The sequence below is a fragment of the Phaseolus vulgaris genome, chromosome 5 (genome assembly GCF_051622355.1).
Source record: "Phaseolus vulgaris cultivar YP4 chromosome 5, ASM5162235v1, whole genome shotgun sequence".
Lineage (NCBI taxonomy): Eukaryota > Viridiplantae > Streptophyta > Magnoliopsida > Fabales > Fabaceae > Phaseolus > Phaseolus vulgaris.
This window is the reverse complement of record NC_143502.1, coordinates 32,537,038-32,681,216: the sequence shown is the minus strand read 5'-3', so window position 1 is coordinate 32,681,216 and position 144,179 is coordinate 32,537,038. Positions and strand designations below refer to the sequence as shown.

The 144,179-nt window shown below is 42.8% G+C and overlaps 1 pseudogene across 1 annotated transcript; it reads left to right on the top strand.

Moving 5' to 3' along the window:
* Window positions 1–133,170: 133,170 nt before the first annotated feature.
* Window positions 133,171–133,727, top strand: LOC137834298 (shikimate O-hydroxycinnamoyltransferase pseudogene; annotated as a pseudogene). Its single transcript, XR_016521239.1, has one exon. The product of XR_016521239.1 is annotated as a shikimate O-hydroxycinnamoyltransferase pseudogene (transcript).
* Window positions 133,728–144,179: the final 10,452 nt, after the last annotated feature.

Genomic DNA, 144,179 nt, shown 5'->3' with positions numbered 1-144,179 from the left:
CAGAACAGAGTCAAGTCATCTCTCTGAAAATCAGGTACCCATTGAATGAAATTAAATTCAAATTGATTCTCTTACTGCTATAAAATCAGGTGCAGATTTCTTCCAACAAGAACAACCAATTGCAACATCTCTTGCAATATCTCTTGCACCATCTCTTGCAAAAAATTCTGTGAAGTGAGTTTTCGTCTCTGCTGTCATGGAATCAACCCCTCCCACCTCTAAAAGAGTCAAAACCAGAGCTGTAAGGTCTGGAGGAAGGCTTGGAAGCTGGTTTTCTGGTGACACCAATCTCATTGAGAAGTATAGGTATGAAACAAGTGTCAAGAAGATAAACAACCCCAAGGTTGTGTGATTTGATTGGCTGAAAAGTCAAAAGCTTGACAAAGTGAGGAGGCTTCTCAAGGACCAATCACTCAGAAAATTTCTGGAGCTAAAAGGGAACATCTATCCAGATTTGGTGAGGGTATTCTACACCAACTTGAAGTTTGAGGGAAACAATCTAGTTTCTCGTGTGAAAGGTGTGGAAATGGAGATAACTCATGAGGTTTGGGCTGCTGTTGCTGGGTTTAAGTTCTCTGGTCTAAGAATCAACAAGGGAAACCTTGGTGTGGTGGAAGATTTTAACAAAATCCAGTTCTACAAAAGTTGCTTGAAGAACAATCAATCTCAAGTTAGCACATGCTCAGTTGGAGGTTTGAAGCTTGATGAGAGGTTGCTTGCTCTCATTGTAACTTGGATTCTAACTCCGAGGGGGAGTAATCACTTTGTGTTGACTGAAGAAGATCTGGTTTACATCTTCTGCATCACCAAGAAAGTGAAGATCAATTGGATTCACATAATCAAAGAACATATGCAAAAAGCCATGAGGTTAGGCGATTACCATTATCCCTATGCTGTTTTAATATCTAAGTTTCTACTCTATTTTGAAGTTAATCTTGAAGATGAAACTTCTGAGCTGGTCAAGTCAACTCAAGAGTTAAACAGTGGATCACTCAACAAGATGGGCTTTACAAAAGTAGGTGGAAAGTGGATAAGTAAGGATGGTGATCATGGTGCTGCTCATCTTGAACAAGATGAACCTGCTGATATGGATGTTCAACATGAAGATCCAGCTGGAGATTTTCAAGATGCAGGGCCTAGTGCTGCTGATGAATATCAAAGAGAAAGAATGTCAACCATGTCATCTTTTGAAAGACAAATGATGGATAGGCTAGATAGCTTTGCTGAAAATCAAAGAAGCCTTCATGATCTGTGTGTTAGTAATTTTCAAAGGATTGACACAAGGTTTGACAACATGGATACAAGGTTTATGACTCTGGACGAACAGATTGAAGCTGTCCAGAATCAAATCTTTGATCTTCAGTTTGCTGATGAAGAAGAATGAAGGAAAAACAACCGATTAGTCAACAAAACAATCGATTGTTTTTGGGCTGATCTTTTCTGGTTTTAAAATTTCTTTCCTTCTGCTGTTGCTGGTTTATTCTGATGTAATGGAAACAATATCTTGTTTTACCTCTTATCTTTGTCTATTTGTGAAGACAAATAGGGGGAGATATATGCTGTGTTTGTGTTTCCAGTTTGTTTAAATATCTCTGTTTTTCATATTGTTAAAAACAGTTTGGGTAACATGTATTTTGTTTCTGATATTAACTATTTTAAGCTTTAAATGTTTATCTGTATGCTAACAGAATATCAGAAGTTCAATGTATTGCTCAAAGTTCTATTGCAGGAACTGCTTTAGATTTAATCAGTACAACACAAGCACCAGGGATTTGTCTTCATCAAATAGGGGGAGATTGTTGAATCAAGTGGTGTTCAATGTTTTGAAGAATCCAAATCCTTTGAAGGATGTTGAAGCCTCTGCTTTGCTTGGTGGTGTTGTGCTGGTTTAAGCTTTGTTCTGGGGTAGTTTAATATTGTAATCCACCCTTAGATTAAATCTCAAGCAATTAGCATCTCAATCTTTATCAAAGTAAAATGTTTTTAAAACTAAGTTGAAACAACCGATTGTTTTGTCGAAACAACCGATTGTTTATACTTAGGTGTTTTGAGAAAGTTTGAAAACTGTTTTTGAATGGTGAAATCTGTTAAGTAACAAAACAACCGATTGATTCAAGGAAACAATCGATTGTTTGTTTTGAAACCATAACAGAAAAATTGTTTTCTTTGACTGAGCTTTAAATGCTTTAACTGAATACGCTCCAGTCATTAAATGCTTTGACCAATCTATTTTAAATGCAATTAAGAGTTTGTTAAGATTTGATAACAAACTATATCCTTGAATATATTCTGAAAAACTGTTTTTAAGGATTAAGAATCTTGAGACAAAGTTTTGAACAAAGAGTTTTTCAAAGAGTTCTGAGATTGCTTAAGAGTTGAGAGATTGATCAAGGTGCTGGAATAAGGTTATACTTGTATTGATTTCAGATATTCATCTGTAAGAAGTGTAATCTTTGTAAACTGTTGAACAATTCGTTTGTATGTTTTGCTGAGATTGGTTGTGTGTTCTTGAGGTGTTCAAGATCAGCAATTTTAGTGTGGGCCATGGAGAGTGTGTTTCTTGAGGTTTTCAAGGTCATTCTCTTGGTTGTTGTGTAAGTGATCAAGGTGTGGTTGCTTAGTGGATATCCTCAGGGTTCCTGAGAAGACTGGATGTAGCTCTGGTTTGGAGTGAACCAGTATAAGCAACTGTGTACAATCTCTCTATCCCTAACTCTTTAATTTCAGTTTGTTTGTTGTTTGCTGGTATAAACAACCGATTGTTTCGAAGAAACAACCTATTGTTTTTTTCTAGTATTACAATTTTTGCTTGCTGTTTTGGCTAACTGAATTGCTGAATCAATTGGTTTCTGAAATAAATTCATTCTAGCTTTGAAAAGTTTGTGAAAACCCCTTTAAACAATTCACCCCCCTCTAGTTTAAAGCCATCTTTTCTAATAGTTTTATTGGCCATCAGTGAGGGAAGATTGTGTAAGATACGCCCAGCGATGCAAGCAATGCCAGATGCATGCAGACTGGCATAAGGCACCTCCAGAGGAGCTGAGATCGATCTGCAGGCCATGGCTCTTCCACACATGGGGAATTGATATTCTGGGGCCTTTCCCTCTGGCGACAAGGAACATGAAGTATTTGATAGTCGCCATCGAGTACTTCACGAAGTGGATAGAGGCAGAACCAGTGCCACAGATCACTGCGCACAAGGTACAACACTTTGTTTGGAAGAACATTGTGTGTCATTTCGGGGTGCCGAGGCGTCTCATCTCAGATAATGGCACTCAGTTTGTGAGCCAACAGTTGTGGAAGCTGTGTGCAGAAGTGGGAATCAAGCAGGTGTTCGCATCAGTCGGACACCCCCGGAAGAATGGGCAGGTCGAGTCAGCGAATAGAGTTTTGCTGAGGGGATTGAAGCGAAGGCTTGAGAAGGCTAAAGGGGCGTGGGCAGAAGAAGTACCAAGAATAGTGTGGGCTTACCACACCACGCCTCAATCCTGCACCATGGAGACGCCTTTTAGCCTAGTATACTGATCCGATCGGTCATCGGTAGTCGATGACGTCAGCATCAGAGAACCACGTGGACCACTCGCAGGGTGACACGTGGACCAGGTGGCAGAGAGGTCGGGGGGACGATCGCCAAGAGAGGTGATTGGTGGTCAGTAACCAAGTTACCACCGACAAATCAGGCGGCAGAGAGGTCGGGGGATAGATCACCCAGAATGGTGATCGGTGGTCAGTAGCCAAGTGGCCACCAGCAGACCAGTTCCCAGACTCGCGCCTGGAGGCAGAGCGCGAGAAGCGAATAAACACTGATCAGTCATCGGGTGTATTGTCATCGGGGTCTCGTGTTACACGTAGTTAAACTGGGACTGAGGTTCCCAGCAAGAGCGTTACGCATGGATCTCGCATGAGCACACCTCAGGGAATCATGCACGAGAGTGGCCTGGGGGAACTAGTAAGCCAGTCAGTGATTGGTGATTCCCTCAACCCATTACGTGCGTGGCATCGTGAAGGGTAAGTCGCCTACGCAGAGAGCAACGTTTGGTGAGTGTGCCTAGACCAGCCACACCCGACGTTCTCCTAAGAGTATGCGATTTACCCAGATAAGAGAAACATCCTGAGTTACTCCGCAAGGGCGTAACTTAGGCACACAAAGAGAGGGGCTAGAGCCCTTCCAGTAAGTGACACGTGTGTGGTTAGATGTGAGTTGCAGGCCTCCACGTGTCATCATCTGAGAGGGGTGCGGTCCAGACAAAAGAGCACTCCGTACCACTGAAGGTACAGACAAGTGCAGCCAAGCGCAGAGACGCGCAGACATGCACAGACTCTCACGCTCCCCACTGCTGATTCTGAAGGTACGCTTTCTCTGAAAAGCATAACAGGGTTCTGACACATGCCAGAAAAGCATAACAGAATTCTGTTATGCCCAGAAGCAGGGAAAGAGAGATAAAAGAGAGAATCAGGGGGAGAGTGAGGGAGACGAAAAACAGAGTGCAAGAGTTTTTCACACACACATTACTAGTTTTCTAGTCTTTGGTGGTTCTGTGGACTAACTTGATCGTCGGAGTGCAAACGGCCGCTAGAGGCGCCGTCTGTGTGTTTTGCAGGTCACGTTTGGAGAAGCAAGAGAAGGTCCTGAGGGTGATTCTGCAGAAGACGCAGTCGCGTAGACAGGGCAGAGAGTGCTACGAAGCGATTCCTCCACGTTCGAGTTGCCGGCAGGATCATATACGGGTCAGATGCCATGATCCCAGTAGAGATCCATGAGAGCTCCCCACGTTTCCTAAGCTTTGTGGCCGAAGAATCCAACGAAGAGAGGAAGATGAATCTAGACCTGTTAGACGAGGCCAGAGAGGAAGCAAGGATAAAGGCTGAAGCCGTGAAGAGAAGAGTAGAGCATCAGTACAACTCTAAGGTGAAGCTGCGGCAGTTCCAAGTTGGCGACCTGGTCATGAGGAAGACTCATCCTTACGAGTTGGAGAACAAGTTGTCTCCCAAATGGACCGGACCCTTCAGAGTAACCGAAGCCAAGGGAAATGGTTCGTACAATCTAGAGACTTTAGAAGGAGGACCCATTCCATGCAGTTGGAATGCGGCTAATTTAAAATTTTATTTCAGTTGAAAGTTATGTTTGAAAGTTATGAAACACACAATTGTAAAGGGGACACTTTTTTTCCCTTTCGGGGGTTTTAATGAGGTCACCCAGGTAAAAAAAAAAAAAAAGTTCAAGTAAAGCTTTGTTTCAGTTTTTCCCTCCCACACGATGTAAGAGCAAAGATTAAGAAATAAAAGACAAAGATTCAAAGAGTGGCCAAGAAGAGGCGTCGCCAAAATAAGGCGTCACCCAGACAAGGAGTCGCCAAGGAGAGGCGTCGCCAAGATGAGGCGTTGCCAAGAGTAGGCGTCGCCAGGCGTAGGCTTCGCCAAGTTGAGACATTGCTAGATAAGGGAGCTAGCGTCAAAGTCAGAGCAAGTGAAGGGAGCACATACTCGTGTGCAGAGATCAACCCATTGGCAAGGTACATTGAGTATAAGTTAAAATCTGGGTGTCTAGTCCCTGAGCAGGAGTTAAGGTATTCCTTCTGGACGGCCCCTCCTCAGGTATGAATAGCTAGCCCCGGTGTCTGGTGTTTAGACACCTCGCAAGGAAGTGGCGGGGGGCGTTTCCTTCGAGTGTGGACATCAGGCAGTAAGAAGTTTGGGAGCAGTGGAGAACCAGGTCACTTGGTGCAGATACACGCAGCTGAGGAGAAGTGCCATCCTTCGGGAAACTTTCTCCTTGGGCGTAATCGCCAAAACCTCCGGTCATCTTGGTGTTTAGACACACCAGGGACGATACGGCGATGCTTACAGCACGCCTCTCCCTGGGCGTGGGCACAAAGAACACTGATCGCCTTGGTGTTTTCAGACACGCTGGGGACGAAACGGCACTACCCCCGGGTGGGCCTCTCCTCAGGCGTGGGCACCAAGCGCGCAGAGATAAGGGCTAACTTGCCTTGGTGTTTAGACACCCTGTGGACGATACGACGCTGTTGTAATAGGCCTCTCCACGGGCGTGGGCATCAAAGCGTGACTTTGTCCCAAGTGTTTAGACACGCTGAGGACGATACGACCTGGCGTTCAACAGGTCTCTCCTCGAGCGTGGACACACAGTACATAACAGATAAGCCCTCCTCGCCCTTGAGCGACATCGAGGCCCCAGAAGAACAGATAAGTCCTCCTCGCCCTCAAGCGACGTCGAGGCCATAGAAGAGATCAAGTTCTCCCTCGCCCTCGAGCAATGTAGAGGCCAGAAAAGAAGATGAGACCCTTTTCTCATCTTAAGCGATGATAGAGCTAGCGATGCCCTTGGCAGTAAGTGCCTGGGGACTCAAGGCAAGTAAGTAAAGAGCAAGTTGAAAGCGTTTATGAGTCCAGAAGGCAAGAGAAAGTCAAAGAGCAAGAAGAGGAAGAAGCATAAAAACACGAGTTACCAAAGATAAGAGAGTAAGAGAAGCTAAAAGACTCACGAGAAGGCAAAGACAAAGTTCGAATAGGCATTTAAGCAAAATCAAGAGTTGTAATTACAGATAGGTACAAATAATGTTTGTCGCGATTACAAAAAAAGGCTATTCCTCAAAGGCCTCCAAGGGCACAATTTTGTCGTCGACAACTTCATTCAGAGGGCTGCACCCGAAGACGTTGATACCGGGGTTAGCACAGGCCGCTTGGACAAGAGCCTCTACGAACCCATCGGCGAACCCAATGACAGCCTCCTCGTTCAGCTTTACCTCTGCCACCTTGAAGTTCTCGGCCTGAGTGGCCATTTCTTGGTCTTTGGCAGCCAAGGCAGCAATCAGTTCCTGAACCTGGGCCTAAAGTTTGGTGTTTTCAGTGGTCAGTTGAGCACATTCATTGGTCTTTTCCTCGAGCACAGCTTCGGTTTTCCCCAGTGTTTGCTCCCGATCAATGCACTGGTTCTCAAGTTTCTTCTGTTGCGCCTCGGAGGTCTTGGCTGCCTCCTCAAGATCGGCGATTTTCACGCGAAGAGGTACCACTTGATCGAGGAGCTCAGCATTAGCTCGCGCCACCTCGTGCAGTCGTTTGTTGGCCTCCTCCTTCGTCTTCTGTTCCACCCTCAGGGAAGTTTTGTAGGCCTCTTCTTGGTGCTCCCAGCGGCTGGCCAAGATTTCCATCTCTTCTTTCTGAGAGGCAGCTTCTTTTTTCAGAGCCTAGAGGGTGGAAGCCTCGATCGCCCTAGCCTTCGCCTGCTCCCGCCAGGTGCTGGCGCAGGCCATGAAGGCGCCCGTGTAATAGAACATGCTTTCCTTCTGGGGCCCTTCAGCTTGGCCGCGCGGAGCCATGCTACCCAGGAAACCCCTCAGCGAATCTTGCATTGGGAGGGGGAGTTCTGGGGCAGGTGGTGGAACAGAAGTGGGCTCGGGCTCATTCCCACCCTCCAAGGCCATTGGTTGAGGGGGTGAGTTGGCACTAGGAGGGTTGTCCCTAAGGGATTCAGCTTCGAAGGAGGAAGATGTGGCGGAGGTCGCAGCTTGAGGAGCAGCTCGAGTGGTCCTTCTCCTTTTAAAGAGTTGCCCTCCAGTAGAGTCCTCCTCGTCATTAGAGGGTACCACTACCACCCGTTTACCCTTGTCAAGGAGGGCTGGTTCAGCGGAAGCCCCAGCCAAGGCGAAAGGAACAACTGCTATAGGAGCAGGTGAGCTTGGAGGATGGTTAGGAGAAGGGGGGTTTGGAGGAGATGCTGTTGTGGGGGGAAGGTGTTGAGGGCAAGGGTTGGGAGAAGTAGGAGCGGTCGCAGAAGTTGGAGGTGTGGAATCTCCAACCCCTTGTGAGGAAGCCCCGCCCTTAGACTTCAGAATATGAGCAATCCTCAACCTTCATTGCTTGTCCATCTTTGAACCTGCACCAAGAAGATAAATGCAGTAGGGGTTAGGCACAAGTTAAGTACTATACAAAGAAAGCATATAAGTCATACACTAAGTAAGAACAAGCAAGGGCAGTGAATAGAAGGTTATAAGGGAGGCTCTTATACTTATGTATTTCGCGAAGGCCTCGGCGTTGTACTCAAGGCTTATCAGGGTAGAGGTGTTGAAGGCCCCACGCTGGCAAGAATTTGGCAAGCCTCTCGATCGGTCGAGGGCAGCTCGTCAAGGGATTTGGGCTTCGTGTGCTTCACTTCCTTCACCCAGTACAAGGGGAAGCCGTCAAGGGCGGTGGGGTCGAAGTCCGAGCAGCACACTTTGAAGAATTTGCCCTTCCACCCCTTGAAGGACTGTTGAAATAACGTCAGGAGGACCCTTCCAGATATGCCGCTAAGGCTCACCCATAGGCTTTTCCCCTGCTTCTTCACTTCGAAGAAATGAAGAAAGATGTCGACAGAGGGGGCATGTCCGAAAAACCCACACAGGATGTCAAACGCTTTGACAAAGGCCCAGCCGTTGCGGTGTAGCTGGGCTGGGGCGACGTTGATTTCGGTCAATAGTTCCCTTTCGAACCTAGAGAAGGGCAGGCGCATCCCTATGCGTTTGAAGACCACCTGGTAAAAGTAGAAGAAGGGGACTCCATTGTTGGCCCGTTCGTCCCCACATACAGGCTCCCCTAGGGTACAAGGGAGCACTGCTATGTCTTCGTCGTGCCTTTTCGCGAAGACGCGATGGTCGTAGACATTCGATTCTCCGACATGATCCCTCCAGGCCTCGTGGAGACCACGCACGAGTACTCGTCGAGCAGCTCGTCGGGAGCCCAAGGGTAAAGGGCCCTATAATTGACTTTTGGGGGTGGAGGGTTGGACGTCGTTTTTGTACGCGCCATAGTTTGATGAGAAAACTGAAGAAGGAAGAAAGGAAAAAGGTTTAGCAGATGGGGTTAAGGCAGAAAGGGGAAGAGAAACCCTAGGAAAACTCTACCCACGCGAGAAATCCGGAAAAGAGGGAAGAACGAAGAAATATGGAGGAAAGGGGAAGGACACAGAAATGCAGAAGATCTGAACAGTCCGAGGCAGTTATAAGAAGAATACAGTAAAGAGAAGGGGCCATTGAAGGAGAAAAATCATACCTTTTGAATATTTGATTGGATGAAGGTTGGAAGCGCGAAAGAGAGAGCGAAGGATGCAGAGGAAGTTTGGGAAGATGAACAGTAGAGGGAATGCGAAGAGTGAATGAAACAGTGGTTTGAAGCGCGCGTTTTTGAAAGATGTAACGTTAACTTGAAGCGCTAACGACACTCATCCCCAACCATAGGATTGTGCCACTTGTCGAGAGATTAGCGCGCAACTTAAAACGTCACATCTTCAGCGCAGAGAATGTCGCGTCAGACGCACAGAGAGCGTCACGTCAACTGATCAAAGGAATGTCACATCAGCAGGAATGCCACGTGGATGCTAGGGCGAGGCCTTAGTCTTTTTGCTGAAACAAGTGTCAGCTCAAAGTCAAAGTCAAAGGGCGGGGCTTGTGTACCGTCCCGTCCCCGGGCGTTGACCAAAGTCAAAGTCAACATATGGTGGGACCCCTCAAGGGGGCCCAAGGGAAGAAAGTCAACAGGTTGACCGCTTAAGGCGTCGCCAGGTGTAGGCGTCGCCAAGATGAGGCGTCGCCAAGTTAAGGCGTCGCCAAGTTAAGGCATCGACGATGTCACCCCCCGATACCGATGGGTAGGAAAGACCGTGGTGGGGGTGACACCGCGAGAGGCCTCAGTACCTCAGAACAATAATAAAGAGAAGAGAAAGGTGGCTCAAAGCCATAGTTCTAATACCAGTAGGGGGTAACCTGACTCGTGAAGTACCCACGCCATCACTGGGAGACCCTAGGACAGATACGACCCATGAGAGGGCCACGCCCAGGGGAGAATCACGTGCATGGTATGAGAGAAAGGTAGATACACTCTCAGGGCGAGTGACTAGAGGCTGGGGCGCATGAGTTGGCACCCAGAAAGTCACCCCTTTGCGCTAGATGCACTTCGAGAAAGGAGGACTTACACGATGGATTATCCCTAAGTTGGGTTACAACGCTGTAAGGCTCCCCATAGAGAATAGCGATCAAGTCAGAAGAACACGTAGCAGTAATCACTGGAACATAAATGTTTTCCTGAAAGTTCGCTAAGGTACGCATTGATTTAGTTTACGTTTCGAACGCTTTAAATGCTTTAAACGTTTTAAACGCGATGAACGTTTTTATACGCTTTAAACGTGCTTTAAGACGCCTTAAATGCTTGAGACGTTTAAAAGGGGCTAGAGGCATTTGAGACAAGGATCCAAGTTTTGACCTAATTCTCGCAGTTTCACACACACAAGCCCTAGTTGTCTTGTTGACGCACCCACTGTACGCACAAGCAATTAGGGCAAAAAGCACTAGTTACTCAGTTATTTGACCACCTTCAGAGCATCCATTCACGGTGTTCCGATACGGAGGTGTGTCCCTTTGATGTTTCTCGCTAGTTGACTTGATCGTCGAAGTGCAAACGGCCGCGAGGGCGCCCTTTTGTCCACTTCTTTTCAGGTACTCACAGACGGAGCAGAACGAAGGTGCCCTAGCTCGCGAGGACAAATCACACACAAAGACGACCCTGGTCAACCGGCGGGAACAATATCCTAAAACACAGTCGTTTTAGACTTTCGATAAGTGGCCAAAACAGATTTACCAAACTTAATCAATTATGTTAAGATTTTTAAAAAATAATCGATTGAAAGCTCGATTCAACCGATTGAATTGGCCTTGACTATGAGGTGAGCCAATTTCAGCCTTTTCAAATCCTTTTCAAAACCACCAAAGTGTAAAACAATAGATTGAAACGATAAATTAACAAGTTATTTTTCACAACTTTGAAAATCACTTTTCTTTTGAAAGAACTTGATTGATTCAGTTTTGGATTAAGCTAAGAGTGAATTGACAAATTCTAATCTACCCAGAACCCATACCTACAAGCAGCAACCCAGTCTTCAAGCAATCTTCATGGATTTCGAGACATCAAAACTTTAAGTTCAATAATCTCCCCCTATTTGATGAAGACAAATGCCTGGTTTGCTTGGGATGTTCTGTTTGAATTTGACAATACCTGCAAAACATAAAATGTGCATGTACCAGAGGTAATCATTTCCAGATATCATTAGCATCACAAAACTAGTTTTCACTTAGTGATTCTTATAAAGAAAATCAGTAAAATCAGTGTGAAAACTAGTGAAAGCAAGGTGCAAATCAAAGTTTATGCAACAATTTAATCAGAGTAAAGCAGCAACTAACTAATCCATATAAACCAGTTTTAAAGCAAGATATGTAACATATATTAGCATAATACAAACCATATACTTCTCCCCCTATTTCTCTTCACAAATAGAATAAAAGGAGGGATAAAAACAACATTAAAAAGAGAGAAAAAAAATTGTTCAGATGATAAACCAGAAATTGAAAGAAAGCATAAAATTTTCTTCAATCTTCTTGGCCATATTGTTGCTCAAATAGTTGATTCTGCACTATTTTGAAGTGGATCTGGAAGAAAAGCGATATGAAATTGTCAAAACCTCAAGTGAAATAAAAAATGGCTTCATAAGCAAGATGGGATTCACCAAAGTTGGTGGAAGATGGGTGAGCAAAGATGGGGACCAAGATGGCTCATCAAGTGGAGCTCACATTGAAGAAGAGAATGAAGGGCAAGTTGCTGCTACTAGTAATGAACCTGCTCGTGCCTATGAAGTTGGTCCAAGCGATGTAAACATGGAAGAACGAATGACATCCATTTCTCCATTTGAAAGGCTTGTGGTGAATAGGTTGGACAAATTTGCACACGATCAAAGACCAAACTTTGCACATTCATGGGTTTAGCGTTTAGGGTTCAAAGCTTGGATGAGCATATTGAAGTTGTGCAGAATCGGCTATTTGAGCTGCAATATGCCCAAGAAGATTGAAGAAAAGTTTAAGCTTTCTTTCTATTTCTGGTTTATCATCTGATTTTCTCTCTCTCTCTTTTTAATGCTATTTTTATCCCTCCTTGAGTCTATTTGTGAAGACAAATAGGGCGAGAAGTTTATGGTTTGTAATGTGCTTATATTCTACTTTAAAACTTGGTTTATATGCTGCTTTATTCTAATATGCAAACTGCTGCATGAACTCTAATTTGCACTTTGCTTTCACTAGTTTTCACACTTATTTTGCTGATTTTCCTTACGGGAATCACTGAGTGAAATTTTTTTTGGGGTGCTAATGATATATGGAAATGATTACTTATGGTACATGAACATTTTTTGTTTTGTAGGTATTGTCAAATTTAAACAAAACATCCCAAGCAAATCATGGATTTTTTTCTTCATCAAATAAAGGGAGATTGTTGAAGTTGAAGCTTTAATGTCCATGATTATGAGAGGTTAAGTAATTTCTACTTGTCTCATGATTATGAAAGAGGGAAGATTGCAAAACTCTCTTTATTAAAAAGACAAATTTTGCCATTATTTTAGTCCAAATATATATTGATGACATTATTTTTTAGGCTACTACTGCTAACTTGTGTGAATAATTTGTGGCAGCTATGTAGTGAGAATTCGAAATGTTAATGATGGGAGAGTTATCCTTCTTCTTGGGACTGCAGGTCAAGCAATCAAAGGATGGCACCTTTCTAAGTCATTCCAAGTATTGCAAAGAGATCCTAAAAAAGTTTGAAATGGAGAAGTGTAAAAAGGCAACTACACCATTGTCCATAAGCTGCTACATGGATGCTGATGCTACTGGAACAACAGTAGTTCAAGCCAAATACAGGGGTTTGATTGGCTCTTTGCTCTATCTTATAGCCAACAGGCCAGACATTATGTTTACAGTATGCCTCTGTGCTAGATTCCAGTCAAATCCAAAAGAATCACACCTTAAAGTTGCCAAAAGAATTTTGAAGTATCTAAAGCTCAAGTGGACATGGAGGCCAATCATCAAGAGCAAGAAGAGGTGGAGGCTCAAATGGAGGACGCCCATGGAGGTCAAAGCCCACCTCAAAGGCTTACAAGAAGCATGTTCAAAGCTTTAGGAGCTAGGGGACGTTTATTTTCTCTTTTTGTAATTTCTTTGGTTGAAGGTGCTTAGAGGAAAACATTAGAAACCTCTATTGTTAAAGCATCTTTTAGTCTTTAGTTAGGAGTCTTAGGAAGGGGGGTGCGTTAGTAGATAGGTGTAGGAGTAAATCAGGAGGTGCCAAAGTGAGAGAAGAGATCACACCTTCCTCATGACTTGGTTTAGGCGCCACTTTCATTTGAATTTGGGGGGAGTTTTTGAATTTATTTAGCTTGCATTTCAGCACCTCTAGACTATAAATTAAGGTGCTGCCCTTGCACATTTCAGATTTGAATTTAGACTAAAGAAACTATACTCAATTTTTGAGAGAGCATTGGAGAGCTTTGTGCCTTCTTCACTAGTCTTATCTTGATGGTTCCATGGTTACCTCAAGTGGCGGCTTGCACACTTATCTTGGATTCTCCATCCTCCTAGTGGCGTGATCATCCAACCATTCCTCCATCTTCATGAGCTTTCTCTTCTCCTCCCTTCCTTCTCTTTCTATATTCATGTATTAGCTTGTGTTCCTTGTCTTTTGGTTCGGCATTTTCATTTTCCAGCTGTTGTTCTTGTTCTATTTTGATTTTGGTTCGGTTCCTTTTAATTTTTCCAGCACTTCTAATTTAGTTTTCTTATCTTTTGTTCGGTACATTTCAATTCTAAGCCTTTCTATTCGATGCAATTGCTTTTCCTCTCATTTTAATCGGTTCAATTTGACAATAATTGGAACTTCCATATGAGTTTGTGTTTTGGCACTAGTTTTGGTGAGTTCTTGTTCATAGAACCTTGATCCAATTCTATGATAAAGTGCCTATCTCATAACCAACTCAAGATGATTCCTAACAATGTCAAGATTCATTCTAATGGTGCTAGTGGAATCACATCATGTGGTATCAAGAGTTTAGGTGTGTTCTTGTTTAATTGTTGAGTTGTGTAGCACTTTATTTCAAGAGCTCTTTTAATTTCTTGCAATTTTTGGTTCTGTTTTTAGGCTTATTTGAGTTTGCTTGCTGTTTTAGTTCTTTTGCCTATCATATGTTTGAGTATTTTCCTTTTTGAATCCATACAAGTTTTGTCTTAGTCTTGTTTTTCCATAATTGTCATCACTTCTTGTAGTACTTTTATTGCTTTTGTTGTTTCTTGCTTTAGTGTCATATAATTTTCTGAGTTTGATATTTGATCCTTTGTGCATTTTCTGTTTTAGAATTGAGTTCATACTTGTATTCTAGACCTATACAAGTTCATACACATCATTTTCCATTATGTCTTTGCTAGTTCATAATTCTGTTTTTCATTCCTATTAGGATTCCTCTGTTTTTCTGAAAAGTGCTTACTGCTTTTTCTTATTGCAATTGATTTACTCACCGGAAAATTCTGAAATTCTGGATTTCTGTTATTCAAAGTGTTATAAAAGCATAGAAAAAAGAAGTACTCAAAAATTCAAAGTACACAAAAAATGATAAATAAAATACAAAAAGTGTACAATTCTGCTGAAAAAAAATACGGTAATCTGGCAGCGATTTTGAAAAATTTATCTCAATTAATTGGCTTACTATTTTTAAGTGATTCCAGTGCCATTATTGATTTAACATCTTGAAGTTTCTGTGGTTTAAATTTCATAATCCAGTTCGCTCTATATCATTCCAGTTAAATCAGTGAACATCAAGCACAATTTGCATAAAAAAATATATTTTCCAGTAGCTAAATTTTTGTTTTCTTCATCTACTCTAGTGCTCTTCTTTAAGTATTCATTTGTGTGCCTACTTTCTCATTGAGTTCTTTAATTTTCTTGCTTGTCTTTTGTTCATTAATCTTTGAGTTTGTCAAACATCTAGTATTCCTTTTGTTCTAGCCTTTCTTTGTTTATACTTTTTCTTGTTTGTCTTTATTGCTTCATTGGTTTTGTTGTGGTTGGCTTTGAGATTGGTGTGCCTTGCTTTGACATCTTTCATTTGAGGATTCCAAGACCTCAAGATCAGATTGGTGCAAGGACATTATTTCTTTGAGAGTGACCTATTTTCTGGCCAAATTCACTTCGGCAATTGCATTGCCAAACTCACTGTTTTTGCTAATTTTGTTTCTTGACTTGTTTGCTGTTTTTGTGTGTTTGCTGTTTTTAATTACAAATGGCTGGATTTTCAAGTGATGCATCCTACAAGCAGAATTCTCCTTCCAAAGCTTCAATCCTTGGTGAATTACATGAAGCACAACGAACCATTAGGTGTTTGGAAGAGAAAATGCAAAAGATGGAGGTGCAACAAGCTAGGCCATCTCCTTCTATCCATGATGGGCATCATTCACGTAGACCTTCAACAAGAGCTTCTTCAAATGAATGGCCGTGAAGAAGACCATAGGAGAAGGAGAACTCCACCACAATTTCATGGACATAGATATCATAACCAAGGGGAGAGACATCACTATGGCAATGGCTTCTACCAAGATGCAAAGGCTAGGCTACCTTCGGTCAAGCTTCCTTGTTTTAATGGTTCTAGTGATCCTAATGTATATTTAGACTGGGAGGCTAAGTGTGAACAAATATTTGAGATCCATGAGATCCAAGATGAGCATAAGCTTAAGCTAGCCACCTTAGAGTTTAGTGATTATGCCATGAAATGGTGGCATGGTATTGTAAAGGACATTATCTATCACAAGGGTCCTCCCGTGGACTCTTGGAACTCTTTAAAGGATCACATGCACGCTAGATTTGTGCCCCCACATTTTAGGAAAGACCTCATGTTGAGACTCCAACGGTTTCAACAAGGCACGCTAAATGTGGATGAATATTATAAGGAGCTAGAGACGCTTGTGCTTAAAATTGAATTAGAAGAAAGCGAAGAAGCTATGATTGCTAGGTTTGTGAGTGGTCTTAGGAAGGATATTCAAGACATTGTTGAGTTACAAGAGTATTCATCATTGGGTTCTTTAGTTCATCTTGCATTGAAGGTGGAAGCCCAACTTGCTAAGAAAAATTCTTTCAAAAATGCTCCCAATGATGGTTACTACAACAAGTCTTGGAGGAACAAAAAGTCTTTTTCTAAATTTCCTTCCAAAGATTCTTCTTTCAAACCCAAGGAAACTAAGTCATCTACTTCTAGGCCTAAATCACCCACTAGAACGTCTAATACTAAATGTTTTAAATGTATGGGTTATGGTCACATAGCTGCTAATTGTCCTTCTAAACGAAGTATGTACATGCATGAAGGCATTGTAGTGAGTGAGCATGATTCGGATTCTCCTAAGCATTCATTACATTCTAGTGCATCTAGTGAGGAAGAGTGTGAATGTCCACTTGAAGGGGATTTGTTAGTTGTGAGAAGACTTCTTGGACAAGTTTCACAACCTTTTGATGAAAGTCAAAGGGAAAATATTTTCCATACAAGATGTCTTATTCAAAACAACATTTGCTCTTTGATAGTGGATGGGGGTAGTTGTGCAAATGTGGCTAGTACAAGAGTAGTAGATAAGCTTGGATTGCATACTATCTCTCATACAAAGCCCTACAAATTACAATGGCTTAGTGAAGTAGGAGAAATAGTTGTAAATAAACAAGTCCTCATCCATTTCTCAATTGGAAAATACAAAGATGAGGTATTATGTGATGTTGTGCCCATGGAAGCCACTCATGTTCTTTTGGGAAGGCCTTGGCAATTTGATAGAAAAGTTTTACATGATAGCTTTAGAAACAAACTCTCTTTTGAATTCCATGGTCACAAGGTTACTTTAAAATCTCTCTCTCCTAGAAAAGTCCATGAGGACCAAGTCATAATGAAGAAAAAGAGGGAGAGTGAAAAAGATAAAAAAGATAAGAGTTCTAAGCCTACACTCCTTGTGTCTAGGCATGAAATTGAAAGGGAAATAGTGGCTCATCATCCTCTTTTCTTAGCCATCCCTAGAACTCTTAGAGTAGAATCACTTGTTGATAGTCCTCATTGCTTGGAAAATTTGGTAGAAGAGTTTCAAGATGTGTTTCAAGATCCTCCAAATGGACTTCCACCTTTGAGAGGGATTGAGCACCAAATTGATTTGATACCGGGCTCTTCTTTACCAAACCGTCCAGCATATAGGACCAATCCAAGTGAAACCAAGGAAATTCGCCAACAAGTTGAGGCTTTGATTGAGAAAGGGTGGGTTCAAGATAGCATGAGTCCTTGTGCTATGCCTATCATCTTAGTGCCAAAAGAGGATGACACATGGCGAATGTGTTCGGATTGTAGAGCCATCAATAACATTACCATTAAGTATAGGCATCCCATCCCTAGACTAGATGATTTGTTGGATGAATTACATGGTTCAAAAATCTTTTCAAAGATTGATCTTAAAAGCGGCTACAATCAAATCCGTATCAAACCGGGTGATGAATGGAAGACGGCTTTTAAGACCAACTTTGGTTTATATGAGTGGTTAGTTATGCCCTTTGGTCTAACTAATGCACCAAGTACCTTCATGCGCCTCATGCATCATGTTCTTAGACCATTCATTGGTAAGTTTGTTGTTGTTTACTTTGATGACATTCTCATTTATAGCTTATCTTTGGATGACCATAGGTTGCATGTTAGGCAAGTTTTAGAAACCCTTAGGAAGGAACATTTGTATGCTAACCTTGCTAAATGTATGTTTGCTCTTGATCATATAGAATTCCTAGGGTTTGTTGTGAGTTGCAAAGGGGTCCATGTGGACAAAACAAAGGTGATGGCCATTCAAAATTGGCCTACACCGAAAACTTTGAATGAGGTCTGAAGTTTTCATGGACTTGCTTCTTTCTATAGAAGATTTGTCCCAAACTTTGGTACCATTGCTGCACCACTCAATGACATAGTGAAAAAGGATGTGGTCTTTCAATGGGGAGAAGCACAACAAAAAGCTTTTGACACTTTGAAAGAAAAATTGACTAATGCTCCCATCTTGGCCCTTCCTAATTTCACTAAGACATTTGAGATTGAGTGTGATGCTTCAAGCATAGGTATTGGGGCTGTTCTCCTTCAAGAGGGCCACCCCATAGCCTATTTTAGTGAGAAATTGAAGGGAAGTCATCTCAATTATTCCACTTATGATAAAGAATTATATGCACTTGTTAGGGCTTTGTTTACTTGGCAACACTATCTTTTTTCCCAAAGAGTTTGTGATACATAGTGATCATGAATCTCTTAAGTATTTGAAAAGCCAAAACAAGCTTAACCATGCTAAGTGGGTGGAATTCATTGAGCAATTTCCTTATGTGATCAAACACAAGCAAGGCAAAGTAAACATTGTGGCGGATGCACTTTCTAGAAGATACACTTTGCTAAATCTTTTAAGCTCTCAATATCTTGGCTTTGATCACATTAAGGAACTTTATCATGATGACCTTGATTTTTCTCTCATCTATCAAGAGTGTCTTAAGGGAGGACATAAAGATTTTTTTTATACAAGATGGCTTTCTTTTTAAAGGAAAACGTCTTTGTGTTCCTCAATGCTCTATTAGATTATCTCTTGTTAGAGAAGCTCATGAGGGGGGTTTAATGGGTCACTTTGGGGTTGCTAAAAATTTGGATGTGTTGCATGAACATTTATTTTGGCCTCATATGCATAAACATGTTCATAGTTTGTGTGATAAATGCATAGCTTGCCGCAAAGCTAAGTCTAAAATGCATCCCCATGGTTTATATACTCCTCTTCCTATCCCTTCAATGCCTTGGGTTGATATATCTATGGATTTCATCTTAGGCTTACCCAAGACATCAAAGGGAAAGGACTCCATTTTTGTGGTAGTGGATCATTTTTCAAAGATGGCTCACTTTATTCCTTGCCACAAAGTGGATGATGCATGCCACATTGCAAACCTCTTCTTCCAAGAAGTGGTTCGCTTGCATGGGATTCCTAGATCTATAGTGTCCGATAGAGATCCCAAGTTCTTGAGTCACTTTTGGAAGACCTTGTGGGGCAAGCTTGGGACTAAGATTTTATTTTCTACCACTTGCCACCCACAAACTGATGGTCAAACCGAGGTGGTGAATAGAATTTTGGGACAACTATTGAGATGTTTTATTTCGGGGAATCCTAGAGTGTGGGAGAATTTACTACCCCATGTTGAGTTTGCATATAATCGTGTAGTAAATTCTACCACCTCACATTCTCCTTTTGAGGTTGTCTATGGGTTTAACCCCTTAACACCTCTTGATCTTCTTCCTATTCCCCTTCTTGGAGATGTCTTGTGCAAAGATGGGGATGAAAAAGATTCTTTTGTGAAAACTTTGCATAAAGACATCAAGAAGAGAATTGAGAAGAAGGTTGGCAAGTATGCTGAACTTGCCAATAAAAGGAGAAAAGCATTGTTGTTTGATGAGGGAGATTGGGTTTGGCTTCACTTGAGGAATGATCGTTTTCCTACTCAAAGGAAGTCCAAACTAATGCCTCGAGGGGATGGACCTTTCCAAATCCTCAGGAGGATTAATGACAATGCTTATGAGTTAGATATGCCTGATACATTCTTAGGTAGTCATACTTTTAATGTCAGCGATCTAACTCCTTTTTCTGTAGGTCTCCAGAATTCGTGGTCGAATTCTCTCCAACTCGGGGAGTATGATGGAGATCAAACTCAAGTGGACATGGAGGCCAATCATCAAGAGCAAGAAGAGGTGGAGGCTCAAATGGAGGACACCCATGGAGGTCAAAGCCCACCTCAAAGGCTTACAAGAAGCATGTTCAAAGCTTTAGGAGCTAGGGGACGTTTATTTTCTCTTTTTGTAATTTCTTTGGTTGAAGGTGCTTAGAGGGAAACATTAGAAACCTCTATTGTTAAAGCATCTTTTAGTCTTTAGTTAGGAGTCTTAGGAAGGGGGGTGCGTTAGTAGATAGGTGTAGGAGTAAATAAGGAGGTGCCAAAGTGAGAGAAGAGATCACACCTTCCTCATGACTTGGTTTAGGCGCCACTTTCATTTGAATTTGGGGGGAGTTTTTGAATTTATTTAGCTTTCATTTCAGCACCTCTAGGCTATAAATTAAGGTGCTGCCCTTGTACATTTCAGATTTGAATTTAGACTAAAGAAACTATACTCAATTTTTGAGAGAGCATTGGAGAGCTTTGTGCCTTCTTCACTAGTCTTATCTTGATGGTTCCATGGTTACCTCAAGTGGCGGCTTGCACACTTATCTTGGAGTCTCCATCCTCCTAGTGGCATGATCATCCAACCATTCCTCCATCTTCATGAGCTTTCTCTTCTCCTTCCTTCCTTCTCTTTCTATATTCATGTATTAGCTTGTGTTCCTTGTCTTTTGGTTTGGCATTTTCGTTTTCCAGCTACTGTTCTTCTTCTATTTTGATTTTGGTTCGGTGCCTTTTAATTTCCTGCACTTCTAATTCAGTTTTCTTATCTTTTGTTCGGTACATTTCAATTCTAAGCCTTTCTATTCGGTGCAATTGCTTTTCCTCTCATTTTAATCGGTTCAATTTGACAATAATTGGAACTTCGATATGAGTTTGTGTTTTGGAACTAGTTTTGGTGAGTTCTTGTTCATAGAACCTTGATCCAATTCTATGATAAAGTGCCTATCTCATAACCAACTCAAGATGATTCCTAAGAATGTCAAAAATCATTCTAATGGTGCTAGTGGAATTACATCATGCTACATGGATGTTGATGCTACTGGAACAACAGTAGGTCAAGCCAAATACAGGGGTTTGATTGGCTCTTTGCTCTATCTTACAGCCAACAGGCCAGACATTATGTTTACAGTATGCCTCTGTGTTAGATTCCAGTCAAATCCAAAAGAATCACACCTTAAAGCTGCCAAAAGAATTTTGAAGTATCTAAAGGACACAACCACTATTGGGTTATGGCATCCCTCCCAGTCTCCTATACATTTAGTTGGATACTCTGATTCTGATTTGGAAGGATGTAAATTGGACAAAAAAAGCACAGGTGGAACTTGTCATCTTCTTGGCTCAAGCCTTATATATTGGCATAGAAAGAACTAAGCTTGTGTGGCACTCTCAACTACTGAAGCAGAATACATCGCTGCAGAAAGTTGTTCTGCTCAAATTTTATGGATCAAACAACAACTAAAAGACTTTGGGTTGAAAGTTAGCAAAGTACCTATGCTCTGTGACAACACAAGTGCCATTAATCTCACAAAAAATCAGGTTTAGTACTTTAGAACAAAGCATATTGAGATTCAACACATTTCATAAGGGATCATGTGAGCCATGGAGATTGTGAGGTGAAGTTCATTGCAACTGAAAGGCAACCGACAAACTTTTTCACCAAACATTTGCCAAAGGACAACTTCTTTTTAAGAAATGAGTTAGGAATTCTTGACTCACAACCTCTATCTTAATCCTATTTTTTTTATCACTCCTTTGAGCCTATTTGTGAAGACAAATAGGGGGAGAAGTATGTGGTTAGTAATGTGCTTAAATTCTGCTTTAAAACTTGGTTTAGATGCTGCTTTATTCTAATTAAAATCTGTTGCATAAACTCTGATTTGCACCTTGCTTTCACTAGTTTTCACACTGATTTTCGTAATGGGAATCACTAAGTAAAAATTGGTTTTGTGGTGCTAATGATATTTGGGATTGATTACCTCTGGTACTTGCATATTTTGTGTTGTGCAGGTATTGTCAAATTCAAACAGAACATCCCAAGCAAACCAAGGATTTGTCTTCATCAAATAGGGGGAGATTGTTGAACTTCAAGCTTTGATGTCTCCAAATCCATGAAGATTGCTTGAAGACAAAGTTTCTGCTTGTGGGCATGGGTTCAAGCTAGATTAGAATATTTCAATCCATTCTTAGCTTAATCCAAAACTGAATCAATCAAGTTCTTTCAAAAGAAAAGTTTTTTTCAAAGTAAGTGAAAAACAACCTGTTATTTGTCGTTTCAATCAGTTGTTTTACACTTGGTGGTTTTGGAAAGGATTTGAAAAGGCTGAAATTGGCTGACTTCACAGTCAAGGCCAATTCAATCGATTGAATCGTGCTTTCAATCGATTGTTTTTTAAAAATCTTAACAAAATTGGTTAAGTCTGTTAAATCTATTTTTCATAATTGAAATCTATTTTGGCCCTTGATTGAAAGTCTAAAACGACTACTTTCGAGGCTATATATATGTTTTTTCATCTCTGAAATAAAGAGAGATCAAATTACCAAAAGATTAAAAGTTTTCCACGATTTCAAGATTGCTTAAGGCTTTGCATTGGTTAAGAGTGAAATAGGAACTGTTGTAATCCTTTTTGTATCAGGTGTGATCTTTCCTGTTCTTACTTATGTTTTCAATTCATATTTGTAAAACTGTAAGGAATTGGTGCTACAGTCAGAGGGTCTTCTGACTTGTAGTGTTTGTATTTCAAAAAGGGTGAGTGTTCTTGAAGGGTTCAAGATCACCTTTTTGGTGTTTGTGTTGTGTAATCTGTGGTTTATTACCTAGTGAAATACCTAAGGGTTTCTGAGGACTGGATGTAGCTCAAGTTAAGAGTGAACCAGTATAAACATTGTGTGTGAATCTCTCTATCCCTCACTGCTTTAAAATTGTTTGATCTGTCTTTTTGTAAACTGCAGACAAAAACAATCAGTTGATTCACATAAATAACCGATTGATTTTCTGGAATCAATTTAAAACAATTTTGTTTCTTGACCGATCTGATTGCTTCTTCTGTGATTCTGCATTAATCTTCATTCTTGTCCAGTATTTTTTAAAATCTTTCATTAAACAATTCACCCCCCTCTCTTGTTTAAAGCCTTTAATTCTGACAATAGAGTCTTCCCGGTGCAGTTGAGAACGACACTGTGCCGAGGACACCTACTCTCGTTTGTTCTTATTTGGTTTTTTTAGTTTTTGCTTCGATTTTAGTTAGTTTTTTTTCTATTTTTTGATTTGTAACTTTATTTCGCACGATCTTTTTGCGAATTTGTTATTGATTTTCTCTTTGATTTTGATATGGAATCCGATTCGAAATTAATTGTTTGAGCTGATTCGTTGAAATTCTGCAATGGAAAATACATGAGGAGCAAATCCATGCACGACTTTCGACGAACATTGAAGAAGGTGATTGAAATTTGGTTATTTGTTTGAATTGGAATATGAGTTGATTCTTTGGCATATCCCAATCGAAATTGTTCAAATTTTGCCTAATTGGTGAAGTACCTCACTGACACGCTTGAAAACATTTTGCTAATAACTCGTATATTAATTCTGCTTTTACAAAACCATAGATTTTGTATAGTGGAACAACCAATGACATTGCATTTTATTCACAATTTTCACACATAGTTCATCATCATTTATTCCAAATGTTAATCTGCCCACAGGCTCAACTACGACCATCTTATCTACAGGTACAATTAAATTTAATGACAATATCACTCTCAAATATGTTCTTTGCGTTCCTTCTTTTAATTTAAATCTCATGTCCGTTAGTAAGATAACTAATGCACTAAATTGTTGTGTCGTTCTTTTTCACATGGTTGCATCTTGCCGGACTTGGCTACGGGGAGGATGATTGACTTGGGTAAAAAATACATAAGCTTATACTACATGTCCCTTCTTCCAAACCAAGCCCGTGCATCTAAAGTTTTGACCGATCCTGATTTAGGCACAACCGCCTTGGACATCCTTCTCCGTCGTGTTTACAACTTGAATCTTTGTTACTACCTATCAATAAAAATTTCATTTCCATTCATAATAATTGTATTATTTGTCCCAAAGATAAACAAACAAAACTACCCTTTCCTTTAAGCACAATAAAATCTCATTCTCCATTTAATCTATTGCATTGTGACATTTGGAGTCCTCATAAAACCCCAACTCATTTTGGAAATTTTTTTTTCTCACTATAGTCAAAGAATATACTAGATGTACCTGGCTATTTCTTATGAATCACAAGTATGAAACCCAACATCTTTTAGAATCATTCATTACATTTGCACAAAATGAATTTCAGGCATCTATTAAAACCATCCGTGTTGAAAACTGATTGGAATTTATTTCAATACGTAATTTTTTTCTCAAGAAAGGTATTGAATGTTAACGCACTTGCATTTATACTTAACAAAAATGAAGTAGTAAAACGGAAACATAGACACATTTTAACCACAACACGAGCCCTCCTATTTCAGTCCCATTTACCATTAGACACTTTTTTTACAAATCGGGATGTCACCTTCCATGAAAGTGTTTTCCCATTCTGCCAATAGTCTCGGACACAATCCTCATCTCCATTGCAATATATTTTCCCCGCTATTTACATTGACATACCCACTCTTTTCCAACATTCAATCGATCCACCATCTTTCCTACTCGTTACAATGCGCCTAAAACTCCAACAGATCAACCTTCTTCTCCCACGCCAGGAAGTCCAACACCAATTACCGAACCTTCTCCAATCAACCTTCCTATTCGGCGATCAAGTCGCACATCAACCCCACCTTCATGGCTTCAAGACTACGTAACGGGATCCCTAGCCAATCATTCGACCACTACCCTGTTGAATCAAGTGTGTTCAAGCTTTGAAGAATCTAAATCCTTTGAGTTTGATGGAAGGCTGGATGTGCTTGTTGTTGCTGAGGTGTTCTAGAATAGGATTTGGTGTAAATTATCTGTGTAAATCCACTCTTGATTGAATCCAAAGCTTAAGCATTTTTAAAACCTTTTTAATTGAAAGTGTTTTTCAAACTAAGTGAAAAACAACCTGTTGTTTTGTCGAAATAATCGATTGTTTTATACTTAGGTGTTTTGAGAAAAGTTGAAAATTGTTTTTGGTGTTTGACTAGCTGTCAAACCAAAACAACCGATTGATTCAAGCATTCAATCGATTGTTTGTTTTGGAACCATAACAGAAAACTATTTTGTGCATTGACTGAGCTTTAAATGATTTTATAACTGAATGCGCTCTAGTTTTAAATGCTTTGACCAGTCTTTGAAAGCTATAAAGAGTTTGTTCAGATTTTGTAATAAACAAGAACTGAGATTTAATCATAGAAAAACAGATTTGAGTTTTTCACTGATTTTGCTTTTCAAGAGTTAAAGATTGCTTTGATCAAGAGAGGGTGGAATAGGATTTTCATTTGTATTGATTTCAGATCATTCTGTAACAAGTGTAATCCTTCTGTACTTTGTGTAAACTCTGGTGTGTAAGGCCGAGAAGTGTTGTGTGCTCTTGAGGTTGTCAAGATCAACATTCTTGGTGGTGTTTGTGCTGAGCCAAAGGAAGTGTGTGTCTTGAGGGGATCAAGGTCACTTCTTTGGTGGTGTGTGTAAGTAATCTAGGTTTGGTTACTTAGTGGATTCCTCAATGGTTTCTGGGAAGACTGGATGTAGCTCTTGGTTTAAGAGTGAACCAGTATAAACCTGTGAGTGCAATCTCTTTATCCCTTAAACTCTTTAATTTCAGTTTGTATATTTGTTAACTGGTATAAACAACCGATTATTTTTTTGGTGTTGTGCTAAATTGCTTTGTGTTTTTGGCAAACTGATTTCTGAATCAAGTTTTCTCAAAGGAATTTCATTTTAGACTAAAAAGTTTGCAAAAACCCTCTTTAAACCATTCACCCCCCTTCTAGTTCAAACCCATACATTCTAACTGTACCGACCAGGTCATCGGGTGTGATGACGTGGACAAGAGAAAGGTAGGTGGTCAAGAAGTCAACGTAGTCGCCGTATGTAGAAGCGGCGTTCTGTAGTATAAATAATCGGTTATCGCCGAGATGTGCCACCGCCAAGATGGATCATCGCCCATCGCCCAAGAGAAGCATCGCGCAGAAGTAAAACGTCGCCGAGTAAGACGTCGCCGAGTGTAGACATCGCCCTAAAGTTGGGTGGCGACACTGTGGGACCCTCCGCACAGAATAAATGGTCGAGTCAAAGGGGCACCCACGGAGTATGATGGCGTGAGAGATACAGCGCTCAAGTTAGAGCCCAAGTGGCCATAAGGTTATACATTGCACTCCAGATAAGGGAAGCCCATGGGCTGTGCACCGACCAGGTCATCAGGCGTGATGACGTGTCTTGCACGTGCTCGAGTGGGGCGTGCTCAATGGAACGCGTAGGCTAGAAAAGATGAATGGCTCGGAAGTGGGCATAGTCGTCGATCGGTGGATTGGAGCACGTCGCCTCGGAAGTAGGCATAGTCGCCGATCGGTGGATTGGCGTTCTCCGATCTCTAGTGTGCGTAACCGGCGGTCACCAGAGTTGCGTCGCAGTCGCCGTATGAGAATGCTAGGAGATCGGGTGGTTTACGCACTGCCACAAGGAGCTCGTCGTCGGGTCTCCCAGCAAACTTAGTTAAGGCTGTCGAAGGCTCAGAAGGGGAATTCCAAGCGTGTAAGTTCAGTAAGACGATGGTGGCACCAGCTTGGGGCATGAAAGTCGAGTGGGTTGGGGGAAACACCTTGCACATCAACGACAGGATTCCCAAAGTGGACATTCGTTGGTGGCAAGGTTTCCCCAGCTAGAACATGCATGGCGTAGCAGTAAGGAGGGTGCCATTCGCGACGAGCGATATCATAGAGATGATGCACCTTGTTGCATCCAATACTCGCCTTGTCGGGTGGTGCTTCACAGCGCATCACGTGCCCCTTGAGTTGAGGACTTAGCTGTGCGGCTGGTTACTACACAAAGAATGACGCTCAAGTTGCCTTAGCTCAGATGACGACACGTGTAGGGTTGGGAGCTACCTGCTATCCCAGCCCAGATGGCGACACGTGCAAGGCTGGATGCGAGCGACGCGTCCAAAAGCATAACGGCCTGGAGAGAGAAGAAACCTAGCTATAAAGGTAACCTTAACAGAATTTGTAGAGGTACGCTTTTTCATGATTACACAGAGCACTAAACTCTAGTTGTTCTTGACGGCGCACCCAGCTGTGGGCATAAGGCAATTAGGGCAACACAGTTTCAGTCCTTCAGTACAGTTTTCGACCACCCTCAGAGCATTCGTTCAAGTGCTCCGATACGGGGGTGCGTCACCTTTGATGTTTCTCGCTGGCTGACTTGAGCGTCGGAGTGCAAACGGCCACGAGGGCGCCCCTTTGTTATTCTTTTTCAGGTACGCATACACAAGAGGGAACGAAGGTGCTCTAGCTCGTGAGTAGAAGCCACTCGTAGAGACGACCCAGGTCAACCGGCCGGAACACTAACAATTGGCATCAAGAGCTTGGTTCTTGAAATTTATTCAAGTGTGATCCTAAAACTGTTTTTATATGGCTGATAGATTACCCTTTGGGGAGGGTGCTTTAATCAACAGACCACCTCTGTTTTGTGGTTTGAACTACCAATTTTGGAAAGTCATAATGAAAATATTTGTTGAATCCCTTGACAAAGGAATTTGGGATGCAATGAAAATGGCCCCTTTGTTCCAAAATTTGAAAAAGATGGATCTTCCATAGAAAAACCTTGATCTCAGTAGACTGATTCTAAAAGCAAGAAGGCCAAATTTGATTGCATTGCTAAAAACATAATAACTTCTGCCTTGAATTCAGATGAATTTTTCAGGGTCTCTCAATGCAAATCAGCAAAGGAAATGTGGGACACCTTGGAGGTAACTCATGAAGGTACCAATGAGGTGAAAAGAGCCAGAAAGCATACTCTAATCCAAGAGTATGAAATGTTCAGAATGCTCAAGGGTCAGACTATTGCTGAAGTTCAGAAGAGGTTCACTCACATCATCAACCACCTCATGAGCCTTGAGAAAACCTTTGAAAAAGAAGAGCTAAACATCAAGATCCTTAAATGTCTTGATAGGTCTTGGCAACCTAAGGTAACTGCTATATCTGAATCAAAAGATCTAACATCATTGAGTATGGCTTCTTTGTTTGGCAAGCTTAGGGAACATGAGTTGGAGATGAATAGACTCAATGGTCAAGAAAGTGAAGAGAAACATGTGAGAAGCATTGCCTTAAAAGCTGTCAAGCATAAAAGCAAGCAAGAATCCAGTGATGAAAGTGATGAAGAGAACCTTAGTTTGCTATATTGAAATTTTAGCAAATTCTTGAAAAGGAATCGCAACAAAGACACCAATAAAGAAAGGTATGGAAACAAAAAATCCAATAATTTTAATTCCAATAACTATACTTGTTTTGGTTGTGGTGAGCAAGGGCACATAAAGGTAGATTGCCCAAATAAAGAAAGCAAGGAGAAGAAATCAAGCTACAAAGAAAAGAAGGGAAAGTCAAAAAGGGCCTACATAGCTTGCGATGAGAATGAAGTCTCCTCATCATGCTCATCATCAAGTGAAAAAGAAAAGGCAAACATATGCTTGATTGCAGAAGGAGATGATGAGTCATGTAGCTCAAGTGATGTAAGTTCATGTGCTTCTCTAAATGTTGAGAATTATAGTGAATTGCTTGAAGCTTTTCAAGAAACACATGAAGAAGCTAATCGATTGGTTCTTTCAAACAACCGATTGAAAGAGCTTAACAGTTGTCTTGAAAAGAGAGTTAAGGTACTTGAAGAAGAGCTGGAAAAATCAAAAAGGGATTTTGAAAATCTGGAAACTCATTGCAAAAACTCTTCTTGAAAGTGTGACACTCTGAAGATCTTGAAAAGAAAATGCATGATCTTGTTAGTACTGTGGATAAGCTTTCAAAAGGAAAATCCAACTTTGAGAATGTCCTTGCATCTCAAAATTGTGTTTTTGGAAGAGCTGGATTGGGTTTTAATCCACAAAACAAGCAAGATAAGTTTTCAAAGAATTTTTCAAAACAGCCAGTAAAACAACTGATTGTTAAGTCGAAACAACCGATTGTTACATGCTTTTATTGCATGAACAAAGGCCATTCTGTTAGATTCTGCAAAATAAGGAAATTTTCTGTTCCCAGAGGCTTTATGAAATGGATTCCCAAAGGTTGTGAGGTTTCAAATGATAAAAATAAACTAAATGGACCCACATTTGTAAGGGGACCAAACCTTGTTGCTTGAATTCATGTTTGTGCAGGGAATCTAGAAGAACATGAGGCATTGAGTCATCTGATCAGGTTCTTGGAAGGAAAAGATTAACATTGAAGCTGAATGAATGTTGTGTACCAGTCCAAGGTTCTCAATAAGTCAAAAGAGGCTTCTTGATCACAAACAAATGACTCATTGAAGGAACCTCATAAAGGATAGACCTTCCTTATCTTTGTCTTTTAATACTATTAAATTCAAGTTCATGCTTAAATATCTCTTGTTAAATGCTCATTACATCTACATTGAATCCTATCTGCTCATTCAAAATTATTCAGAATTTGTTTTACTGCTGCAGAAAAACAACCGATTGTTTCCTCGAAACAACTGATTGTTTCCTCTCTGACAGCACTATGAAAGAATGGATTTAATTCTTTTTGAATTATGTTTGTTGCAGATCTCAATTATGAAAGAATCCTGAGTCAATAAAGCTGTGTTGAAAGTCTGATCATGTTCTGGAGGAAGTAACAACATGTCATAAAGGAATATATTCCAAAATCTTGAAAATTTAAGAGCCTTTATGACTAGTCAAAGATCACATGTGATGACCATGTGATTTTATGCTTTTTCTGACGTTTTCTGTGTAGGTCTTGGTCAAGTCTTTTCTCTTTGAAGACTGAAACCCACTCACATCAATTGAATGCAGTATCTTTTCTTTAAATTCTAGTGTAGTTGTTCTCTCACACAAGAACAATCAATTGAGCCATCTCTTACAACATCTCTTGCTCTCTTTGTGTGATTCTTCTTTGCCTCTTTTCTGCTATCATGGAATCCACTCCTACTACATCAAAGAGGATCAAAATAAGAGTTGTGAGGTCTCTAGGGAGACTAGAGGGCTGGTTTTCTGGAGACAATGAGCTCATTGAAAGGTACCGCTTTGAAACTAGCACAAAGGTGATCAACAACTCCAAAGTTGTTTCCTTTGATTGGCTGAAAATCCAAAAGCTAGACAATGTGAGGAAGTTGCTCAAGGACCAACTGCTGAGAAGGTTCTTGGAGATGAAGGGAAACATATACCCTGATTTGATTCGGGTATTCTACACTAATCTCAAGTTTGAAGGAAACAATCTTGTTTCTCATGTCAAGGGAGTTGACATGGAGATCACTCATGATGTGTGGACTGCTGTAACTGGACTGAAATATGTTGGTCTAAGAATCAACAAGGGAAATCTTGGAGTAGTGGAGGATTTTAACAAAGTCCAATACTACAACAGTTGCTTGAAGAATCAAAATGCCCAAGTGAGAACTTGTTTGGTTAGAGGCCTAAAGCTAGATGAAAGGGTGCTTGCTCTTATTGTAACTTGGATTCTTACTCCAAGGGGGAGCAACCATTATGTCTTAACCGAAGAAGACCTTGTATACATCTACTGCATCATGAAAAAGATCAAGATCAACTGGATCCACATCATTAAAGAACACATGCGAAAAGCCATGAGGTTAAGTGATTACCACTATCCCTATGCTGTTTTAATCTCTAAATTCTTGCTCTATTTTGAAGTGAATCTTGAAGATGAGACCTCTTTGTTGGTTAAGTCAACACAAGAAATGATTAATGGCTCTCTTAGCAAGATGGGATTCACCAAAATAAATGGGAAATGGGTGAGCAAAGATGGTGATCATGGTGTTTCATCAAGTGCTGCAGCTGCTGATTTTGATGAAGAAGATCAAGCTGCTGACATGGATATTCACCATGAAGAACAGCCTGAAACCAATTTTGGTGCTGGAACCAGTGCAGGAAATCAAGGAGATGAGATGCCATCCATGTCTTCTTTTGAAAGATACATGGTGAATAGGCTTGATGGTTTTTGCCGATAATCAAAGAAATCTCCATGATTTGTGTGTTAGCAACTTCCATAATATAGACAACAGATTCAACAGCATGGATACTTGGTTTATGACCTTGGATGAACAAATAGAAGTTGTTCAGAATCAGATCTTTGAACTCCAGTATACCAAGGATGATTAAAGGAAAAACAACCAGTTGAAGGCGCGAAACAACTGATTGTTTTTGCCCTGTATCAGTTTAAGTGCTTTTGTTTTTCAATTCTGTATAATTTGGAACAATTTCCTTTTTATCTCTTCTTATTGTCTATTTGTGAAGACAAATAGAGGGAGATTTTATGCTGTTTTGTCTTTTATTATTTTCTGCAAACTATATGTTGTGTTTAAGTGTTTAAGTGACCTTTATTCTGCTAGTTTTTCTGCTGATAGACTGGTTTTTATTACTGCTGATATGTTGTTTTTATTCTTCTGCTCTAACCTTCTATCAGAGATATTGTGCTTTGCTTAAACTTTGTTTTGCAGGAACTACTTCAGATTCAATCAAATCCAACACAAGCAACCAAGGATTTGTCTTCATCAAATAGGGGGAGATTGTTGAATCAAGTGTGTTCAAGCTTTGAAGAATCCAAATCCTTTGAGTTTGATGGAAGGCTGGATGTGCTTATTGTTGCTTGAAGTGAGGTTTCAAAGGTTTGGAGGTGTGGCTTGAGAACCACCTTTCATCACCTTCTATTACTGTTTGGGGTACCGAGGCCTCCACGCCCCTACTGTGCTGCCTCCTACTGTGCCGCCTCCTCCACGGTCACTCCTACCTCTGGGTATCGTGGGGGGACACCCTTCTGGCACAGACACATTCCTGGTACCAAACCCGGGAAACACCCGAGGCCGGTCAACTCCCTTGCTTACTTCATAGCGCCCCTGATGGGTCCCACTATGTTGACTTTGGTCAACTTCCGAGGACGGGCCGGTACAACAAGCATTCAAGAATGGGCTCCAATTAATATCTTTCTTTGTAATTTCTTTTGTATAAATTTGTAAAACATATAGGAGTAGTGTTTAGGAAACAACAAGCATTCAAGAATGGGCTCCAATTAATATCTTTCTTTTGTATAAATTTGTAAAACATATAGGAGTAGTGTTTAGGAAGGTACTAAGAGGGAAACCAAAAAGACACCTCTTTTGTAAGTACCTTAGGCGTTAGTTTAGGAAGAAACTAGAAAGTTGTCTCTTCACACTCCTTTAGGCGCTAGAATAGAAGGAGTTGGAAGGTGACCTTTCAAAAGCTTCTTTTGTAAGCTTCTCTTGTACTTTGTGACCAGCCCTCTCTATTATAAAAGGGGTGCTTAGGTCTTTGAAATAAGAAGATTGATTTTTTAGAGTAAAGAACCTCTACCAATTTGGTGAGTGAGTGAGAGAGACTTGTGTCTGTTGAAGATGGTTGCTGCTTCTTCAAGATTGTGTTTGATGAAGACTTGTATGTTGTGTTTGATGAAGACATTTATGTACTTTCCATGTATTTTGTGCTTTGCTTTAAGTGTGTCTTAGTTAGTGCTTAGAGGTTGTCTAAGAGTAGCTTTTTGCTGAGTATCTCACCTCATAACCACTGGCCATGTGTTAAGAACAAGCATAAGTTTTCTAAAACTGTTTTGCACATGTTTTACACAAAAACACGTTTTACTGCATAAAAATAAATCTGTTCTTTTCTAAATAAACAGATTCATTTTCTTCACTAATGCCTTGGCTAAAGTCTTGTAAAAATTGGATTTTGTGCATCAGGTATTTTGACTAAGTCTTCTTCTTTTCAAAACGACTGAGTTTCAAATAGTTAAACTTCCTCTGTTTTCGTTTTGAAAAATAAATCTGTTCATCTGTAAATGAATAGATTCTTTTTGCCTCTGGTGCCATGTCATGCTTAAACGTTTTTCAGTTTTATCTCAGCACCAGAATGGTTGACTAAGTCTCCTCACTTAACAGATTCTCTAACTGCTTTTGAAAATAAATCAGTTCATTTTATTTTCAATCTGTTCATTTTATAACAGCTTTAACTGTTTTTCAAAATTCTGTTATAAGCTGGCTTTCTATAAAATGCAAACTTGTTTTCTGAGTTTAATAACGATTCAAACAGTTTATACATTTGCAAAAACAAGTTTTGACAGCAGAGAGTTAAGTGTTTTCAAGGATTAGCATTTGTTCTTCAAAGATTTCAAAAATCAAAAAGTGCTTGTTCTTGGTTTGGTTCCAAAAGCTTGGTGTGAGGTGCAGCTACTGTTCTAGCAATCTTGCCTACTGGTTTAAGGCAGATCTTTGTTACCTCAATCAGGTGTAGTCGTTTCACTTCTTATTACTTGTAAAAGTTTGGTTGAATCCTCTTCTTGATAGGTGTTTTTGAAGAGTGGATGTGTGTGTATGAGTGCTGAAATAGGTTTTTTCAGCAAGAGTACCTAAGTTCTTGTAGGTTTCAAGAACAGTGGGAAGTGTACTTGATTGTACTGTGTGTTAGTGAATTCCACCTGTTGTTGGTGAAGACTGGATGTAGCTCAGGTTGAGTGAACCAGTATAATTGTTTGTGTTCATTCTCTCCCTCACTCTGCAATTTCGTTTCTGCATAATTGATAAAACAGCAAAGAAATAAATCTGTTCAATTGAAAATAAATTTGTTCTTTCTGGGCACTGTGCATACTGTTCTTGATTTCTGAAAAAGCTGTTGTAATCTGATAAGAACATACATAATCTGCTAAAACCATTGGAACAGATTGACTGTTATAGGCTGATCAAGAAACTGTCAATATCATTAATTGAACCTTAAACAAATTACTAAAAGTTGAAGCTTGCTGATTAAGTGTTCTTAATTTCTGGAAAATTGCTTAACATCAAGAAGAACATTCATAGTCTGTTAAAGGCCACTGGAACAGCTTGTGTGCAAAGATCACTCAATTAATTAGCATGCTATCAATTGAACCTTAATCACTTGCTTGAAATTGAAGCTTGCAGTTTTGTGTTTCACTGTTTTTTTCAAATCTGATATTTGTGTGTGTGCTGCTGAAAATTTTCACTGCATAATCTTGTGATTAATCTTGCTGTATTAAAAGCTTTTCAAACAAAAACAGTGCTGAAATAAATCTGTTCATTTCTACATAAATCGATTTATTTTCTGTAAAACTGGGTTAAACACTGTTTCTGCGAAGAAGTTTAAAAAGGTCAATTCACCCCCCCTCTTGAACTTTGGCACTATTAAACCCAACAGTGTCTTCTTCTCTTCTAGTCTTATCTTGAGTGAATTCTTGGACTCTCAAGTGGCGGCAACAACACTCATCTTGAAGCCAACCATCTTTCAAGTGGCGTGCACATTCCAAGAGCTTCATCCACATAAGTCTATTTTCCCCTTCATTTTCCAAATTACCCATTTTTGTTCTACTTGTTTGTTTTCACTTTCAATCGGTGTAATCTCTTCCTTATGATGTACTCTTTCATTTGCTGCACTTATATTTAATTTTAATCGGTGCAAATTGGTTGTTCTTGCTGTTTTGGTCACGTCCTCCATGGGTATATATGCTATATGTTGTGTCCTTGAGTTTCTATCCATGGGTTTGTTGTTCTTCATGGGTTTCTATGTGAGTTTGGCTTGGTTACTTGTGTTTTGGTGAGTTCTTGAATGATTAAGAACATTAATCCAATTCTTAAAAAGTGCCTAATCATATTCCAACTCTTATTGAATCCATAACATGTTTATATCATATCCCTATCATGTTATTGGAATCATATCACCCACCGAGCAGAAATCCATCAGATGCAAATGGGTTTATAAAATAAAGTACAAATCAGATGACGATATGGAAAAATATAAGGTGTGCCTTGTCGCAAAGGGGTACACTCAGATTGAAGGTGTCAACTATTGCGAAACTTACGAAATTAACAACTTCGAGGTGTCTCCTCACCATTGCAACAACCAAAAATTGATTTATTCACCAGTTAGACGTGCCAAATTCCTTCTTACAAGACAAATTGCACAAAATTATTTACATGGACTTGTCGCTTGGGCATCGTCGCTAGGGGGAGAACATTGTATGTCGACTCAACAAATCCCTTTATGGTCTAAAATAGGCATCCCAAACATGGTTTTCAACATTTTCTCATGTGATTAAATCTGCATGATTTCGGCAGTATAAGGCGGATTACTCTTTATTCACAAGACAGGATAACTCATCATTTATTGTCCTTTTGATTTATGTGGACGATATTCTTTTGACAATAAATGATCTAACAGAAATGCAGAGTCTTAAAGAGTGTGTATTACGACGATTTCTCATTAAAGATCTTGGAGACTTAAAATATTTTCTAGGGATTGAATTTTATCGTTCCAAAGCTGGTGTTTACATGTCACAAAGAAAATGTGTTTTTATTTTGCAGGATACGGGACTCATAGGTGCTCGTCGAGACAAATTTCCAATTGAGCAATGCCTAAAACTCACATCGGACGATGGAGAGTTATTAAGGGATCCAGTCAAATACAGGCGGCTTGTAGGACGACTGATATACCTCACGGTGACATAAGTGAATATATATATATATATATATATATATATATATATATAGGCTCCATGGAAACCTCATTGGGATGCCACAATTTAGTCCTGAAGTACATCAAAGGATCACCGCGACAAGGATTGCTATTGCCATCCGAGAACAATCTAACATTGACAGCTTATTGCGACTCACACTGGTGAGATTGTCAAACAACACGAAGATCAATATCTGGGTATTGCATTTTTCTTGGTTCTTTTATTATCTCATGGAAGTAAAAAAAAAAACAGACAAACGTATCGAGATCATTTGCAGAAGCAGAATACCGCGCGATGGCCAATACTTGGTTGGAGATAGTTTGGTTGCGATATATGTTGCAGGACTTAAAGGTGCCATGTAACTTGCCAACTCGATTTTTTTGTGATAATCAAGCGGCCTTGCATATAGCAGCAAACAAATCCAGTATTTCATGAACGCACAAAACACATTGAGATAGACTGCCACATTGTGCGGGAAACATTATAAGTCATTATAATCAATCCTTCGTATGTACCGACACAATACCAGCTCACAGATAATTTTACGAAGGCACTTGCTAACGAACATTTTTTGACACTGCAACCCAAGTTCGGGGTTCATGATCTTCACCTACCAACTTGATGGGGAGTATTAAAAAAATAATGATTATCAAATTATACGTAATTAACTTGATAATGATAGAATCCCATAATTAGTGGATCAACACATAATTAACTTATAATTTGGAGAGAAAGTCTCTATAGACTTCCATATTTTTCCTATATATGAAGTGATGTAAACACACAAAAATAAGAAACCATTTTCTTACGTACTATTTTTTTATACATTATTTCGTGGCTTAGGATTTGAGATAATATGATGCGTAATATGCATGTATATGTACTAAATAAGTATATTTCACAAACTCATCTTACTTTACTGATTGAAAAGTCATAATATATAATTTCATACAGGAAAAGCGATGAGTATCCGTCTAACTAGAGCACCCGATATGTTCTGATGTATCTTGGTTTTATACGTTCTATTTATAGTTAAATTTTTTTTTGGGTTTATATTTTAGTATTTCTAACTAATCTTGTGAGATAAAACTTGTTTGAGATTGATCCTGCCTGTTGACCAGAACGTTGGAACTTGCCTCGTCAAACTTGGATCGACGTGTGCACCGCTTCAACCTCCGTCCTCCGCCAAGATCCACCTCAAGAACCTGCAAAAGAACAGAGCGGCGCCGCTGCGGCCGATCGCACTCCAACGCCCAAGTCAGTGACCGAACCACCAAATACTAAGAGCAATAACACTCAAGAACTCTCAAGGAACCATGCAATGTTCTCTCTCACAGTATGCTCAAGAACTCGCAAGCGTAAAGAGTATAATCTGAACGTGCGTACCTCGAAAGTTCGTTGGGAAACCCTTTTATACCTAGTCACTTTCTCTCTCCTGGCAGTTACAGACCTGGACACGTGGCTCGCATCCAATCGTACACGTGCCATCATCTGGAGCCTCCTTGACTTGGGCGCTGCTTCTGACTCTCTTTTGGCTAAGTTACTTATGCATGGTACTGCCCAGTGCATAGCTAACTTGGGAGTGCGATCTCTACTGGAACTGGCGAGTTAGGGTGCCTTTGTACACCTTCCCTGTGGTCTCGCCGGCCGCCTTCATAATCTGCACCACCTTCATCTCTGGCGATGTGCTTGCTTTTGCGATCTCCAATCACTAGGTTGCCTGAGTTTACATCTGGCGACTTCATCTTTAACCCGGTGATCGCCGATTCTAGTATGCTGGAGATCAGAACACGCCAACTTAATAACTGGCGACTTCACGAGCCCCCCGACTTCTTTCCCTTCTGCCAACCTGGCGTCTTGTCAACACGCCGATACCGTAGCTTGATGCCACGTCACCACTTCCGACTACCAGGGCGGTACACAAGCCCCCCAGTCTTAAGCGAAGACTTGTCCAGCGAAAAGACTAAAAGAGTCACGTCAATACCGGTCTACGTGGCACTGGCGCAGAATTTCAAGCGGTTGTACTTTCTGCTTCTCTGGCGCTCCACCAAACCCCTCACCCATCGCTCGACACGTGGCTTCATCAACGGTTACCTTCAGTTAACGTTTGCGCTTCCCAAACCCATTTCGAAAAACCCTTAAACCCATTTTCGCTCCACTGTTCCATCACTTTTCTTCGTATCCTCAAACGCTCCAACTCTCTTCTGTGAAAAAAGCTCTCAGCGTTCTTCAACATTCTGAATCACCAACATTCTTCATCGCCTTTCTGATCATAAAAAGGTACTTCCTTTCTGATGTGATTCCAATAGCCACATAGAACAAGATTCTTGACACTTTGAGGAATCACCTTGAGCTGGAAAATGTAGAGGCACTTTCTTAGAAGTTGGATCATAGTTCTAAGATCAAGAACTCACCAAAACAAGTACCAAATCCCAAACTCATTTGGATGAACCAAATATTGTCAAATTGAATCAACAAAGGAGAAGGAAAAGAACAAACCGAACAGAATTGAACTTCAAAACAAAAGAACCGAACAGAATTTAAAAACTAAACAGAAAATAGGTGCTGGAAAATTAAAGGAACCGAAACAAAAACAACTCAAAACTCAAGGCAATAAGAACAAATTGAAGAAGAAGAAAGGAAGGAGAAGAGAATGCTCATGAAGATGGAGGAATGGTTGGATGATCACGCCACTAGAAGAATGGATGCTCCTAGATGAGTGTGGAAGCCGCCACTTGAGGAAACCATGGTCCTTCAAGATAAGACTAGAGAAGAAGCTCAAAGCTCTCCAAATGCTCACTCCAATTTTGAGTATAGTTTCTTTAGATAAAATTCAAATCTGAATTTTACAAAGGAAGCACCTCTATTTATAGCCTAAGGTGCTGAAAAATAGGTGGGAAATTTCAAATAAACTCATTTGAAATTCCCACCAAAAACAAGTCACATGGGAGGTGTGACCTTTTTCTACTATGACACCTCCCAAAAACTACACCTACACCACTCTCCTAAGTCACATGGACAATGTGACTTTATTTTACATTTTCACACACCTTTATTTAATAACCAAACCTCCTAAAACTATACAAGAGTATTTCAAAGCTTGGCCTTGCCCCTCATGGGATGGACTTGGGCTCTTTGGGCTTTGGCCTTCTTGGGCTTGGGCTTGGGCTTTGGGCTTGGGCCTCATCTTTATTTTATTTCTTCTTTTAATTTTGAGAAGACTAGAAGGAAGAACTTCAAATGTGAGGGTGGATGTCCTCTTCCTCCATTAATAAAAGCCTCCTTTATTTGATTCTCATCATACTCCTCGAGTTGGAGAGAATTCGTCCACGAATTCTGAATCCCTGCATATAACAAAGTCAGTTTAGTTTTACAATTAAAAGTGGAAGAAAAATGTAAACATGACTTATCTTTTGTAAACAATTGGATTTCAGAAAAGGAGGTTCTATAAATCGACCAAGTTGGAAAAATTTGTTTGGGAATGATGATATCTTTTGGGAAAAGGCATCTTAAATGGTGAAAACCATTAGGAGGTATGAAATCATCCCTAACACTTTTTAACCAAGATGGTGTTGAAATAGAAACCTTGGGTAATGAAAAAGATAAGGAAGGAAAACACCTTGGAGGTGAAAGGAGAAGACTCATGTCAACTTGTTCTTCTTTGTCTTTTTTATTTTGACTTGTGGGAAGTGGGTGAGTTAGGTCTTGTGTTACCTTGTTTATCTTTAAGATTTGCTTTTGTGGACAATGAAGAGCTATGTGCCCAAAACCTAAACATTTAAAACATTTGATATTTGAAGTTTTGGTAGGTGACTTAGGAGTAGAAAGATTTGTAGTAGAAACTTTGTTTGGAAACATGGTTTGTTTGGAAAAATTGGAAGGACAATTTTGAGTAGACATTTTGTTGGCATCCTTCCTAGAAGAGTTGTAGAAATTATAATCATGAGTATTTTTGAAAGTTGTTTTCAAAAGATAGGATTCTACCTTGATGGCTTGGCGAAACACTTTCTTTAAAGAAGAGTACTCATTTAATTCTACAATTTCTCTAATATCTCTTCTCAAACCACGTACAAACCATTTTAGCTTTGACTCTTCATTAGCATGCATATTCATTTTAGTCAAAGTTGTTTCAAAATCTTTAATGTATTCTTCTACCATCCTATGTCCTTGAGGAAGCCTTTGGAACTTCAACAAGTGTTCCTTCCTAGAAGGAGGAACAAACCTCGCGCGCATACACTCTTTCAAAGCATTCCAAGAAACCACGGGAGGTTTCTTGCGATATATAATGTCCATTACAATTTTATGCCACCATTCTTTGGCATAGCCCAAAAAGGATAAAGAAACTATTCTAAGTTTTTGGTCATCTTGGACCTTATACACATGAAAATAATGATCAACCTTAGTCTCCCATTCTAAATACACATTAGGATCACTATCACCATTAAAACTAGGGACTTTTTTACAAGCAATGTTGAACACTTGGTGATATCTTTGGTCACGGTTATAGCTCTCTTCATGAGAATGATGGTGATGCCTCCTTCTTCTATGTTCTTCTTCACCAAGGACTGAAGCTTTGGAAGGAGAATGCTGTTTGTAAGATGCACCACTTGAATAGCCAGCCATTTTGCAAATAAAAAACAGCAAACACACAAAAACAGCAAACAAGTTAAGAAACAAAATTAGCAAAAACAGTGAGCTTGGCAATGAAACTGCCGAAGTGAAATGAGGCTGAAAAAAGAGATCACTCTCAAAGAAATAATGTTCTTGCACCAATCTGATCTTGAGGCCTTGAAATCCTCAAATGAAATATGTCAAAGCAAGCACACCAATCTTAAGAGCAAACCACCACAAAACCAAAGAAACAATAAAGACAAACAAGAAAAGGTATAAGCAAGGAAAGGTAATTGCAAAAGGAATACTATACGTAAGACAAACTCAAAGAGTAAGAATGAAAGACAATCAAGAAAATAAAGAACTCAATGAGAAAAGTAGGCACACAAAAGAAAACCTAAGGAAAAGCACTAGAGGAGATGAAGAAAACAAAAAATTTAGCTACTGGAAATTTTTTTTTATGCAAACTGTGTTTGATATTGACTGATTTAACTGGAACGTTGTAGAGCGAACTGGATTATGAAATTTATACCACAGAAACTTCAAGATGTTAACTCAATAATGGCACTGGAATCAATTAAAAACAGTAAGCCAATTGAGAGAAATAAATTTTTTAAAATCACTGCCAGATTACCGTATTTTTTTCGGCAGGAATGTACACTTTTTTTATTTTATTTATCATTTTTTGTGTACTTCATATTTTTGAATGATTCTTTTTTCTATTCTTTTCTAACACTTTGAATATCTCAAATCCAGAATTTCAGAATTTTACAGTACGTAAATCAGTTGCAATAAGGAAAAACAGTAAGCACTCTTTTCAGAAACAGAGGAATCCTAATAGGAATAAAAAACAGAATGATGAACTAGCAAAGACATAATAGAAAATGATGTAGTGGAACTTGTATAGGTCTAGAATACAAGTATGAACTCAATTCTAAAAAGAAAATGCACAAAGGATCAACATCAATTCAGAAAATTATATGACACCAAAGCAAGAAACAATCAAAACAATAAAAGTACTACTAGAAGTAATGACATATATGGAATAACATGACTAAGACAAAACTTGACATGATTCAAAAATTAAAAGACACAACACAAATTGTAACAAGTGAAAGGAAGCTTAAGGTATACTCTAGGAAGGATAATGCCATTCCAAAAGAGCAACCATACTCATAAGAATTATGAGTGCCGTAAACCTTTCCACAAACACTTGGAGCAAAAGAAAAACAGCAAGAAAACTCAATTAAAATTCTAAAACAGAAACTTAAATTGCAAGAAAAATTAAAGAGCTCTTGAAATAAAGTGCACACAACTCAACAATTAAACAAGAATGAACCTAAGACTCATGATACCACATGATGTGATTCCAATAGCCACATAGAACAAGATTCTTGACACTTTGAGGAATCACCTTGAGCTGGAAAATGTAGAGGCACTTTCTTAGAAGTTGGATCATAGTTCTAAGATCAAGAACTCACCAAAACAAGTACCAAATCCCAAACTCATTTGGATGAACCAAATATTGTCAAATTGAATCAACAAAGGAGAAGGAAAAGAACAAACCGAACAGAATTGAACTTCAAAACAAAAGAACCGAACAGAATTTAAAAACTAAACAGAAAATAGGTGCTGGAAAATTAAAGGAACCGAAACAAAAACAACTCAAAACTCAAGGCAATAAGAACAAATTGAAGAAGAAGAAAGGAAGGAGAAGAGAATGCTCATGAAGATGGAGGAATGGTTGGATGATCACGCCACTAGAAGAATGGATGCTCCTAGATGAGTGTGGAAGCCGCCACTTGAGGAAACCATGGTCCTTCAAGATAAGACTAGAGAAGAAGCTCAAAGCTCTCCAAATGCTCACTCCAATTTTGAGTATAGTTTCTTTAGATAAAATTCAAATCTGAATTTTACAAAGGAAGCACCTCTATTTATAGCCTAAGGTGCTGAAAAATAGGTGGGAAATTTCAAATAAACTCATTTGAAATTCCCACCAAAAACAAGTCACATGGGAGGTGTGACCTTTTTCTACTATGACACCTCCCAAAAACTACACCTACACCACTCTCCTAAGTCACATGGACAATGTGACTTTATTTTACATTTTCACACACCTTTATTTAATAACCAAACCTCCTAAAACTATACAAGAGTATTTCAAAGCTTGGCCTTGCCCCTCATGGGATGGACTTGGGCTCTTTGGGCTTTGGCCTTCTTGGGCTTGGGCTTGGGCTTTGGGCTTGGGCCTCATCTTTATTTTATTTCTTCTTTTAATTTTGAGAAGACTAGAAGGAAGAACTTCAAATGTGAGGGTGGATGTCCTCTTCCTCCATTAATAAAAGCCTCCTTTATTTGATTCTCATCACTTTCCTTCTTCTGGTGGTTTTTCCTGCATTTTAACCGATTCACATCATCCTTTAACTATCTGGTGCATACGTTGTGGGTTGTCTTTTCCATTTCTCCTTTCTCGTAACTTAGGGCATCGTCAATCGTTGCAACGAACCTACGTTCGTTTTTCACCCTTCTCCCATGATCGAGTCAACCTCTGCGAACCCTGATCATTTTTCCTTTTCTTCTTCCTTTGCAGCTTCAACAATGACTCGCTCAAAGATCACCCCAAATCCTCCTCCTTCATCACGAAACCCCTCCTCACAAGCACACGACCCACCGCGAGCACGCGGCACTTCGTCTTCTCAGGCTGAGAGGCCTGCACCTTCCCGCCCCAACCTGGCCCAGGCTACTCCGCCTGTCACCGGAGGAGCCTCCGTCCCCCCACCAGACTTCAAAAAACTATATCCCTAGGCCAACTCGACCCTGTTGGGGGAAACATCTTCTGTGAACACTGCTGGGGCAGTTCTGCGATTGACGAAGGGGGATGAGCCTCACCAATCATTCCACAAGGAGCACGACGATAAGATGACAGTGCTACCTTGCCCCCCTGGCCTGCCAGTTTGCGCTGACGACAAGGCAAACAACGGTGGACCCTTCTGTTTCATCTACACAACCTTGTTCAAGAAGGTGAAACTCAGGTTTCCCATCACTCGCTTTGAGAGGGAGCTTCTCACCGAGCTCAACATCGCCGCCGCCCAGCTTCATCCCAACAGTTGGGCGTTTGTGCGGGCATTCCAAGTCATGTGCGACCACCTGGGATTTCCAGCATCGGTGGATGTCTTCTTGTTCCTTTTTGAAGCCAAGCACCCAGGAGATCGCCTGTGGGTTAGCTTGAACGGGATTGCTGGGAGGTCGATTCTCTCCATCTTCCAGCAATCCTATAAAGACTGGAAGGGCAAGTTCGTCCAGATACGCCCCAACGACAAGGACGCTTCCTTGCTCGACGGTTTCCCCTTGTACTGGGTAAACAAGGGGAACAAAGAGTCCAAAAGCTGCTTCAGGAGACCCAGAAGTCCTGATAGCATGGGCGCTTTGGACAGAGATCTCTGTTTCTTCTAGAAGAGTGTGGCGGACGCCAACATCACCTTCCCGCACAGGGCCGATCGCCACCCAAGGGCCCCACACCTCCCGATGTCCAACCCGCCGCCCAACGCAAGAAGCTTGTCCTCAGGAAACCCAAGAGGAAAGCTCCCCAAGTAGTCCATGAGGAGGAAGAGGAAGACGACGAGGTAACCGAAGATGGCCTTGTCACGAAGAGGAAGAGGGTGGCACCTTCTTCTCCACCTGCTCCGCCCCCTCTTCCAACATCAACACCGCCGTCTACGCCTGCTCCTCCTCCATCATTGCCACCTCCACCAGCTCCTGCTTCACCAGTCCAAGCCATTCCATTGGCATCTGCGCCACCTGCGGTTGAGGCCCCCGAGCCAAACTTCATGGAGGACCCCCCGAGCGCCTCCACTCCTTGTGCAACAGCTGGAGGGGGTCCTCCTTCAAATGCCTCAGCCGCAGACGTTGCTCCAATCGGGGATGAAGTTGCTCATGACTCTCCAATTCTAATTACTGAATCCCCGACGTCGCCACCTCGCCAAGAAGCACCTGCGGATCAACCAACTAAAGAAGGTGGCGGCGAGAGCCAACAACAGGCCCAACCGGCGCCTCCACAGGCAGGTCTCTCCATTGAGGTTAAGAGGATGTGGGAGCCTTTCTCTGCTAAACTGAAGATGATGGCAGAAGACTTCCCCTCCATTATCTCTAGAGCTGTGGAGAGCTCCACCAGGAAGCTCCAGGACGACCTCTTCAACCTTCGAACTGAGAATAGCACTATGAGGGTTGAGGTGGAGAAGTTGTCCTTCAATCTGACACTCGCGGAGGTTGAACACTCCCGAGTAGAAGATGCGATGAGCACCGAGCTCTGGTTGGCGCGCAAGGAGGCCACCGATCTACGCCACAAGGTGCAGCTACTGGCCCAAGAGAAAATTGAGCTGGAGAGCAAGATTGTACCTTATCGCGTTAAGGTGGCTGACCTAGAGGCCTCAATAAAAACTGACGCCGCCAAGGTGAAGAAACTGGAGCAGAGGTCAGCTGATCGGGAGATCTTCCTGGGAAAGGTGGAAAAGGCGAGGGACGACGCCATGGCTGAGCTTGCCGAAGCCAACAAAGAGAAGGGGAAGATCGCTGCTGAATTGGGCCAAGTGCAGGTAGAATCCAAGAAGGTTGCTGAAGACCTTCTCCAGGCTCAAGAAACCAACGAAAAACTGAAGAAGCAAGTTGAAGAGCTGGAGCAGCAGAACAAGGAGCTGAAGGAATAGACTGAAGAACTCAAGAAACAGATTGAAGAGCTTAATCTGAGTTCTGCCCAAATTCTGGCTGCTGGATTCGAGGCCGCACGGGAACAGTTCGCCTGCTTGTTCCCTGATCTGGATCTTAGCGTGGTGTCCCTTAACAATGAGGTGGTGGATGGAAAGGTGGTTCCTGCTGAAGACTGATCAATTTCCTCCATCCACTACCTTTATGTTTTCTCTTTGTATACAATTGTAATGAACTTTTTCCTTTTTCTGTACATGTGTTCTTGAACTGATACTCATTTTAATGACAAAGTCTGTGTATTCCCTCTTATATCTTCTTTAGCTGTTTTAACTTCCCTTGCGCAATTTACTTCAGAGAAATGACTTAGTAATTTCGTAGGCACGATCTTGTACTTAACTGTTTCGAACCATTTCAACTTCGAATAATAATCACTTTAACAACTTGTAATCTTAAGGCAATCAACCTTAGCGCAAAATTACTCTTCAAGCAACGAACTTTAACTCAACTATTGGCTTAAAACATTGCTTCACCCGAACTGCTTCATCAAAGCGGGTTTTTAACTTTCTCGCCACTGTTTGAACTTTTTCTGGTCGCCAAAGACTCTTGGCGATATCAGCTTCTTTCTGGCTTCATACCTTGGCCATTGTTCTTTATCTGGGGTAGAGGCGCCTTTCGGACCCTTCTCTACCTTCCTGAACTTCAGAACAAAAGACCGGGTGGCTAGGCGCTCTCTTCGAACCTACCTTAACCACCTTCCAAACTTCGTCCACCCTTAACACCATACCTGAACTCGTTCGAGACGAGAAGGATTTTATCTTGCCTGAACTCGCTCATCGGCGAGAAGGTCTTTTACTTGCCTCTACATTGCCCCGGGGGTTACATCTTCTCGCCCCCAGAAACACTGAGGACTTTTCACTGGTGCCTCTACATTGCCCCAGGGGTTACATCTTCTCGCCCCCAGAAACACTGAGGACTTTTCGCTCTTCCTCGCCTGCACTCGCTCGACGGCGAGGAGGTCTTTAACTCGCCTCAGGACGCGCGAGGGCGTTGAGGTCTTTTAGCTGGTGCCTCCGATCGCCGAAAGACGATGAGGACTTTAACTTTAACTTGTGCCTCCGATCGCCGAAAGACGATGAGGACTTAAAACTTTAACTTGTGCCTCCGATCGCCGAAAGACGATGAGGACTTAAAACTTTTAACTGGTGCCTCCGATCGCCGAAAGACGATGAGGACTTAAAACTTTAACTGATGCCTCCGATCGCCGAGAAACGATGAGGACTTAAAACTTTTTAGAAAGCATGCAATATATCTTTAACTCGCCTTAAGTCACATATAAGTGACAAGGTCTTTCTTCAAAACTTTCTGAAAACAACAGGCACGCAATCTAAAACAACTTGTACTTTGAAAACTTCTCTTTATTGGGTGGCCTCATTAAAAACCCTCCTTAGGGAAAAAAGAGTGCGCCCTTCAAACTGTTTTAACAGAGATATTGTAATATAACTTTGTGTTTGTCTTTACTTACAAAGCTTCTTAACTGTAATACAACTTCAGGTGCGTGGCGTTCCAAGTGCGAGGAATCGCCCCTCCTTCCAATGTCTTTAACCGGTAGGCGCCGTTCCCGAGCGCCTCAGTTATTCTGAACGGCCCCGTCCACTTGGGCGACAGTTTATTCTCCATCTCGTACTGGTGGGCTTTCCTCATCACCAGGTCGCCTTCTCTAAACTGTCTTGGCATCACCTTCGAGTTGTATCTTCGCTCAATCCTTCTCTTCACCGCTTCAGCCTTCAATCTCGCCTCTTCCCTGACCTCATCCAGTAGATCCAGGTTCAGCCTTCTCTCTTCATTCGAGTCTTCCTCTACGAAGTTCTGGAATCTCGGCGAGCTCTCCTGGATCTCTACTGGAATCATTGCATCACACCTATAGACCAAGCTGAACGGGGTCTCATGGGTTCCTGACTGCTCAGTGGTGTGGTACGCCCAGACTATGCGGGGTACCTCCTCAGCCCAGCTTCCTTTGGCTTTCTCTAGCCTTCTCTTCAAACCTCTCAGCAACACCCGATTAGCTGACTCTACTTGGCCATTTGTCTGAGGGTGCTCGACGGATGCAAACACTTGTTGAATTCCCACCCCTTTGCACAGCTTCTTCAACAGGTGGCTTGCAAACTGAGTCCCATTGTCCGACACCAGGCGCTTGGACACTCCAAATCGGCACACAATGTTCTTCCACACGAAACCTTCGATCTTGTGTGCGGTGATCTGGGCCACTGGTTCTGCTTCGATCCACTTGGTGAAATACTCAATCGCCACCACCAAGTACTTCATCTGCCTGATCGCCAGCGGGAAAGGTCCCAGGATGTCGATTCCCCAAGTATGAAACGGCCAAGGGCTGTAGATCGACTTCAACTCCTCGGGAGGAGCCTTGTGCCAATCGGCGTGCTGTTGGCATTGTTTGCAACATTGGGCATACTTCTTGCAGTCTTCTCTCATCGATGGCCAGTAGTAACCTGCACGCAGAGTCCTTGCGGCCAGAGCTCGACCCCCGACGTGGCTTCCGCATATTCCTTCATGGAGCTCTGCCATGATCCTCGTGCACTTCTCGCCATGTATACATTCCAGGAGTGGGTGAGTGAACCCAAACCTGTACAGATCGCCATCAATCAATGTGTACTTGCTAGAATTTTTCTTTACCTTCCTAGCCTCTGCCGGATCCAGCGGGAGAAGGCCATCTGCCAGGCACCGCTTGTACTGTGTTATCCAGGTGTCTGGCTCATGGGTAGCGCAGACCTGTGTCATGTTCACCCTCTCTCCCCGACACGCTCTAATTCTCGGCGATCTCAACGTTTCTTGCGTTAAAGACTTGTGACTTCTTGTCGCTTTTTCCGTCGACCTGCTTATCTGAAGAACCAGGTGATCTGCTACAAATGCCCTCGGCGTCTTCAGAGTTTCTTGAATCACCGTCCTCTGCCTACCCCCTTTGCCTGAACTGGCGAGCTTGGCCAGCAAGTCAACTCGGGCATTCTGCTCTCTGGGCACATGCACCACTTCAAAGGAGGCAAAGGAACTCTTCAATTCCAGCACATACTCCAAGTAAGCCGCCATTTGTGGATCTTTAGCCTGGAACTCGCCTGTGACTAGCAGCGAGTCACTCTTAGCCATCAACACCCTGGCTCCCATCTCTTTGGCCAGCAAAATCCCGGCGATCAGCGCCTCATACTCTGCTTGATTGTAGCTGGCTTTGAAGGCAAACCTCAAAGATTGTTCGATCAGCACGCCGTTGGGTCCTTCCAAGATGACTCCAGCACCGCTACCCTGCTGGTTTGACGATCCATCCACCGAGAGTACCCAACGGAAGTCGTCCCCTTCAGCTCGTGTCGCTTCGGATGAGAGCTCGACCACGAAATCTGCAAAGATTTGCCCCTTGATCGGGCCTCGGGGCTCATACTTAATATCAAACTCTGACAATTCTACCGCCCACTTCACCATCCTTCCCGCAACGTCAGGCTTCTTCAAGACCTTCTGGATGGGTAAGTCAGTCATCACCAGTATGGTGAAGCTATGGAAATAGTGGCGTAACCTCCTCGCCGAAAATACCACAGCCAGCGCAGCCTTTTCCTAGGCCTGATATCTTGTTTCGGGGCCCTGCAACACCTTACTAACAAAATAAATAGGCTTCTGAGCCTGATCTTGATCCTGGGCGAGCACCGCACTCACCGCCCTCTCAGTTACAGCAAAATACAACCTGAGAGGGGTTCCCACCAGCGGTTTACACAGAACCGGCGGGCTCGCCAGATATTCCTTCAGCTTGACGAAGGCTTCCTCGCACTCCTTCGTCCAAGCAAACTTGTTATTCCTCCTTAGGCACTGAAAATAGGGATGGCCCTTTTCTCCGCTAGCTGACACGAAGCGAGACAGGGCTGCCATCCGACCTGTTAGCTGTTGAACCTCCTTCACCGTAGCTGGGCTCCTCATCGCCAAGATGGCGGCACACTTATCAGGGTTGGCCTCTATGCCTCTTTCAGTTAAGAGGAAACCCAAAAACTTTCCAGCCTCCAAGCCGAAAATGCATTTCTCTGGATTCAGCTTCAATTTGAACTTGGCGATCGTCGTGAACAACTCCTCCAAGTCTGCAACGTGCTTGCTTTTCTCTGGGGAGGTCACGACCATGTCATCGACGTACGCTTGCACATTCCTTCCCAGCATCGGTGCAAACGTGGCCCCTGCGTTCTTCAGCCCAAACGGCATCACCTTATAGCAGTAGCACGATCTCTCGGTCATGAAGGTGGTCTTCTCTTCATCCATGGGATGCATCTTGATCTGATTATACCCCGAGAAGGCATCCAGGAAGCTCAACAACTTACACCGTGCAGCACTGTCCACCAGGGCATCAATGCTTGGCAAAGGATATGAGTCCTTCGGACAAGCTTTATTCAGATCGGTGAAATCGACGCACATGCGCCATTTCCCATTACTCTTCTTCACCAGCACGACATTTGCCAGCCATTCAGGGTACTGGACTTCCCTGATGTGGCCTGCAGCGAGGAGTTTCTGTGTTTCGTCCCTAATCGCCTGCCTCCTCTCCTCGTTGAACTTTCTTCTTCTTTGTCGCACTGGTCTTACCAAGCTGTCCATCGCCAGATGATGGCACAAGAAGTCGGGATCGATCCCGGGCATGTCCAAAGCGGACCATGCAAACGCATCCAGATGCCGTTCTATCACCTTGGCGATCTGGTCCTGGAGCTCATCCTCCAGGGATCTTCCTAGATTGAAGATCTTTCCCCCGATTTCTCTCTCGAGCCACTGCTCGACGGGTTTTGGTCTGGTTTCTCTAGCGATCACCGCCATGGCGATTCCCAGTTCTCTCGCTTCCTCAGGGCGATTCCTGGCCTCTTCCTCCTCTGGACAAGCATTCCCCTCCCCCAGCTCAGCATCCACCATCTCCACGTCTCTTCCGGCGGTCTCTTCTGTTACCCTCGATCTAGGCTTCACACCGGGAGGCGGGGTGGTCGTTACGTAACTCACCGATCTCTTGTTTTTCAGGCTATTCTCATAGCACTTTTTTGCTTCTTTCTGATCGGATTTGATGGTGATCACCACCCCCTCCATAGACGGCAACTTCACCTTCATGTGCCGGGTCGACGGTATGGCACCTATCCTGTTGAGCGTGGGCCTTCCCAACAGGATGTTGTATGCTGAAGGAGCGTTTACAACAAGATATTTGATTTTTTCCGTTCTTGAACCCGCCACATCTGTAAACGTTGTCCTCAACTCTATGTACCCCCTGACCTCCACCTGGTCACCAACGAAACCATACAAGCACCCTCCATAGGGCCTCAGCTGGTTAAGGGGCAGCTCCAGCTGCGTGAAAGTCGGCCAAAACATCACGTCTGCCGAGCTTCCTTGGTCCACCAGCACCCTGTGGACCTTTCTTCCCGCTGTTATCAACGAAATTACTATGGGATCGTTGTCATGAGGCACAACATCCCTAAGATCTTGCTTGGTGAAGGTAATATCCACTTCCGACGAGTGGTCTTCAAACATATCCACCGTCATCACAGACCTCGCGTACCTCTTCCTCTGTGATGCAGTGCATCCACCTCCTAAAAAACCCCCTGCAATGGTGTGGATCTCTCCGTGCGTAGGCATCTCGTGCTGCTGAGCCTCAACACCTGCTGGTTGGGAGCTCGACGCGCCCCCCGTCCTTCTATCCAGCAAATAGTCGTTTAGGAACCCGCTCTTAACCAGATCGTCGAGCTGGTACCCTAATGCCAAGCACGAGTCCACTATATGGCCTAAGCCCTGGTGAAACTCACACCAGGCATCTGGCTTTGGTCCCAGCACCTTGTTGCCCACCTTTTCTGGCGCCTTCAGCCTAGCAGATATATTGGGAATGGCGATCAATTCCGCCAATCCCATGACAAACTTGTGCTTAGGCGGGCGATTGTATTCCCGGCGTGCTGGTTGCTGGCGTCCTTGGCCCCTACCCTTGTTCTTCCTTATCATAAGGATGGCGTGTCCTCTGATCCCTTCTGGCCGCCGCTGTCTCCAGCACCCTCTGTGGCTGGATCCTGGTCTGGGCGCGTGGCCTAGCGGGAGCCACGCTTCCTCTCTTCTCGGCGACTTTGCTCTCGTCGGCGATGTGGGCCACCGCAAGTCGCCTAACCTCAGCAAACGTGGCGGGGTGAGCCGTGATCAATGCCTCGCAGAATGGTCCCGGCAGCACGCCCTTCTTAAATGCGTAGACCAGCATTTCTTCATCTTTGGCCGGCGATCTGACCATCTGTGCCCCAAAGCGATTTAGGTAGTCCCTGAGGGACTCTCCCTGATATTGCCTTATATCAAACAAATCATAAGACACCCTGGGCGGTGCCTTATTCACGATGTACTGCTCAACGAAAATCTTCGAGAACTGTTGGAAATTGGTAATGTGACCGTTAGGCAGGCTCACAAACCATTCCAGCGCCGTTCCCTGGAGTGTGATCACGAACATCTTGCAGTACATGGCGTCTGATCCCCCTGACAACATCATCTGCGTATGGAACGTGGTGAGATGAGCCTCAGGATCCTCCACGCCGGTGAAAACAGCCTTAACAGGAACCACACTTGCAGGAATAGGCGTGTCAGTAATCGCCTGAGCGAAAGGCATAGGAAAAACACGAGGTGGCGACGACGGCGCAACCTCTTCAGCAATAGAACGCCCTTGCTGCTCCTGAAGAGTTTGACGCAGCTCCTCAGTCACCTTGCTGAGCTCATCATTCCTGGCGCGAGAGGCGGCCAGGTCCTCATGCATTCTCGCCTGTTCTATGCGCGAGGCTTCCACAGTTGCCTGCAACGAACGCATCATCTTTGCCATCTGCACCATGGTCATGGCGGCAGCGCCTTCGGCAGCGACGGGCGCAACTGGACTTGAACGATTGCTTCTCATTTTTCTCATGAAACTTGGCGAATCACAGAATGCAGCGAACAACACTTACTTCAGCTACGATTGATTCAGCGATCAATCGGTCAGAACCTCGCAAAACTTCGCAAAAAACTCAAGAACACCGCGAATCCTCCAAAGAAACCTGCAACTCCACTAGAAACCACCGCTTCTCCTACGGATAACACAACGAGCCAAAGAACTCAAACTTCACCGAACAAATCTCGCGTAAACAGCAGAAAACCTCACTTCACCGAACAAAAACCCGAACGAACGGTGGAAAACGCGAAATCACAGAACAAATCTCAAACGAACAGCGAACAGTGGTTGCACCAGCACACAACCACGCAGAAAACTACGAAAACCTCCAAGAACTCACGCTGTGGATGGGAACAGGTTTTACACGACCCCACGGTGGGCACCTGATGATCCTGCCTGTTGACCAGAACGTTGGAACTTGCCTCGTCAAACTTGGATCGACGTGTGCACCGCTTCAACCTCCGTCCTCCGCCAAAATCCACCTCAAGAACCTGCAAAAGAACAGAGCGGCGTCGCTGCGGCCGATCGCACTCCAACGCCCAAGTCAGTGACCGAACCACCAAATACTAAGAGCAATAACACTCAAGAACTCTCAAGGAACCGTGCAATGTTCTCTCTCACAGTATGCTCAAGAACTCGCAAGCGTAAAGAGTATAATCTGAATGTGCGTACCTCGAAAGTTCGTTCGGAAACCCTTTTATACCTGGTCACTTTCTCTCTCCTGGCAGTTACAGACCTGGACACGTGGCTCGCATCCAATCGTACACGTGCCATCATCTGGAGCCTCCTTGACTTGGGCGCTGCTTCTGACTCTCTTTTGGCTAAGTTACTTATGCATGGTACTGCCCAGTGCATAGCTAACTTGGGAGTGCGGTCTCTACTGGAACTGGCGAGTTAGGGTGCCTTCGTACACCTTCCCTGTGGTCTCGCCGGCCGCCTTCATAATCTGCACCACCTTCATCTCTGGCGATGTGCTTGCTCTGGCGATCTCCAATCACTAGGTCGCCTGAGTTTACATCTGGCGACTTCATCTTTAACCCGGTGATCGCCGATTCTGGTATGCTGGAGATCGGAACACGCCAACTTAATAACTGGCGAATTCACGAGCCCCCCGACTTCTTTCCCTTCTGCCAACCTGGCGTCTTGTCAACACGCCGATACCGTAGCTTGATGCCACATCACCACTTCCGACTACCAGGGCGGTACAGAGATAAATCACCTGAATCCTATCTACCACTATATATAATAATTTTTATTTATTTTTAAAAAATTACCTCAAATATTAATCTATGTATTCAATAGTAGGTTATGCTTATGTGACTTAACAAATAAGCCAAAACAACTTTTGGATTAATTATTTCAAAAATGGTAAACTAAGGATTTTTTTGATAAAGAGTATAGTTCTCAAATAATTATTAGGATTTTTGAAAAGAAAATTGTTTACAGTGGATTTCACCATCATAAAAATATGCTAACATTAATATTACTTTTAGAGTTGGAAAATGGTAGATCAAATATTAGATATTTTAAATATTTGAAAGTAGGTCGTTTCTCCAGGGCTTATTAAGCCTTTATTAAAAGAGACCAATTTATTGGTAACATAGGAGTAGGTGAACTCCAACTATATTTCTAACACTTAATAATGACAAAACATAATGCATAAACCCGTGCAAAACCACGTGCTATAACATAAAACAAATTACAAAACCACGATAACTGTTCCGTCCGGTTGACCGGGACGTCTTCGTGCACGACCTCAACCGTCAGCTGGGGTCTCCTTCCCGCTGGTTGCCCGCGGATTCCTGCAAATAAAAAGGGGACAAAGAGGCGCCCTAGCGGCCGTGTGCACTCCGACGCTCAAGTCAGCCAGCAAGAAACACCAAAAAACTGTCCACCCACGTATCTGAGCACCGCGTGTGGCACTCTGAAGGTGGCAAAAGAACTGTGTATATGTGTGTGTGTTGTCTCCTTCAGGCAAAAATATTCTCCAGTCACTTGTACGTAATCTCACGGGCAAGCAACCAGAGAGTTTCTCGTAAATTTGCCAAAGGTTCCAACCCTTTTTCCGACATTCCCAGCGCTATTTAAACTGCCCCAGCATTTAAAGCGCCTTAAAGCGCTTTTAATCTCAAACGTAACGCACTCATTAAAGCGCTTAATTACGAAACGTAGCGCATTTAAGACGTTGAAACGCTCGGGAGCCATAATAGTACCTGAATGCTCGAAAGGGAAACTGTATTGAATATCTTTAATTACCTGGCACCTGACTAGAGGGTGCTTCTATTCTGGCATGGATGTCGTGCACGTGGAGGGCCTCACGACGCCATGACCCCATCTGGGGGCGTTTCTGCCCACCTGGGGACGTCTCTACGTGTGAGCCCTCCTGCTTGGGAGTGCTACTGCGCTAGGGGTGACTTTTTGGGTGCGAACTCATGCCCCCAAGTATCTAGCCACTTACTTTGAGAGCGTATCTGCCTTCCTCTCGTACCCTGCACCCGCTTACCCTGGGCGTGACCTTCCTCTTGGGTTGTATCTGTCCCGAAAGCGTCTCTGGGGTGGCAGGGGTACTTCACGAGTCAGGTTGCCCTACCCTGATGTCATCACTATGGCCTTGAAGCCACCTTTTTTTCTCTTCATCACTTTCCCGAGATATCGGGTCCTGAGGCTTTCCCACGGCGTCGCTCCCTCCATGGTCTTTCCTACCCATGGGTATCGGGGAACCATACCGTGATTGCCTTACTTTTACACTGTTTGATCTGGCTACCCCCTGGTTGGGCGACGCCTCCACCCAGGCGACGCCTTGCCTTGGCGACGCCTTGTCCTATCTTGGCGACGCTTCCTCTTGGCGTCTCTACACCTGAGCGACACCTTGAGTTGACTTTGAATTTCCAGTCGTTGACTTAGACTTAGTCAACGCCCTGATACGGGACGGTACAATAACAAAGATCATGAATAATAAATAAATAGTACTACGTAGGAGGAAGTTAGTTGAGTAGAAGATGGTGAGAGAATTAATTGAATTAGGTTAGATAGGGATATTATGGATACATGCATGAATGTAGTTGTAAGCAGAGATTGATGACGATTAGTGTGAAGGAGTCGATAATGGTGCAACCCGTAGTGGCTACCCGCGGAAGGTGTTGTGGATGTAAAACATGGATTTTTTTTCATATTTACTGGACAAAATCAGAAAAAATTAGGTTTTTGGTCAAAGTTGCCAATGGTGTAGGCAACATCAATTAAATTTATTAATCAATCTATTTATTTTTTAGTTTTTAATTAAAGTTTTTAATTGGATTGACAACTTCAGTTTAAATAAAATTGGATATTGGATTGTCAATTTTACTTAATTAAAGTTGTCAATTCGGTTAGCAAGTTCAGTTGATTTTTTTAAAAGAAATAAAAATTAATATTTTTGAAAATATAAATATATAGTTAAATTTTTTATATTAATTATAATATAAAAATTTAATTTGGTTTTATTTAAGAAAATGACATATAAAGTTGAAGAAAAAGTACTTGTTTTAACAATAATTTTAAATAAATTGGGTTAAAAATGAGTTGTGTGATAAATTAAAAAATATTTACTATTTTTTAAATATTGTTATGTATAAATTTTTAGATTATATGATATATGAAAGTATAAATTATATAATATCTAAAAAGTAATAATATACATGTATTTATGTAAAATAAATGTATTAAAAAATAAATGAAAATATTAAATAGAAGTCATTAAAAGAAGATGATATTAAAATATTTGATAAGAACAACATTACAAAGGATGATTCTACTGTCTAAATGGACAATTTCCTCTGTTATGACCTTCATTGCGACAGGAAGAACATTTTTTTGGCTTGTTTTGAATTGGTTGATCCATTTCATTATGCAAACGAGTTGTAATTTGTCATCCCGAGTTTTTACGTCGCATGTGGGGGTCAAGTATGAAATTTGGCCCGATATAAGTAGACCAATAATCTGCGTTTCGAACGGGATGGAATTCAACTCGATATGCCTTTCTAATCGTGTGGAGGTTGTAAACCGAATTAATTTATGTCGTCATTTGTAAATGACAAGAGGAACAAACGACAATAAAGTGACGACAGGGAAATCGAAGAGCTTGGAAGTGGCCACAATCACACCACCAATCATTTAATCTAACTGTATATGACTGAGGCCGTCGACCATGTTGCGGGGTGGCTAATTCTTGGACATCAAATTCAGAATTTTATACATTAAACCTTTCCACAAAACACATAGTCGAATCTTGTTGATTTTTTTCTACATAAGGTTGTGATATCTTCTGGATAATGATGACTTGCATGTAACATGGTGTCTATTTTGAAGACTCGCTCAACAAACCATGTTTTTGTTTTTTTGAAAGTTGCCTTAACCAAAGCGGAAATCGGTAAGGAACGAGCTCACTTAAGCACGAAGTTAATGCATTCCGCTAAATTTGTGGTCAAATGACTAACCTTTTTTCCCCTTCGTATGCTTGAGTCCATTTCTCTAACAATGAAGAAAGCTTTAGAAACACATCATCCATTTCTCTAACAATGAAGAAAGCTTTAGAAACACGTCATGGTGATTTTGGCAGTAGCACAAACTTTGTCGTTCGTTGTTCACTCCCAATATTTTAGAGGGATCATCATTCTTCTATAAATTTTGGACACCGGTGTTAGCCAATTAAATTATATCACTTTATAAAAACAATATAGTATATTTGCAGAAGTAAATAACTTAAATAAATTTAAACATTTTTTTATCTTTTTTTTAATGAAAAAATGATCCATAAAAGTAAAATGAATAAAATAAGATGAATGGGAACCGGTTGAACTTATTGTTTAGAAGAGTAGATAGATAAAGTAGTTCATAATTTCTTACTCCATATCATTTTAAAAAGTTTCGAATATTCTTCATAGTATACTAGATTGAGCAATCAGAACACCTTTTCTTATTTAAATACCAACTTATATATGTTTATAAATATATATAAGAACACCTATTTTTTAATTTAAGAAAATATGTGTTTATCAATAATGGTGTATAATATAGTTTAAAGTGTAATTTCATTAAATAAAATAAAATTAATTAAAATATATTTATATTTGAGCTCTATGAACCATCTTATTAGAATTTTATGGCATCTAGTCGCCTTCCCGCGATTATGTCCCTATTGCGACTCCAAGATAAATATGTTACTAAAGACGTATGGGAAGGTAATGAAGGACTATTGAGACCCAGAAGACATGCAATCTGGGTACTAAAGCATGAGGACATACTTGACCAACGAGTCAAACAGTTAATTGATCATTCTGGTTTTGGAGATTTGTTAAAATTTAAGAACATTGACTTCAACCACGTACTACTTACAACATTAGTGGAAAGGTGGAGATTAGAGACTCATACCTTTCACTTCGGTGAAACAACTGTTACTTTGGAGGATGTGGAAGTCATATTGGGTTTATCTGTTGATGGAGAGGCTGTCACCGGGATTACTACTGGTGATTTAGTATCTTTGTGTGAGCAGTTCCTCAGATTTATACCACCCGCTACAACGGTGAAAGGAAATGCAATTAGTTTGTCTTGGCTTAACAACACTTTTCAGGAACTGTCACATCATGCAACTGATGATGTTATTGCTCAACATGCTCGATCCCACATATTAACACTTATTGGGAGCCTGATTCTTCAGGTAGTAAGGTATATTTAATGTATCTATTATTGTTGGCTAACTTGAACAACGTTAGAAATTATAGTTGGGGGTTAGCTGTATTGGCTTCTTTATATTGTGCGCTTGATCACGGAATAGACTTTAATTAAGATAATATTGGAGGTTGCACGCTGCTTTTACAGTGTTGGGCATGGGAATGCCTAACATGCATTTCTCCACAACTTCAACCATTGACCAATTCTTTATTAATTTTCGAGACAAGAAAACAAAGTTCTTAATATTCCTTTGCTTATATTAGGTGGACTCGGAGGATGCATAGGACGCACACAGGAGGAACCATTATTCCTCAAATACAAGCAATGTTTGATGACATTAAAGCTAAAGAGATTGTAACCAATATATAACCTAACGTATCATTTTAACTGAAAATTTCATATTACTGATAAACATTTATTTACTGTTTCTTTGGACTCCATATCGAGTGGATTATGTTAGGGGCGTGATCACTATTGAGGTTTCTCCAATTGCACGAGTGGTAGTTCCTCTCATATGTTTCTCAACGGTTGAATTTCATCAAGTTGATAGGGTTATGCATCAATTTGGATTTCGACAGAGTATTCCAAGTGACCCATTCAATGTTGATCAACTTCACAAAGAGGATATGAGAAGACGAACTGATCGATACTGCCCACAATATCATGTGGCATAGATAACTATGTGGAATGACCGTCATAATCGTCTAATTCAAGGAAATCAATTTAACGAAAATAGTCATTTGCATGACAAGTCAACATACATGCAATGGTACATCAACCATACTATCTGCTACATCTTGCCTATAGAGTCATCGTCCAATGATGATATAAGTTCAATTACAAAATTATTTATTATTCTTCATTCACTCATCCAAAATTAACACATATTTTCAAAACAGTATGATATGCCACATGAGACTACACAACCTCACTATCAACATCATGTCGGGTCGTCTTCTCAAATTCAATCGTTTCAATAACAATCTTTTCGTCCGCCAGGTGTTCAACCGACCCAATTGTTCGGATATAAGGATCAACCTCACATGTCATTCTAGTTGTCATTCTATCAACCACTTTTCAACTACTCAACATCTCCATCTCAACAACAATTTTTTGCTGGTCCATCAAATCCCTTTGCAACTTCTACCATGACCCCCCATTTGCCTACAATCCAATGTCATCCATGTAATATTACCGACCAACAATGCGTTCACAGGTGTCTGGAAATCAGAATGATGATAATGAAGTCGAAGGCACTGATGATGACATTCCACCTCCACCGCCTCATACCCTTCCATCCGAACAACGACCACGAAGATAATGAAGAAGACCACCATGTAGCACAACTTCGTATAGATGACAACTTTTCCTACATCTTTATTTTATAATCATGTATAAATTTTACTTATTTATCATTTTAAAAATATTGTTTAAACGCTACCCTATTTATTTATAACTATATCAACTATAAACGCTACTTCACGAACATAATTTCAATTTTTTAAAAACAACAAAAGTATTTTTAATTTTAACATTATTTAAAAAGTACTAAATATTTTACATTTATTACACAACATATTTTTAATCCAACTTAATTTTGGGTAACTTTGTTTCTTGTAAAAACAAAAATTTAGTTTTTTTTATAGTTTTAATAGTTTTAATTTAAAAAATTATTATTATATAAATTTTTTAATTTTTAAAAAACATTAATTATTTAAAAAAAATCAATTGACAACTTTAATAGAGAGAAATTGCCAATCCAATGTCCAATTTTATTTAAACTAAAGTTGTCAATCCAGTTAGAAACTTTATTTAAAAAAATAAAAAGTGGGTGAATTAATAAATTTAATTAATGTTGCCTACATCATTGACAACTTTGTCCAAGAATTGTCCATTTCTATAATTTTTTCTGTTTTTGTCCATTTAAAAAAAAAAAGCACCTTTGGTGAAATATCCAAGTATTTCAGTACAACAACCCTTATAAAAAGAAACAACCATATAACGTCTATCCCTAGTTGTAAGCAGAGATTATGACGATTAGTGTGAAGGAGTCGATAATGGTGCAACCCGCAGTGGCTACCCCGGGGAAGGTGTTGTGGAACTCAGACTTGGATCCTAGTGGGGAATTACCACACTCCCACCGTCTATTTCTACAACCCAAACGGGACTTCCAATTTCTTCCATCCCAACATTTTGAAAGAAGCCAGTGTAAGACCCTCGTTCTTTTCTACCCATGGTCGCCTCCGCCATGGTGACGACCATTATCGACTCCTTCACAGTAATCGTTGTTCCGTCCGGTTGACCGGGACGTCTTCGTGCGCGACCTCAACCGTCAGCTAGGGACTCCTTCCCACTGATTGCCTGTGGATTCCTGCAAAAAAGAGGACAAAGAGGCGCCCTAGCGGCCGTTTGCACTCCGACGCTCAAGTCAGCCAGCAAGAAACACCAAAATTGTTCACCTCCGTCTCTGAGCACCGCGTGTGGCACTCTGAAGGTGGTAAGAAATAACTGTGTATTGTGTGTCTGTGTTCTCTCTCTCAGGCAAAAATATTCCCCAGTCCCTTGTTCGTAACCTTGAAGCACGAGCAAGCAACTAGAAAGTTCTGGTAAATTTGCCAAAAGTTCCAACCCCGTTTCCAACATTCTCCGCGCTATTTAAACTACCCAAGCATTTAAAGCGCCTTAAAGCGCTTTTAATCACAAACGTAACGCACTCATTAAAGCGTTTAATTAGAAAACGTAGCGCATTTAAGACGTTGAAACGCTTGGGAGCCATTATAGTACCTGAATGCTCGAAAGGGAAACTGTATTGAATGACTTTAATTACCTGGCACCTGACTAAAGGGTGTTTCCATTCTGACATGGCTGTTGTACACGTGGAGGGCCTCACGACGCCGTGACCCCATCTGGGGGCGTTTCTGCCCACCTGGGGACGTTTCTGCGTGTGAGTCCTCCTGCTTGGGAGTGCTACTGCGCTAGGGGTGACTTTTTGGGTGCCAACTCATGCCCCCAATTATCTAGTCACTTACTTTGAGAGCGTATTTGCCTTCCTCTTGTACCCTGCACCCGGCTGCCCTGGGCGTGACCTTCCTCTTGAGTCGTATCTGTCCCACAGGCGTCTCTGGGGCGGCAAGAGCACTTCACGAGTCAGGTTGCCCTACACTGGTACTATTACTATGGCCTTGAAGCCACCTTTCCCTTCTCTTTATCACTACCCCGGGTTATCGGGACTTGAGGCCTCCCCACGGCGTCGCTCCCTCCATGGTCTTTCCTACCCATGGGTATCGGGGAACCACACCGTGATTGCCTTGCTTTAGCACTGTTTGATTTGGCGACGCCTTGGTTGGGCGACGCCATCACCTAGGCGACGCCTTGTCCTGGCGACGCTTCCTCTTGGCAATGCTGGCACTTGGCGTTTCTCCACCTAGGCGACGCCTTGCGTTGACTGTGACTCTCCAGTCCAGTCGTTGACTTTGACCTTGACTTAGTCAACGCCCGGATACGGGACTGTACAATCGTCATCAATCTCTGGTTACAACTAGGTACATGCATGTATCTATAATATCCCTATCTAACCTAATTCAATTAATGCTCTCACCATCTTCTACTCAACCAACTTACTCGTTCGTGTTGATCAAGGATGATCTTGAAGCTTTGATGTCTCCAAACCCATGGTGTTTGATGGAAGGCTAGAGTTGCTGCTTATGTGGGTGGGTTTTGGGTAAAATGATGTATAATCCACTCTTTGTTTTAATTTAAAACAGTTTGGAATCAAAACCTTTTTGAAAAGATTGTTTTCTAAAGAAGTCGAAAAACAACTAGTTGTTTTATCGTTTCAATTGGTTGTTTGACACTTAGAGTTTTTTGAAAAGGGTTTGAAGCTGTTTGACTTGGTTGACTTTGCTGTCAAACCAATTCAATCGGTTGTTTCGTGAATTCAACTGATTGTTTGTTGAAAATCCATAACAAAATTTTTGTTATGTTTGCAAATCAGCTTTAAATGTTTATAACTGAATAGACTTCTACTTTAAATGTTTTTAACAACTTTTGGAGTATTTAAAGAGGTTGTTATACTCTCTTAAAGTTTGATAACAATTTTGAGACATTTGTGAAAGAGTGAAAACAAATTTAGTTTTCAAAATTTGCATTCAAGCTTTTGGATTTTCTCAAAGAAGTGGAAAATGATTGTTGTAATCTTTTGATTTGATCTTCATTAGGTATAATCCTTTATGTATCTCGTATTTTTGAATATTGGTGTGTAGCTGTAGAATCAGAGGATGTTTTGATTCCTGTGGTGTTTGTGTGCCAAAGGAAGTATGTGACTTGAGGTGTTCAAGGTCACTTCTTTGGTGGTGTGTTTGTAATCTGGATTTTGATTGGATAGTAGATACCTAGTGGTTTCTAGGGACTGTATGTAGCTCTTGGTGTAAGAGTGAACCAGTATAAATCTGTTTGTGTGATTCTCTCTTTCCCTGATCTCACGTATATTTGTTTTAAGTTGTTTTTATTAACTATTGATAAAAACAACCAGTTGAATCGCAAAAACAACCAGTTGATTTTCTGGAAATCAAATAAAACAACTTTGTGCATTGTTTTCCATAGTTTCCTTCTCTGTGATTCTTCATTGGCTTTCATTGTACCTTCAAATTTTGCAAAAATCTTTCATAAACAATACACCCCCTTTTGTTTAAGGCCATACATTCTAACAGTATGTAGTACTATTTATTTATTATTCATGATCGTTGTTTTCTGTTATAGCACGTGGTTTTGTAATTTGTTTTAAGTTATCTTCCTATTTAGTAAGAAACAATTGATATTGTAAATTGGAATTATCCCGGATAAACATGTGTTTTCAGTGATTATTGTTCGTAAATATGCTGATAAAAATTTTTTTTGTTCATGAATATGTTTATGAATTTCCTGAGTATTACTTTTCCTTTTCTTCTATTTATCGTACTTGCAGCTTGAACGTGAGATGAATTGTATTTTATTTCAATTGAGTTCATATATGGTCGTAATAGGAATTAGATGGGAATTTCATCTGCAAATAACTAATATGTTTTATTTTAAATCAATTATACCACAAGGTAAAATTGTAACCTTACAAATTCATCAACTTAAAAAGAATTAGCAATCACACTTGAACTCACAAATTTTTTTATAAATTTTCTCTTTAATTTTTTTCACTTTCCTTTCTTTTTTTTCCTTGTGTTTGTAACCGGGTGAGTAGTGTTGGTTACCAAATGAAAGAAATTGGAGTGCGGATATGCAAAGAAAGTGCGGAGGGAGTGTCTTATTAGAATGCATAGAGTGTTTGTTTTTTTTTGTTTGAGTTTGCATTGTGTTTTTACTCAAAAGTATTAAGGTTAAGCATGTGTCAATTACAGTTTTTGTTTCAATATCTTTACATTTTCATGATATGTTTGTTTCAATCTTTAATGGGTTGAATTTCTTATTGGAGCAAACAACTTCAATTTCACTTATATGTGTTGGATCTTGATTTGGATTTTCAAGTTGAAAAATTTGCTCTTATTACATATGTTAGTAACAATGAAGAGAAAACCCATTATAGGACTTGGGAAATGTGAAACATATTTAACCTAATGTTTATGTGAATGAGCATAAGTTCCAACTTAACAATGTAAGCTACCTAGCCAGAAAAAGCGCAGACATGCGACTAGGCTAAGAGACTTGACTGTTAGTCGTAGTGCTGATCAAAGATTAGTATTCTATGTTTGACTAGCTGTGTGGCCTTGCTTGGTAGAAGTAAGGTTAGTATTCTTATCAGAAGATTACACATCTGAAGAAACACGGATCATAGCTGAGCAGATTGTAAGTAACTCACGATATCAATTATTTTGACATATTTTAATGAAAGTTGATTTTGGTGTTCAAATTTGCATTAAAATGTTTGTTTTGTAGGATGATTTGGTGGAGCAAAGCTTTCAGGGATCATTCGCTACGCAAGGACTTGAAGACATATTAGTAGTTGTCATTAGTCGTACAAAGCATCCAGGACGTGTTCGTGATACTGGACGAGGGATGGGCATTAGGCAATTCTTTAGCACTCTAGCTTGATAAGTTACTTTATCAAAACTTTGTGAGTCTGACAAAAAACTTCTAAAAAGATGAGTTTAAGAAGGACATATTCCCTACATTGAGGGTTAAGTTGTTGTAAAAAATGTGAGCGAAGCTAGTATACATGGGAGTGTTCATTTAGCCTCCTACTGCCCCCTCACCTCCGTAAGTTTCCCTTCTTGTTAGCATAAAGGTAAATTGTCCTACTGTTGAAGAATCAGGGTATGATGGTGTTGATATCCCTGTTGATTGTGAATTATATGTTGATGATCCTCCCTAACATTTGGTGGCCTTAGGTAAATTTTATTCCAATTATAATTTTGGTTTATATTTTAATTATTCTAATATATTTATTTGGTCGTAGGTAAAATCTATATGTTAATTAGGATCGATCATCCACCACCGGACGATTAAGGATGATATGATACGAGTGGTGGCTGTAGATGTTCAAGATTCTTCTGGTCGAGTTCATGTATCCACTGAGGAGGTTCAAATAGTAGGACAGTCTTAGGGAATTTTATCATTTAACCAACTAGATTGCAAAATTAGATTGTAGTACTGGTTGTTTTTAATACTTCAGTTAATTATGTATTTATCCTTTTTAATATCTCCACATGAGTTATATTTATATACTAATTTTATTTAAACTTAGGATGATTCTAAAAATATAAAAGTTGTCAACCCTCAAGAATCATAAATGTCTTCTCTCCAATAACTTGGTTTAGTGGTAGTGACAATGGGGTAGCAAATAGTCCAATTAGATATTCCTCTTGATGTTGTAGGTAGGGCCAGTAGCATCCCTTTTTAATATGCCATAAAGATATTTGTGAGATTGTTATTGGTACTCATAAACTATCTATATTGATTCTACAACTTTGGTTGTTGTACATATACTTTTATTAACCTTAAAAATAGTTATATATATATATATATTTATACTTTAACTCTAACATTCTTTTTTGCAATGTTCAAGGTATTTATCACCTCTACAAAGAGAAGAATGCTTATATTTATGGATTTTTTTGACCCAATTGTCATTCAAGGTGTAGGAAATAAAGCGAGTAAAATGCAAACATACTTAAAAGAGTCATTTCAAAATGCAAGCAAAAAAAGTGTATTTAGCACCTTAGTTGCATCAATAGTATATAATTTTAAGTTACATTCATTTAATTTGGAATTTATTTATTATTAATATTATTATAACTTGTAGGGGTCATTAGTACTTGTTGGTCATTATTCCTTGCCATTTTCTCATGGTTCTCTTGTGTTCATTTCATAAGAAAACTAACACTTTGACCATCAAACAATTACTAGACGCGTAAGTCTTTTCTTGGATTATAGTTTATACCTTAATGATTATATGAATTAACGAATGCCTACTTTTTATAGGGCTTTAAAGGCTCATTCGAGTTTGCAAGACCTTCCACGTGTAGCTATGAAGAAGATACAATTAATTGAATATAATGTAACTTATTTGTCTCACCACTATTTAATTATGATATAAAATATATCTTATATTTATATTTTAATTTGCAGTGTTCACATGAATCAGGAAGCTAAGAGTGTGTATATTATGTGGTGAAGCACATCACAAAATCATATATACAAACATTATCGAATCATGGAGAGAGGTAATAAAAAATGTACTCTAATATCTTAATTATTTAATTATGAATTTCACTTTTTATTAATTAAGTCAATTTATATATAGTTATTCAACGATCCATCGCCATTCAAGGATACAAATATAAAAGACATTAGAATGCACTCGGCTTTCTTTTTAAGTGTTTATGATAAGATGCAAAATTCGTTAGGTTATTTAAATATACAATGAATGTTATATTTATCGTTTTGTTACAATGTTTATTATAATTGAATTATCGATGAATGAGTTTGTCTTGTAAAATAAGGTTATTACTAACATTATTATGTTTTTGTGTATTAATGTATCACCCAAATGAGAACATTAGTATGTCTAGAATGCTTGTTTTGTTTTGTTTGAGTTTGCATTGTATGTTTAATTTATTACTCAAAAGTATTAATGTTAAGCATGTGTCAATTGTAGGTATTTGTTCACGTGTCTCTATATTTGCATGATATGTTTGTTTCACTCTTTAATGAGTTGAATTTCTTATTGGAGTAAACAACTTCAATTTCACTTATATGTGTTGGATCTTGATTTGGCTTTTCAAGTTGAAAAACCTGTTGCTATTACTGATGCTAGTAACAATGAAGAGAAAGTCCATTATAAGACTTAGAAAAAGTCAAACAAACTTAGCATAATGCTTATGTGAATGAACATAAGTAACATTAGGTTTGCTCCTCCAAAAACACTAAATTATGGGGCTCTTAGCTTTCTTGATTATATTAGTTTTTTCCTTCTGAGACATTGACACTGACATGTTTACATTATCCTTCAGATCATCAACACATTTTTATTGTATCAAGATGGTCTTCATCTTAATTCTTCATAATCAAAAGTCGTTCTCCCAAAAAAGTTCTCAATGTCAAACTTGTTGGTCATATTTTCAACTTGTTTGACTTTCTTTTTCTTTTTCCCATAGACGATGTAAATTATTGAGTTCTTAACAATAATATATAAGACAATACAAGAATAAGATTGAAAGAAATGACTCTTATTAACATTGAAAAAAGTTATGTATAGAGTCTACCATATTCAATGTATTATATAATGGTCTCTATAATGAAGGATATATCCTTTAATATCCCCCCACAAGCTGGGGAGCAAATATTGATGAGAGCCAACTTGGAACAAATACTCTTGAAAGATTGAGGACTTAAAGCTTTGGTATAAATGTCAGCCAGTTGTTCTGTGGTGGAAATGGGAAGCAAATGGATGAAATCCTTCTTTAATTTTTCCCTAACAACGTGACAATCTATTTTTATATGTTTCCCTAACACTAGATTTGTTGCAATGTATCTTGCTAAGTCATTGTCACAGTATAAAAGAGATGGTTTCTCAAAAGGAAATTTGAAATCTTGAAGAAGACAAGTTAGCCATTGAACTTCACATGTAACAATGGCCATTACTCTGTATTCAACTTCACAAGAACTTTTTGATATTGTTCCTTTCTTCTTTGATTTCCAGGATATGAGAGAATTCCCAAGATACACACTAAAACCAGTCACTGGCTATCTTGAATCACTGCAGGTGCCCCAATCACTATCACAAAAGGCTTTGAGATGAGCAGATGCGTTGGAAGAGAATAATAAACCAAGATTTGGAGCTCCTTTAATATATCTGAGAACTCTAATCGCTGCAGTATAGTGAGCAATTGTGGGTTTAACAAGAAACTAAGAAAGTTATTACACATAAAATGTTATGTCAAGTCGGGTATTAGTCATATACATAAGCCTTCCAATCAATCTTCTATAGGCTTGAATATCTGTGAAAGTGACTTTTTCAATCAATAGGAGTGGGTGCAGGTTTGTAGGCTAAAAGACCTACATCTGTTAACAATTCCAATGCATATTTCCTTTGATTCATCATTATTCCTTTCTTACTTCTTGCTACTTCTATACCAAGAAAATATCTTAAATTCCAAAGATCCTTAATCTTGGATGTCTGATTAAAGGTTTGTTTAATTCAAGCAATCTCTTCTTTATCATTTCCTACTAATATTATATCATCCACATACACCAATAATGTTGTAAAAGATCTTTCAGAAGAATTAATGAACAAGGAATGCTAATTTATAGATTGAGTATATCCTATAGAAAGCAAAAAGGATGACAATTTGGCAAACCACTCTTTGTTGGCTTGCTTAAGGCCATATAAAGCCTTTTTTAGTTTATAAACTTTAACAGGTGGAATAAAAGTCAATCCAGGATAAGCAACCATGTATACATCTTCTTTCAAATATCCATGTAACAAGACATTGTTTATATGTCTAATTCTTTCAATTCACAATTATAGATAGAAGCTAGAGAAAGAAGCAACCTTATGGTGGTCATCTTTGCTATTGGAGAGAAAGTATCAAGGTATTCAATGCCTTCCATTTGAGTGTATCCCTTTGCCACTAACCTTGTTTTATAACTTTCAATTGTCCCATCAACCTTATTTTTTATTTTGAATACCCATTTACAACCTATGGCAACTTTGTCCTTAGGCAAAAAGGCAGTCTCCCAATTTTGATTTGACTCTAAAACATATATCTCACATTGCATAGCTTTTCTCCAACAGTCATGTTTCACAACTTCAAAATAAGTGTTTGGCTCAACATGTGAAGAAAGAGACATAACAAAATATTTGTAAGAAGATGATAAATTGTTATAAGACAAAACATAATTCAAAGGATATTTAACTCTTGAAGATGTATTGGAAACATTAAGATTACAATGATAATCTTTTAAATACTCAAGTGGTCTTTTTATTCTTGTACTCACTCAGACATAATGATCTGATTCATAATTTTGTTCTAATTCATGATCTTCATTGAAGTTTTGGTCTATATGGGAACAAACTTCTTATGGAACCTTAATGTGTGACTCACAGTTATTATCACTGTTATTTTCAGCATTATCACAAGGTGCGAGAATGGTTTGTGATGGCTGACTCAAGACAAGTTGATCTTGAAATTTGATCATAAATGTTAGAACTGTTAGTTTCATTGCTAGTATCTTGAACCCTTTGATATGGAAAAAACATGTTCATAAAAGACGACATTCCTAGACACAAAAATTTCTCTTAATTGAATATTCAACAAAATATATCCTTTTATCCCCCTTTTAAAACCAATAAAACACATTTTTTTGCCCTTGGATCAAATTTTCTTCTATTTGTTGACAAAGTGCTAGCATAACATAAAGAACCAAACACCTTTAATCCATTAAAATCTGCTTCAGTTTTGTAAAGCATTTCATGAGGAGAAGAATAGTTTAAAATAGGTGTGGGAAGCATGTTTATACTATGCGTAACATGTATCACAGAATATGACCAATAAATTTTGGATAAATGAGATTGTATCATGAGAGCTCTTGCTACATTTAATAAATGACCGTGTTTTCCTTTCAACTATACTATTTTGTTGTGGAGTATTGACACATGATGTTTGATGTACCATTCCTTTATTGACAAAGAAATTAATCATGACAAATTAAGTCTCATTATCACTTTTTATTATTTTTATTGTTGTCTCAAATTGTGTTTGAATAAAAAAAACAAAATTTTCCAAAACCTTGACAACTTCATTTTATTTTTGTTTTAAAGGAAAAATCCATGTGTACCTCGAATAGTAATTATGGTCAAGAAATATTTATGACCATGAGTTGATGGTATTGAGTATGGTTCCCAAATATCCGTAAGAGAGGGGAGGGGGTGAATTGTTTAGTGAAAGATTAAACAAAAAAAGACTTGATTTAGAATGAATCTTTATCAAACAATCAAGATAAGAAATTAAGGAAAGCAATCAAACTGTACCGTCCCGTATCCGGGCGTTGACAAAGTCAAGGTCAAAGTCAACGTCTGGAGTCAAAGTCAACATAAGGAGTCGCCTGGGTGAAGAGACGCCAAGTGCCAGCGTCGCCAAGAGGAAGGCGTCGCTCAAACAGGGCGTCGCCGAGATCAAATATCACTAAAGCAAGGCAATCACAGTGTGGTTCCCCGATACCCATGGGTAGGAAAGACCATGGAGGGAGCGACGCCGTGGGAAGGCCTCAGGTACCGATAATCCGGGGTAGTGATAAAGTGAAGAGAAAGGTGGCTTCAAGGCCATAGTGATAACACCAGTGTAGGGCAGCCTGACTCGTGAAGTACCCCTGCCGCCCCAGAGACGCCTTTGGGACAGATACGACTCAAGAGGAGGGTCACGCCCAGGGTAGCCGGGTGCAAGGTACGAGAGGAAGGAAGATACGCTCACAAAGTGAGTGACTAGATGATTGGGGGCATGAGTTGACACCCAAAAAGTCACCCCTTGCGCAGTAGCACTCCCAAGCAGGAGGACTCACACGAAGTAACGCCCCCAGATGGGGTCACGGCGTCGTGAGGCCCTCCACGTGTACAGCAGCCAGGTCAGAATAGAAACGCCATTTAGCCAGGTGCCAGGTAATTAAAGTCATTTAATACAGTTTCCGTTTCGAGCATTTAAGGTACTATAAAGGCTCCCAAGCGTTTTTAACGTCTTAAATGCGCTGCGTTCTATAATTAAATGCGCCAATTAAATGCACTACGTTTCATGATTTAAGGCGCTTTAAATGCTAGGGTAGTTTAAATAGCGCCTGGAATGTTGGGAACGGGTTTCGAACTTTTGGCAAATTTTCCAGAAACTCTCTAGTTGCTTGCTCGAGCCTTGAGGTTACGGACAAGGGACTGGGAAAGATCTTTGCCAGAACGAGAAAATACACACTAGAAATAGTTTCCTTTTTACCACCTTCAGAGTGCCATACGCGGTGCTCCGATACGGAGGTGCATAGTTTTTGGTGTTTCTTGCTGGCTGACTTGAGCGTCGGAGTGCAAACGGCCGCTAGGGTGCCCCTTTGTCCTTCTTTGCAGGAATCCACAGGTAATCAGTGGGAAGGAGTCCCTAGCTGACGGTTGAGGTTGCGCATGAAGACGTCCCAGGTCAACCGGACGGAACATTTGGCGCCCACCGTGGGGCCGATATAAAACAGCAGTCCCATCGCAAGTTTGAGAAGATCTATCAAGTTATAGTAACGTTGGAGGAGGTTTGAGGAGACCGTGAAAATGGCCACCACAAGACGAGGTACTGCACGCGCGGCCCCAGCAGAACTGTCCATGCAACAGGTCCTGGAGATAATGCGGGGACTGCAAGATGATATGGCGGAGTCGAAGCTGGAACAGGAACGCATGCAAGTAGATCTCGAAGCCTCGCATGTGAGGAATGAGGAGCTCCATCGTATAAATGAGGAGTTGCGCCGGGGTTTGCGGAATAATCGGGGGCAACGTGAACATGACGAGATGGAGAACCTCTCCCCGCCAAGGGAGTTTTCCACTCCCTTCTCGCAGGTGATTCTGGATGCAGTGATCCCAAACACGTTCACGGGGCCCAAGGTGATCTTCACCGGGATGGAGGACCCTGAGACGCATCTCTCTGCATTTCACACACAGATGGTCCTGGTAGGCGGCTCCGACGCTGCCAAGTGCAAGCTCTTTATGAGCACCTTGACGGGGATGGCTATGGATTAGTTTATCAGTCTCCCGGACGGCCATATCACCTCCTTCCGACAACTGTCACGGTTGTTCAGGGAACAATACCTAGCAAACAAGGCCCCGTCGCCGGTTTCCTACGATCTGTTTGATGTGAAACAGTATCAAGGGGAGACCCTAAAGGAATACATCAACCGCTTCGGGGCCCAGGTAGTAAAGGTTGGTACGTCAGAGGAGCCCATGATCGTGTACGCGTTCGTGAAAGGTGTATGCCCTGACCCTTTTGGCGAATCCATCATTCGCAACCGCCCCAGGACTTTCGCTGAAATACGACGTCGGGCGGTGGAACATATCGCTTCTGAGGGAGAGGTGTGTGTGAAGCGCACCAGCGTCGTGCCTTCGCGCCCGAGAGGACCGACGCGAACTCAACACGCCAGGGTCAATGAGACCACGACGGGAAGGAAGAAACCAGAGGGGAGAAGATCGCCCGGCCAGAGAGAGGGCGAGGCCGGCGAGATACAATTTTGTGGTGGAACTGAAGGACCTGATCGCCGTGCCTAATATAGCTGAGAGGTTGAGGCGACCAGCGAAGTCTGATAAGGTGTTGGGGCCTCGGAAAGACTCTTGGTGTGAGTTCCACGAGGCTTTCGCTCACCACATTGATAACTGCCTGTCGCTGGGTTACCAGCTAGATGAGCTGGTGAGAACCGGGTTTTTGAAGGATTATGTCGCGGAACCCGCCACGACCGCCGCCCTGCCGCCGCCAGCAGAAGAACAAGCACACGAAACGCCGGTTCTCGGCGAGGTCCATACCATAGTTGGAGGTTTTTCCGGCGGAGGACCCACCGCCTCCCAGCAAAAGAAATACGCGAGGGGGGTCAACTCGATCGAAGAAAGGATCTCGGGTGAGCCGTGGGAATCGGACCTCGTGTTCACGACTGGGGACCTTCGAGACGTGGTGCCGCATGACAATGACCCCGTGGTCATTTCGGTTGTCACAGCTGGAAGAAAGGTGCACAGAGTTCTTGTCGACCAGGGAAGTTCAGCAGACGTCATGTTCTGGTCGACATTCAATAAGTTACGGTTGTCCCCCGACCTTTTGAGGCCATACACAGGGTGCCTGTATGGGTTTGCGGATAACCAGGTGGAAGTCCGAGGCTACCTGGAGTTGAGGACTACGTTCACGGATGGAGAAGCCTCGCGTACCGAAAGCATCCGGTACTTGGTCGTGAACGCCAACTCCGCCTACAACATTTTGTTGGGCAGACCGGCGTTGAACAGGCTGAATGCAGTAGCCTCCACACACCATATGAAGATGAAGCTGCCGGACCTCAGTGGCAAGGTGATAGTCATCAAGTCAGACCAAGAGGAGGCGAGGAAGTGTTATGAGAACAGCCTGAAAACGAAGAGAGGCGTGTTCATGGTGTATGAGCGTTCGCCAAGTGCAGACACGACGATGATTGAGGCGACGCCCGCTGGGTCGACGCCTAACGAGGCCATACCCGTGAGGGCGATGCCCGAAGCAGATACACCCATGGAAGAAGGCCTTGACGACGCGGCGCCCGTGGAAGAGGCGGCGCCCGCGAGGAGGATAACAGGGATCAACAGGCGGCTAATGCCGTGGAGAGGGAGATTGGCGGCAAAACGTTTAAGCTAGGGCGTTTGCTGAGCCAGGAAGAGCAGGAGGGGGTGGTAGGGGTGATTAAGCGTAGCCCAAAAGGTGTTACTTTCCCTACCTCAGAGGATGTCCAATCAGCCATTAAGAGCGCCCTATGGTTCAGAGAGTGTCACTTCAATAATTCGAGGATTGTTGAGTCAGCAGGGAATGACACGTCATCAGGGTGACACGTGGACGGCGTGGGCGAGGCCTTAGTCTTTGCGCTGAAGACAAGTCTTCGGCTTAAGACTGGGGGGCTTGTGTACCGTCCCGTATCCGGGCGTTGACAAAGTCAAGGTCAAAGTCAACGTCTGGAGTCAAAGTCAACATAAGGCGTCGCTCGGGTGAAGAGACGCCAAGTGCCAGCGTCGCCAAGAGGAAGGCGTCGCCCAAACAGGGCGTCGCCGAGATCAAATATCACTAAAGCAAGGCAATCATAGTGTGGTTCCCCGATACCCATGGGTAGGAAAGACCATGGAGGGAGCGACGTCGTGGGAAGGCCTCAGGTCCCGATAATCCGGGGTAGTGATAAAGTGAAGAGAAAGGTGGCTTCAAGGCCATAGTGATAGCACCAGTGTAGGGCAGCCTGACTCGTGAAGTACCCCTGCCGCCCCAGAGACGCCTTTGGGACAGATACGACTCAAGAGGAGGGTCACGCCCAGGGTAGCCGGGTGCAGGGTACGAGAGGAAGGCAGATACGCTCACAAAGTGAGTGACTAGATGATTGGGGGCATGAGTTGGCACCCAAAAAGTCACCCCTTGCGCAGTAGCACTCCCAGACAGGAGGACTCACACGAAGAAACGCCCCCAGATGGGGTCAAAGCGTCGTGAGGCCCTCCACGTGTACAGCAGCCAGGTCAGAATAGAAACGCCATTTAGCCAGGTGCCAGGTAATTAAAGTCATTTAATACAGTTTCCGTTTCGAGCATTTAAGGTACTATAAAGGCTCCCAAGCGTTTTTAACGTCTTAAATGCGCTGCGTTTTATAATTAAATACGCCAATTAAATGCGCTACGTTTCATGATTAAAGGCGCTTTAAATGCTAGGGTAGTTTAAATAGCACCTAGAATGTTGGGAACGGGGTTCGAACTTTTGGCAAATTTTCCAGAAACTCTCTAGTTGCTTGCTCGAGCCTTGAGGTTACGGACAAGGGACTGGGGAAAGATCTTTGCCAGAACGAAAAAATACACACTAGAAATAGTTTCCTTTTTACCACCTTCAGAGTGCCATACGCGGTGCTCCGATACGGAGGTGCATAGTTTTTGGTGTTTCTTGCTGGCTGACTTGAGCGTCGGAGTGCAAACGGCCGCTAGGGCGCCCCTTTGTCCTTCTTTGCAGGAATCCACAGGTAATCAGTGGGAAGGAGTCCCTAGCTGACGGTTGAGGTTGCGCACGAAAACGTCCCAGGTCAACCGGACGGAACACAAACAAACAAACAAAAACTGTTATCAGTATTTTAACCGGTTAAAACTTCGTTTTTGTCGGTTATTTATAGCAGCAACAAAAATGAATTAACACAAATAGTTATAGAGAGCTTGAGAGAAAGAGAGATTTACACAAAAGGATTATATTGGTTCACTTATACAGAGCTACATGTAGTTCTTAGACAATCTTTGAGTTCCACTAGTAATCACAATCAAATTACAACAGACCACAAAGAGGTGACTTTGAATCCCACAAAGCCTACTCACCCTCTTTGCAACACTTCACACCTCAAGACAAAATAACCTTCTATCTTTACAAGATTTTGAAACACATACACAGTTAAAAGAAGTACTATTATAAGTAACTAAACAAGGATATAAAACACCTGGATTTGCACAATACAGGAAACACCTAGGATCAGAACTTGTTACCACAACAAAGCTTGAACATCAATCTTGCACTTTTGAAAAACTCTTTTCAAAAAACAAATCTCTTTCTTTGATCTCAAATCTAGATCAATACTTGTTGTATTTGAATGTGTATTTGTTTTGAAAGAGAGACTATATTTATAGCTCTAAAATGTAGTCATTTAAGACAATTTTGATCACTGAATCAGTTAAAACAAGTTTTCAAAAAGTTGTTATGGAAACACACATTTAGCCGGTTGAAACCACGATTTAACCGGTTGAATGAGTTAAGCTATTGCATAACTAATTCAAAAAGCAGTTTCAGAAACCTCAAGCCAGTTAAGTGACAAACAACCGATTATCTCGATGATTCAACCGATTGTTTTCCCTTTACTTGGAAAAACATTTTGTTTCTTTTAAAACTGATTGATCAAGCTTTGTGTAGGAATTAAAACTAATCTTAACAAGAATTCTAAACAACCTAGTCTAAACCCAAACCAAAAAGCAGCACAACTTCAGGCTTCATGTGGATTTGAAACCTCAAAGCTCCAATGTTCAACAATCTCCTCCTATTTGATGGAGACAAATCCTTGGGATGCTTTTATTAATGTTCTTTATTTAGAATCTGTTCAACATGCATTCATGACCAAACACAGAAAAACAGGGTAATCTATTCCAAATCAAATAAGCACCAAAAATCAGTTCTCTCTTGGTGATTTCCAAAACACAAACATCAACCAAATCAGATGAGAAACCAGCACATATACACATGTGAAACACAGATAAAGAATCGGTTATTTTGCAAAAATAAACGGTTGAAATTTTGTAAAACAGAATTAACAGTTTAAAACAATCTTCAAATTTAAACCAATTAAGCAGTTCATCACAACAATGTTTAAACCAATAAAGAAAGAAATTATTAAGAACATTATAGAACCAATTAACCAACTTTTCTCCCCCTATTTGTCTCATCAAATAGACAAAAGGTAGAAAAACAACATAACAACAAAAAAAGTTTAAACAAAAAATTTTAAACATAAGTAAGCTAAAAAGAAGGATTGTCCTCCCTCTTGAATTGTAGTTCCAAAATTTGTCTCTGGACTTCTTCAATCCATTCATCCAGTGTTGAAAAGCGTGTGTCCATATTGTTGAATCTTGATTCACACATGTCATAGAGGTTCCTTTCATTGTCAGCAAAGGTGTTCATACGGTTGATCATCAATCTTTCAAAAGGTGACATTGTAGTCATCCTTTCTCCCATGTTAGTGTCATTGTGATCATCCTCTTGAGTCTCTGAAACTGGTTCATCTTGCATTGTTGCCTCCTCAGGTTCATCACCTTCATTCATTCCACTTGGGCCAGCTTGGTCACCATCCTTGCTTACCCATTTTTCACCAGTTTTAGTAAATCCCATTTTACTTAGGGATCCACTATTGATCTCACTGGAGGGCTTGACTACTTCAGCTAGCTCCCCTTCTATATTCACTTCAAAATAATGAAGAAACTTAGAGATCAAAATAGCATAGGGATAGTGAAAATCACATAACCTCATGGACTTTTGCATTTGCTCTTTCATTGTGTGAATCCAATTGATCTTCACTTTGTTCATGATACAATAGATCAATAGAAGATCTTCTTCAGAGAGAGTGGAGTGATTTCTCCCCCTAGGTGTGAGAATCCATGATACAATGAAGGTTATGAGCCTTTCATCAAGTTTTAATCCACCAACTGAAAAATTCCTCATTGTGGAATGGGGATTCTTGAGACAACCTTTGTAGAACTGTATTTTGTTGAACTCTTCAACAACTCCAAGGTTTCCTCTATTGATTCTCAGTCCAGAAGATTTTAGCCCAATCACAGCAGCCCATACATCACTTGTGATGACCATCTCTACACCTTTTACATGTGAAACAAGTGAGTCACCATTAAAATGGAGGTTAATGTGAAATACCTTCACTAAATATGGATATATGTTTCCACTAAGCTCTAGGAATCTCTTCAATTTTTGCTCCTTTTTCATTCTCTTAGCTGAGGGAGGAGTTCAAGCCATTTCTAAACTCAGAGGCAAGCTTTTGCACACTGCAAAAAGATTTTAGAGTAGAGAAAGAGAAGAACAATAGGTTGTTTTATGTGAAAACAGTAACTAGTTTCATTCCTTTATATAGCCAAGGTTCATGGTCAAAGATGACAAAGTGTGGGTTGTTTTCAAAATAGAAAAACGAATCAAATCTGAACCATAAAGTTGTTTTTGTCAGTCAAATAGAAAAGTACATATTCACATGTTGATTTGACAAAACATTAAAGGCAATTTTAAGTTTCAAGATTGGAAGAATATGATCCATTAATAACAGATGTAGCAGAGGTAAATTGTATTCAAACATGCAATTAATACAATTTTTGACCACACATATCACTGGGTTTGAACAAAACTTAAAATCAGAATTTAAATTAAAAACATATTTGCCAAGTGTTTGTCAGAGAGAAAACAATCGGTTGTTTTGAAGAAACAATCGATTGCATTTCTACACTAATGAAAAACAATCAGAATTTCAATTTCTCATGCTGTGTACAATCATTATTGCTTACAATGTTCACAAGATATCAATTGTATAAGGAACAGATGGAATACAAAGTAATTACAATCCAGACATAGAGTATAATCAGTGAATTGGATTTAAGAAACAATGTTTTTAACAAAGAGAAGAATAAGAACATCATTCTCAGATTTCAATTTACACAAATGTAGGTAGATCATGAAATCAGAACAAGACTTTGACATGTACAAAAATCTTCTTGAAATCCTGTCCTTTCTAAACCTTCAAGCAAAGTCAAAATTTTGCAAAATAGAACTTGTCAAATCACAAGGTTTGATCCCTTAAAAAATTTAGGACCTTTTGTGTTAGAATTGTCTTCAGAACTATTAAAACATCTGGGGATCCATTTAAAGATGCCTTTCGGCACAAGAGATTTACGAAACCTGCAGTACCTAACAGAATGGCCTTTCTTCATGAAATAGAAGCATCTAACAACCGATTGAATCGATTTTTTAACCGATTGTTTTTCTGGTATAGATGTAAAAGGTTTTGAAATCTTATTTCCTTTATTATGATGATAGAACCCTAAACCAACTTTTCCAAAAACACATTTTTGAGATGCAAGTACATCTTCAAAATTGGATTTCCCAGTTGTAAGAATATTCAAGGTATTCAAAAGATAGTGAATCTTTCTTTCAAGATTCTCACAATTTTCACAAACTTTTGATTCACATCTGCAAGAAGAGTTTTTGTAAAATAAATCAAGGTTTTCAAAATCTTCTTTTGGTTTTCTCAGTTCTTCCTCTATAGACTTAACTTTATTTTCCAACCAGTTATTTAAACCTTTCAATCGGTTGATTGAAAGTGTCAATCGGTTAGTGTCCAGACCAGTCCTCGGTCATCAACTCACAGACTGACCTCAAACATCGCGCACCGATGTATGGTAATGAAAGGGGGTCACTTAAGGTGGGCCCCAGACACACCAACCAGGGGGTCAATTAGACTTTGAGATTGCTACCCTAACCCTGATGTCGGAGATCGATATCGGACCTCGCCAGTAGAGGGAGAAGATCGGACATCAGCCATCAAGATGAAGTGAAAGCCCGTAAGGTGGGCCCTAGAATTTCGTTAAGATAATAGTTAAAGACAAAAGATGAATGGAAAGCCTAAGGCACGAGAGACCCATGCATGTGGGGTGCATGACGCATGAAGGCACAACATCATGGATAACCTTAGGGGGTGCAAGAGTCCAATAGAATTAGGGTTTCCAGGGAAGTTGCATGCATGGCACGTGGGTACTTAGGGCACCCGCAAAACAGATGGCGTTGGATGTGCACCAAGTTGGGACCTAGGCGGCCACTCTGAATATTCGTTGCACTCCAGTTAAAGGAAGTTCATGTGCCAGATACGAGAAGATTACGCAATAGCGGCACAGAGACACTTCCCAAGGAACCTTAGACAATGGTAACAGAACAAAGGTAAAACCTAGTTTCAACCTATAAAAAGGGTGTTAAGAACCCTAGTGAGGTACGCAGATTTTGAGACTAAAACTATTTTATACACTTGATGTTCTTTTCCCTAATACTGACTTGAGCGTTGGAGTGCAAACGGCCACTAGGGCGCCCATTTGTCTTTGCAGGTCAGAAGTTTCTTGACGGAGAAGGCACAGTTCTCAGGCAAGGATAGAAGGGCCAAAGCAACCGTTGAAGACGACCAACGAGGCGAGTCAACCAGACAGAACATTTGGCGCCCACCGTGGGGCCCGTTAAAACAAGGTCCCACTCACAATTACGTAAGAAGTCTAAACCAACAAAATGAGGAGCACGAGACGAGTGGCAGGTAGATCTGAGGGGAGGGCACCCCCTGAAGGGGATAATGTGACCACACAGCAGGTCCTGGATATGCTGCGTGCTCTCCAAGCAGAAGTAGCGGCTTCCCGAGCGGACAATGCAGAATTACACAAAGCCAATGAGGAATTACGAAGTGGCTTACAACATGTAGGGGAACGCGCGACGGACGAGCGTGCACCACCAGTGCCACTTAGGGCACGTCCTATGCCGTTCTCGCGAGCAATCAAGGATGTTGTGTTACCAACAACGTCTCTAGGTCCGAAGGTCTCCTTCATAGGAGTAGAAGACCTAGAGGCCCACCTTACAGCATTCCACACCAAGATGATGCTCACCGGAGGATCTGATGTCGTCTACTATAAGATGTTGATGAGTACCCTGTAAGGCGCAGCGCTAGAATGGTTCATCAGCCTCCCCGACGGCCACATTACTAGGTTTGATCAATTTGCCACACTGTTCATGGAATAGTACCTTGTCAACAAGGCTCCCACCCGGCTCTCCTACGACATCTTTGATGTCAAGCAGTACCAAGGGGAATCCATGAAGGATTACCTGAACAGATTTGCGATTCAAGTGGTCCGCTTGAAGCCCACTAATGAGGCCATCATAGTCCATGCCTTTGTCAAGGAAATGCTAGCTGGGCCCTTTAGCGAATCATTGCTAAGGGTCTACCCGAGGACGTTCACAGAGATTCGACACCGAGCGTTAGCACACATTGCCACAGATGATCGCGTAACACAAAAGCAAGGCCTCGTGGCCCCTGTCTGAGCACGGGCAACCACCCGACCCCAGCCTATGAGCGTCCACGAAGCAACAGCAGAGAAGAAGGGGGCAGAGAAACCCTACAAATGGACCCCGAGGGGGCACCACGAGACGAAATCCTCCCCCAAAGCATAACTTCCGGGTGGAGCTCAAGGAGTTGATCGCCATCCCCAACATAGCGGCAAGATTGAAGGTACCATCAAAGACTGATAGAAAGATAGGGCCCAACAAGAACGCTTGGTGTGAATTTCATCAGGCGAATGGCCACTATATACGAAACTGTCTGGCCTTGGCACATCAACTAGACGAGTTAGTAAAGAGTGGATTCTTGAAAGACTACCTGCAAGAAGAAACGGACGATCACACAGTGGTGGCTACGTGAGCAGATCAGGGGCACGAGGTACCTATTCATGGAGAGGTGAACACTATCTCAAGAGGTCTCCCAAGAGAGGAACGTGCCTCCCAGGCGACAGTAGAGGCACAACAGACAGATCTCGCTCCCGACATCGACCTCATCTTCACGCAAGCCGACCTCCAAGATGTTGTACCACACGATAACGACCCGGTGGTAATTTCTCTAATCGTCGCCGGGAGGAGGTTACGCCATGTCCTCATAGATCAAGGATGTTCGGTTGATGTTATGTTCTTAAAAACCTTCAACCGTCTACAGTTGCCCACGAACCAGTTGAAACCCTACGCCAGATGTTTGTATGGCTTCGCAAGGAACGAGGTAGAAGTCCATGGGTACATCGAACTAAGTACCACATTCATAGACAACCTATCTTCACGCACAACTAATATCAGGTACCTGGTATTCGATGCACCCTCGGCTTACAACATACTATTGGGAAGGCCAGCTTTAAACAGGTTGAGGGCAGTTCCCTCCACAAGACACATGAAAGTGAAATTGCCCTCCCTTGAGGGGGCAGTAATCATCATCGCGTTCGATCAGGAAGAAGCTAAGAGGTGTTACAAAAACAACCTAAAAACAAAAGGAGGAATATTCTCCGTTACGTCCAGACCACCAAGGGAAGATGGAGTGACCTGAGAAGAGATCATCCGGGAAAGTCGACTCGAGCCTGCTGGAGGTTTGGTAGAGAGGGAGATCGGGGGGAAGATGTTTAAACTTGGGCAATCTCTTAACAAAGAGTTGCGGGACCAAATCTCCAAGGTCATAGCGAGACACCTCGACGCCTTCGCGTGGTCCGCCGCTGACATGCCTGACATTGACCTTGATTTTCTGTGTCATCACCTCACTATGGACCCCAGTGTCCAGCCTGTCCGCCAAAGAAGACGAAAATTTAACTAAGAGAAGCGACAGGTCATTCGGGAAGAGATAGATAAATTGTTGAAGGCTAGCCACATCAGGGAAATCCAGTACCCTGAATGGCTGGCCAACGTGGTGCTAGAGAAGAAAGCAAATGGGAAGTGGAGAATGTGTGTCGACTTCACGGATCTCAACAAAGCCTGCCCAAAGGATTCTTACCCGCTGCCCAGTATCGATGCCTTGATAGACAGTTCTTCGGGGTGCAGGTTGCTCAGCTTCTCGGATGCCTTCTCTAGCTACAACCAGATCATGATGCATCCCAAGGACGAGTGTAAGACCGCATTTATGACCGAATCATCTTGTTATTGCTATAGAGCCATGCCTTTTGGGCTGAAGAACGCAGGTGCCACCTACCAACGACTAATGGACAGGGTGCTGACACCCATATTAGGACGGAAGGTCCAAGCGTATGTGGATGATATGGTGGTCACCACACACCAAAAGGAACTACATGAAACCGACTTGGAGGAGTTATTCACTACAATAGCAAAGTACATGTTAAAATTAAACCCGGAGAAGTGCGTGTTTAGAGTAGAGGCAGGGATATTCCTAGGTTACTTGCTCACTGAACGAGGGATCGAGGCGAACCCCGAGAAGTGTGCTGCCATAATAAATATGAGAAGCCCGATCTCGGTGAAAGAAGTGCAACAGTTGACGGGACACATGGCCGCTCTGTCCAGGTTTGTGTCGGGGGGGGGGGACAAGGGTCACCCTTATTTCCAGTGCTTGAGAAGGAACAACAGGTTTGTCTGGACCCGTGTATGTGAGGAGTGTTGAACCAAGTGGTGTTCAATGTTTTGAAGAATCCAAATCCTTTGAAGGATGATGAAGCCTCTGTTGTGCTTGATGCTGCTGTGCTGTTTTAGTCTTGTTCTGGGCTAGTTCTATGTTGTAATCAACACGTAGATTAAATCTCAAAGCAATTAGCATCTCAATTTTAACAAAGCAAAATGTTTTTCAAACTAAGTTGAAACAACCGATTGTTTTGTCGAAACAACCGATTGTTTACACTTAGGTGTTTTGAGAAAGTTTGAAAACTGTTTTTGAATGGTGTTTTTGTTAAGTAACAAAACAACCGATTGATTCGAGGAAACAATCGATTGTTTGTTTTAAAACCATAACAGAAAAACTGTTTTCTTTGACTGAGCTTTAAATGCTTTAACTGAATACGCTCCAGTCATTAAATGCTTTGACCAATCTATTTTAAATGCAATTAAGAGTTTGTTAAGATTTGATAACAAACTATATTCTTAGATATATTTTGAAAAACAGTTTTTGATATATTAAGAATCTTGAAACAAAGTTTTGATCTAAGAATAGTTTTTAAAAGTATTCTGAGAGTGCAAAAGAGTTGAGAGATTGATCAAGGTGCTGAATAGGGATTCTACTTGTATTGATTTCAGATATTCATCTGTAACAAGTGTAATCTGTGTAAACTACTGAACAATTCGTTTGTGTGTGTTGCTGAGATTGGATGTGTGTTCTTGAGGTGTTCAAGATCAGCAATCTTAGTGTTGGCCAAGGAGAGTGTGTTTCTTGAGGTGTTCAAGGTCATTCTCTTGGTTGTGGTGTAAGTGATCAAGTGGTGATTGCTTAGTGGATATCCTCAGGGTTTCTGAGAAGACTGGACGTAGCTCTTGTTTGGAGTGAACCAGTATAAACAACTGTGTACAATTTCTCTATCGCTATCTCTTTAATTCAGTTTGATATTTTGGAACTGGTATAAACAACCGATTGTTTCGTTAAAAAACCGATTGTTTTTCCAGCTTTGTGATTTTTCTATTTGTTTTGGAAAAATTGAATTCTCAATCAAGGTTCTTCTGAAGTATTTTCATTCTAAGCTTAAAAGTTTTCAAAAATTCTTCTTAAACAATTCACCCCTCCTCTCGTTTAAGGCCATATATTCTAACAATTGGCATCAAGAGCTTGGTTCTTGAAAGTTATTCAAGTTGATCCAAAAATCTTTTTTCTATGGCTGGAAAACTATCTTTTGAGGAGGGTGCTTCAATCTACAAACCACCTTTATTCTGTGGATTGAATTACAAGTTTTGGGAAGCAAGAATGAAAATATTTATTGAATGTATTGATCAAATAATTTGGGACTCAATTGAGAATGGTCCTTACATTCCAAAGTTCAAAAAGGAAAATGCTTTCTTTACAAAACCTTTGTCCAAATGGACAGATGATGAATGTAAGATGGCTCAGCTTGATAAGTCTGCCCAAAATATTATAGCTTCTGCACTAGAAACTAATGAATTTTTCAGAATATCAAAGTGCAAATATGCTAAGGAAATGTGGGAGACACTCAAAGCTGCTCATGAACGAAAGGAAGCAATGACAAAGAGTCAAGCAAGAAGAAAGAAAAGGCAAAACAAGAAAAGCCTCAATCTTTGCTTAATGGCCAGAAGGCAAGATGACTCATGTAGTGTAAGTTCATCAAACTCTTCAAACTCTTCAAACTCTTCAAGTTCTTCTGCGTTTCATCCCTAATCGCCTGTCTCCTCTCCTCATTAAACTTCCTTCTTCTCTGTCGCACTGGTCTGACTTGTGTGTCCATTGCCAAATGGTGACACAAGAAGTCGGGGTCAATTCCCGGCATGTCTGAAGCAGACCATGCAAAAGCATCCAGATGCCGTTCTATCACCTTGGCGATCTGGTCTTGGAGCTCACCCTCCAAAGATCTTCCCAGCTTGAAGACCTTGCCCCCGATCTCCCTCTCGAGCCACTCCTCGACGGGTTTGGGTCTGGTTTCCCTGGCGATCACCGCCCTGGCGGTTTCTCGCTTCTTCTTCCCGTCCCACGCTCTTTCCCTCGGCCTCCGGTGGCCACTTCCATCGCCGCATCAACAACTCGCCATTCTGTTGGCCTGGGCTTCACACCGGGAGGCGGCGTCGGGGTGATGTAGCTTACTGACCTTTTATTCTTGAGGCTATTTTCATAGCACTTCTTCGCCTCCTTCTGGTCAGATCTGATGGTGATCACCACTCCCTCCATTGATGGCAACTTAACCTTCATGTGCCTGGTTGAGGGCACAACTCCTATTCTGTTGAGGGTTGGTCTCCCCAACAGAATGTTATATGCTGAGGGGGCATTTACGACGAGGTACTTGATTTTTTCCGTCCTCGAGGCCGCCTCGTTTGTGAACGTAGTTCTCAACTCGATGTACCCCCTGACCTCGACCTGGTCGCCAGCGAACCCATATAAGCATCCTCCATAGGGCCTTAGCTGGTTAAGGGGTAGTTGCAACTGCGTGAAAGTCGGCCAGAACATTACATCTGCTGAGCTTCCTTGGTCCACCAGTACCTGGTGGACTTTCCTTCCCGCCGTGACGAGCGAGATAACTATGGGATCGTTGTCGTGAGGCACAACGTCCCTAAGATCCTCCTTTGTGAACGTAATGTCCACATCTGGCGAGTGATCCTCGAACATGTCCACCGTCATCACAGACCTTGCATATTTCTTCCTCTGTGATGCACTGCATCCACCACCCGAGAAACCTCCAACGATGGTGTGGATCTCGCCATGAGTGGGCATCTCATGCTGCTGACCCTCACTACTCGCCGGCTGAGAGCTCGACGCACCCCCCGTCCTCTTGTCCAGCAGGTAATCATTCAAGAAACCGCTCTTGACCAGGTCGTCGAGCTGGTATCCCAGGGCCAAACACGAATCAATGGTGTGACCAAAACTCTGGTGGAACTCACACCAGGCGTTTGGTTTTGGTCCTAACAGCTTGTCGCCCACTTTCTCAGGCGCCTTAAGCCTGACTGCTATGTTGGGAATGGCGATCAGATCCGCCAACCCCATGACAAACTTGTACTTTGGTGGGCGATTGAACTCCCTGGGGCGCCCTGGGCCCCTTCCCTTGTTTTTCCTTGGATCATAAGGATGGCGAGTCCTCTGATCCTTTTTGGCCGCCATCGTCTCCAGCACCCTCTGCGGCTGGATTCTAGTCTGGGCTCGTGGCCTAGCAGGGGCCACGCTCCCTCTCTTCTCGGCGACCTCGCTCTCGTCGGCGATGTGGGCCACCGCAAGTCGCCTAACTTCAGCAAACGTGGCGGGGTGGGCCCTAATCAGCGCCTCACAGAAAGGTCCCAGCAGCACGCCCTTTTTGAAGGCGTATACCAACATCTCCTCGTCTTTAGCAGGTGAGCGGACCATCTGTGCTCCAAAGCGATTCAAATAGTCCCTGAGGGACTCTCCCTGGTACTGCCTTACGTCGAACAAGTCATAAGACACCCTAGGTGGCGCCTTGTTCACAATGTACTGGTCGACGAAAAGTTTCGAAAACTGCTGGAAATTGGTTATGTGACCTGTAGGCAGGCTAACAAACCATTCCAGCGCTGTTCCCTGGAGCGTGCTCACAAACATCTTGCAATAGACAGCATCTGAGCCTCCTGACAGCATCATCTGCGTGTGGAACGTGGTGAGATGTGCTTCAGGATCCTCCACGCCGGTGAAATAAGCTTTCACAGGTACCACGCTCGCAGGGATCGGCGTGTCCGTGATCGCCTGAGCAAACGGCATTGGAAAAACGCGCGGTGGCGATGACGGCGCAACCTCTTCAACAATTGTGCGTCCTCTCTGCTCCTGAAGAGCTTGGCACAACTCCTCAGTGACTTTGCTGAGCTCTTCATTCCTGGCCTGAGACGCGACCAGGTCTTCATGCATCTTCGCCTGCTCTACGCGCGATGCTTCCACATTTGCCTGCAACGCACGCATAATCTCCATCATCTGCGCCATGGTCATGGCGCCTTCTGCAGCAGCTGGCACAACGGGACTTGAACGTGTGCTTCTCATCTTTCTCATGAAAAATCAACAGATCAAGCTTCAGCGAACAAAACCTTCACCAGCGAAACGATCGATCCAGCAATCAATCGGCAAAAACTCATAAATTCCAAAGAACTTCCAAGAACGCAATCACAACAGCAGAAACCTCCACAAAAACTTGCGATCTCAGCACGAACCTACTGCTTCTCCACCAAAACTCCCGATTCACCGGTCAGAAACACAAACGAACGGTAAAGTCTTTGATTTACCGATTGAAACTCGTACAAACAGCGAAAAACTTCAAGTCACCGAACAAGAACTCAAACGAACGGAGAAAAACTTCAATATACCGATCAAAACTCCGAACGAACGGTGAAAAACCTCAATCCACCGAACAAAAGCTCAAACAAACGGTGAAGAACGTCAAACTACCGATCAAAACTTCGAACGAACTGTAAAAAACGCCGATACACCGAATGGAAACTCAAACGACCGGTGGAAAACGCCGGAAATGGCTGCACCAACACACAACCACACAAAAATCTCAGAAACCTCAAGAACTCACGTTGTGGATGGGAAACACGCTTTACACGGCCCCACGGTGGGCGCCTGATGATCCTTCCGGTTGACTCGAGTGCAAGAGTCTTGCCACGTCAAAGGTATCTTCTCTCGATCAGCTTTGCACCACGTTAGCTTCCGTCCTTCACACCTCGATTCTCCCCAAGAACCTGAAAAAGACAGAGTGGTGCCGCTACGGCCGATCGCACTCCGACGCTCAAGTCAGTGGCGGAATCACCAAATACTAAGAGAGAAAGCTAAAAATCAAGGAACCGTGCAAATGTTCTCTCAGCGTACTCAAAAGCGTAAAGAAGTTTTCTAAACGCGCATACCTCAGAAGTTCGTTATAATTCCTTATATACTTGTGCATTTTCTCTCTCCTGACGGTTACACCTCTGGACACGTGGCCCGTATTCAGCTGTACACGTGTCACCATCTGGAGCGTCCTCTACTTGAGCGTCACTTCTACTCTTCAGGCTGTTCGACTAAGTTACCCATGCAAGGAGTAACTCGGTGCATAGCTGCCTTGGAGCGCGATCTCTTCTAAGTGGCGAGCACGGGGTGTCACCATGCACACCTTCTCTGTGGTCTCGCCTGCCGCTATCACGATCTGCATTACTTGCACATCATGCATGTTCTGGGAAACTGTTCCTTTGCCTCGACCTCTGGCAATGATCGTCTGACAACCTCATCCTCCGTGCTTGTACCTCTTGAAAGCCTTTAAGCAAGCCTTCCTTATCTATCGGCGATGTCCCCCTTCGGCGATCTCTAACCACCTGGTCTCCCATAACTCACATACGGCGGCTATGACGTAAGCCTGGTGACCGCCAGTTACACATACTAGAGATTGGAGAACGCCAAGCCATCACTTGGCGACTACACAGACTTCCCGATGTACTTCCCTTCTGTCAGCCAGGTGTCCCGCTCAACAGGCCTATATTATCGCTTGCTGCCACGTCATCACTCCCGACTACCTGGTCGGTACAGTTTTTAATACATGTTAAAGTCTATTTGTGAAGACAAATAGGGGGAGAATTATTGGTTCTTGTTTATCTATGTCTTATATGCATAAAATGTTTAAATCTCTGAATTTAAAATTGCTTTCTGTTGCTGCTGATAGAAACAACCGATTGTTTCGTGTAAACAACCGATTGTTTATTATGCTTAATGAGTGAAATCCAACTTGCTGCTGTAAGAAGCTTTGGATAGTATGAATGCTTTATCTGCAGGAACTGCTTTAGATTTATCCAGTACAACACAAGCACCAGGGATTTGTCTTCATCAAATAGGGGGAGATTGTTGAACCAAGTGGTGTTCAATGTTTTGAAGAATCCAAATCCTTTGAAGGATGATGAAGCCTCTGCTGTGCTTGATGCTGTTGTGCTGTTTTAGTCTTGTTCTGGGGTAGTTCTATGTTGTAATCAACACTTAGATTAAATCTCAAAGCAATTAGCATCTCAATTTTAACAAAGCAAAATGTTTTTCAAACTAAGTTGAAACAACCGATTGTTTTGTCGAAACAACCGATTGTTTACACTTAGGTGTTTTGAGAAAGTTTGAAAACTGTTTTTGAATGGTGTTTTTGTTAAGTAACAAAACAACCGATTGATTCGAGGAAACAATTGATTGTTTGTTTTAAAACCATAATAGAAAAACTGTTTTCTTTGACTGAGCTTTAAATGCTTTAACTGAATACGCTCAAGTCATTAAATGCTTTGACCAATCTATTTTAAATGCAATTAAGAGTTTGTTAAGATTTGATAACAAACTATATTCTTAGATATATTTTGAAAAACAGTTTTTGATATATTAGGAATCTTGAAACAAAGTTTTGATCTAAGAAGAGTTTTTAAAAGTATTCTGAGATTGCAAAAGAGTTGAGAGATTGATCAAGGTGCTGAATAGGGATTCTACTTGTATTGATTTCAGATATTCATCTGTAACAAGTGTAATCTGTGTAAACTGCTGAACAATTCGTTTGTGTGTGTTGCTGAGATTGGCTGTGTGTTCTTGAGGTGTTCAAGATCAGCAATCTTAGTGTTGGCCGAGGAGAGTGTGTTTCTTGAGGTGTTCAAGGTCATTCTCTTGGTTGTGGTGTAAGTGATCAAGTGGTGATTGCTTAGTGGATATCCTCAGGCTTTCTGAGAAGACTGGACGTAGCTCTTGTTTGGAGTGAACCAGTATAAACAACTGTGTACAATTTCTCTATCCCTATCTCTTTAATTCAGTTTGATATTTTGGAACTGGCATAAACAACCGATTGTTTCGTTAAAACAACCGATTGTTTTTCCAGCTTTGTGCTTTTGCTATTTGTTTTGGAAAAACTGAATTCTCAATCAAGGTTCTTCTGAAGTATTTTCATTCTAAGCTTAAAAGTTTTCAAAAATTCTTCTTAAACAATTCACTCCCCCTCTCGTTTAAGGCCATATATTCTAACAAGGAGGCTTTCGAAAATTTGAAGAAGTACCTAGCCAGCCCTCCAGTATTGTGCAAACCCGAGCTAGGTACCCCACTCCACTTGTATTTTGCGGTTACAGAAAGAGCTATCAGCTTGGTCCTATTACAGGAGCAGGACTAGGTACAAAGACCAATTTATTTCTTCAATAAGGTGTTGCAGGGGCTCGAAATAAGATACCAGGCCTTGGAAAAAGCGGCCTTAGCAGTAGTATTTTTAGCTAGAAGGCTCCGTCATTATTTTCAAAGTTTCACCATCATGGTAATGACGGACCTTCCAATCCGCAAAGTCTTACAGAAACCAGATGTGGCGGGAAGAATGGCACAATGGGTGGTAGAACTCTCTGAGTTTGACATACATTATGAACCCAGGGGCCCCATCAAGGACCAGATCTATGCCGACTTCGTGTTGGAACTCTTCTCAGCAGCCACCCATCAAGAAGGGGCAGATTTCAAGTGGGTACTCTCAGTAGATGGTTCTTCAAACCAACAAGGTAGTGGAGCAGGTGTCATTTTGGAAGGTCCGGATGGGTTGCTAATCGAGCAGGCCCTCCGTTTCGCTTTCAAAGCCAGTAACAACCAAGCATAGTACGAGGCCCTGATCGCGGGAGCGAGGGGATTGTTGGCAAAAAGTGATTCTTTGTTAGGTACAGGACAGGTCACAGGAGAGTACCAAGCTAAAGACCCTCAGATGGCCGCATATTTAGAGTACGTCCAGGTGCTGAAAGAATCATTCGACGTGTTCGAGTTAGTCCATGTACCAAGAGAACAAAATACCCGAGCTGACTTGCTTGCAAAACTCGCCAGTTCGGGCAAGGGGGGCAGGCAGAGGACGGTGATTCAGGAAACCCTGAAGACACCTCGAACGATCATGGAAAAAATGGCAGAGATCCAGCACGTTGACACTTCGAAAGGGACGAGGAGGAGTCATCGATCGTTAACGCAGGAAACGATGTAAACGCCCAGAATAAGCAGGTATCCGGTTGCTGGAGTGATAATGCCACATGAGCACGCGCATCATGGCAGAACTACACGAAGAAATATGCGATAGCCACATCGGTGACCAATCTCTCTCGTCGAAAGCCCTCCGTGCAGGATATTACTGGCCAACCATGAGGGAGGACTGCACAAGATACACCCAACGATGCAAGCAGTGCCAACAACACGCTGATTGGCACAATGTGCCCCCAGAAGAGTTGAGATCGATATACAACCCATGGCCATTCCATACATGGGGAATCAATATTCTGGGTCCTTTCCCTTTGGCGATAAGGCAGATGAAGTACCTCTTGGTTGCCATAGAATACTTCACGAAGTGGATCGAAGCCGAACCAGTAGCACAGATTACAGCCCACAAGGTTCAACACTTTGTGTGGAAGAACATACTGTGTCGTTTCGGGATCCCGAAGAGGTTAGTATCTGATAATGGTACCCAGTTCGCAAGCCAACGACTGGGTAAGCTATGTACAGAGTTGGGAATAAAGCAAGTGTTTGCGTCAGTAGAACACCCCCAGACGAACGGACAAGTCAAGTCGGCCAACTGAGTTCTGCTCAGGGGCCTAAAAAGAAGATTAGACAAACCCAAAGGGACTTGGGCAGAAGAAGTTCCTAGAATCGTGTGGGCCTATCACACCACCCCTCAATCTACAACCAAGGAAACACCATATAATTTGGTGTACGGTTCTGACGCTATGATCGCAGTAGAAATCCAGGAGAACTCATCGCGTTTCCAGAACTTCGTAGTCGAGGAATCTTACAACGAAAGAAAGGTGAACTTGGACCTACTGGACGAAGTGAGGGAAGAAGCAAATATCAAAGTTGAAGCTTTGAAAAGGAGGGTGGAATACAAGTACAGCTCTAAGTTGAGACCTCGGCAATTCCAGGTCGCCGACCTGGTGATGAGGAAGGCTCAACCATACCAGTTAGAAAACAAGTTATCCCCCAAGTGGACCGGTCCCTTCAGAGTAATGGAGGCCCTCGGAAATGGGGCGTATAGGCTCGAGACATTGGAAGGAGGCACGATTCCTCGCACTTGGAATGCGACCAACCTAAAATTTTACTTTAGTTAAATCTTGCACTTGTACACGTTTATGGGGACACTCTTTTTCCCTTGAAAGGGTTTTTTAACGAGGTCACCCCAAATAAAAGTTATTCAGTTAAAGTACATTGCAAAGTAAATGAACCTCTCCCTTGTAGTGATAAAGTAAAGAGCGGAAGAAATATGGTTCCCCGAGTGGACCTCCCTCTTACGTAAGTTCACCAAGTTCGAGAGTAGTACGGTTCACGGAAATAAATGAACCTCTCCCTTGTTGATGAGAATCAAATAAAGGAGGCTTTTATTAATGGAGGAAGAGGACATCCACCCTCACATTTGAAGTTCTTCCTTCTAGTCTTCTCAAAATTAAAAGAAGACATAAAATAAAGATGAGGCCCAAGCCCAAAGCCCAAAGCCCAAGCCCAAGCCCAAGCCCAAGCCCAAGCCCAAGCCCAAGCCCAAGAAGGCCAAAGCCCAAAGAGCCCAAGTCCATCCCATGAGGGGCAAGGCCAAGCTTTGAAATACTCTTGTATAGTTTTAGGAGGTGTGGTTATTAAATAAAGGAGTGTGAAAATGTAAAATAAAGTCACATTACCCATGTGACTTAGGAGAGTGGTGTAGGTGTAGCTTTTGGGAGGTGTCATAGTAGAAAAAGGTCACACCTCCCATGTGACTTGTTTTTGGTGGGAATTTCAAATGAGTTTATTTGAAATTTCCCACCTATTTTTCAGCACCTTAGGCTATAAATAGAGGTGCTTCCTTTGTAAAATTCAGATTGGAATTAATCTAAGAAAACTATACTCAAATTTTGAGTGATCTTTGGAGAGCTTTGAGCCTTCTTCTCTAGTCTTATCTTTATGGATCAATGGAGTCCTCAAGTGGCGGCATCACTCTCATCTAGGAGCATTCCACACTTCTAGTGGCGAGATCATCCATCCTCTTTCCATCTTCATGAGCAATTCTTCTCTCCTTCCTTTCTCCTCTTTCTATTGTTTTTGTTAGCTTGTGTTCTTGAGTTTTGGTTTGGTGTTCTTGCTGTTTTTATGAGTTTTGGTTCGGCAGTTTTATATTTCAGTCCATTCATCTTGTTCCTTTGCTTTTCTTGCTCTTTTGTTCGGTTCAATTTGACTATAATTGGTTCATCCAAATGAGTTTGGGATTTGGTACTAGTTTTTGGTGAGTTCTTGTCTTAGAACAATGATCCAACTCTAAGAAAAGTGCCTCTATAATGTCCAACTCAAGGTGATTCCTAAGAAGGTCAAGAACCTTTCTCTATGTGGCTATTGGAATCACATCACTTGTAGTAATAAAGTAAAGAGTATAAGCAATATGGTCTCCCGAGTGGATCTCCCTCTTACGTAAGTTCACCAAGTCCGAGAATAGTACGGTTCGCGGAAATAAATAACCCTCTCCCTTGCGGTGGTGGTCAAGAGCGGAAGCAGTATGGTTCCCCGAAGGGAGTCTCCCTCTTGCGAGAAATCACCCAGTACGAGAGCGATATGGTTCGTTAAAGATAAAGGAACCATTTCTCCCGAGGTGACGCCCAGAGAAGTAGAGGCAGTTTGGTCTTCCCAATAAGCCCCTCTGGTGCAAGAAAAGAACATGGTTCGGGAAATACTAAAGCAACCTCCTTCCTTGGGACATCGCTCAAAAAATGGAGGTAATTTGCCCCTAGTTAAACCCCTCTCACGTGAACACACCAAGACGAAAGAAGGTATGGTGAGAGTATCGGATTCCCAGTTACACCCTAACCCTATATGGCAAGGATGAAAATTAAGAAAGTAGCCGCCCCTGTAGGGTAGCCAACGTCAAGAAAGCGAAGTTCTACGCCCCCTCTCACGTATCAAAACTCCGCACATACAGACAACCAAACAAGACAACAACAGTTATAAAGAAATAAATGCCTATGAAGTATCCACACAAAAAGTTTGGTTGATTACAAAATAGAGTTAAAGAGAATCATCCTCATGGCTCGATCTGACCGTTCACGACGCATTAGGACTCATCAAAGAGGGAGGGATCTGTGTCAGGTATGCGCAGGTGAACTGAGTGACAACATCTTGGAACCCCTCGCCGTAGGCCGCAATAGCGTCATTGAGAAGCTCCTCTTCAGCCCTCCTGAAGGATTCAGTCTTCTCGGCCAACTCACCCTCGACCTTCCCTAGGAGGACCTCGCGCTGTGTGCTCTTACTCTCTAGATCAGCCATCTTCCCCTTCAGCTCGACCACAAGGTCATCCAGCTCGACTTTGTGGGTACGTAGAGGCAAGATCTTGGCCTCCAATTCGACTGCCTCCATGCTCTTGTCTTGAAGGGCCTTCTTGACGTCTTTTTCAATATGACGAAGGTTTGCTACCTCCAAGTACAGAGCAGTCTCGTGGTTGGCAAAGACCTTTGCCCTGGCAGCAAAATCCTCCTCCACCTTCGCGATTTTTGCCTCAAGGTCCCTGAAAGCTTGCGTCCTGGCAAGTGCCTAGTTGGGAGAAACACGATCCGAGAGGAGATTATCGTCTAGACCTTCGGCCTCACAGCTTCGGAAGTGATTAAGCGCCTGTCTGAACAGTAGAGGGAGGGACGTGGGGGAGTCAGTCTCTTTACTTCTAGTAGCACTCTCTCCGCCACCCTCCAAGGCAGCAAGAAGGGGGGAAAAGGCACTAGGAGGATGATCTATGAAGGTCGGAGCACCAGCTGAAACAAAAGTTGAGGGCACTGTAGATACGCCCACCCTTAGTCGCTTACAGACCAGGCCGATGCAAGTATCCTCATCGTCCGATTCTACCGGCAATACCTCCCTGAGTTCACTAGCAGCAGGGGCCGGATTAATGGGCTGAGGCGCCGGGGCAGTTGATGTAGAAGGAGCCAAGGGTATCGAAAGACTCGTCCCAGTGGCAGCAACCCTTTATTTGGCCAGGAGGTCCGCCAATTTTCTTTTCTTATCCTCTGTACCGCCCTGGTAGTCGGGAGTAATGACGTGGCGTCGAGCTATTATATAGGCGTGTTGGATGGGGCACCTGGCTGGCGGAAGGGGAGGAAGTCGGGGGGTTCGCGTGGTCGCCAGTTATTAAGTTGGCGTGCTCCGATCTCCATCATGCCTAAACCGGCGGTCACCAAGTTGAAGATGAAGTCGCCAGATGTGAACCCAGGCGACCAAGTGATTAGAGATCGCCGAAACAAGGGCATCGCCGAAGATGAAGGCAGATAGACACTTCCCAGCTGGCCAGAGGATGAGGTCGGGGGACAGCTTACTTGAGCATATACGGTGACACAGGCGGTGCAGATCATGAAGGCGGCCAGCGAGACCACAGGGAAGGTGTGTACGAAGGCACCCGAACTCGCCACCCAGAAGAGATCACGCTCCAAGGCAACTATGCACTGAGTATACCATGCATAAGTAACTTAGCCAAAGAAGAGTCAGAAGTAGCGCCCAAGTCAAGGATGCTCCAGATGATGGCACGTGTACAGCTGGATGCGAGCCACGTGTCCAGATGTGTAACTGCCAGGAGAGAGAAAGTGTCCAGGTATATAAGAGTTTCCAACGAACTTCTGAGGTACGCACGTTCAGATTGTCTTCTTTACGCTTGCGAGTCTTGAGTATACTGAGGGAGAACTGGTCACGGTTCCTTAGAGTTCTTGAGTTTTACTCTTAAGTAATTGGTGGTTCAGTCGCTGACTTGGGCGTCGGAGCGCGATCGGCCGCAGCGACGCCGTTTCGTCTTTTGCAGGTTCTTGAGGTGGATCGCGGTGAAGGACGGAGGCTGACACGGCGCATACGTCGATCCAAGTTTGACGAGGCAAAGCTCCAACGTTTTGGTCAACAGGCAGGATCATCAGGCGCCCACCGTGGGGCCGTGTAAAACCTGTTCCCATCCGCAGCGTGAGTTCTTGGAGGTTTCTGCAGTTTCTGTGTGGTTGTGTGCTGGTGCAACCATTGTCCGCTGTTCATCTAGGTTCTGTTCGGTAATTTCGCGTTTTCCACCGTTCGTTTGGGTTTTTGTTCGGTGAGGTGAAGTTTTTTTGCTGCTTACGCGAGTTTTGATCGGTGAGATCTGAGTTCTTTGGCTCGTTTGGTTTTTCGTGGAAGAAGCGTTGGTTTTGGTGGAGTTGCGGGTTTTTGTGAAGGTTCGTTGTGTTCTTGAGGTTTCTTTCGAAGTTTCGCGAAGTTCTGACCGATTGATCGCTGAATCGATCATCGCTGAAGAAGGTGTTGTTCATTGCTCTCTGTGATTTGCCAAGTTTTCATGAGAAAAATGAGAAGCAACCGCTCAAGTCCAGTTGCGCCCGTTGCTGCTGAAGGCGCCATGACTATGGCGCAGATGATGGAAATCATGCGCTCGCTGCAGGCGAATGTGGAAGCCTCGCGTGTAGAGCAGGCAAGAATGCACGAGGACCTGGTCGCCTCTCGGGCCCGGAATGATGAGCTTAGCAGAGTGACTGAAGAACTGCGTCAAGCTCTTCAGGAGCAGCGAGGGCGTCCAATCGCTGATGAGGTCGCGCCGTCAACGTCGCCTCGCGTTTTTCCTATGCCTTTCGCTCAGGCGATTACCGACACGCCTATCCCTGCGAGTGTGGTACCTGTGAAGGCTGTTTTTACCGGCGTGGAGGATCCTGAGGCACATCTCACCACGTTCCATACGCAGATGATGCTGTCAGGAGGATCAGACGCCGTGTACTGCAAGATGTTTGTGAGCACCCTCCAGGGAACGGCGCTGGAATGGTTCGTGAGCCTGCCTACGGGTCACATAACCAACTTCCAACAGTTTTCAAAGATCTTCGTCGAGCAGTACATCGTGAACAAGGCACCGCCCAGGGTGTCTTATGATTTGTTCGACATAAGGCAGTATCAGGGAGAGTCCCTCAGGGACTACCTGAATCGTTTTGGGGCGCAGATGGTCCGCTCGCCAGCCAAAGACGAAGAGATGCTGGTCTACGCATTCAAGAAGGGCGTGCTGCCGGGACCATTCTGCGAGGCATTGATCAGGGCTCACCCTGCCACATTTGCTGAGGTCAGGCGACTTGCGGTGGCCCACATCGCCGATGAGAGTGAGGTCGCCGAGAAGAGGGGAAGCGTGGCTCCCGCTAGGCCACGTGCCCAGCCACAGAGGGTGCTGGAGACAGCGGCGGCCAGGAGGGATCAGAGGACTCGCCATCCTTATGATCCAAGGAAGAACAAGGGCAGGGGCCCAGGGCGCCCTCAACCAGTACGCCGGGAGTACAATCGCCCGCCAAAGCACAAGTTTGTCATGGGATTGGCGGACCTGATCGCCATTCCCAATATATCAGCTAGGCTGAAGGCGCCCGAGAAGGTGGGCGACAAGGTGCTGGGGCCAAAGCTAGACGCCTGGTGTGAGTTCCACCAGGGCTTTGGCCACACCGTGGATTCCTGCTTGGCTTTAGGATACCAGCTCGACGATCTGGTCAAGAGCGGGTTCCTAAACGACTATTTGCTGGATAGAAGGACGGGGGGCGCGTCGAGCTCCCAACCAGCAGGTGGTGAGGCTCAACAGCACGAGATGCCTACCCACGGGGAAATCCACACCATTGCAGGAGGTTTTTCGGGTGGTGGATGCACCGCGTCACAGAGGAAGAAGTATGCGAGGTCTGTGATGACGGTGGATATGTTCGAAGACCACTCGCCGGATGTGGACATTACGTTCACAAAGCAAGATCTTTGGGACGTTGTGCCTCATGACAACAACCCCATAGTCATCTCGCTGATCACAGCAGGAAGGAAGGTCCACAGGGTTCTGGTGGACCAAGGAAGCTCGGCAGACGTGATGTTCTGGCCGACTTTCACGCAGTTGGAGCTACCCCTTGACCAGCTGAGGCCCTATGGAGGGTGTTTGTATGGTTTCGCTGGTGACCAGGTGGAGGTCAGGGGGTACATTGAGTTGAGGACTACGTTTATAGATGAGGCGGGTTCGAGAACAGAGAGAGTCAAGTACCTTGTCGTGAACGCTCCTTCAGCATACAACATTCTGCTGGGAAGGCCCACGCTCAACAGAATAGGCGCTATACCGTCGACCCGGCACATGAAGGTGCAGTTGTCGTCTATGGAGGGGGTGGTGATCACCATCAAATCCGACCAGAAAGAAGCGAAGAAGTGCTATGAGAATAGCCTGAAGAACAAGAGGTCGGTGAGTTACGTGACAACCACCCCGCCTCCTGGTGTGAAGCCCAGACCGACGGTAATAGAAGAGACCGCCGGAAGTGACGTGGTGATGGTGGATGCTAAGCTGGGGGAGGGGAACGCCGATCTAGAGGAAGAAGAGGCGAGGAATCGCCCTGAGGAAGCGAGGGAGCTGGGAATCGCCAGGGCGGTGATCGCCAGAGAAACCAGGCCAAAACCCGTCGAGCAGTGGCTCGAAAGAGAGATCGGAGGAAAGATCTTCAAGCTGGGAAGATCTCTGGAGGTTGAGCTCCAGGACCAGATCGCCAAGGTGATAGAGCGGCATCTGGATGCGTTTGCATGGTCCGCTTCGGACATGCCCGGGATCGATCCCGACTTCTTGTGCCATCATTTGGCGATGGACGATCAGGTCAGACTGGTACGCTAGAGGAGAAGGAAGTTCAACGAGGAGAGGAGGCAGGCGATTAGAGATGAAACACAGAAACTCCTCGCTGCAGGCCATATCAGGGAGGTGCAGTACCCTGATTGGCTGGCCAATGTCGTACTGGTGAAGAAGAGCAACAGGAAATGGCGCATGTGCGTCGACTTCACTGATCTGAACAAGGCTTGCCCAAAGGACTCGTATCCTTTACCAAGCATAGACGCCCTGGTGGACAGTGCCGCAGGGTGTAAGTTGTTGAGTTTCCTGGATGCCTTCTCGGGGTACAACCAGATCAAGATGCATCCCATGGATGAAGAGAAGACCGCCTTCATGACCGAAAGATCGTGCTACTGCTACAAGGTGATGCCTTTTGGGCTGAAGAACGCGGGGGCCACGTACCAGAGGTTGATGGATCGAGTACTTGCACCAATGCTGGGAAGGAATGTGCAAGCGTACGTGGATGACATGGTCGTGACCTCGCCAGAGAAAAGCAAGCACGTTGCGGACTTGGATGAGTTGTTCACTATGATCGCCAAGTTTAGGTTGAAGCTGAATCCCTAGAAGTGCATCTTTGGCGTAGAGGCTGGAAAGTTCTTGGGTTTCCTCTTAACTGAGAGAGGAATAGAAGCCAACCCTGACAAGTGTGCCGCCATCTTGGCGATGAGGAGCCCGGCCACTGTGAAGGAAGTACAACAGCTTACAGGTCGGATGGCCGCCCTGTCTCGCTTCGTGTCGGCTAGCGGAGAGAAGGGCCATCCATATTTCCAGTGTTTAAGACGGAATAACAAGTTTGCCTGGACGAAGGAGTGTGAAGAAGCCTTCGTCAAGCTTAAGGAGTATCTGGCGAGCCCGCCGGTTTTGTGCAAACCGCTGGTGGGAACCCCTCTCAGGTTGTATTTTGCTGTAACTGAGAGGGCGGTGAGTGCGGTGCTCGCCCAAGACCAAGATCAGGCTCAAAAGCCCATTTATTTTGTTAGCAAGGTGCTGCAGGGCCCCGAAACGAGATATCAGGCCCTGGAGAAGGCTGCACTGGCAGTAGTCTTTTCGGCAAGGAGGTTACGCCAATATTTCCATAGCTTCACGATACTGGTGATGACCGACCTGCCCATCCAGAAGGTCTTGAAGAAGCCCGATGTTGCGGGAAGGATGGTGAAGTGGGCAGTGGAGCTGTCGGAGTTTGATATTAAGTATGAGCCCCGAGGTCCGATCAAGGGGCAGATCTTCGCAGACTTCGTGGTCGAGCTCTCGTCTGAAGCGACACGAGTTGAAGGGAATGACTTCCGTTGGGTGCTTTCAGTGGACGGATCGTCGAACCAGCAGGGTAGCGGTGCTGGGGTCATCTTGGAGGGGCCCAACGGCGTGCTGATCGAACAATCTTTGAGGTTTGCCTTCGAGGCCAGCAACAATCAAGCAGAATATGAGGCGCTGATCGCCGGTATCTTGCAGGCTAAGGAGATGGGAGCCAGGGTGCTGATGGCTAAGAGTGACTCGCTGTTAGTCACGGGACAAGTAACAGGCGAGTTCCAAGCTAAAGATCCACAAATGGCGGCTTACCTGGAGTATGTACAGGAATTGAAGAGTTCCTTTGTCTCCTTTGAAGTGGTGCATGTGCCCAGGGAGCAGAATGCCCGAGCTGACTTGCTAGCCAAGCTCGCCAGTTCGGGCAAGGGGGGTAGGCAGAGGACGGTGATTCAAGAAACTCTGAAGACGCCTAGAGCATTTGTGGCAGATCACCTGGTTCTTCAGGTAAGCAAGTCGACGGAGAAAGTGGCAAGGAGTCACAGGTCTTTGACTCAAGAAACCTTGAGATCGCCGAGAATAAGAGCATGTCGGGGGGAGAGGGTGAACATGACGCAGGTCTGCGCCACACACGAGCCAGACACCTGGGTAACGCAGTACAAGCGATGCCTGGCGGATGGCCTTCTCTCGCTGGATCCGACAGAGGCTAGGAAGATAAAGAAGAATTCTAGCAAGTTCACAATGGTTTGGGTTCACTCACCCACTCCTGGAATGTGTGCATGGCGAGAAATGTACAAGAATTATGGCAGAGTTCCATGAAGGGGTATGCGGAAGCCACGTCGGGGGTCGAGCTCTGGCCGCCAGGACCCTCCGTGCAGGTTACTACTGGCCAACAATGAGAGAAGACTGCAGGAAGTATGCGCAGTGCTGCAAACAATGCCAGCAGCACGCCGATTGGCACAAGGCGCCTCCCGAGGAGTTGAAGTCGATTTACAGCCCTTGGCCGTTTCATACATGGGGAATCGATATCCTGGGACCATTCCCGCTGGCGATCAGGCAGATGAAGTACTTGGTGGTGGCGATTGAATATTTCACCAAGTGGATCGAAGCAGAACCAGTGGCCCAGATCATCGCACACAAGATCGAGGGTTTCGTGTGGAAGAACATTGTGTGCCGGTTTGGTGTGCCCAAGCGCCTGGTGTCGGACAATGGGACTCAGTTTGCAAGTCACCTGTTGAAGAAGCTGTGCGAAGGGGTGGGAATTCAACAAGTATTTGCATCCGTCGAGCACCCTCAAACGAATGGCCAAGTAGAGTCAGCCAATCGGGTATTGCTAAGAGGTTTGAAGAGAAGGCTAGAGAAAGCCAAAGGAAGTTGGGCTGAGGAAGTACCCCGTATAGTCTGGGCGTACCACACCACCGAGCAGTCAGGAACCCATGAGACCCCGTTCAGTTTGGTTTACGGGTGCGACGCAATGATTCCAGTGGAGATCCAGGAGAGCTCGCCGAGATTCTAGAACTTCGTGGAGGAAGACTCGAATGAGGAGAGAAGGTTGAACCTGGACCTACTGGATGAGGTCAGGGAGGAGGCGAGATTGAAAGCTGAGGCGGTGAAGAGAAGGATTGAACGAAGATATAACTCAAAGGTGATGCCAAGACAGTTCAGAGAGGGCGATCTGGTGATGAGGAAGGCCCACCAGTACGAAATGGAGAATAAGTTGTCGCCTAAGTGGACGGGACCGTTCAGAATAACCGAGGCGCTCGGGAACGGCGCCTACCGCTTAGAGACTTGGGAAGGAGGGGCGTTTCCTCGCACTTGGAACGCCACGCACCTCAAGTTATATTACAGTTAAGAACTTTGTAAGTAAAAACAAACACGAAGAGCTTTACCATGTTTCTGTTAAAACAGTTTGGAGGGGGCACTCTTTTTTCCCTAAGGAGGGTTTTTAATGAGGCCGCCCAATAAAGAAGAGTTTTCAAAGTTTAAAGTGTTTTAGATTGCATGCTTGTTGTTTCCCGAATGTTTTGAAGAAAGACCTTGTCACTTATATGTGATTTAAGGCGAGTTGAAGTTATGTTGCATGCTTTCTAAAAAGTTTCTAAGTCCCCATCGTCTTTCGGCGATAAGCGGCCTCAGTTAAAGTTAAAGTCCTCATCGTCTTTCGGCGATCGGAGGCACCAATTAAAAGACCTCAACGCCCTCGCGCGTCCTGAGGCGTCGAGCGAGTGCAGGCGAGGAAGAGTAAAAAGTCCTCAGTGCTTCCAGAGGAGAGAAGATGTAGCCTCTGGGGCAATGTGGAGGCACCAGTAAAAAGTCCTCAGTGCTTCCAGAGGAGAGAAGATGTAGCCTCTGGGGCAATGTAGAGGCACCAGTAAAAAGTCCTCAGTGCTTCCAGAGGAGAGAAGATATAACCTCTGGGGCAATGTAGAGGCACCAGCAAAAAGTCCTCAGTGTTTCTGGGGAGAGAAGATGTAACCCCTGGGGCAATGTAGAGGCACGAGTTAAAGACCTTCTCGCCGATGAGCGAGTTCAGGCGAGTTAAAGACCTTCTCGCCGATGAGCGAGTTCAGGCAAGATAAAATCCTTCTCGTCTCGAACGAGTTCAGGTATGGTGTAAAGGGTGGAAGAAGTTTGGAGGGTGGCTAAGGTAGGTTCGAAGAGAACGCCTAGCCACCCGGTCTCTTGTTCTGAAGCTCAGGGAGGTAGAGAAGGATCCGAAAGGCGCCTCTACCCCTAGATAAAGGAACAATGGCCAAGTTGTGAAGGCAAGAGGAAGCTGATATCGCCAAGAGTCTTTGGCGACCAGGAGAAATTCAAGCAATGGCGAGAAAGTCAAGACCCGTTTTGATAAGGCAAAGTAGATGAGCTGTGTCTTAAGCCATTAGTTGGGTTGAGGTTCGTTATTTGAAGAGCGATCTCACGCTAAGGTTCATTACCTTGAGGGTACAAGTTGATTAGAGTATTATTGTTTGAAAGCTGATGGTTTGAGGCGGATAGTATACAATTGCGCTTACGAAGTTACTAAGTTAATTTGTCTAAAGAGATTTGTGCAAGGAAGATAAAGTTAACAAGAAGAGAGTATAAAAAGAAGCGGAAAATGTCATAGCATAAGCAACACCAGTTCAGAATACATGTACAAGGAAAGGGAAAGTTTATTACAAGTAAGTATGTCTAAAGGAGAAAGCACAGGAATCGTGGATGGAGGGAAGCAGTCAGTCTTCAGAAGGAACAATCTTCCCGTCCACCACTTCGTTGTTGAGAGACACCATGGAGAGGTCCAGATCGGGGTATTGGCAGGCGAACTGCTCCAAGGCGGCTTCGAACCCAGCAGCGAGAATTTGGGCGGAGCTCAGCTCGAGTTCTTCAATCTGCTTCTTGAGCCCCTCATTCTGCTGCTTCAGTTCTTCAGCTCCCTCCCGAGCTTGAAGAAGGTCTTCAGTAACCTTCTTGTTCTCCGCCTGCGCCTGGATCAGCTCTGCGGCGACCTTCCCATTTTCCTCTTTGGCCTCGGCGAGTTTGGCCATGGTGTCGTCTCTCTCCTTTTCGACTTTTCCCAAGAAGACCTCCCGATCTGCTGACCTTTTCTCGAAGTTTTTTACCTTGGCGGCATCTGCTTTGATCAACGCCTCCAGGTCAACCACTTTGACGCGATAGGGGACTAGCTTGCTCTCCAACTCGATCTTCTCTTGAGCTAAGAGCTGCACCTTATGGCGTAGATCGGTGGCCTCCTTGCGTGCCTCCCGAAGCTCGGTGCTCATAGCATCCTCCACTCGGGAGTGATCGATCTCCGCGAGCATGAGATTGCAGGATAACTTCTCCGCCTCAATCCTTATTGTGCGATTTTCCTCTTGGAGCACAGAGATGTCATCCTGGAGCTATCTGCTGGAACTCTCCACAACTTTGGAAATGATGGAGGGGAAGTCCTCCGCCATCATCTTGAGTTTCACTGAGAAGGGTTCCCACACCCTTTTTACCTCAAGGGAGAGGTTTGCTCGTGGGGGCACCAGGGGAGCTTGTTGTTGGTTCTCGCCGCCACCTTCTTGAGTTGGTTGTTGAATGGGAGCTTCTTGGTGTGGTGGCGACGGCGGGGATTCGGTAATGAGGATAGGCGAGTTGTGAGCACCTTCATCCCCGCCTGGAGCAGCATCTGCGGTTGAGGCGTTTGAAGGAGGACCCCCTCCAGCTGATACATAGGGCGTGGAGGCGCTCGGGGGGTTCTCCATAAAGTTGGGCTCGGCAGCCTCAACCACAGGAAGTGCAGCCGCCAGGGGAACTGCTTGGACTGGCGATGTGGGAGCTGGGGGAGGAAGCAATGTTGGAGGTGGAGCTGGTGTGGAAGGTGGTGTTGATGTTGGGGGAGGAGGTGGAGCAGGTGGTGAAGAAGGCACCACCCTCTTCCTCTTAGTCATAAGGCCATCCTCAGTCGCCTCATCGTCTTCTTCTTCATCCTCATGAACCACTTGAGGGGTTTTCCTCTTTGGTTTCCTGAGGACGAGTTTTTTGCGTTGTTGGGCGGGCTGGGCCTCGGAAGGAGCTGGGCCTCGGAAGGAGCTGGGCCTTTGGGGGGCGATCTGCCCTGGGCAGCGGCGATCTCCACCACTGAATTTGGCACGGTCTGGGAACCCGACGCCAACCCATGGGCTCGGGTGAGCGCCCTCAATTCAGCCAGTTTCCCCTTGCCCAACATACGATCTGCATAATACAAAGGTACATGGGTTAGCTCAGAGAGAAAGATAAACACATAAGTCAGTATGCAACAAAAGCAGATAAGTGGTGCAGAAAATAAAACCAAAGTCTTGTGCACAACAGACAAGACGCCCAGAAATAGTTAGCAGAAGTATCGCCAAGAGTAATGACTTAGACACTGAGGTGAACTCTAACCTATGCGAACCTCGAGTTGATCTTCGAAGAACTCGAAGGAGATGAGCGCAGTGGTGAGGAAGGTGATATTGGCGTCTGCCACGCTCTTCCAGAAGAGGCACAGATCCTTGTCCAAAGCACCCATGCTGTCAGGACTTCTTGGCCTCCTGAAGCTTCCCTTGGCGTCTTTGTTTCCCTTGTTTACCCAATACAAGGGAAACCCGTCGAGCATCGAGGCGTCCTGGTCGTTTGGACGTACTTGGATAAACTTCCCCTTCCAATCCTTATAAGATTGCTGGAAGATAGAAAGGATCGACCTCCCAGCAATCCCATTCAGACTCACCCAAAGGCGATCTCCTGGGTGTTTGGCTTCAAAAAGGAAGAGGAAAACATCCACTGACGCTGGCAGTCCCAGATGTGCACAAATGACCTGGAACGCCCTTACGAACGCCCAGCTGTTGGGGTGAAGCTGGGCGGGGCCGATATCGAGCTCGGTTAGCAGCTCTCGCTCGAAACGAGTGAAGGGAAGTCGGAGCTTCACCTTCTTGAAAAACGTTGTGTAGAGGAAGCAGAACGACTCGCCACCGCTCGCTTTGTCGTCAGCACAGATCGGCTCCTCAGGGTGGCAAGGCAGCACGGTCACCTTGCTATCGTGCTCCTTGTGAAAGGAAAGATCCGACTGGTCCCCTTTCCTTAGTCGGAGTACCGCCGTTTCAGAGTTTATCGAAGAAGTTTCTTTCAGCAGTGCCGAGCTGGCCCAGGGGTAGAGTTTTTTGTAATCTGGAGTGGGGGCAGAGGCTCCTCCGGCGACCGGTGGAGTAGCCTGAGCCAGGTCAGGGCGAGAGGTTGCAGGCCTCTCAGCCTGGGAAGAAGAAGCACCAGGTGCTCGTGGTGGGTTGTGAGCTTGAGATGAAGGGTTTCGTGACGAGGGAGGAGGATTCGCGGTGGTCTTTGTTCGAGCCATCGCGGAAACTGCAAAGGAAAAAGAAAAGGAAAGGTGAGCAGGGTTCGCAGAGGCTGACTCGATCGTGAAAGAGGGGAAAAAACGAACGAACGAAGTTTCGTTGTAACGAAGACGAAGCCCTAAGTTACGAGAAGAGAGAAATAGAAGAAACAGCCCACAGCGTATGCACCAGACAGTTAATGGATGATGCGAATCGGTTAAAATGCAGGAAAAATCAGCAGAAGAAGTAAAGGGGGTACCTTTTTATGATCGGAAGAACGATGAAGGAAGTTGAGAATCCAGAAGGTTGAAGAGCGTCGTGGGTTTTTGCAGAAGAAACTCAGAGCGTTTTTGAAAGCAAAGAGGTGATGGAACAGTAGAAGTGAAATGGGTTTAAGGGTTTTTCGAATGGGTTTTGGAAGCGCAAACGACAATTAAAGGTAACCGTTGATGAAGCCACGTGTCGAGCGATTGGAAGAGTGTCTGGTGGAGCGTCAGGAAAGCAGAAAGTACAAACGTTTGGAATTCTATGCCAGCGCCACGTAGATCGGTAGTGACGTGACTCCTTTAGTCTTTTCGCTGGACAAGTCTTCGCTTAAGACTGGGGGGCTTGTGTACCGCCCTGGTAGTCGGGAGTAATGACGTGGCGTCGAGCTATTATATAGGCGTGTTGGATGGGGCACCTGGCTGGCGGAAGGGGAGGAAGTCGGGTGGTTCGCGTGGTCGCCAGTTATTAAGTTGGCGTGCTCCGATCTCCATCATGCCTAAACCGGCGGTCACCAAGTTGAAGATGAAGTCGCCAGATGTGAACCCAGGCGACAAAGTGATTAGAGATCGCCGAAACAAGGGCATCGCCGAAGATGAAGGCAGATAGACACTTCCCAGCTGGCCAGAGGATGAGGTCGGGGGACAGCTTACTTGAGCATATACGGTGACACAGGCGGTGCAGATCATGAAGGCGGCCGGCGAGACCACAGGGAAGGTGTGTACGAAGGCACCCGAACTCGCCACCCAGAAGAGATCACGCTCCAAGGCAACTATGCACTGAGTATACCATGCATAAGTAACTTAGCCAAAGAAGAGTCAGAAGTAGCGCCCAAGTCAAGGATGCTCCAGATGATGGCACGTGTACAGCTGGATGCGAGCCACGTGTCCAGATGTGTAACTGCCAGGAGAGAGAAAGTGTCCAGGTATATAAGAGTTTCCAACGAACTTCTGAGGTACGCACGTTCAGATTGTCTTCTTTACGCTTGCGAGTCTTGAGTATACTGAGGGAGAACTGGTCACGGTTCCTTAGAGTTCTTGAGTTTTACTCTTAAGTAATTGGTGGTTCAGTCGCTGACTTGGGCGTCGGAGCGCGATCGGCCGCAGCGGCGCCGTTTCGTCTTTTGCAGGTTCTTGAGGTGGATCGCGGTGAAGGACGGAGGCTGACACGGCGCATACGTCGATCCAAGTTTGACGAGGCAAAGCTCCAGCGTTTTGGTCAACAGGCAGGATCATCCTCATTGAGACACATACCTGTGTAACAGAAGCAGGTCAATATGAAAGCAAACAAGACTAGGATGCGTGCAAGACCATAACAGAATAAGAAGCCTAGGAGCGAAGGAATACCGATATAGCTCTCAAGATCCTCAGGGCTATACTCGTCTTTGAGCAACTCCAAAGTACTTAGAGGGGCAGTGAACCCGGATAACAGCTCACATACACCTCTCTCTAGGGCAGAAAGATTCTCGGGACGCTGAACCCTCCGTAGGTTCGACCTCTCTGTCTAGTACAAAGGGAACCCGTCTAAAACAGAAGGGTCCCTCCGATTGCAACGAACTTTTAAAAAGTTCTTCTTGAACCCTTTGTACGATTTTTGAAAGAGTGTTAAAAGTACTCTCTCAGCCACGCCATTGAGACTAACCCACAACTTCTTTCCCGGGTCTTTTGCCTCGAAGAAATAGAGGAAGACGTCCACCGACGGTGTAAGGCCGAGACTGCAACAGAGAATGGCGAACGCCCACACAAATGCCCAACTGTTAGGATGAAGTTGGTCGGGGGCTACATTCAATTCAGTCAACAAAGTACGCTCGAAGGGGGTGAAAGGCAACCGGAACCCCAGCCTTCGGAAGAGGGTCGAGTATACAAAATAGAAAGCACCCTCGGGATCGGAGGCTTCATCAGCACACATCGGTTCCCCCATGCGGCAAGCCACCATCCGCACGAATTTATCATGATCTTTTCCAAAGACGCGTGACTGGTGGCACGATAGCCTCTTCCTATAAGTTGCTATGCTTTTCAGGGAAGTGAAAGTAGACGTCTCCACCAAAAGGTCCGCTGGAGCCCAGCGGTACAGAGACTCATAAAAAAAGGCAGGTGGGGGGGGGGGGAATTGAGGAAAGTGGAGGAACAGAAGATGACGATGAGGTTGAAGTAGAGACCGAAGGAGAAGCGAGTTCGGGAACTCGCCTCATTCGCTTAGTCATCTTGACGGGAAAGCTAAAAATAAAAAGAAAGGAGAGACTTTAAAAGGAAAGCAACGTGACTCGACAACACCAGAAGAAACCCAAAAAAATGGAAACCCGAAAAATATGAGCAGTAGAAATGAATGTGCGAAGAAATTCAAGAATCATAAACAGTCCTAGCCAGTTATAAGCATTACAAACGGCGAAATCATAAGTGGCAAAGTGATCGGGAAGTAAAAATCATACCTTTCGAGTGTTGAGGTTCGAGGGTTTGAGTTTCGGAGGAAAGAGAAGAGAGCGTTTTTTCGCAGAATGCTAAGTGAAGGTTCACGTAAGTAAAAGTAATGAAAAAATGGTGGGAGCGTAAGGGTTAAAGTGTTTTAACAGTGCACGAAGAAGTTTGAGCACCAACAAGTCCCAGTCATTGATCTTGACACATGTATGTTGATTAGCGGAGAATGATGAGATGTCGCTTCGATGTACTATTCACACCCGTTACCCAATGCCACGTAGGTCAGGCAGCGCGATCGCTTAGTCTCTTCGCTAAAGCAAGTTACAGCTCGAGACTGGGGGGTTTGTGTCCTGACCAGTAGAGGGAGAAGATCAGACATCGGCTGTCAAGATGAAGTGAAAGCCCGTAAGGTGGGCCCTGGAATTTCGTTAAGATAACAGTTAAAGACAAAAGATGAATGGGAAGCCTAAGGCACGAGAGACCCATGCATGTGGGGTGCATGACGCATGAAGGCACAACATCATGGATAACCTTAGGGGGCGCAAGAGTCCAGTAGAATTAGTGTTTCTAGGGAAGTTGCATGCATGGCACGTGGATACTTAGGGCACCCGCGAAACATATGGTGCTGGATATTAGGTGCACCTAGTTGGGACCTAGGCGACCACTCTGATTATTCGTTGCACTCCAGTTAAAGGAAGTAAATGTGCCAGATACGCGAAGATTACGCAATAGCGGCACAAGGACACTTCCCAAGGAACCTTAGACAGTGGTAACAGAACAAAGGTAAAACCTAGTGTTAACCTATAAAAAGGGTGTTAAGAACCCTAGTGAGGTACACAACTTTTTAGACTAAAGCTATTTTATACACTTGATGTTCTTTGCCCTAATACTGACTTGAGTGTCGGAGTGCAAATGGCCACTAGGGCGCCCCTTTGTCTTTGCATGTGAGAAGTTTCTTGACGGAGAAGGCACAGTTCTCAGGCAAGGATAGAAGGGCCAAAGCAACCGTTGAAGACGACCGATGAGGCGAGTCAACCGGACATAACAGTTAGCTTCTTCATGAGTTTCATTAAAGATATCAAGTAATTGATAGTAATTATTACCTTTACTTGAGGATGTAGAACTCATGCTACTTGATACTGAAGCTTTGAGGCACAGATTTGCTTCTTCATCATCTGAAGAGCTTGAAGATGAAACTTCATTATCATCACATGCTACATAGGCCTTCTTAGCATTTCCCTTTTTCTCCTTCTTAAAGTCTGCCTTTTCTTTGACCTCATTATTGGGACATTCAACCTTGATATGACGTTGTTCTCCACAACCATAACAAGTATATTTATTAGTATTAAATTCACTAGGTTTTTAGAACCATACCTATTTGAAGCTTATCTTTTCTTCAACAACTTGCTGAATTTTCTTGATAACAAACTTATGTTTTATTCATCACTTCCAATTGAGTCTGGTTGCTGCTTGTGATTGCAAGCTTTGAGTGTTATGCCCTTATTGTGCTTGTCCTCACTTTCTTGGACAACAAGCCTATTTATTTCAAGCTCATGTTCTCTAAGCTTACCAAACAGAGATGCAACAGAAATTGAGGTGAGATCCTTTGATTATGAGATGGTAGTGACCTTTGGTTGCCATGTTCTATCAAGACATTTTAGTATCTTGATGTTCAACTCCTCTTTATCAAAAGTCTTAGCAAGACTCATCAAGTGATTCACAATGTGAGAAAACCTTTTCTGCACGTCACAAATGGATTCTCCCTTCTGCATTTTGAAGAGTTCATACTCTTGAATCAGAGCATGCTTCCTAGCTCGCTTGACATCATTTGTGCCTTCATGTGTGACTTCTAGGATGTCCCACATTTCCTTTGTTTAGTGAAATATTTTCGCAAGGATTTGTTTTAGAATGAATTTTTATCAAACAATCAAGATAAGAAATTAAGGGAACCAATCAAGCAGAAACTGTTATCATAATTTTAACCAGTTAAAACTTCGTTTGAGTCAGTTGTTTATAGCAGCAACAAAAATTAATTAACACAAACAGTTATAAAGAGTTTGAGAGAAAGAGAGATTTACACAAAAGGTTTATATTGGTTCACTCACATAGAGCTACATCCAGTTCTCAGACAATCTTTGAGTTCCACTAGTAATCACAATCAGATTACAATACACCACAAAGAGGTGACTTTGAATCCCACAAAGCCTACTCACCCTTTTTGCAACACTTCACACCTCAAGACAAAACAACCCTCTGTCTTTACAAGATTTTCAAACACACACAGTTAAAAGAAGTACTGTACCGTCCCGTATAAGGGCGTTGACTAAGTCAAAGTCAACGACTGGAAAGTCAAAGTCAACTCAAGGTGTCGCCCAGGTGTAGAGACGCCAAGAGGAAGCGTCGCCAAGGCAGGACAAGGCGTCGCCAAGGCAAGGCGTCGCCTGGGTAGAGGCGTCGCCCAACCAGGGCGTCGCCAGATCAAACAGTGTAAAAGCAAGGCAACCACGGTGTGGTTCCCCGATACCCATGGGTAGGAAAGACCATGGAGGGAGCGGCGCCGTGGGAAAGCCTCAGGACCCGATATCTCGGGAAAGTGATAAAGAGAAGGAAAAGGTGGCTTCAAGGCCATAGTGATAGTACCAGTGAAGGGCGGCCTGACTCGTGAAGTACCCCTGCCGCCCCAGAGATGCCTTCGGGACAGATACGACCCAAGAGGAAGGTCACGCCCAGGATAACCGGGTGCAGGGTGCGAGAGGAAGGCAGATACGCTCTCAGAGTAAGTGGCTAGATACTTGGGGGTATGAGTTGGCACCCAAAAAGCAACCCCTAGCGCAGTAGCACTCCCAGGCAGGAGGACCCACACGTAGAAACGTCCCCAGATGGGCAGAAACGCCCCCAGATGGGGTCATGCCGTCGTGAGGCCCTCCACGTGTACGACAGCCATGCCAGAATGGAAACACCCTCTAGTCAGGTGCCAGGTAATTAAAGATATTCAATACAGTTTCCCTTTCGAGCATTCTGGTACTATTAGGGCTCCCAAGCGTTTCAACATCTTAAATGCGCTACGTTTCGTAATTAAGCGCTTTAAAGAATACGTGATGGAGATCAAGCCCAAGAGAACATGGAGGCCACTCATCAAGCTCAAGAAGAGGTGGAGGCACAAATGGAGGATGCCCATGGAGGTCAAAGTCCACCTCAAAGGATTACAAGAAGCATGTTCAAAGCCTTGGGAGCAAGAGGACATTTATTTTCTCTTTTTGTAGTGTCTTTAGTTGAAGGTGCTTAGAGGGAAACCTTAGAAACCTCTTTTGTTATAGCATCTTTTAGGTTTTAAATAGGACCTTTAGGGGGGTGTATTAGTAGATAGGTGTAGGTGTAGTTTTTGGGAGGTGTCATAGTAGAAAAAGGTCACACCTCCCATGTGACTTGTTTTTGGTGGAAATTTCAAATGAGTTTATTTGAAATTTCCCACCTATTTTTCAGCACCTTAGGCTATAAATAGAGGTGCTTCCTTTGTAAAATTCAGATTTGAATTTTATCTAAAGAAACTATACTCAAAATTGGAGTGAGCATTTGGAGAGCTTTGAGCTTCTTCTCTAGTCTTATCTTGAAGGACCATGGTTTCCTCAAGTGGCGGCTTCCACACTCATCTAGGAGCATCCATTCTTCTAGTGGCGTGATCATCCAACCATTCCTCCATCTTCATGAGCATTCTCTTCTCCTTCCTTTCTTCTTCTTCAATTTGTTCTTATTGCCTTGAGTTTTGAGTTGTTTTTGTTTCGGTTCCTTTAATTTTCCAGCACCTATTTTCTGTTTAGTTTTTAAATTCTGTTCGGTTCTTTTGTTTTGAAGTTCAATTCTGTTCGGTTTGTTCTTTTCCTTCTCCTTTGTTGATTCAATTTGACAATATTTGGTTCATCCAAATGAGTTTGGGATTTGGTACTTGTTTTGGTGAGTTCTTGATCTTAGAACTATGATCCAACTTCTAAGAAAGTGCCTCTACATTTTCCAGCTCAAGGTGATTCCTCAAAGTGTCAAGAATCTTGTTCTATGTGGCTATTGGAATCACATCATGTGGTATCATGAGTCTTAGGTTCATTCTTGTTTAATTGTTGAGTTGTGTGCACTTTATTTCAAGAGCTCTTTAATTTTTCTTGCAATTTAAGTTTCTGTTTTAGAATTTTAATTGAGTATTCTTGCTGTTTTTCTTTTGCTCCAAGTGTTTGTGGAAAGGTTTATGGCACTCATAATTCTTATGAGTATGGTTGCTCTTTTGGAATGGCATTATCCTTCCTAGAGTTTACCTTAAGCTTCCTTCCACTTGTTACAATTTGTGTTGTGTCTTTTAATTTTTGAATCTTGTTAAGTTTTGTCTTAGTCATGTTATTCCATATATGTCATTACTTCTAGTAGTACTTTTATTGTTTTGATTGTTTCTTGCTTTGGTGTCATATATTTTTTCTGAATTGATGTTGATCCTTTGAGCATTTTCTTTTTAGCATTGAGTTCATACTTGTATTCTAGACCTATACAAGTTCCAATACATCATTTTCTATTATGTTTTTGCTAGTTCATCATCCTGTTTTTTTATTCCTATTAGGATTCCTCTATTTCTGAAAAAAGTGCTTACTGTTTTTCCTTATTGCAATTGATTTACGTACTGTAAAATTCTGAAATTCTGGATTTGAGATATTGAAAGTGTTAGAAAAGAATAGAAAAAAGAATCATTCAAAAATATGAAGTACACAAAAAATGATAAATAAAATAAAAAAAGTGTACATTCCTGCCGAAAAAAATACGGTAATCTGGCAGTGATTTTAAAACATTTATTTCTCTCAATTGGCTTACTGTTTTTAATTGATTCCAGTGCCATTTTTGAGTTAACATCTTGAAGTTTCTGTGGTATAAATTTCATAATCCAGTTCGCTCTACAACGTTCCAGTTAAATCAGTGAATATCAAACACAGTTTGCATTAAAAAAAAATTTCCAGTAGCTAAATTTTTTTTGTTTTCTTCATCTACTCTAGTGCTTTTCCTTAGGTATTCTTTTGTGTGCCTACTTTTCTCATTGAGTTCTTTATTTTCTTGATTGTCTTTCATTCTTACTCTTTGAGTTTGTCTTACACATAGTTTTCCTTTTGCAATTACCTTTCCTTGCTTATACCTTTTCTTGTTTGTCTTTATTGTTTCATTGGTTTTGTGGTGGTTTGCTCTTAAGATTGGTGTGCTTGCTTTGACATATTTCATTTGAGGATTCCAAGGCCTCAAGATCAGATTGGTGCAAGAACATTATTTCTTTGAGAGTGATATCTTTTCAGCCTTAAATTCACTTCGGCAGTTTCAATTGGAAAGCTCACTGTTTTTGCTAATTTTTAACTTGTTTGCTGTTTTGTGTGTTTGCTGTTTTTTAATTACAAATGGCTGGATCTTCAAGTGATGCATCCTCTAAGCAGAATTCTCCTTCCAAAGCTTCAATTCTTGGTGAATTACATGAAGCTCAAAGAACAATTAGAAGGTTGGAAGAGAAATTGCAAAAGATGGAGGTCAAACAAACTAGACCATCTCCTTCTATCCATGATGGACATCATTCTCATAGACCATCTTCAAGAGCTTCTTCAAATGATGTTGGCCGTGAAGATGAGCATAGGAGAAGGAGACCTCCACCCCAAGTCCATGGACAAAGACATCATCACCAAGGGGAAAGAATTCACTACGGCAATGGCTTCTACCATGATGCAAAGTCCAAGCTTCCTTCGGTCAAACTACCTTGTTTTAATGGTTCTAGTGATCCAAATGTGTATTTAGATTGGGAGGCTAAGTGTGAACAAATTTTTGAGATCCATGAGATCCAAGATGAGCATAAGCTCAAGCTAGCCACCCTAGAGTTTAGTGATTATGCCATGAAATGGTGGCATGGGATTGTAAAGGACATTATCTATCACAAGGGTCCTCCCGTGGACTCTTGGAACTCTTTAAAGGATCATATGCGCGCTAGGTTTGTGCCCCCACATTTTAGGAAAGACCTCATGTTGAGACTCCAACGGTTTCAACAAGGCACGCTAAATGTGGATGAATATTATAAGGAGCTTGAGACGCTTGTGCTTAAAATTGAATTAGAAGAAAGTGAAGAAGCCATGGTTGCTAGGTTTGTGAGTGGTCTTAGGAAGGATATCCAAGACATTGTTGAGTTACAAGAGTATTCATCATTGGGCTCTTTAGTTCATCTTGCAATGAAGGTGGAAGCCCAACTTGCTAAGAAAAACTCTTTTAAAAATGCTTCCAATAATGGATACTACTCCAAGTCTTGGAGAAACAAAACTTCTTTTTCAAAACATCCTTCCAAAGATTCTTCTTTCAAACCCAAGGAATCTAAGCCATCAACATCTAGACCTAAGTCTCCCACTAGAACATCTAACACTAAATGCTTTAAATGTATGGGTTATGGTCATATTGCTGCAAATTGTCCTTCAAAACGAAGTATGTACATGCATGAGGGCATTGTAGTTAGTGAGCATGATTCGGATTCTTCAAAACATTCATTGCATTCTCATGCATCTAGTGAGGAAGAGAGTGAATGTCCACTTGAAGGGGACTTGTTAGTTGTGAGAAGACTTCTTGGACAAGTTTCACAACCTTTTGATGAAAGTCAAAGGGAAAATATTTTCCATACAAGATGTCTTATTCAAAACAACATTTGTTCCTTGATAGTGGATGGGGGTAGTTGTGCAAATGTGGCTAGTACAAGAGTAGTAGATAAGCTTGGATTGCCTACTATCTCTCATACAAAGCCCTACAAATTACAATGGCTTAGTGAAGTAGGAGAAATAATTGTTAATAAACAAGTCCTCATCCATTTCTCCATTGGAAAATACAAAGATGAGGTATTATGTGATGTTGTGCCCATGGAAGCCACTCATGTTCTTTTGGGAAGGCCTTGGCAATTTGATAGAAAAGTTTTACATGATGGCTTTACCAACAAATTATCTTTTGAATTCCATGGTCACAAGGTTACTTTAAAATCTCTCTCTCCAAGAGAAGTCCATGAGGACCAAGTTATCATGAAGAAAAAGAGGGAGAGTAAAAAAGATAAAAAAGATAAAAAAGATAAGAGTTCTAAGCCTACACTCCTTGTGTCTAGGCGTGACATTGAAAGGGAAATAGTGGCTCATCATCCTCTTTTTTTAGCCATCCCTAGAACTCTTAGCATAGAAACACTTGTTGATAGTCCTCATTGCTTGGAAAATTTGGTAGAAGAGTTCAAAGATGTGTTTCAAGATCCTCCAAATGGCCTTCCACCTTTGAGAGGGATTGAGCACCAAATTGATTTGATACCGGGCTCTTCTTTACCAAATCGTCCCGCATATAGGACCAATCCAAGTGAAACCAAGGAAATTCGCCAACAAGTTGAGGCTTTGATTGAAAAAGGGTGGGTGCAAGATAGCATGAGTCCTTGTGCTATGCCTATCATCTTAGTGCCAAAAAAGGATGGCACATGGCGAATGTGTTCGGATTGTAGGGCCATAAATAACATAACCATTAAGTATAGGCATCCCATACCTAGATTAGATGATTTGTTGGATGAATTACATGGTTCAAAAATCTTTTCAAAGATTGATCTTAAAAGCGGCTACAATCAAATCCGTATCAAACCGGGTGATGAATGGAAGACGGCTTTTAAGACCAACTTTGGTTTATATGAGTGGTTAGTTATGCCTTTTGGTTTAACTAATGCACCAAGTACCTTCATGCGCCTCATGCATCATGTTCTTAGACCTTTCATTGGTAAGTTTGTTGTGGTTTACTTTGATGACATTCTCATTTATAGCTTATCTTTGAATGACCATAGGTTGCATGTTAGGCAAGTTTTGGAAACCCTTAGGAAGGAACATTTGTATGTTAACCTTGCTAAATGTATGTTTGCTCTTGATCATATAGAATTCCTAGGGTTTGTTGTGAGTTGTAAAGGGGTCCATGTGGACAAAACCAAGGTGGTGGCCATTCAAAAGTGGCCTACACCGAAATCTTTGAATGAGGTCCGAAGTTTTCATGGGCTTGCTTCTTTCTATAGAAGATTTGTCCCAAACTTTGGTACCATTGCCGCACCACTCAATGACATAGTGAAAAAGGATGTGGTCTTTCATTGGGGAGAAGCACAACAAAATGCTTTTGATACTTTGAAAGAAAAATTGACTAATGCTCCCATCTTGGCCCTTCCTAATTTCACTAAGACATTTGAGATTGAGTGTGATGCTTCAAGCATAGGTATTGGGGCTGTTCTCCTTCAAGAGGGCCACCCCATAGCCTATTTTAGTGAGAAATTGAAGGGAAGTCATCTCAACTATTCCACCTATGATAAGGAATTATATGCACTTGTTAGGGCTTTGTTTACTTGGCAACACTATCTTTTTCCCAAAGAGTTTGTGATACATAGTGATCATGAATCTCTTAAATATTTGAAAAGCCAAAACAAACTTAACAAGAGGCATGCTAAGTGGGTGGAATTCATTGAGCAATTTCCTTATGTGATCAAACACAAGCAAGGCAAAATAAATATTGTGGCGGATGCTCTTTCTAGAAGATACACCTTGCTAAATCTTTTAACCTCTCAATATCTTGGTTTTGATCACATTAAGGAACTTTATCATGATGACCTTGATTTTTCTCTCCTCTATCAAGAGTGTCTTAAGGGAGGACACAAAGATTTTTTTATTCAAGATGGCTTTCTTTTTAAAGGAAAACGTCTTTGTGTTCCCCAATGCTCTATTAGATTATCTCTTGTTAGAGAAGCTCATGAGGGGGGCTTAATGGGACATTTTGGGGTTGCTAAAACTTTGGATGTGTTGCATGAACATTTCTTTTGGCCTCATATGCATAAACATGTTCATAGTTTGTGTGATAAATGCATAGCTTGCCGCAAAGCTAAATCTAAAATGCATCCCCATGGTCTTTATACTCCTCTTCCTATCCCTTCAATGCTTGGGTAGATATATCTATGGATTTCATCTTAGGCTTACCCAAGACATCAAAGGGAAAGGACTCCATTTTTGTGGTAGTGGATCGTTTTTCAAAAATGGCTCACTTTATTCCTTGCCACAAAGTGGATGATGCATGCCACATTGCAAACCTCTTCTTCCAAGAAGTGGTTCGCTTGCATGGGATTCCTAGGTCTATAGTGTCCGATAGAGATCCTAAGTTCTTGAGTCACTTTTGGAAGACCTTGTGGGGCAAGCTTGGAACTAAGCTTTTATTTTCTACCACTTGCCACCCACAAACCGATGGTCAAACCGAGGTGGTAAATAGAACTTTGGGACAACTATTGAGATGCTTTATTTCGGGGAATCCTAGAGTGTGGGAGAATTTACTACCCCATGTTGAGTTTGCATATAACCGAGTAGTAAATTCTACCACCTCCCATTCTCCTTTTGAGGTGGTCTATGGGTTTAATCCCCTAACACCTCTTGATCTTCTTCCTATTCCCCTTCTTGACGATGTCTTGTGCAAAGATGGGGATGAAAAGGCTTCTTTTGTGAAAACTTTGCATAAAGACATCAAGAAGAGAATTGAGAAGAAGGTTGGCAAGTATGCTGAACTTGCCAATAAGAGGAGAAAAGCGTTGTTGTTTGATGAGGGCGATTGGGTTTGGCTTCACTTGAGGAAGGATCGTTTTCCTACTCAAAGGAAGTCCAAACTAATGCCTCGAGGGGATGGACCTTTCCAAGTCCTCAAGAGGATTAATGACAATGCTTATGAGTTAGATATGCCTGATACATTCTTAGGTAGTCATACTTTTAATGTCAGCGATCTAACTCCTTTTTCTGTAGGTCTCCAGAATTCGTGGTCGAATTCTCTCCAACTCGGGGAGTATGATGGAGATCAAGCCCAAGAGAACATGGAGGCCACTCATCAAGCTCAAGAAGAGGTGGAGGCACAAATGGAGGATGCCCATGGAGGTCAAAGTCCACCTCAAAGGATTACAAGAAGCATGTTCAAAGCCTTGGGAGCAAGAGGACATTTATTTTCTCTTTTTGTAGTGTCTTTAGTTGAAGGTGCTTAGAGGGAAACCTTAGAAACCTCTTTTGTTATAGCATCTTTTAGGTTTTAAATAGGACCTTTAGGGGGGTGTATTAGTAGATAGGTGTAGGTGTAGTTTTTGGGAGGTGTCATAGTAGAAAAAGGTCACACCTCCCATGTGACTTGTTTTTGGTGGGAATTTCAAATGAGTTTATTTGAAATTTCCCACCTATTTTTCAGCACCTTAGGCTATAAATAGAGGTGCTTCCTTTGTAAAATTCAGATTTGAATTTTATCTAAAGAAACTATACTCAAAATTGGAGTGAGCATTTGGAGAGCTTTGAGCTTCTTCTCTAGTCTTATCTTGAAGGACCATGGTTTCCTCAAGTGGCGGCTTCCACACTCATCTAGGAGCATCCATTCTTCTAGTGGCGTGATCATCCAACAATTCCTCCATCTTCATGAGCATTCTCTTCTCCTTCCTTTCTTCTTCTTCAATTTGTTCTTATTGCCTTGAGTTTTGAGTTGTTTTTGTTTCGGTTCCTTTAATTTTCCAGCACCTATTTTCTGTTTAGTTTTTAAATTCTGTTCGGTTCTTTTGTTTTGAAGTTCAATTCTGTTCGGTTTGTTCTTTTCCTTCTCCTTTGTTGATTCAATTTGACAATATTTGGTTCATCCAAATGAGTTTGGGATTTGGTACTTGTTTTGGTGAGTTCTTGATCTTAGAACTATGATCCAACTTCTAAGAAAGTGCCTCTACATTTTCCAGCTCAAGGTGATTCCTCAAAGTGTCAAGAATCTTGTTCTATGTGGCTATTGGAATCACATCAATACGTTACGTTAGAGATGAAAAGCGCTTTAAGGCGCTTTAAATGCTGGGGCAGTTTAAATAACGCTGGGAATGTCGGAAAAAGGGTTGGAACCTTTGGCAAATTTACGAAAAACTCTTTGGTTGCTTGCTCGTGCTTTAAGGTTACGTACAAGTGATCGGAGAATATTTCTGCCTAAAGGAGACAACACACACAGATACACAGTTCTTTTACCACCTTCAGAGTGCCACACGCGGTGCTCAGATACGTGGGTGGACAGTTTTTTGGTGTTTCTTGCTGGCTGACTTGAGCGTCGGAGTGCAAACGGCCGCTAGGGCGCCTCTTTGTCCTCTTTTTTTGCAGGAATTCACAGGCAATCAGTGGGAAGGAGTCCTTAGCTGACGGTTGAGGTCGCGCACGAAGACGTCCCGGTCAACCGGACGGAACATTTGGCGCCCACCGTGGGGCCCGATATAAAACATCAGTCCCATCACAAGTTCGAGAAAAATTTACCAAGCTACAGTATCGTTGAAGGAGGTTGGAGTGACAATGGCCCCCACCAGATGAAGAGCAGCGCGCGCAGCCCCAGCAGACCTATCCATGCAGCAGGTCCTTGAAATAATGAGGGGGCTGCAGCAGGACATGGCGGATTCGAAGATGGAGCAGGAGCGCATGCAGGCAGATCTTGACGCCTCGCATGAGCGCAACGAAGAGCTCCACCGTGTGAATGAGGAGTTGCGCCAGGGCCTGAGAAACGATCGGAGGCGGCCTGGGCAGGACGAGACGGAGAACCATTCCCCACCAAGGGAGTTTTCCACTCCTTTCTCGCAGGAGATCCTAGATGCAGCGATCCCGAACACGTTCGCGGGACCCAAGGTAATCTTCAATGGGATGGAGGACCCAGAGACGCACCTCGCTGCATTTCACACGCAGATGGTCCTGATAGGCGGTTCTGATGCTGCCAAGTGCAAGCTCTTCATGAGCACCCTGACCGGGATGGCTATGGACTGGTTCATTAGCCTCCCCGAGGGCCATATCACATCTTTCTGCCAGTTGTCGCGGTTATTCAGAGAACAGTATTTGGCCAACAAGGCCCCGCCGCCGGTCTCTTACGACCTGTTTGACGTGAAGCAGTATCAGGGGGAGACCCTGAAGGAGTATATCAATCGCTTCGGGGCCCAGGTCGTGAAGGTGGGTACAACAGAGGAGCCTATGATCGTGTACGCATTTGTGAAAGGCGTATGCCCCGGCCCCTTTGGAGAATCTATTATCTGCAATCGCCCTAGGACTTTCGCTGAATTACGGCGTAGGGCGGTAGAGCATATTGCTTCGGAAGGGGAGGTATGTGTGAAGCGCACCAGCGCCGTGCCCTCACGCCCGAGGGGACCGGCGCGAGTTCAACCCGTCAGAGTCAATGAGACCACGACGGGGAGAAAGAAGCCAGAGGCGAGACGCCCCTACGAAGCCAGAAAGCCCCAGCCCCGGGGCCCCGCAGGAGGCAAACGCCCCGCCAGAGAAAGAGCAAGACCGACGAGGTACAACTTCGTGGTTGAGTTGAAGGATTTGATTGCCGTGCCCAACATAGCTGAGAGGCTGAGGCGACCGGCGAAGACCGACAAGGTGTTAGGGCCCCGCAAAGACTCTTGGTGCGAATTTCACGAGGCTTTCGGGCACCAAATTGATAATTGCCTGTCGTTGGGCTACCAGCTAGATGAGCTGGTGAGGACTGGGTTTTTGAAAGATTATGTCGCAGAGTCCACCACGACCGCCACCCTGCCGCCGCTGGCAGATGAGCCAGCACACGAGATGCCTGTGCTTGGCGAGGTCCACACCATTGCTGGAGGTTTTTCCGGCGGAGGACCCACCGCCTCCCAGCGGAAGAAATACGCGAGGGGGGTAAATTCAGTTGAAGAGAGGCTCTCGGGGGAGCCCTGGGAGTCAGATATTGTGTTCACAAGAAGAGACCTCCGAGATGTGGTGCCCCATGACAACGATCCCGTTGTCATCTCAGTCGTCACGGCTGGAAGGAAGGTCCACAGAGTGCTTGTTGATCAAGGAAGCTCGGCAGACGTCATGTTTCTGTCGACCTTTAATAAGTTACGGTTGTCCCCCGATCTGCTGAGTCCCTATACGGGATGTTTGTATGGGTTCGGGGATAACCAAATAGAGGTCCGGGGGTACCTGGAGTTGAGGACTACGTTCACAGACGGAAAGGCCTCCCGAACAGAGAGCATTCGATACCTCGTCGTGAACGCTAATTCTGCCTACAATATTTTGCTGGGCAGACCGGCGTTAAACCGTCTGAGTGCAGTGTCCTCCACCCGTCACATGAAGATGAAGCTACCGGACCTCAGTGGCTGGGTGATAGTCATTAGGTCAGACCAGGAGGAGGCGAGGAAATGCTACGAAAACAGCCTGAAGACGAAGAGAGGCGTTTTCATGGTGTACGAACGTCCGCCGAGCGCGGACGCAACGATGATTGAGGCGACGCCCGCTGGGCTGACGCTTGAAGAGGCCATAGCAGAAAGGGCGATGCCCGAAGCAGATGTGCCAATGGAGGAGGCGCCCGTGGAAGAGGCGGTGCCCCCCGAAGAAGCGGCGCCCGTAGAAGAAGCGGCGCCCGCCGAAGATGATAATAGGGAGCAACCTGCAACTAACACCCTAGAAAGGGAGATTGGCGGCAAAGCTTTCAAGTTAGGAAGCTCGCTAAGTCCAGAAGAACAGGAAGGGGTGGCAGAAGTGATTTCGCGCCACCTGGATGCCTTCGCATGGTCCGCCTCGGATATGCCGGGCATCGACCCCGATTTCCTGTGTCACCACCTCAGCATGGACGCCACGGTCCGCCCCGTGCGTCAGAGAAGGAGGAAGTTCAATGAGGAGCGACAACAGGTGGTGAAAGACGAAACGCAGAAGCTGCTGAGTGCTGGCCACATTAGGGAGATTCAGTACCCTGAGTGGCTCGCCAACGTCGTCTTGGTGAAAAAGGCGAACGGAAAGTGGAGAATGTGCGTTGACTTCACGGACCTGAACAAGGCGTGCCCAAAGGATTCCTATCCGTTGCCCAGCATCGACGCCCTAGTGGACAACGCGTCTGGCAGCAAGGTGTTAAGCTTCCTGGACTTCTTCTCAGGGTATAACCAAATCAAGATGCACCCTAGAGACGAGAGCAAGACTGCGTTCATGACTGAAACATGTAGTTATTGCTATAAGGTGATGCCCTTCGGGCTCAAAAATGCGGGCGCCACGTACCAGAGGTTAATGGACAAGGTCCTGGCGCCAATGCTTGGGAGGAACGTATACGCCTATGTAGACGACATGGTGGTGGCGTCGCAGAACAGGGTGCAGCACATGGCAGACTTGGAGGAGTTGTTCAACACAATATCCAAATACCGTCTCAAGTTGAACCCCGAGAAGTGTGTTTTCGGGGTAGAGGCCGGTAAATTCTTGGGTTTTCTGCTCACCGAGAGGGGGATAGAGGCGAACCCCGACAAATGTGCAGCTATTATCGCCATGCGGAGTCCGACATCGGTAAAGGAGGTGCAACAGTTGACAGGGCGGATGGTGGCGCTCTCGAGGTTTGTTTCCGCCGGAGGAGAAAAGGGGCACCCGTACTTCCAGTGCCTCAAGAGAAACAGTCGCTTTGCATGGACTGAGGAATGTGAAGCGGCTTTCGTTAAGCTGAAGGAGTACCTGGCGACGCCTCCAGTTCTCTGCAAACCGGTAACGGGCGTGCCCCTCCGGTTGTATTTTACTGTAACAGATAGGGCCATCAGTTCTGTGTTGGTCCAAGAGCAGGACCAGAGTCAGAAGCCCATCTACTTTGTAAGCAAGGCCTTACAGGGAGCTGAGACAAGGTACCAAGCACTGGAGAAGGCGGCGCTGGCGGTAGTGTTCTCGGCTAGGAGGCTCCGTCATTACTTCCACAGTTTTACGGTGGTGGTAATGACCAACCTCCCTATACAGAAGGTGCTGCAAAAGCCCGATGTGGCAGGAAGAATGGTACGCTGGGCAGTGGAACTGTCAGAATTCGACATACAGTACGAGCCTAGAGGATCCATTAAAGGGCAGGTGTACGCGGATTTTGTAGCAGAACTCTCGCCCGGAGGTGAGCAAGAGGTGGAAGCGAGTTCACAGTGGCTGCTCTCGGTTGAGGGCTCCTCAAACCAACAAGGGAGTGGTGCGGGAATAGTGCTGGAAGGACACGACGGCATACTGATCGAGCAGGCCTTGCGTTTTGCCTTCAAGGCAAGTAACAACCAAGCAGAATATGAAGCCCTGATTGCAGGAATGCTCTTGGCCAAGGAGATGGGCGCACAGAACCTCCTAGTGAAGAGCGACTCCCAGTTGATTACGGGGCAGGTGTCGGGTGAGTTCCAGGCGAAGGACCCCCAGATGGCGGCGTATCTAAAATACGTCCAATTGTTGAAAGGGGCGTTCAAAACTCTTGAGTTAATACACGTCCCAAAGGAGCAGAATGCCATTGTCGACCTGCTCGCAAAGCTAGCCAGCTCAGGCAAGGGGGGTAGACAGAGGACAGTGATCCAGGAGACCCTCAAAGCTCCGCGTCGATTCGTGGAAGACAACAGGGTGGATGTCCTCCAGATTTAAGCATCAAGGGGAAGGCCGAGGAGTCATTCCTCATTAACCCAAGATACGCAGAGGGCGCCCCGCATCAATATATACGCGGGTGCGTCTGAGGAAGAGCAGAGGCAGGTTTGTGTCCTGTCCACGGGAGACACCTGGATGACGCCCAATAAACGATACCTGGCAGACGGGGCCCTTCCAGTGGACCCTGAAGAGGGTAAGAAAATCAAAAGGAACGCCGCAAGGTATACCTTGGTGGATGGGGTGCTGTTCAGACACGGTTTCACTCACCCTATCCTAACATGCGTCAGTGGCGAAGAGTGCAGCAGGATAATGGCGGAGCTACACGAAGGCATCTGCAGAAGCCATGTAGGAGGAAGGTCCTTAGCCTCCGAGGTAATACGCGCAGGTTTCTTCTGGCCAACGGTGAAAGAGGATTGCGCACGGCACGCCCAGCGGTGTAAGCAATGCCAAAAGCACGCCGACTGGCACAAGGCGCCGCCAGAAGAGTTGCGGTCCATATATAGCCCGTGGCCTTTCCACACATGGGGAATTGACATCTTGGACCCTTTCCCACTGGCAATCAGGCAGATGAAATATCTGATCGTCGCCATAGAATACTTCACTCAGTGGATAGAGGCAGAGCCCGTGGCACAAATCACTGCGCATAAGGTACAGCATTTTGTGTGGAGAAACATCGTGTGTCGCTTTGGCGTGCCCAGGCGCCTGATATCTGACAACGGGACCCAGTTCGCCAGTCAGCAGTTGAGAAATCTGTGCGCTGAAGTGGGAATCAAGCAAGTGTTCGCGTCGGTCGAACACCCCCAGACCAATGGACAAGTAGAGTCAGCAAACAAAGTTCTGCTGAGGGGGTTAAAAAGAAGGTTAGAGAAGGCCAAAGGGGCGTGGGCGGAAGAGGTGCCAAGGATTGTATGGGCATACCACACCACGCCCCAATCCTCTACTATGGAGACGCCGTTCAGTTTGGTGTACGGGTCGGACGCGATGATTCCAGTAGAAATACACGAAAGCTCACCGCGTTTTCAGAACTTTGTGGTGGAGGAATCTAATGAGGAGAGACGGGTAAACCTGGATCTGCTAGAAGAGGCCAGGGAAGAAGCTAGAATAAAAGCTGAAGCGATGAAGAGAAGAGTGGAGCGGCAATATAGCTCTAAAGTAAAGCCACGACAGTTTCAGGTGGGCGACCTAGTGATGAGGAAAGCTCACCCTTACGAGTTGGAGAATAAGCTGTCTCCCAAGTGGACCGGGCCCTTCAGAGTTACTGAGGCTAAGGGCAACGGTTCGTACAACCTGGAGACTTTAGATGGAGGCTCTATCCCGCGCAGTTGGAATGCAGCCAACTTAAAATTTTATTTCAGTTGACCTATGTAAGCAGCATGTAACAATTTAGTTGAAGGGGACGCTCTTTTTCCCTTTCGGGGGTTTTTTAATGAGGTCACCCTAATAAATGGAAAAACCAGTTGAGAAAAAGAAGTGCCTTGGTTTTCAGCCTTTATTTTTCCTTGTTAGAAGTAATGTGATGCGCCGCCTAGGCCATGGTGTCGCCAAGGAAGAAGGCGTCGCCTAGGTCTTGGCGTCGCCCAGAAAGAAGGCGTCGCCCAAGTAAAAGCATGCATCGTTGGCAGAACGAGACGAAAGGAAGTCGCGCGGTATATGAAGCATATGCAAAGTAAAGTGGCGTTGTAAAGAATTATGATATTGAAAAGTTGTTGTTACAAGCAATGTTCAGTACAAAATGCAAAAACAAAATGCAAAAACACAAACAAGCCACTTCTCAGCGCTCATCAGAGTCATCACTGGAGGAAGGCGAAGCCCCTTTCCCAGCCCGCAGCGCTCGAGTAAGTTGTGTCCTCTTTTCTTGGCCTATTTTCGAACCTGCACAAAAGGAACAGATGTATTAGCGACACCGTGAAGGAAGACAGGCACAGTTAGAAATTAACGAAGGCCGAAGTTGCCCAAGGCAGTGGTTCTCACAGATGTACTTCTCAAGAGTCTTAGCGTTGAACTCCAAGCTGATCACCGTAGCAGAGTCAAAGCCTCCCGCCTCAGCAAGAATCCGGCAAGCTATTTGATCACTTGGAGCCAGATTCTTGAGGGGTTTGGCTTTGAGGGCCTTTTCCTCTCTCACCCAGTATAGTGGAAACCCATCCAGAGCGTCGGGAACAAGATCAGGACAGCAGATCTTGAAGAACCGGCCTTTCCACCCGGTGAACGAGCTTTGGAAGGGTGTAAAGAGAACCCTCCCGGGCACATTACTGAGAGTTACCCAGAGGTTGTGTCTCTGTCTCTTCACCTCAAAAAAGTGAAGAAAGAGGTCAACCGAGGGTGCACAACCCAGAAACCCAAAGAGGACATCGAAGGCCTTGACAAAGGCCCAGCTGTTGGGGTATAACTGGGCTGGAGCCACGTTGATCTCCGTCAGCAGTTCCTTCTCGAACCAAGAGAAGGGTAAGCGCACCCCGATGGTCTTGAACACCACCTGGTAAAAGTAAAACGATGAAGATAGTTCCAGAGCTTAAAGAGTTAAATAAAGCGGTTAGAGCGCCAAACGACGTGAATGGATGCACCGCACGATTGATACACGTGGCAGAAGATGAAAGGATGACGCTGGCACCTCTGGTTTAAATCAGAAAATGTCCCGTCAACAGAATATCCAATGGTACGATCCGCCGTCGAAAATGAGCCAGGGGTACAGCAGGAGTCAGAAAATGAAATGACTAGATACCCCACCAACCATGTAAGCAGCGCCACGTGGATCAAGTCGAATGACAGAAGGTCCCATCAGCTATACAAGGAGCGCCACGTGGATGGCACAGGCAAAGCCTTGGGCTCTTCGCTGTTATCAGGCGTTGACCAAGGCAAGAATTAAGGTCATTGACGAAGTAAAGGTAATGCCCAAGGCGTTGCCAGGAAGGACGTAAAGGGCGACGACAGACGAGAAGTCGCGGGCGTCGCCAACCCAAATACCGACTGGCGTTACCTCCCCGATACCCCCAGGTAGGAAAGACTGAGGAGGGAGAAGAAATCAGAGAAAGGCAAAGTTAGTTGCAGGCGTCGCCTCCCCGATACCCACAGGTAGGAAAGACTGTGGAGGGAGACGAGACCGTCAAACGCCAGCGAGTCACTGGCAGGGTGTTCCCAGATACCTATGGGCAAGAAAGACCATGGAGGGAACAAAAACCCCACAGCACTCAGCGTTTTAGACACCCGGGGACGATACGGTGCTGCTTTAGCAGGCCTCTCCTTAGGCGTGGGCGCCGAGCGTTAAAAGATCAAAGAAAGAGCCTTTCGGTATCAGAGACGTCCCGTGGACGATACGGCGCCACTTAGTGAGCCTCTCCATGGGCGTAAGGGTTGGCGGGCGACCTTACCCAATCATACCAAACCGCCCAACGAAGTGTGAGAAATGGGCAGAAAACAGATAAAATAATTGAAGCGTATGAAGGGAAAAGATGAGAACGAGATCGCATAGGCAGAATCGTATGTGACAAAGAAATAAAGACAACCATGCGAACGTCCCAAATCAGTAACAAGAGTGCGTATAGTTCAAAGAATTACAAGTTTTGGCAAATAAAAAATCAAAAAGCGAAGGTAAAGAATGAAGAGTTAAGCTTGAAGAGGAAGGTGGCGGATGAGGGGCAGCCGTTCAGTCGTTCAAATCCATAGGCACGACCTTCCCGTCGACTACGTGGTGTGTGGGGTCGCAGTTCGAAAGGTTAACGCCAGGGTTCTCGCAGGACGCCTGGGAGAGGGCCTCTTGGAACCCCTCCTCGAAGGTGCCCGCCATCTCCTGGATAAGGGACTTTTTCTCCTTCTCCAGTTCCTCAATGGCAGCGTCTCCAGAGGCCACTTGCTTCTCCAGAGCCTCTTTCTCCACGCGAAGCCGGCTAACCTCGACCTGCAGTTTGTCGTAGTCAACTCGGAGAAGGTCCACAGCTTTGGCTTGCGTGGCCATTTCCTCCTCCATCCGCTCCACCTTGGCAGCCTGTTCACAGCAACGGTCCTTCAGGTCTTTGTGAGTTTCTGCATCCGCTTTGACCACTTCCTGAAGACCCGCCACCTGTACTTGGAGAGCAACTTCACGAGCGTAGAAGTCAGCCTGGAGCTCCAAGGCCTCTGCCAGTTTCCTCTCAGTTTCTGCCCTGGACTCTTGTGCTTGCTTCAGGGAGGAACAATAAGCCTCGTTCTGGCGTCCCAGGATCCTCATCTCCTCCTCCAGGGTAGTTGCCTTCGTTTCCAAGGCCTGGAGAGTTTGAGCTTGCAAGACAGCGTTTCTGGCCTGGGAGCGCCATTCAAGAGCCACCGCCAAGAAGGCCCCCAAATAGAAAGGCATACCTTCCCTCCTGTCGGTACCTTCTGGCATAGTCCCGCCACTGAAACCCCTCATCAGATGCATGATTGGAGGGGGAATGGCGATGAAGTCGGGGGCGGCAGCGTTGGGAGCCGGGGAAGCAGTGGTTTCTGGCGGCGGCAGAGGCGGCGCAGATTCAGCTACTTCGCCCCTTTCCTCTTGGAGAATCATAGGAGGGAGTGAGGTTGCGCTTGTAGGGTTGTCCATAAAGGGGTTCCCTCCCTGTGGCGACGTCTCTACCAGAAGAGGAACCCGCGCGGATTTTCTCCTTCTGAAGGGCGCCACACCCTCCGATTCCTCATCATCTGACAGAATCTCCAAAACCGTTTTCCCTTTGTCAAGGGGGGTGGAGCCGGTGACGAGGCCGCAGCTAGGGGAACAGCGGCGATAGGCGAAGGAGAGTTGGGGGTTGGAAGCAAGTCGGAGCCAGGTGGAGACGTTGGAGATGGGCTAGAAGCAGCTTCAGCAGTGACTGGAGGCGGCGGTGTCGGAGCCGGTGGGAGAATCGGATTGGCAACAGGGCTGGAGGAGACGCCTGCCTTGGCGGCACGAGCCTCCTTCAGTGCTTTCGCCAACATTATTCTTTTGGAAGCGCCCATCACCGATCCTACATCAAGACAGGCCAAACAACAAGGATTAGTACTAGAGCAGTTATGAGGATTCACAATACAGGAAGAGATGCGAAATGCAAGTAACATTGTACAGTGAAAAATGGTAATGCAGATAACCATAACAACTAACGCATCATAAATCGCCAAGAGCAGATACCGAAGTATGTAGAAAGCCCATGGGCATTGAATTCGTTCGCGATGAGCTTGGCGGTATCGAAGACTATCCCCAGTCCCGCCAAGGCTTTGCATATATCCCGGTCAGGCGGGGCAAGTTCGTCCAGAGCCAAGGGCTTCATAGTTATGGGTTTGTCTGTCCAGTACAGGGGAAAGCCCTCTAAGATGGAAGGATCGCGCTTGGTCGCACGTACCTTGAAGAATTTCCCCTTCCATCCTTTGAACGAATTCTGGAAGAGCATCAGGATGATGCGCCCGGCGATGCCAGAAAAGCTCATCCAGAGACTTTTCCCTTGCTTCTTTACCTCGAAGAAGTGAAGAAAAACGTCCACGGAGGAAGGAAAACCTAGATAGCCGCAGAGAATTTGGAACCCCCTCACGAAAGCCCAACTGTTGGGATGGAGTTGGGCGGGAGCAGTGTTTATCTCTGTCAGTAGCTCTTTTTCGAAGGGAGTTAGGGGCAGACGCAGGCCCACCCTTTTGAGCACCATCTGATAGAGGAAGAAGAAAGCGCACCCCCCAGTATCCCGTGAGTCCGCACAAACGGGCATCCCAGGTCGCACTCGGCTTACCAGGACTTGGGAGTCATGACTTTTGTGGAAAGCATTGAAGTTATAGAGAGCAGGGTCCCCCCTGTGGGCCTCCACGTCCTCAACGGAGTTCAGGAGGGAACATTCGTCCAGAAGTTCGTCGGGGGCCCAGTCATATTCGCCCTTATAATGAGACTTGGGGAGCGGGGGAGGCGCGGTGGTCTTGGTTTTTGCCATCAACGCCAATGCTGAAGATCAAAAGAGAAAGAAAGGGTTAAGAGAAAAGGGGTTTGGAGAGAAGAAAAGGGGAAAATGGAAGAACCCTAGGAGCGCCCTACCCGCAAGAGAACGAAGGGAAGCGAAAGGAACAATGAAGCATACAAACAATATCCAGAGAAATACGAGAATAACAACAGTCCCAGGCAGTTTCCTATAATGCGACAACAGTGAAGAGTTGAGAGTGCTCGAAACCATACCTTTGCTGTTGAAGTGGAGGCGGTAGGAGAGCGCAGGAAGGGGAGAATCGCAATTGCAGAGAGAAGAGGTTTTGGAGGCGAGGAACAGGGCAAAGTAGCAGAGTGAATGAATGTAACAGTAGGGTGAGCCCGGGGTTTGGAGTAACTTAAACGTTACATTTCGCGACTCAAGAAGCGCTAACTAAGGGCCGCAGGATCAGGCCACGCGTCAGAGGGTCGATTGCCCAGGGGAAGCGCAAAGGTCTCTAAAGGAGGGCCGCGCGATGGGCCACGTGGCGCGCGATCAAGGGTAGCCCAAAAGGTGTAATCATCCCCATTTCAGGGAATGTCCAATCGCTCATTAAGAATACCCCTGTGGTTCAGAAAATGTCGCGTCAGTAATTCGAAAATTTGCTGAGTCAGCGGAGAATGACACGTCATCAGGAAGGCACGCGGATGGTGGAGGCAAGGCTTTAGTCTTTGCGCTGAAGACAAGTCTTCGGCTTAAGACTGGGGGGCTTGTGTACCGTCCCGTATCAGGGCGTTGACTAAGTCAAAGTCAACGACTGGAAAGTCAAAGTCAACTCAAGGTGTCGCCCAGGTGTAGAGACGCCAAGAGGAAGCGTCGCCAAGGCAGGACAAGGCGTCGCCAAGGCAAGGCGTCGCCTGGGTAGAGGCGTCGCCCAACCAGGGCGTCGCCTGGGTAGAGGCGTCGCCCAACCAGGGCGTCGCCAGATCAAACAGTGTAAAAGCAAGGCAACCACGGTGTGGTTCCCCGATACCCATGGGTAGGAAAGACCATGGAGGGAGCGACGCCGTGGGAAAGCCTCAGGACCCGATATCTCGGGAAAGTGATAAAGAGAAGGAAAAGGTGGCTTCAAGGCCATAGTGATAGTACCAGTGAAGGGCAGCCTGACTCGTGAAGTACCCCTGCCGCCCCAGAGACGCCTTCGGGACAGATACGACTCAAGAGGAAGGTCACACCCAGGATAACCGGGTGCAGGGTGCGAGAGGAAGGCAGATACGCTCTCAGAGTAAGTGGCTAGATACTTGGGGGCATGAGTTGGCACCCAAAAAGCCACCCCTAGCGCAGTAGCACTCCCAGGCAGGAGGACCCACACGTAGAAACGTCCCCAGATGGGCAGAAACGCCCCCAGATGGGGTCATGCCGTCGTGAGGCCCTCCACGTGTACGACAGCCATGCCAGAATGGAAACACCCTCTAGTCAGGTGCCAGGTAATTAAAGATATTCAATACAGTTTCCCTTTCGAGCATTCTGGTACTATTAGGGCTCCCAAGCGTTTCAACGTCTTAAATGCGCTACGTTTCGTAATTAAGCGCTTTAAAGAATACGTTACGTTAGAGATTAAAAGCGCTTTAAGGCGCTTTAAATGCTGGGGCAGTTTAAATAGCGCTGGGAATGTCGGAAAAAGGGTTGGAACCTTTGGCAAATTTACGAAAAACTCTTTGGTTGCTTGCTCGTGCTTTAAGGTTACGTACAAGTGATCGGAGAATATTTCTGCCTAAAGGAGACAACACACACACAGATACACAGTTCTTTTACCACCTTCAGAGTGCCACACGCGGTGCTCAGATACGTGGGTGGACAGTTTTTTGGTGTTTCTTGCTGGCTGACTTGAGCGTCGGAGTGCAAACGGCCGCTAGGGCGCCCCTTTGTCCTCTTTTTTGCAGGAATTCATAGGCAATCAGTGGGAAGGAGTCCTTAGCTGACGGTTGAGGTCGCGCACGAAGACGTCCCGGTCAACCGGACGGAACAAGTACTATTACAATTAACTAAACAAGGATAGAAAACACTTGGATTTGCACCATACAAAAAACACCTATGATAAGAAATTGTTACCACAACAAATTTTGAACAACAATCTTGCACTTTTGAAAAACTCTTTTCAAATAACAAATCTCTTTCTTTGATCTCAAATTTGTATCAATACTTGTTGTATTTGAATGTGTATTTTGTTTTGAAAGAAAGACTATATTTATCGCTTTGAAATGTAGCCGTTTAAGACAGTTTTGATCACTGAATCAGTTAAAACAAGTTTTCAAAAAGTTGTTATAAAAACACACATTTAACCAGTTGAAACCACGATTTAACCGATTGAATGAGTTAAGCTGTTGCATAACTAATTCAAAAAGCAGTTTTAGAAACCTCAAGCCAGCTAAGTGACAAACAACCGATTATCTCGATGATTCAACCAGTTGTTTCCCTTTGCATGGAAAAACACTTTGTTTCTTTTAAAACTGATTTATCAATCTTTGTGTAGGAAGTAGAACTGATCTTAACAAGGATTCAAAAAAACCTAATCTAAACTCAAACCAAAAAGCATCACAGCTTCAGGCTTTGAAACATCAAAGCTCCAATGTTCAACAATATCCAGATGAATCAAATCAAAATATTTTTTTTGATTTAGACGTACTAATAGGAAATTAAAGTATTTTTTGCTTTGCAAAATGAAAAACATTACAAACAAAAGATTTGTTATATTTAACAAAAGGAAATTTATCCTTGATAACATCAATACATTTATTTGAAATATGACCTAATTGAAAATGCCAAAGGGTTTTTAGATCACTAGCACTGACATTAACAATATTGATGGTGTATGTGTATTTGATGGGTTTCATTTGAAGTGTTTGGTAAGATGGGATCCTGATTATATAAAGTCTATCTTGCATCTTAGTAGAGCCAATAATTTTCAAGGAGTTTTTGTTCTGAATGTGACAACCATTAGAGTCAAAGGTAAGAATATAAGATATTTTATCAATCAATTTTTCTATTAAAAGAAGATTAAAAGTGAAGAAAGGAATATACAAAATATTGTCTATTACATGTGTACCGTCCCGTATCCGGGCGTTGACTAAGTCAAAGTCAAAGTCAACGGCGGTGGAGTCAAAGTCAACGCGAGGCGTCGCCTAGTCGGGGAGACGCCAAGAGGAAGCGTCGCCAAGGCAAGGCGTCGCCTAGGTGAAGGCGTCGACCAACCAGGTCGTCGCCAGATCAAACAGTGCTAAAGCAAGGTAATCACGGTGTAGTTCCCCGATACCCATGGGTAGGAAAGACCATGGAGGGAGCGACGCCGTGGGAAGGCCTCAGGTCCCAATAGCACGGGGCAGCGATAAAGAAAAGGAAAAGGTGGCTTCAAGGCCATAGTAATAGTACCAGTGAAGGGCAGCCTGACTCGTGAAGTGCTCCTGCCGCCCCAGAGACGCCCGTGGGGCAGATACGACTCAAGAGGAAAGTCACGCCCAGGGCAACCGGGTGCAGAGTACAAAAGGAAGGCAGATACGCTCTCAAAGTAAGTGACTAGATACTTGGGGGCATGAGTTGGCACCCAAAAAGTCACCCCTAGCGCAGTAGCACTCCCAGCAGGAGGACTCACACGTAGAAACGTCCCCAGGTGGGCCGAAGCGCCCCCAGATGGGGTCATGGCGTCGTGAGGCCCTCCACGTGTACGACAGCCATGCCATAATAGAAACACCCTTTAGTCAGGTGCCAGGTAATTAAAAGTTATTCAATACAGTTTCCCTTTCGAGCATTCAGGTACTATAATGGCTCCCGAGCGTTTCAACGTCTTAAATGCGCTACGTTGTCTAATTAAGCGCTTTAATGAGTGCGTTACGTTTGTGATTAAAAGCGCTTTAAGGCGCTTTAAATGCTTGGGTAGTTTAAATAGCCCGGAGAATGTTGGAACGAGGGTTGGAACTTTCGGCAAATTTACCAGAGAACTCTCTAGTTGCTTGCTCGTGCTTCAAGGTTACGTACAAGTGACTGGGGAATATTTTTGCCTAAAGGAGACAACACACACATATACACAGTTCTTTTACCATCTTCAGAGTGCCATACGCGGTGCTCAGACACGTAGGTGGACAGTTTTTGGTGTTTCTTGCTGGCTGACTTGAGCGTCGGAGTGCACACGGCCGCTAGGGCGCCTTTTTGTCCTCTTTTTTGCAGGAATCCACAGGCAACCAGTGGGAAGGAGTCCCTAGCTGACGATTGAGGTCGCGCACGAAGACGTCCCGGTCAACCGGACGGAACAACATGATTTTGATTGAGAAAAACACTTCCAAAATAATTGGCAATGACTTGATTTCCATTTGGTAATTTGACAGAAATAGAATTAATTTGATGATATGAAGTGAAATAAGTTAAGGATGAACCAATGTGATCGGTAACACCACTATCAATAATCCAAGAACTGAAGGAAGAAGTAAAGTTATTACCAGTTTGTGTTGTCATGTTGGAAGGAATAACAGAGACTTTACTAGAAACAATGCCACTGGATTTGACCTGTTGTAAAAGAGCTAACAATGTTTGATACTGCTCAGGAGTAAAACCAATTTGTTGAGACTCCACTTCTGACTTTGGACCTTCATGATTCTGCTAATTATTATTAAAATTCTAAAAAACTACATTAGTATGACCCTGATCATGGTTCTGATTTTTAAACTTGAAATGATGTGGAAAGTCATGCTTTTTATAGTATGTATCAATGGTATGCCCTGTCTTTCCATAATGACTGCAAATTTTGGAAGTATATCCTCTTCCATAGCTTCTTATTCCGTATCCACCACCTCTTCCATAGGTCGTAGCATTGTTTTTATAACCTCCTTTGCTAGTAGCAATCATTGCCTTGGATTGATCACCAAAAATTTTCCTCTCTTGTTGTGTAATGAGAGAGCAATTCAAGGATGGATTATCTGATGAACTAACATGGTAAGGTGAACAAAGATCTTGTGAGGGATCAACAACTTTACCCATGGATAAATGTAGCAACCAGAGCCCTGATTAGAGCTTTGATACCATTTGTGAAATAGAACATAGATGAACAAAAGAGAATAGAGATGAACAAAAGAATAAAATGAAGACAAAATATATGAGAATGAATATCTCTTCTATTATTCCATTGAAATCAAAACAAATGGTCTTAATATATACAAGCAATACATTCATTCTATGTCTAACTAAAGAGAGAAAGAATCAACCAATAAATACTAGAATCATAATAGACAAAGACAAAATAAAGGTCATTCACCTCTATAAAGAGAAACAACTAAGAATTAGAAAAGAAACAATTAATATTAGCATTCTTCTATAACTCTTGTATCCATATCCTTTAATATATATGGAGAAGTGCGTAGAAAGCAAGAGGCCTTCCTGAAGAACAAGAAACCAGACTACGTATTCCAATTGATGGAAGGTCAAGGCTGCAACCTCCCCTCCCTCCTAGTTACCTTGGCAATGTTATCTTATCCACCATTCCCACCGGATTCGCAGGAGATCTCATGTCAAAACCTACATGGTATGCTGCAAATCAAATCCACAACACAATAATAAGAATGGACAACAAATATTTGAGATAAGCTCTTGAGTATCTACAGCTACAGCCTGATCTAAATGCTCTTGTTCATGGAGCACATACTTTTGGGTGTCCAAATGTAGTATCAATAACTGGGCTAAGTTTCCAATATATGATGCAGACTTTAGTTGGGGAACACCGATCTTCATGAGACGTGGCTGGATTATACACGAGGGGCTAACAATCATAATTCCAAGATCAACAAATGATGGCAGCTTGTATTTGGCAATGGCTCAACCACCTCACCATATGAAGCTGTTTCAAGAATTCCTTTATGACATTTGAGGGGTTGGATATTAACTTCACACCCTTTTCCCACCATCATCGATTGCCATCTTTTACCATGCTACAAATTAGTCCTAGCACTATCATTGATCACATCACGTCTTTCTAGTTTTTCGATTCAGTAATTATGTAATGCTTAGGAGTGACCATCTCATATAACATGCATGAGAAGTGTTATAGGAGATTCTCATCTTTATTTACTAAGAAGGTGACGATGATTGATTTAATATCTCATGATTAACAAACAATTTGTTCGAGAGCTGAATTAGACGATATGGTAAAATAAAGTAGAAGACTAGAGAGGTTAGTTGTTTTAACAATTTTCTGTTAACTTTTATAGAGACTGTTATGTGTATAAATAATACGCTGAATATGACAAATTCTCTATACATAAATCTTTTGGTGTTATTTTTTTTTTTTTAATCTTATTCTTGTGTTTTCTTACATGTTATTGTTACGAACTTAATGATTGACATCGTCTGTAGTAACAAGACAAAGAAAGGTAAAAAAGTTGAAATCTAGACTTTTTTTTGGGGAGAACGACTTTGGATTATGGAGAATTAAGATTGATACCATCTTGATACAATAAAAATGTGTTGATGCTCTGAAGGATGAGGCAAACATGTCAATGTCTATGCCTCAGAAGGAGAAGACTAACATAATCAACAAAGTTAGGAGCATCATACTTTAGTGTTTTTGGAAGAGAAAACTTAATATTATTTGCTATGCTCATTCGTAAAAACATTAGACTAAGTCTTTTTGACTTTTCCCAAGTCGTATAATGGATTTTCTCTTCATTATTACTAACATATGTAATAGCACTAGTTTTTCAACTTGAAAAGCCAAATCAAGATCCAACACATATATAAATGAAATATAACTTTTTGCTCCAATAAAAAATTCAACCCTTTAAAGATTGAAACAAGCATACCATGTAATTGTAAAGATACATGAACAAATTGACAAATGCTTAAATTAATACTTGAGTCATAAATTAAACATACATGCAAACTCAAACAAAACAAAAAAGCATTCTCGTATGGATGATCTATTAATGCACAAAAACATAATGATTCTAATAATAACATTATTTGGCAAAACATATGCATTAACTAGAAATACTTATTATTTTTAGATGATGTATAAATAAAGTTAAAGTTAATAAGACATAATCACTATCAATAGTCATATCTATTAAATATAAGAACAAATTAATCAACCGTTGGATCCATAAATATCTTATTAGTGAACTTCGATTAACCCATAAACCAATTATTTATAATTTAGTATCCATTTTATAAATAATTAAAATAAAATTAATCAATAATATGAAATTAAATAAAACATAATGATTTGATAATTTGTCCATTACAACTATCAACAGTTAATCCAAAAATTAATACAATTCAATTTATGAGCAAAATATACATACACATATATCAGCATATATACATGTATTGTAATAATGGGTATTAGTTGAATGAGACTAGTCATATAATATCTTTATCAATTACAATATTATAACCAAATAAGATTAGTGGTTGCTGCTACCACTTGTTTAGTGGTTGTTGCTGAAATAATTACCTTTCTTGACAGCTGGTAATTCAGAGAGTAAGTGAAAGCTGTTTTCTACTGCAGTAGTAATCATGTCAAGTATGAAGAAGGAGGAAATAAGAGGGTACGGTATCTGTCTAGTTATAGAGGTGGGGCTGGCTAGTTGGTGTTCTAAGAAGCAGCTAGCTTTCCCCGGTAACCCCTCTAGTGTTAAGTAAATTATTTAAAACTCTAGTTTATACTGTTGCTTGCTTAACTTTAGAGTGGTTCTGTAAAAGGGTTGGGACACCCCTTAAGTGTCTCTAATTATTCTATTAATTTATTGTTGATAAAAAAAAAACCAAATAAGATTGAATTCACATGAAACCAAATACTTTTGAAATTGATGTTCACAACAACATCTCAATTGAAAGCATTCAATTGAAAATAATTCTAAATAGCACACCGAATGCATTCCAGTTAAATTCGAATTGAAATTGATAATGATAGGTTAAGGCTTAACAATTCCGTAATTTGGATGCATATCAATTAAAAATTTATGATTTTAATTTGAAATCAAGTTGTCATACAGTGGAAATACGGGATAATCAATACCTAAAATTTCATACCAATTTAATTATCAAAATTCTACAGTTCACAAATTTATAATTTTAAAAGTAGGGTTCATAAAATGGGTAAAAACATCATTATTGGAGAATCATAAATTCAAACAACCTAACTCCGATATCAAATGTAGGTTAAAGACTTGAACGTTTTCTACGACAAGTGTACCGCATTGTCAGAAGTAATAATTTGTCCCTAAGGACGGATATAGATCCCATAAGGAACAATGAATTATCAAGTACAATACTCTCTAAATATAAAACAAAACAATAAAAAGTGTGTTGAAAGTGGTTATGTTGGCTATGATTAATTAGAAAACAGGCAAAGAATTTGTTGCTTCAAGTTGGAAAAATAGGGATTAGGTTTCATCTTTTCTCACTCTTATTTATTTTGATTAGCATGTTAACATTATGTTCTTTGATTGAAATTGATGCTCGCAGAAAAATTATTTATATCGATTCCTCGCATATAAAATTATTAAGAATGTTTCCTAAACATCGATTCCTCGCATATTTATAAAAACAACTTATAATCACACTCAGACGTTAATAGCAATTAACATTTCAAGTCTATTTCTAGCACTCAAATATGTTAAGTATTGTTGTTTAGGTCAGAACCCTAAAAATACTTTCCAGTCATATTTAAGATTTTCAAACATGTCACAGCTATTTAGAAACAAAATAGCAATACCAATAATCAATCAAGAACATAATATTATATCATATTTAAATATCACCTTAATACATAAGAGTTCGAACAAATTACTCCCAATCACAAAGGGTAGAACTAGCCTCACATACTTCTAGCACCTTCCATTCTCCCAATTAGTTACAAATCACTCAATGGTGCTCAATCTAGCACACTGGGGTTGAGCCTCTAGCCCCGATTTAACCTAATTTGCTAGGGTTAGGTGACTTCCTACGTCACGTTGATGGGCTTCTTGATTAAACATAAAAAAATAGCCCAATTTGTCTGACGCGTTCTCGCTTGAGTGAGAATATCTTGTTTGAGTGAAAATATCACATTTGAGTAAGAAAGATGTTGATTTTCGAAAATGCCCCTTGAGCATTCTCGCCGCTTGAGAGAGAATCCTTGTTGTTGAGTTGGACTTTTTTGTGCTTTTTGTGCGTTTTTATGCCTTCCAACTTTCTCTTTTTAGATGATATCATTGCTCTTTAGTCCAAATCTTCATTCTTTCATAGAAACCTGAAATTAACACCAAATTTGAGAATAAAATGCTCTTATTCAAATAAAGATTATGAAAAATATAAAAAGGTATAAATTTATAAATTAGGAATTATTTTATATGTAAATTAGCAATTAATACTCATAAGTGCCTATATTTTAATATGAAATATTACTGGAATTAGGCACTTATCACTCTCCCCAATTTAGAATCCTGCTTGTCCTCAAGTAAAGTAAATGAATATATTTAAATTTAAATATCAAACAACTTAATTCACTAAACAACAGAAATTAGAAACTTATAATGCTTCCAAATTCAAATATAGAAAAATATAGACACAATCAACTTCCAGGATCAAATCAAAACAAATAAATGACAATTCATCAAGGAATATCTTCTCATACGCTTATAGGTAAGTGTTTCTCTCTATTTTCACTGAATCATAACAAATCACAATTGCTTTTCATTTCATCTTCAAATTACAAACATATAAGAAACATGAATCTTGAGGCCTTTTCAAGGGTTGTAAGGAGGCTGGGCTTCAAAAAAAATTTGGTTTTTTTCAGATAACAAAATGCACATCTTAAAGAAGTAGAACATATCTACAATTCAATTATAGAGAACATATATGTTATCTAATCACCGTTTTCTTTTTTAGATCACAATTTTCCTCATTTTCTTTCTAACTTTTCATGATTGTTATGATGATTTTTGTTTGGTTTACTTACCTTTTTCGTCCCTATATTTATAGCCAATAGTCAATTTGGTACAGTGGTTTTTAAAAAATTCAATTTGGTCCCTAAGTTTTTTAAAATGTATTCAAAATGGTCCTTTCTGTTAAATATCACCAAACGGCGTTAAGTGGTGCTTATGTGGCAGACACGTGTAAGTTACGTGGATTGTGCTTACATTACTTTGGTGAATACTGAATTAGGGTTTAGGTTATTCAAATTGGGGATTTTGAATTTCTGATTTAGGGTTTCTGATACGAGGATTGCTCCCCTGGTTGGATTCTGTGGTGCGCTTCCCTGCTTCGATTCCATTCGGAGGTGTGCTCCCCTCATTCGATTTTGTGGTGCGATCGTGAGTTACGATGGTGAGTTGTGTTCCCATGGTGGATTTGGAGGAGCGATTATGTGGTGCCGTCCAGAGGTGGCGAAGGGGCAGCGATTGCGATCCAGGCCGTGGTGTCGTTTTGTGGTTGCTCCTTTATAAGGTTAGTAATTTTTGACTTAGTTTCATAGTGGTTCTGTTTTTTATTACTTTTAGAGAACATATACAGAGTTGTTTATGATGTAGGGTCCACCATGTGCAACATTTTTTTATGTGTGGTCCAACATTTGGTTTGTAATTTGTGGTCATATGTATATTTATATTTCACAGGAATACCTTTTATAAAGTCCATATCATGAAAGAAGGTTATTTGCAACTTGTGGTCCACCATAGTGGGATATTTTGTGATGCAAGATATGTTCGTGGTGATACATCAACATGGTCATGTGACAGTAATAGATGGAGTTACTTTGAAATAGTTGGCATCCTAAAGGAGATGGGATTTATATAAGTACAGGAGATGTGGTATTCACTTGGAGGTTTTGAAGAGTTAGAAAATACATTGGAGGTTCTAGTTGATGATGGTGGTGCAATAGAAATGCTGAAAATTGCAAATACACATGGTGAAGTTCATTTATTTTTAGTGCATGTTGTTTCAGATGCAGAAGTGATGTTGGTTTTAGGTGATGGAGTGGAAGTCGAAGGTGTTGAAGTTGATGTTGAGGATGGTGGTGGTCCCGAAGGTTTTGAACATAATGTTGAGTATGGTGGTGGTGTGGAACCCGAAGGTGTTGAACCTAATGTTGAAGATGGTGGTGGTGTGGACATTGGTGAGCATCATGGTATGGAAGGTGTGGGTGAGGAAGATGATGAGGAGGATGAAGGTCATGGTGGTGGGCATGCTTCAGAAGATTCTTCTTGGTTAAGGGAAGTTGAATTTATTGAAGGTGAAATTGAAGTTCAGAGTGAGGGTACTAGAGATAAGGGTGAGGTTGACGGTGAGGGTGAGGGTGAGGATGAGGGTGACGGTGAGTGTGAGGGTTCTACAGATAAGGGTGAGGGTACTACAATTAAAGGCGAGGTTAGGCATAGACGCCGAAGTTAAAGGCGGGCCAATAATCCTATTGAAGGTTTAGAACCAAATTGTACAGATGATTTGCATGATTTGGGTGTTGATGACGATGAAAGTGAAGGAACCTTTGTGAATGATAGAGGGCTGTCAGATACAGAATGGGAATTAGAAGAGTTAGACAACATGGACGAATTTGAAGATGGTGATGAGGATATTAGGACAGGTGGTATGCGTATTGTAGGTTCTTACCCTCAACAAGCTGTTGGCAGTTAAGAAAACTAAATGATGTGCTGTGCTAGGCAGTTTAAGGTTGATTTGTTGAGCACTAAATGTTGAGTGGAAGGTTGGAGACTTCTTTAAGTCAGAATTCAAAATTGAGATTACAAATTGAAGATAATAGTTATTGAACAAATTATTTCGAGATTTCTTTTTTCGTCGCGAATTACGTAGTTTTTGGGGTGAATCTATATAATTTTTGTTCTTCTCTTACCTTAAGGAATCATTCTTTGAATGCTTTAATGATGTAAGGAATAAAACTGTTAGAAAATAGAACACAAGTATAAGTAAGTCAAAAGCTCAACGGGCTATGGAGATGGCGTTGAAGAATGTCCTAGGTTCATTTCAAGAGCAGTACAAACGAATTTATGACTATGCACATGAGCTTATGCGTGCAAATCCGGGGTCTACAGTGAAAGTCAAAGTTGAAGACATGAATGGATTAAAAGTTTTTAACAGATTTTATGTGTGCTTAAAAGCCTGCAAGGATAGCTTTATATCTTGTAGGCCCATAATTGCTTTGGATGGGTGCTTCTTGAAAGGCTTTTATGGTGGTGAACTACTGACAGCAATTGGGAGGGACCCAAATGATCAGATGTTACCTCTAGCATATGCTGTGGTTGAGGTTGAATGCAAAGATTCTTGGACCTGGTTTTTGCAGCTTTTAATTGAAGATGTTGGGGGTGTACATGTATGTGAAGGCATCACTTTCATGTATGACCAACAAAAGGTATCAAGGAAGAGGGAGATGAGGGCTATCAAGGAAGTCAATAACGACGCATTCAAACATCTTATTGCATTACCTCCCAGGCAAGCATTCATACTTTTAATTTAATAATTCTGAAAAAGATAAAACTTACCTTTGTTCAATTTAAAATAATAGTTTAAAAGTAAAGTGATATGGTTAAATGTTAGGTAGTTTTGTGGAGGTTATCTAATTTCATTGCAACACAATTCCTCTTGGCTGGCAGAATGTTAGGTGCATGTATCTGAAAGAGCCATCCACACAGTTATTTAAAGGACACACCAAATCCTACATATTAAAATGCTAACTAAATTTATTGTGTCGTTTAATTCACTCTTATCTTTAAAGTTTAAACTAAATTTCATTTTTTAAGGCAAGTACGCATTTCCACACAAACAGAACTACACCCACGAACGAATCACAAACCACAAGATCGCACCTCCGAATTCACTCGCACCACAGAATCGAATGAGGGGAGCACACCTCCGAATGGAATCGAAGCAGGGAAGCGCACCACAAAATCCAACCAGGGGAGCAATCCTCGTATTAGAAACCCTAAATCAGAAATTCGAAATCCCCAATTTGAATAACCTAAACCCTAATTCAGTACTCACTAAAGTAATGTAAGCACCATCCACGTAACTTACACGTGTCTGCCACATAAGCACCACTTAACGCCGTTTGGTGATATTTAACAGAAAGGACCATTTTGAATACATTTTAAAAAACTTAGGGACCAAATTGAATTTTTTAAAAACCACTGTACCAAATTGATTATTGGCTATAAATATAGGGACGAAAAAGGTAATTAAGCCTTTTTTTCTATTTTTTTTTTTTTTGTTTGTCATATATTTTTTCAACAATAGGAATATTCTTCCTATTTTCACCTTTTTGAGCTTTCAAAATCTAGAACCAACCATTCCCTTTTCTATTATTATTGCATCTATGTTCTCCTTCCTTAAACATGCCAAAAGGTAAGAAAATATATCATCAAAGGTTAGGGTGGAGTAATAACAAAAATTCTTGGCCCAAAGGGGATATATAAAAAATGGAATTCTAATAAGATAAAGGTTGGATATTTGGCTCTGGGTTCCTAATTAAAACAAACAAATGCTTCAATCATCTTCATGCTCTTTTATGATGTAACAAAAAATAAAAATTAAGCAACCACAACCGTTAATTCATCAGTAAAACTCTAAAAAATGTTTAAGGTTCACACACTCACTTAGTTTAATTGGTATTCCTTTTTGTTTTGTCATTCTCTCTCCTAATCAATCATCCTGTTAAATTTTCATGTATCACAATTCAACTACATTTGAATAAAGATTCAATCAAATTTTATTTTCTAACCTTTGTCTAGCTCATCTTACTATTTAATATTTAAACACAAATTCTTTTTCCACAATTCAAAATTAATATTCTAGTTGTTTTTTATTTGAGAAAAATAAACTAGAAAAAAAAATTAAACTGAAATTTATTTAAGAAAAATAATTCAAGACATAAAACTAAAAAATAACAAAAATATCAAATTTATTCAAAATACAAAATAAACAATTAAACAAACTAAACAAATAAGAAAATAAACAGAAAACAAATTAACCAAAAAATAAAAAAATAAATAGAAAACTAAAAGCATATTTTTGCTCAATCCTCTCTTCCTAAGAAGTCATCCAGCTGTTTGTTAAAATCTTTATCTATAGTTTTGCTTCATTTGCTGGATCTGCCCCATTGAATAATAGAACCTGTCCTCAGGCCAAAATACATAACATGAAAACTGATCGGGAGGAATATAGGGAGGGGGTTACCTTTAAGATTTTTTTTTTAAAAAAAATCGCTTGAGCGAGATTTTTCTTGCTTGAGAGAGAATCCCTGCGAGAAAAACCATTTTTCGACGTAAAACTCGCTTGAGCGAGAATTTCGTCATCAAATGCGCTCAAGCGAGCTCGCTTGAGCGAGCTAAGTCTCGAGAGCTCCATACTTTTCACAACTTTCTCGCTTGAGTGAGATTTAACTCGCTTGGGCAAGACTTCCTGCAAGAAAACATGAGTTTCAAAAATAAAATCAACAAAGGTAACAAAACAAAATAAAACTAAAAAGTGGACTGGGTTGCCACCTAATAAGTGCTCGTTTAACGTGTTATAACTCACTACAAGAAATTATTCATTTACATACCGATTATAACATATGAATTTGTATCCGTATGTAAAGTGGATGTTACATACATATTATTATATACAGATTCCATTTAGTATGTAAATAGAAATTACATACAAATTTTTTCGTATGTAAACAAAAGGTAGTTACATATGGATATAATCTGTATGTAAGGTATTTATAACTTAATTCAAAAAATAGAAATTGTTACATACGGATATAATCCGTACGTAACATATTACAAATTTAATTACAAAAACAAACGCATTTACATACGAATATAATCCGTATGTAACATATTAAAAATTTAATTAAAAATAGAAATTGTTACGTATTACAAATTTAATTTAAAAACAAAATTTTTTACATACGAATATAATCCATATGTAAGATATTTAAAATTTAATTCAAAAAACAGAAATTGTTACATATGAATATAATCTGTATGAACGTACTACACATTTGTTTAAAAAAACAGAAATTTTTACATGCAGGTATAATTCGTATATAATGTATTAAAAATTTAATTAAAAATAGAAATTATTACATACGAAATCCGTATGTAACATATTACAAATTTAATTAAAAATACATGTTCTTAGGACTTCTAGGACATTTTGTTGTTTTCCTTTTAAATTGTTAGACAATTTCGACGCGCTACATTTATATAAATGGGGGTGCAGTTTATAATGTATTAATTACTGAAGATGGGAAGCTTTTATGTATCAAATCCTCATGAAGCCTGAAGCTGTATTATGTTTTAGGTTTAGGTTTTGTTATGGGGTTTAGAATCTTTGTAAGATCAGTATTTATTCTCAAACAAAGCTTATTTCAATCTGTTTTTAAAGATTAAAGTGTTTTTCCATGCAACCAATTAAAGTTTCGAGACAATCAGTTGTTTGTCACTTAGCTGGCAAAGGTGTTTTGAAATTGTTTTTTTTAATCAGTTGTATAACTGTCAAAACCATTCAACTGGTTAAATCGTGGTTTTAACCGATTAAATGTATGTTTGTAAAACAGTTTTTTTAAATCCTGTTTTAACTTATTTGGTTGTTCAAATCTGTCTTCAACGGTAGCTTCTCAAGGTTTATAAAAGTAGACTTCTTTCAAACGTGAAAATATTGATGAAACAGAAAAGTTTGATACTCTGATTTGTGATTGATTTGAGAGATTACCAACTGTTTGTGAAAAGGTGTTTTACCAAGTTTTAGCAAGATTGCTTTTGAGCTTTGCTGTGATTCAAGAACTGATCAATAGGGCTTCTGGTGTACTGTGATTCCAGGTGTTTTCTAACCCTGTTTAGGTTCTTGTAATTGTTCATATTACTCTCTGTAAAACTGTTGTAAAATCCTGTAAAGTCAGTGTGATTCTGGCTTGAGGTGTTGGTTGTGTGCAAAGAGGGTGAGTAGGCTTTGTGGGATTCAAAATCACCTCTTTGTGGTGTGTATGTGTAATCTGTGATTGGTTGCATAGTGAAATACTCAGTGGTTTGACTGAGGACTGGATGTAGCTCTTGGATAGAGTGAACCAGTATAAACCTTGTGTGTAATCCTCTCTATCTCTTCTCTCCATAACTGTTTGATATTTTCCGCTGTCATAAACAACCGGTTGAATTGTTATTTTAACCGACTAAAATTCTGATATTTGTTTGTGTTTGGGAATTTGTTTGACTTTCTGAATTGCTTTTCGGAGTTTATTGTTAAAGTGTCATTCTAAGCAACAATTCACCCCCCCCCCTCTTGTTATAGCCATCAATCCTAACAATTGGCATCAAGAGCAAGGTTCTTGAAAGTTACTCAAGTTTTGATTTCTGTTTTTTTTTTTAAAATCTTTTGATGGCTGATA